Here is a 109,090-nt window from a genome sequence, read left to right as displayed (position 1 = left end):
TGGGACGGGCTTGGGCCCAGGTCCGGTTTGAGGTCCTGGTTGGATCAGGGTCCGGGTTGGGCCCGAGGCCGGTTTGGGGTCCGGGTTAGAATCCGGGGTAGGGCCGGGGGCCGGGTTAGCGGCCGCTGCGGGCGGGATTGGGCCGGGGGGCGGGCCGGGGGCCGGGCCTCGCCGTGCGCCCCGCCCCGCCGCGCCTCACTAGCGGCGGCGGCGGCGGCGGCGGCGGCGGCTCCGGGAGCCGGTGCGACTCCGGCCCGCGCTGTGGGATCCGGGTGGGTATGGGGGCCCCGGAGGGGGCCTCGGGGGCGGAGCCCAAGGGGGGGGACCGGGCGGCGCCCCCTTGGCGGGGACAGGGTGGGGGCGCGCGCGGGGCGCTGGGCCTGCAGCGGCGGGGCCGGGAGGGGCCGGGGTCCGGCCGCGGCTCCAAGAGGAGCGGGGCGCGGGCAGGAGCCGGGCGGCGTGGATGCCCCCCAGGATCACGCAGGGGCCCCGTGGGGCGCCTCTCTCCCGCGGGTGCGGGCGCCCCGGGCCGGCAGTGGACCTCATTCGGGGAGACTCTGTCCCCGCCCGTCTAGAGCCGTGGACCGGGGAACTTGCGGTCTTTGTCTGGCTGGATCGTCGGAGCACGCGAAAGAGAACTTGTGGGGCCCCTCCCGTTTGCAGACACAGCCCCCCGAAGTGTGCTTTCCAGCCCAACAGCGCGCGCGCGCTCAGCATTGCTGGGCCTTAGGGTCGGGTGGTCCGCCTGGTAGGAACCGCGTGTCAGGAAACTCACTTCCTTTAGGCCCGGGCTCTTTCCCTCTCGTTCTTCACTTTAAAAAGAGAAAAAAAGAAAGAAAGAAAGAAAAAGAGTAGAAAAAAGGAGAAAGGAAAAAAAAAATAGGCAATTTAAGATTACTAAATATAACCGAAGGAACCCTGCCGGAAGCCGGTGAATCTTGAAATGCTGTTATTCCCACACTCGGAAGTTGGTGTCATATGTTGGCCACAATCTAGTTCAGATTCTATTCGGAGGCAGAAAAGACATAAAATGTTCTCTTCCCCCACCGTGAAGTTTGCTTTACTGCCCCACCAAGTTCACATGAGAGAGAGAGAGAAAGAGGAGAGAGAAGCTGAGAAGCAAGGCTGCTACCCTCTCCCGGCCCCTCCCCTGCACTGATGTGTGGATCCTTCTTTACCACCTGAAGGCCCAGTTCTTGTATGGGGAGAAGTGAGAAATGGTTCTCAAAAGTGGCCATGTGCTGGGGCACCTGGGGGGCTCAGTCGGTTAAGCGTCCAACTTCGGCTCAGGTCATCATCTCAGGGTTCGTGAGTTTGAGCACCAAGTCTGGCGTCGTGCTCTGTGCTGACAGCTCCGAGCCTGGAGGTGTCTCCCTCTCACTGCCCCTCCCCCCCTCCCGCTCTGTCTCTCTCCTTCAAAACATATTAAAAAGAGAGACAGAGAGAGAGACAGAGAGGCCATGTGCTCAGGCCTGTTATCAAAGGGTGCTTGCAGAAAGCCCACATTGGAGAAGTCTGTTCCCAATCCATCATTGACTGATTAGAGAACTTTTAAAAATGTGTGTGTTAGTTTTAGAAATTCCTCATTAGAGGGGCGCCTGGGTGGCTCTGTCGGTTAAGCGTCCGGCTTCGGCTCAGGTCACGATCTCACAGTTCGTGGGTTCGAGCCTCTGCGCCGGGCTCTGTGCTGACAGCTCAGAGCCTGGAGCTGCTTCAGATTCTGTGTCTCCCTCTCTCTCTGCCCCTCCCCTCTCGCTCTGTTTCTCTCTCTCAAGAATAAATAAACATTAAAAAAATTCCTCATCAGACATATTAACATTAATTAACATTAATTGATTGTGACTATTGAACAGTTTTAAGAACCCTGAAAACTTTTGCAGTGTAGGGATTGCCATGTAGCTGCAGCTGTGGCGTTCCGGAACAGCTGCCCGTTGTCGGTCCAGCAGGCGCGTCGTCCGATACACGCGGTCATTATGTTTTCTGCGGCACTTGTTGGTCTGCGGAATGTTGGAGGTGAGCAGAGGCTCAGAATATGGCTACAGAAAGTTCTTGAGATCTTCCAGCGATGGTGGTTGCCGTTGTACATAATTCGTGATTTTTCTGCATTCACGTAACCCTGCAAACAAACCCGTAAAGTCGGGACTGAGGCTGTCCCCATTTTACAGATGGGGACCCCGAGCCTTAGAGACGTAAACCCCCCAAGTTCATGTGCCTGGGAGCGGCGGAACGGGATGCCTGCGGCCCAGGGTTCTCCTGCCCCAGAAGCTAGTATGCACAGCACTGCCTCCCACCTTGTAACTGTCCCCTGCTGGTGAATGTGCACACTCTTCACGACCCCTCTTTCTGCAGACAACATGGTTCGCTCTGCCTAGTGATTCATAAAAATGCGGTGGAGTGAGGACTAATCCCATGTCACCACCAGCTGCTAATATCAGTTCACTTTCATCGGCTTGTGTGCGGGCATTTGAGAAGACGGCCGCGGGTCTGCGGAAGTGACCAGTCTGCCTGGGGCTCACTGCCCTGGTTTGGTGTAGCTCCCGCAGTGGTTAAAAATAGGGCCTCCGAAGTAGACTGCTGGGTTCACCATGACCCTGGTGCCTTTGTGCCTTTGTTTCTCCATGTGCACAGTGAGGATAATGCTCCTCAATGGCCGGTAGCAATGATCATCTGAAACACTTAGTGCCTGGGACTCCTGGGTGGCTCAGTCAGTAGCTTAAGCATCGGACTCTTGATATCAGCTTAGGTCCTGATCGTGAGGTCATGAGATTGAGCCCCGTGTCGGGCTCTGCACTGGCAATGCTGAGCCTGCTTACGAGTCTCTCTCTGCCCTTGTCCTCTCTGTCTTTCTCTCTCTCAAAATAAATAAACTTAAAAAACTAATAAAGCACCTTGTGTCTGGCACATGCCAAGTGCCTGTTACTATTCTTTTTAATCTTATAAATGACCATCGTTTGGATTTTTCACATTTAGCAAATTGGTAAAAACATTTTGATTTTGTCTTTTCATTCCTTGGGCGCGGGTCCATCAGGCAGGGAGCCAATCGGTGCAGAAGCGGAACCGTCATTTAGGTGCATTTACACTCTCGCCTTTGTAGCCCCGGGGGCCCTGGGTTCCTGCAGGCGGCTCCAGGGACCGGGTCTGGCAACACAGATCCCAGGTAGAGGTTTTACCTTGTCCACCTCCCCCTATGCACAGCCCAGGGACCCGGAATGTATCACAGGCCTGAATCCTGTCTTGTAAGATTAGCCGCGTAGCTTCATACCGTGTCTCAGCATCTGGAGGAACCGATGATGGCGGGGGTGGGGGAGGGCAGGGGTGGGTATCATATACATTGTATCGTAGGTCGTTGTATTGCATGCACAACACGCAAGAACGTTGACCAGCCCAGTGCACGGAGAGGAAAGCACAAGGCCGCCTTCTCTCTTCCCCCGCCAAGCCTCCGGGAAATGGTCCAGGAAATCTTTGTCCTTTCCCTTGAGCAGTGGTGGTGTTTTTGCCGTTGACCATCTGTGCATCCATTGGCACCAGATCTTACGTGTCTAATACACCTACTTGGATGAGCTGTCTGGGGATCCCTGATCGTAAGCGTGTCTTTCACTCTGTCTTCGGAACTAACATCGCCATCCTCAGAGACGCCCGAGGTCAGGCCACTTGTAGGCTAAGCACGATGCCCCCCGCGCTGGCCAGCTTCAGTCGGATGGAGAGGAATGAAAAGAACCCAAAGCCGGCGTCCAGGGGGCACGGCACGCCCTTCTCTTCCGGAGCCTTGGGCAGCAAGTCTGTCCAGGTGTTTAAAGCTGATGTGTGTGCCGAGCCCCTCCCACCCCCGGAGGGCCCACCTGACTGCGGGTACACCGAGCGTGGCAGTGTCTTTCCCGTGGTCATTCTGGCCCGGCCACCGCAGACGCCGTCAGAAGAGGGGTACACCCCGAGCCTGTGTCTGCGCTGGTTTGCACACCTTGGCTTATGTGCCGGTTTTCTACACTGAGTGACCCTGAATTCAATAGTCTGATAAGTTGGTCATTACGCGCTCTGGCTTTCTGAAATTGGGGCAAAGGGCATACTTAACAGGTGTCCTTTGACACTTTCGCTTTTCAGTTTCTGTAACCAAGAGGCTTTCCCCGAGCAAGATCAATTGTTGCTTTTCAGGGATGTTGTGAATACCTCCCCCCTGCCCCCAATACCTCCCCCTGCCCCCCAATACCTCCCTTGCCCCCCAATACTTCCCCCTGCCCCCCGATTCGATTTCTGTCTTGTGGTGCGTTAGCTTTTCCTGTGCCACGGACAGAGAGCCTGTGCGGACCCAGGTTTACGGGAGAGTAGAAGACAGGCGCGCTAACCCCCTGTCGGCCCCAGTATCGGCTTCCTGGCTGGATTTGCACCTTTCCTTAATTTCTGGGTTCAGTCCTTCCTTGTTCCTCAATCCCGGCTTGTCTTTAAGGTCGTTCATCTCCCAGGCCCTACTTCCTCGGCTTTTTGGGGGGGAAAGTCGTGTTTTGGTGTTTGTTGCCAGGGGGGCACAAACAGCAGATGGTCTCTCTCTCGAGAGGCAGAAGCCACGGGGTTTTCCAGGGACCAGGTGATGATCGAAGTGACAGCTGGAGAGCGAAGGCGGAAAGTCACAGCCAGGCTGGCTACCTCCCCCTCCCACCCCCCGTGTCTGTGACTGTCTTGTCCATTCACAGCCACTCCAAGTCCTTTCCTGTATGGCAGTGGGTCCAAGCCTCCAGCACTGGGTACACAGTGGGTTCCCACTCCAGCTTACACCTTAATCTTGGTCCCCTCATTTGAAATACAAGTTGATTGTCTTGTATGCAGAGGCCTTACCCACAGCCACCTATCCTGGAGTCACAGTCTTTTCCGTGGGAATCCTGAGCGAACACATTCCTCTCCACGACAAGCCCGTAACCTGAAGGGAAGTGGACAGAGAGGAAGGCTTGTGTCAGCCGCCAGGAGTCTTGTCCCGGGACCAGGTTTCCCAGCCTGTCTGCCTGCAGGACTGATGTCACCCTTTGAGCCGCAAAGCTGGGGCTTCCCTGAAAGACCGTGGCACAGGCGCCTGGTCCTGGGAAGCACAAGGCAGGTGGGGCCTCATTTGAGGGGTGTTAGCAGCAGATGCCGTGTGGGAGGAAGACGAGCCTTGTTTTCGTGTGTCTGGCTCGTGCTTAACTAGCATTGCCTTTTCCGGGCTCTGTGCTGATCTGGCTTTGAGGGGAAAGTGGATGAACCGGTTTCTGCCGGCCACGGGGCAGGTGACCGGGGCTTGGGGCATTTTGCTCCTGGGCAGTGTGACAGTGACAAGGCCAAGGGAATAATCAATCACCTGTGGGCTTTGTCCCACGACACGTCCCCCTGTAAGGGTACAGTGACCCACCCTTCCCGCTGCCTCCCCTGCTGCGGTGAGTGGCTGTCCAGATGGGTCCGAGCCGTGAGCCTCAGGTCCGCCGGAAGTGCGGCTCCTGTTGACCGCTGACCCCAGCAGCTGACCCAGGGTGGCGGGTGACAGGCAGTGTGGAGCAGCGAGTGGCAGAAGTCCAGCCAGCTGGAAGTCAAGTGGCTCCAGCTGCCCCATTTCTTCCTAGGAAGGTTCCAGAAGAGAACTTTGCACCTTTGCTCTTGTTTGGTTTTATGTTTGGCAATTGATGGAGCCCTTTATGCGGGGACGGGAAAGCAGGGCTCCGGGCGGAGGTAGCTGCCAAGGGCAGGCGCTGGCCTGTGAGCGTGCGGCTCTCCTCTGAGCTGCCTCGCCGCTGCCACGGGGACCTGGGCCCCCGGCCTCCCTCCCTCCTGCTCCTCGCCTGGGCCCTCATCCTGTTGCCCAACAGCTGGTCGCTTGGTGTGGGGATTCGACAGTCAGTGGGTGAGTGGGAGATCGGCTCTTTGCAGAGTCCTTGCCGTGGTACGGTCAGCAGAATGGTCCCCAAACATGTCCACGTCTGGATCCTGGGAGACTCTGGCTGTGTCCGCTTATGTGTAATGAAGTTTGCTCCTCAGCTGCCCTAGCAATGGGGAGATTGCCCCAGATTATCCAGGGGGACCAGTGTCTCCCCAGGTCCTTAAAAGTGGAAGAAGGAGGCAGAACAGGAGGCCAGAGCCATGTGACATGGGGAAGACTTGAGTGGCCCCTGCTGGCTTTGGAGCTGGAGGAGGGGCCACCAGCCAAGGGGTGCGGGCGGATTCCAGAGGCTGGAAAAGGTGCGGAGACGGCTTCTCCCCTGGAGGCTCTGGAAGGAGCACAGCCCTGCCCACACCTTGATTTGAGCCCAGGGTGGGACTCAGCCTCCGGAACTGGGAGCCAATGTGTCTGTGTTGCTTTAAGCACGGAACGTGCAGTGATTTGTTACCACGGGCCTGGGACGGAAGTGTTTTCTGAAGGAGGCGGGAGGGGTGACTTGTGTCTTCCCTCAAGGATGTCATCTCTTAACCCGTGTTTTGCTCATTTCTGGCTTTTGCCTCTGTGTCTGTCTGGGAGCACGTTTCCCCAGGTATCAATCACCAACTCTTGGGGAACGAGTTTTGGGTCAGAAGTGTCTCCACCTCACCCCTGTAAATACCCGAGGAGAGCCACATGCCAGCACTGCCACGCTGACCTGCAGAAGCCTCAGGTGCTCCCGGGGCCGGGGCGGGTGCTCCCGGGGGCGGGGCACGTTCTTTGGGGATAGGGGCAGGTGCTCCCAGAAGTGAGGACTGGTGCTTCCAGGAACAGGTGCTCTCTGGGGTTGGGGCAGGTTCTCCGGGGGTCAGGGCAGGTGCTCCTGGTCGGGGCGGGTGCTCCAGGGGGTCAGGGAAGGTGCTCCAGGGTTAAGGTGGGTGCTCCCAAGGGTCAGGGCAGGTGCTCCCAGAGGTAAGGACTGGTGCTTCCAGGGGCCGGGGCAGGTGCTCTCTGGGGTCGGGGCAGGTGCTCCTGGGGGTCAGGGCAGATGCTCCAGGTCGGGGAGGGTGCTCCCGGGGGTCGGGGCAGGTGCTCCCGGGGGTCAGGGCAGGTTCTCCGGGGTCGGGGTGGGTGCTCCCAGAGGTCAGGGCAGGTTCTCCAGGGGGCGGGGCGGGTGCTCCCAGGGGCCGGGGCAGGTTCTCCAGGGGTCGGGGCAGGTGCTCCCCGGGGTGAGAGGGTGGTTCTGGAGTGCATGTGGTTGCTGGAGGCCTCCCGCCTCCTGCTGGCTGCATCCGGGCCCCGGGCCAGTCCCAGGCTGTGAGATAAACTCCCGCCCGCCCCCACCCCCCAGCTCCCCATTCTCCAGCCACCTCAAAACCCCTCTCCTGTCTGCTGGTTCCCTTACCCTGCAGGCCATGAGCTGCGGTGAGGGGGGCCCGGCAGGGACCCGCTGCGGCCGGAGCTCCGTGTTGTAAGCGTGCGTGTGGTTTGAGAGGAGGCCAAGTTCTCTCCTTTCCAATGACACAATAGCCTCTTTTGCACAGATCTGGCCCAACCTAGCGGTCACTGATGGCTCAGGGCAGCACAGAGCTCCGCTTGTAATCTGGCCTCAGTCAGATGGCTAAGAACCACACTGGCATTTTTAGTTTATACCTTTTAAAAGCATTCCTTTTTTTTTTTTTTTTTGTATGCCCAAGCTGATGCTCATTCTAGATCTTGGCCTCACTCCATGTCTGTATTCCATGAGCCAGCTGCAAGGTTGGCATTGTGTCCTTTCCATCAACAAAAACAAAGCACTTGGAACTTTATTGGAGGTGGCGTTCCGGAAGGCACATCAGTCACCAAAGGGACTTTTCCGAGAGGTCTCGGACTCAGGAACTTATTCTAAAATCGCTAATACTGATGGGGGCATAACCACTTTGAGGGAGAAGAATTACGTGAACGCACTCTCGGGGAGTGACGTTTGTATCACTGTCATGAATCTTCCCTGCACGGCTTCTCTGTCCACCTTCGTCTCTCGGGATTTGGGGAGAGGCTCTGAAACGTTGGTCCCCAGTGCTGGGAGCGCCTCGGCCCTGATTTCCATCAACTCTGCGTCCTTGCTAGAGCAAAGTTCAGTAGTTCGAGTGTTAATTGGTTTTGTGTGTCTTAGGGTGTCTGCTTGTCATTTCAAGATTGTGCCCCTGCCCCCAGCTCTGTACAAACAGAACAAGTCATCCAGCCCAGAGGGGGACCCGGACCCACAGAATGTGACCTGGGTGTTGTCCGCTCAGAATTCTGTTCCCCGGGAAGCTTTCTGGAGCACAGCTTTCTGGTCTGCCAGGAGGGCGGTCCTCTTTGCTCCTCCCGTCCCCACGGGACACCAGGTCCCTAAGGCCGTGGGCGCAGCCGCTCTGCTGGTTGTGAGCAAGAAGCATTCAAGGTCATGCATCTCTTGGATTCAAGGACACTGGGGAGGTGCCCGTGCCAGACCCCAGCATCGCTGCTGGCAGTGGCCCTCGGCATGGGCGCCAGGCCCTTTGTCACCTGCTGCCGCCAGCCCCGTCTCTAGCCCCTGCCTGTTCCTGGCCTCCATCCGCCCGAGTTCACTATCCGCCTGGCTTCTGTGGGTGCCTGCCCTCTGGCCTCTGCTCTCTTTTTTAAAAATTATTATTAATAAATTTGACTTTTTAGAGGGTTTTAGGTTTACAAAAAAAAAAGATCAGAAAGTACAGAGAGTGTCTGTACACCCCTCTCCAGTTTCACTGTTATTACTAAATTTTAGTTATTTAAAATGTTTATTTATTTTGAGAGAGAGAGAGATTGAGAGGGAGAGAATGAGCAGGGGAGGGGCAGCGAGGGAGAGAATGAGCAGGGGAGGGGCAGCGAGGGAGAGAATGAGCAGGGGAGGGGCAGAGAGGGAGAGAATGAGCAGGGGAGGGGCAGAGAGGGAGAGAATCCCAAGCAGGCTCTGCACTGTTGGCCCAGAGCCCAGCGTGAGGCTCAACCCGTGATCATGAGATCATGACCCGAGCTGAGATCAGGAGTCCTTTGCTTACTGACCGAGCCCCCTGGGCGCCCCCCACACTATTATTATGGCATTTCATTGTGGTAAAGGCACTCAGGCCATCTCGAAGGGCACAGCTCCTTGGTGACCAGAGTGTTCAGGATCCCCCCCTCGAGTTTTTCATCCTCTCCCCCTCCCCGCCGGGAGGCTCCGCTCACTCAGAGCTTCCCTGTGTGCCACCCCGCCCGCAGCCCCCTGCCCCCACCCCTTCCCACCGCTCCCCTCCTGCCCGTCAGCCCTCCCGGTCTCCCTCCCTGGGTCACATCCTGTGAAACCCTGTACCCCATCCTGGACACCTCGTCTATGTCTACATTTCCTCCTTATTAAGGGCAGGAACCACATTGGATCCCGGCTGCCCTAACGGCCCGCTTCCAACGTAGTCACCTCTGTAAAGACCCATTGCCACATACAGCCACATTCCGAGGTGTGGGAGGTTAGAGCCGCACCGTGTGAATGTGGGGGCTCACGCTTTGACTCATGAACACGTGGAGAAACACATTTATCCTATGACTGAAAGCAAGACCTGGTGTAATCCCCGTGGGTGGTCATTTGTTTATTTTAATTGTTAAAAATATGTATTTATTTTTGAGAGAGAGAGACAGAGTGTGAGTAGGGGAGGGGCAGAGAGAGAGGGAGACACAGAATCTGAAACAGGCCCCAGGCTCTGAGCTGTCAGCACAGAGCCCGACGCGGGGCTCGAACCCACAAACCATGAGCCAGATCATGACCAGAGCCGAAGTTGGATGCTTAACCAGCTGAGCCACCCAGGTGCCCCTATTTATTTTTGAGAGAGAGAGTGAGAGACAGAGGGGAGGAGGAGGCACAGAGAGAGCAGAGTTGGGGGGGACGGAGAGAGATTCCAAGCAGGCTCTGCACTGTCAGCCCAGAGCTGGATTCAGGGCTCAATCGCATGATCTGATGGAGAGAGCCACCCAGGCGCCCCCGTTTTCGTGTTTCCGACAGGCACAGAAGATAGGAGAAAACACACACATGTTTTTGGATCGTGTGATTTAAGGATTTTGTATCCTCTTTATACTTCTCTGACCATGTTTCCTAATTAAAAATAAAAAAAAAACATTAAAAAATAGGTCAAGGATTCTCCTCTTGTGGCTGGATAGAGCGCAGAGGTTGGGAGCTCGGTTTCATTTTGATGAAAGACAAAGACACGTATGCGTCTCGGAAATAAGAGCTGTGTGAACAGAGTAAATATTTGCGGCTAGTGTTTGACGGACCCACCCCGGGCACGCGGTCTTCTGCAGGGCGTCTGGGAGCTGCACGGGGGACTGTCCCCTGCCCACCCAGGTGGCGGGGGTGGGAGCCGAGCTCTGAGCACAGAGGACAAAGCTCTTAGGTTCCCTGCTCCCCGAGTGCCCAGAACCTGTTTTCTCATGTGCAAAACCGCCGTCCAGGAGGCGTGTCCTTGAGCGACAGGCAGCCGCTTCGCATCTGCCGTGCGGGAAAACGCCGTGCTGGGAGCACTTGTATTTGGGGATCTTCCAGATCTCCCTGCACATTCTTTTGATTACCCTCCACGGTGGCAAACATCTTCACTTAACGTTGGTTTGGTTTTCAGAATCAGATGAGAGTCGTTTGCAGTCCGGTCTGGAGGTTCGAGGGATTAACCAGGGAATACAATTTGAGGCCCCAAAGGAGGCGGGGCTCCAGCCTCGTCCACCGGAGGCCACGAGCCCCCGCAGCGTGGCTGGTCCTCACCGGGGTGTGCTTAATGCAAAGCACACACCAGACTGTGGACGCTTAAAGAATGTAAAACAGCTCAGTAATTTTTTCTGTATTGATTACATGCCAAACTCCTCCTATTTGAGAAATAATGAGTTACATGAAAGTATATAACCCAAACGAATCTTCCTCATTTCTTTTTACTTTTTTTTAAATGTTTAGTTTTGAGAGAGAGAGAGCATGAGTTCGGGAGGGGCAGAGAGAGAGAGAGAGAGAGAGAAAGAGAGAGAGAGAATCCCAAGTAGGCTCAGCACTGTTAGCACAGAACCGGACAGGGGGCTCGAACTCATGAACTGAGAGATCATGACCTGAGCCGAAACCAAGAGTCAGATGCTCAACTACCTGAGCCCCAGGCAGCCTAGGATTTCCTTCCTTCTTAATGCCAATGATGCCCCACTGTGTGGACGGACCACATTTTGTGTTTCCGTTCCCAGTCAATGATTTTACCCTAGTGGCTTCCTGCTGGGTTTTTCCTTTCAAAGAGAGGAGGGTGAAGTCCTTCCGCAGATGCCCCTGAGGCAGCCCCCCCGCCCCGGAAGCCGGCCTGTGCTGCCCAGCGTGGTCTCAGTCCTGCACACCCGCTGACTCCAACCAGGAGGCAGCATGGCTCTGCACGCCCGTGGCCCGTTCCACGGCTCAGTTTGGTGGCCTGCGTTCCCACGCAGGACCGACGGGAAGGATCTGGTTGGTCCACGTAGCTAGTGCCCAGGCCTCTGATGGTTGGGTTTCCGCCCAAATAAAAATTGCTTCCGGCCGGTCTGCTGGGTGTCGGCTTTCGTTTGAGAGGGAGAACGTTTTCTCTTCTCAGGCCTTCACTTCACTCTCCTGAGAGTGGCCGTACCGCTGCTCCGTCACCTCTAGGAGATCGTACGTGTACTGCACCGAGTACTTTTGTTTCTCATCTGGTTTTTTAAAGAACGAGTAGTGAGCAGGCTCAGGTCCTTCAAACACCGCTTGTGATGGCCCGGCTGAGATGACCCATCGCCGTGTTGGGGACATCAGGCTGAGGCTGGGGGTGACGGGGCGCGTGGGGGTGGAGGGGGCCGGGAAGGACGGGATGGAGGAGGGACCCTCCCAGGGAAGCACCACGGAGGGGTGAGGAGTTCAGGAAGGGAGGGCTCACTGGCACAGACGCAGGGGTAAAGACGGAGCAGAGAGAAGTCCAGCAGTTTCATGAGCTCGCTGTGGGGAGCAGGGCCCCTCTAGACGGGGCGACTAGGCCCCCAGGGGGATGTTTGCAATGCCTGGGGACGTTTTTGGTTGTCGTAGTGGGAAGGGGGCTCCTGGGGGCAGCGTAGCCTCCACCACCACGAAAGACCCGGCCCCAAATATCCGGAATGCCACAGCCTAGAACCACGTGGGCCCTCCATGTGGCCTCGTGCTGGCGGGACCTGTTCCGGTAGTTAGTGAAGCACCGTCCATTCCGAGCCCACTGGTGTGAGGCCCGTGACCTTGGCCTGATGCGCTCCTCGGTGTCTTTCTCCCCCAGCCACGTCTGGGCGAGCCCCGCCTGGGCCGAAGCGTGCGGACGATGGAAACCCTCCCCCCGCCATGTCTCTGGGCCGTCTCCTTCGCCGGGCCTCCTCCAAAGCCTCGGACCTCCTGACCCTCACCCCGGGCAGTGGTGGCGGGTCCCCCTCCGTCCTGGACGGGGAAATCATCTACTCCAAGAACAATGTCTGCGTGCACCCGCCAGAGGGGCTTCAGGGGCTGGGGGAGCACCACCCAGGTGAGCCCAGGAGAGGGGAGGGCCTGGGGTCACAGGCTGGAGGGGGGGGATGGCCTGGGGGGGGCTGTTTGTCTTTCTTTTTTTTTTTTAATATTTGTTTATTTTTGGGAGGGAGAGCGCAAGCAGAGGAAAGGCAGAGAGAGAGGGAGACACAGAATCTGAAGCAGCTCCAGGCTCCGAGCGTCAGCAGAGTCTGATGCGGGGCCTGAACCCACAGACGGTGAGCTCATGACCTGAGCCAGCATCAGAGGCTTAACCGACTGAGCCCCGCAGGCGCCCCCACCTGCTTTTCTTTCTAAACTGACCAAGCCCCAGTTTTGGAAAGCTTTTAGGTCACTTCTCCGTTTGCCCTAATTTCCCCATCTTCCAACGGGCCAGTGACCTTTAACTCGTACACATGTGGTGGGGGAGGGGACGGTTTAAGGGGAATCAGCCCCAGAAGAAGACATTAGGTCGCTGCAGGGCTGCTGAGAGCAGGGAGCCGCCTCTGTCCAGGGTGGGAAGCGGGCAGCCCTCCTCTGGGGGCGCCCGCCGGGCCCCCTCAGGCAGTAGGTGGCCGGAGCACAGCCCTCACGCCAGGCTCCAGGCTTCGTTCCTCCGGCTGCTGGAGGCTGGGCTGAGAAGTGGCGGGAGTGTGAGGCAGGCCTGGGAATCTGGAGACACAGGAATCACCAAGTCTGTGATCTGTCCTCCAGCCGCACTGTTTGGAAATTAGGGAAGAAAACTCTCCGCTGGAGTCGGCAGAGGGGAGATGCAGGAACCCCCCCGTATGACCCCGGGGGACACGCCAGTGCCAGGGGCCCTCAGCAGTCTCTGGGGTGGGACAATTTTCCTGCTCTCCTTTGCCAAGTCACAGAGAAAGAAAGGGCACATTTCCCCAGGGCTCACGTTGCGTCCGGAGCCCTGCGGCAGCGGCGGCCCTGGGCACGAAGGGGCGGGGCCGCAGCACACAGTCACAGCATTCAGTGCTGTTTCCAGGGCGCACAGCCGCCCGGGGGCAGATCTGAGGGTATTGGTCTGCTCGTAGCTGCCCCACACTAGCTCCTGGGCGTGTTCCTCCAGCCCCGCTGCCCCCCGTGGGAGGAACAAATCGAGGGGTTCGTGACCCCCAAGTCCTGTGTGGTCCTTTGTCATTTGTGCAAATGACTTGCAACAGAAAATGGATGGCTTTATTTTATTTGCATGTTAACCTCAGGAGAGTGTCCCGGGGCCCCCCTGCAGACCTCTTTTTTGGACAAGGAGGCTGGTTCTCAGAGAGGCTGGGCCATTCCCCACATAGCGCAGGGTGGGGGTGAGGCCAGCACAGGCTCTGGGCTCTCCTCATTCTTCGCGAGGCCTCCCCTGGCTGCTTAAGGGTGCTCAGGGTCCCCTGTGCACCCGCTGCCTGACTGTGGCCCGGGGACTTGCCTTCCCCCGCTCAGACGGAGGCCCCGTACCGGGTGTCAAAACACCTAAGTAATAAATCACAGTCAGGTACGAGCACTTTACTGTATGCAAATTATGTGTCCCCAAAATACTGAATCAATAAGCTTATTAAAATACAAGAGGCTTAAGTTATGTTGATGAACTGGTTTTGGAAGTGATCCCTCCTCCCGCCTCCCTAAGTCTATCTTCACAGCCACCCAGATGGTCAGGTGCAGATTTGGAATCATCGGGCCCTGCCGGTTCTCTCCTGCCCCGTAAGGGACCTCGGGTGTGCATGTGTGGGCACCCCAGCCCACCTGCAGCCCCCCAACCCCAGCTCAGGATCAGGCCCTGGGAGCAGGGGGTTCCTGGGGAATTCCAGGGTCCTGCATTCCCGGAGAGATGCCGGTGGCACGCGCTGTGGATGCCTGAGCACAGGGCCAACCCTGAGGATTCGAGGGCAGGACGCAGAGGTTCTAGGGCTGGGTCTCAAAGTGGTTAGCTCTTCTGGTCGAAGTCAGAAGGAACAGCACAGCCTTTGGAGAGCTTTGTGGTGATGCTGTCGTGACGGGGGGCTGGGGGACAGGGGCCGAGGCCTCGGGCCCCCTTCCCAATCCCCGAGCCTGAGGGTGTGGAGACACTGGGCCTCACCTGCACCTTACCGTTATCACAACTGGCTGATAGCCTCTGAGTTTCCTGGGAACGGTGCTCAGAGACTCCGGTCCCGGTTCTCAGAGCCCCAAGGGGTGTGAGGGCCCAGCTCTTGCAGAGACCAGGAGGCCTGGGCACCTGGCACGATAGGCCCAGGAATCAGGACATCCCGGGATGGCAGGAAATGCCACCTTCCCCCCAGACTGAGTGCCCAGAAGCCCAGAGAGCCCCCCACTCGCTGCGCCTCGGAGCGGAGCCGCTCTTCTCCGTCCTTGTCACCCATCTGGTGCTTGACCTCACGGACGGCCCCTTCTTCCAAAAAGCTGCATTAAAGAAGAAATATTGAGGCCATGACTGACTGGACAACCCCCAAGCACCCCTCTTCGGATTTGTTTTGCGTGAAGTAGAAATGAAGTCTGCAGCCTCTGTCCCTCCCAGCGGTGGTGAAGCCAGACTCCTGGTTCCCTGGGCTCGCCCGGACCTGGGGGAAACTCAGGGGCTGCCAGACAGTGGGCAGGGTGGGCTCTGAGCCGGAGGAGGGCTCCCCGTGCCTGGAAAAGCGACGGCAGCCCTGCCTGGGGGCCCAGCGCCCCGGATCTGCTGAGTGGTGCTTAGGCAATGCCCACGGCTCATCACCTCCCGCCCAGCCGTGCGCCCCAGCGGTGCCGTGTGTAACCCGCCTGTCCTCCTGACCCTCCCAGGCTACCTGTGCTTGTGCGTGGAGAAGGACGAGATGCTGGGAAGCACCCTCATCCTCACGTGGGTGCCCAACTCGCGGATCCAGAGGCAGGACGAGGAGGCGCTCCGCTACATCACCCCCGAGAGCTCCCCCGTGCGCAAGACGCCCCGCCCACGGGGCCGGTGCGCCCAGAGCTTGGGGACCCCCCGCCAGCCCTCCCCCACGGAGGCCAGGCCCGCCCTGATCCCCAGAGATGAGGACACCGCGGCGGTGGCTCAGAGCGTCAGGGATGCTGAGCGCGTCAGCCCTTCCCCCCCTTCCGAGGACGGCGAGAAGCTGGCCCAGAGCTTGGGGATGGCTCCGCCGCCAGCCCACAGCGACTCCTCTGGGATCCTGTCTGCTGTCAGCTCGCAGGATGGGACCGAGGAGGGACGGGAGCCGCGGCCCGAGGCCTGCGAGGAGGAGGGCTCCCTGGAGCTCTCAGCGGATGGCGTGAGCAGGGACAGCTCCTTCGACTCAGATTCCGACGCCTTCTCTTCACCCTTCTGCCTCTCGCCCATCAGCACCGCCCTTGTGGACAGCGGCAGCTCCGTGTTCCTGGACAGCGAGAGCGGGTGAGTCCCGAGTCCCGCCCCCCAGGCCCGGCCCCGGGGTCCTGGGGAGCAGTGCGTGTGTCATAGCTCTGCTCCCCGAGTGCTGAGGACCGCGTGCGCCCCCGCCGGCCAGGGTCCAGCTCTCCCCGCGCCAGGGCCTCGGCCCCTGGGTCCCATCATTTGACGCTGTCCAAGGGGACGGGGAAGGCAGTGCGGGGGGGGGGGGAGGGAGGGTTCCACCTTCTCTCCCCTTCCCTTCCCCTCCCCTCCCCTTGGCGGCCTCACCTGCCGGGTCTGACCTGCCCCATAATGCAGACTGAACGCCACGAGGCCAGGCCTGGGAATCCTGGTGTCCCCTGTTTTTATCGCTGGGGGGACGGCAGATTGTTGGCCGTCAGAGAGCACGCTCAGAGGCTCCTGGTTGGTGGCATGTGACATAACGTCCCCAGCCAGGTTCTGAGCTCTGCCGTTGCAGACCAGCCAGGCACGTGACCCGGCCCTCCGGACCCAGTGTGGGGGAAGCCTCGGCCTTTCTGCTCAGAGCCTCGAGCTGTCAGAGTCTGGAACACAGTCCTGGGGGGCATGTTGGCAGCATTTACTCTACAGCCTGAGAGCCTGGGAGAACCAGATATCTGGACACATTGGCACCCTCGCGGGCTCGGGCGACACTGGCGGGGGGTCAGGTGCGTCAGGAGTGAGCTCACCTGGCATGCACCTGGTAGGAAGGGTTGTCAAAGCCCGTAGAGGCCACCACACGGCATCATTAGGGGGCCTCAGGGCGAGCCCAAGGCTCGCAGGTAGTCAGCACGAACCCAGAGCCGCGGGGGCTGCACAGGACGGGCCACCCCTGACTTCCGCAGCCCCTTCCTTCGCTCTGGTCCCTGCCCCCGTTAGATTCCAGGGAAACAGTGGTGATAACGATGTTAGGCGCTGGTGGTATTCAGCCAGCATACAATTATTGAACTCGAGCTGTGAGCCCCACACATGCTAGGTACGGATGGTCCAGCGTGGCCTGGCCCCCGGGCACGTGTGCCCTGGATTACCCACGACCTCCCCAAACCCCACGAGGTGGGTCCTAACATCACCCCCGTCTGTAGGGAGGGAGAGCGAGGCTCAGAGAGGTTAAACAACTTGCAGGATGTCACAGAGCCAGCAGGCTGGCCGACGGGATTGGAATCCAGCCGGGTCTGCACCAGACCCGGAGCGCGTAAGGTCACGCAGGGCCCAGTGGAGAAGGAATTTGAGATGGAATCTTTCCTGACTTTATCCCCTCAATAAGGTGTGACTCATCAGAGCCCATGGGTGGACTAACCTTTGTCTCGAGTGCCACAGAGCAGGGCACACGATGAAGAGAGCGTCGGCTGGACCCACGTGGTTCACTGGTGGTGTGATGTTTCCCCCGGGGAGCCAGGCTGGGAAAGAAACGCAAGCCTGGCTTCCCACCGCGGGGCTTGGTCAGAGCCCCCCCTGGCGGTGCCATCTGCCAGTGCAGTGAGTGCCCAAGGGGACCGGTGTCCAGAAACCCCTGAATGTCGGTGGAGAGGAAGGAGGGATATCTGTCCGGCACCCCCGGGGCCAGGTAGAGGGACAGGTTCCGAGCTCCCGTCTTCACTCTGAGCCAGGGGTGCTGGGCCTGGCCTGTGGCCTCACGGCTGAGTTTGTAGTGGCAGAACCCAAATCAGGGCCTGGAGTAATGGACCCTTTGGGCCCCGGATCACGTAAGGAGCTTGGATCTGGGAGTTTGGGGGGCCTGGTTGGCACCAGCTGGGAAAGCTCCGTGCCTCCCTGGAGCCTCGTCTCCCCGTTCCTGACGTGGGGACAGTGGCGTCCGCTGTGGGGTTGCCCAGTGAAGCCGCTCCTGGCCTCCTCTTTCCCCTCCCTCTGCCTGGCTGGGTCTGTACCCTGGGTGCCCATGAGGATCCCCCAGGGGACCTTTTATATGCTCTGGATGCCTGGGAAGCTCCAGATGCTTCTAGAGCCGCGATTGTCTCCTGGGGCCACAGGAGACCTGTGGCAGGGCCAGGACACATTGTGGTCACCACTGAGGGTGGGGGTGTGTTTGGCACATGGAAGGTGGACGCCCGGGCTGCTGGTAAATCCCCACATAGCCGGGACAGCCACCCACGGCAGAGTGGCCCTGCCCAAGAACCTTCCTGTGGTTCTGAGCGCCCCAGACAGGGCAGCCGGAGGCGGGACATTGTCTTGTTTTTCTGATGGTGGTGAAACAGACCTGACATAAACTTTGCCACTGTAGCCACTTAAAGCCACGCACTTATGTGGCATTTAGTACGTTCACAGTCTTGTCCAACAAAGACCTCTGGCTCCAAAATGTTTTCCTTGTCCCGGAAAGAGACCCCACACCCACTGAGTGGTCAGTGTCCATTCCCCCTCCCCCAGCCCAGCAGCCACCCGTCTGCCTTCCGTCTCTGTGGGTTTGCCGGTTCTGGATGTCTCGTGGTAGTGGAACCGCACAGTCTGTGGCCTTTGGTGTCTGAGCATCGTGTCCATGTCACCGCAGGTGTCAGGACCTCGTCCTTCTCATGGCCAACTAACAGGCAGTGCCGACTGTAATCGGATAGGAGAGCCCCACTCCGTACTGCACAGACCCCCAAGGGAAGGCAGGGGCGTGTGGGGTGCAGGGGGGCGGCTACCGTGTCAGGTGGTCTTCCTGGAATAATGCTCGGGAGCCTTGTTTTTGCTCCAGCCGCAGCCCACCCAGGTTCGCTTAGGGTCCGTGCTTAGAGCTGCTTCCCAGACAGCGCGCCGATCTCGGGGCGTGCAGGGAGGCCGCGGTGTGGTCGGGGTGCCTCCTCCACCACGGAGCCCTGGAAACCCAGGACGCCTGCTCTTCTGGCCCGAAGCAGTCCAGTCAGGCTGCGGCTTTGTGCTGCGACATGACGGTCGCCGACGGCCCCCTCCGTGCCTGCTGGCCAGGAGCGTGAGCTCCTCCCGGGCTGACCTGGAAACAGCCTGTGTCCCAGGCAGGGCCCACGGGTGTTCCTGACCCAGCCACGTGTGACGGGTCGCTGGGAGCTTACAAAAGCAGATGTGGATTCTGGAAGGTGCTGCGGCGGGCCCTGAAATCTGTATTTTTCAGAGGCAGATGGGAGCCAGCGTTGGGCACCGGGCCAGCCCTTGCAGTACACATTTGCTTCTTTACTCTGAGCCACGTGGCTGCTCTTGTCTCCCCCGCCACGTGGGGGACGCTGGAAGCAAAGACGGAGCTCCTGGGTCCCCTCCCGCCCCCCGCAGTGCCCACGGGCGATGGGGCTGGGGGTCCGGACTGGGGTCCAGGCCGGCCGCGTTGGATGCTGGAGGACCCACCTGGCTGCAAGGGAGAATACCCGGGCAGGCTTGAAAGCGCCTGATGCCCAAGTGGTACCCAGACCGATGCAGCCAGCACTGCTGGGAGTGGGGCCCAGGCCGGCCGGTGTGTGAAGCCCCCAGGGGGTTCCGGTGCGCAGTCTGGTTGAGGACCACAGCTCTGAAGGGGCCCGCGGGAAGAGGGGTGTGCTCCTCGGGCCCTGGACAGAGGGGGCGTCTGGGCTGAGGCCCAGAGCGCCGGCACTAGTGGGAGCAGACACCCGCCGCGGGGCTTGGCTTTGAGGACTGGCGTGTGTCCACAGCCCCCCCTGGAGCCAACGCTCCTAACCTGACTGGCAAGTGGGTCCCCAGGAGGGGGGCAGGCAGGCTGGCTCGCGGGCTCCCTCTAGCGGCAGAACCGGAGAACTACATGTAGAGGCCGAGTGACTGGCGGGGATGGGGTCCCCCCTCCCACTCCCCGCCCCCACCATCCGAAAGCTCCTCCAGCATTTCCTTACCTGATGGGCGGTTCCTGGAAGGGCCGTGTCCATCCGGGTGCTGCCTGTGGGGCATGGCTGGGCAGGGCCCGCTTCCTAGATGGCGAAGCCACACGCTCCACCCCCCCCAACCCCGTGAAGCCACACGCTCTACCTCTCCCCCAAAACCCTTGACCAAATCAGCACTCAAGGTGGCCAAGGGGAGAGGCTGCTCCTGCTGAGTTTTGTGCCCCCCCCCACCCCCCAGTGCTGTGCCTCCCCCGGCGTCAGAAATCAGGGCTTGGGCCTGGCATGCAGGTGAGGATGGTGGCCAGCCCGTCACTTGTTTCTATCCTGACTGTTACCCTGTCCAATCTAAAGGGCCAGTGGGTGAGGGTGTAATACGGAAGGACCCGTGTGGGGACCCTGTGTGTCAGGCCATTACCCACCCCCCCAACCCCAGGAAGTGCATCGGCCGTGTGTAGGAGGAGCGGAACACGGCTCCTGCCTCTTAAATCAAATGTCTTCTGGGATGCATTGTTTTTAATGTTTTTATGAATTTCTGAGACAGAAAGCACGAGCTGGGGAGGAGCAGAGAGAGAGGGAGACAGGAATCAAAGCGGGCTCCGGGCTGTCAGCACAGCCCAGCGCAGGGCTGGAACTCACAAACAATGAGATCATGACCTGAGCCGAAGTCAGACGCTTAGCGGACTGAGCCACCCAGGCGCCCCTTCTGGGACGCGTTCTAAGAAGTCATTTGAACTACAGAAATGAAACACATTTGCACGGAGATGTTCATCACAGTACTTTTTATAATGGAGGAAAGGGGGGAAGGAATTTAAATATCCAACAGCTGAGAAAGAGGTAAGTCACGTCTGGTTCACCCTACTAGACAAAGGAGTTTTATCCGGGGTCAGGGAGCCCCCTGAAAGCTTATGCCACTTTTTGCTCGTGTGCTCACGGGTGCACATTTTTCTGCGGAGGGGGCTCCCCGGCTTCTGGAAGTGCTTTGGCTCCGAAAGGTTTAGAACCTCAGTGCCAGCAGGTGGAAGAAGATGCATTTAGAAAGGCTGGGCTGCAACGCGGAGATTGGCAGGGCCTGGAAACCCAGGCGGGTGGCACATCGCGTGCACATTTTGATTAAAGACTCCGGAAGGGCCTGATGCACAGGTGAGGCCATCAGAGCAGGGACACCCACCAGAACTTCCTGCCATGCCACACGTCGTCCAGATCCCTGCCATCCGATGTAGTAGCCACTGGCTTCCCACGGCTGAGGAGCTCTTAAAATGTGGCTGGTGTGGGGCACCCGGTGGCTCAGTCGGTTACGCGCCCAACTTGGGCTCAGATCGTGATCTCAAGGTTTGTGAGTTCAAGCCCCGCGTCGGGCTCTGTGCTGACAGCTCAGATTCTGTGTCTCCCTCTCTCTCTGCCTCTCCCCTGCTCATGCTGCCTCACTCTGTCTCAAAAAATAAATAAATAAATAAATAAATAAACATAAAGAACTTTTTAAAAAATGTGGCTGGTGTGACTTGAAGTACTGTGCTTTTTTAATTTTACGCAATGTCGATTGATATAAATTTAAATGGCATGTGTGGCCACTGCATTGAGAGGCAGATGTGCCAGTGTGTTAAAATAATTGCCATCAGGAGTAATGTTCTTTTTCTCAATTAAAAAAATTTTTTTTCTAGTGTTTATTTATTTTTGAGACAGAGAGAGACAGCGTGAACAGGGGAGGGGCAGAGAGAGAGGGAGACACAGAATCTGAAGCAGCTCCAGGCTCTGAGCTGTCAGCACAGAGCCCGACGCGGGGCTCGAACCCACGAAACGCGAGATCATGACCTGAGCTGAAGTTGGGCGCGTAACTGATTGAACCGCCCAGGCGCCCCTTCTTTTCTCAATTTTAAAAAATGGTATTCTGTGATTATATTCATTTTATGATTTAAAAAAAAAGGGGGTTTAGAAACAGATAGGCAGTTAAAGTCCTGCCCAGCTCAGACGGGCTCACCCTGGCCTCGCCTGCAGACATGTTCCCCAGTAACGGAGGTGCTGCCGGCAAAGCTGATGCTACCGATCGGTGCCCCCGCCCCAGGGAGGTGCTGCTGCTTCCGCTCTCAGCAGATACGCTTGTCACTCTTGATGCGTGTTCTTTGCAGGGCCGTCCCAAGTGAGGGGGGTGTGTGGGGCCACAGAACCGGCTGGGTGGCCTCACCATGCAGGGACCCTCAGGGTGGTTTCCTTGTCACAACGGTCCGGCCCACTCAGACATGGGTCTAGTGAGCCGGGCATCGGCGCCGGGGGCACCTGCATTCACGGTCCTGCGTGGGTGCTTAGTTGCCTCCAGCCTGTCCCCTGCCTCCTCCCACGCACGCCACTAGCCGCCGCAGCCTTGCTGCCTCCAGCTGGAATGTTCTCCCCTTTGCCACTGAAACCCCAGCCAGCCTGCGGGCAGGGAAGGCCTTCCCTGTGGCACTGCCGCTGCCCGTGCGCCTTGTTCAAGCCGCACCTGAAATCTGCTGCTTCGTGAGTCCTGCCTGTCTTGTGAGCTCCGTCCATCGGGACGCTCTGCGGCGGTGGATGCTGTCCAGGCGGAAGTTATTGGCCACGTGTGGCCGTCGAGCCCTGGAAATGTGCCTCTTGGGGCTGAGCACTTGGATTGTTGGTTTTGTTTGCCCTCTGTGAATTTAAATCTTGGTAGCCCCACGTGGCAAGCCGCTTCCGTGCCAGGCAGTGCGGGTCCACACGTGACCGCCCTCTCGTGGAGGATGGCGGTGGCACACAGCGCCCCTGGATTCTCTGTGGAAAAGAAACAAGGGGTAAAAGACCAAGCGGCCAGGTGCCCCCCTCCCGCGTGGCGGGTTTCCTGGGGTGGCCGGAGGGTCAGGTGACCCTGAAGCCACAGGCAGAAGCCAGCGAGGGGGACGACGTCACGGGCTGCAGCTGGCCGTCCCCGCAGGGCATGAAGCGGAAATAAACGGTATCTTAAGTGCTTTTTGCCTTGAGGAGGAAACGGCTGCATGACACGGGGTATCAGCCACGAAGGCTGCATTATTTATGTCTGCCATCATCGCTGGTGTAACTGGCCTGCGCACAGGGGCAGAAATGAGGCGCGAACCCAGTCTCTTGGAAGGATCCAGAACTGGCAGGCTCGGGGGCCCAGGTCTGAGCACCTGGGGGTGCCATCCAGGGTCACCCTAAGCCAGTCAAGGGCGGCAGGTGCTGTGAGGCTGCCGTTCTAGTTGCTTCTGGCTGGTTTCAGACGTAGCCTTTCCTTTCCTGCAGAGCTGCCTCGGGCCGCAGGGCGCCTGTGCAGGGGAGGGGCTGGGAGGGCGGTCGAGCGAGGTCAGGAGGACCGAGGAGCCTCCGGGGGAGGGGACCGTGAGACTGGGGGCCGCCCCAGCAGCAGCAGGACGAGCAGGGGGGGAGGGCTGGGGACCCCCCCACCTGGGGGCAGGGGTGCGGGTCCGCGGTCAGCTGTGCGATGCCAGGTGGAGGCAGGCGAGGCAGGAGCCGGAGTGGCCGGGAATTGGCGGGAGCCGCGCCGGCTGGGAGGGCAAAGGTGCGTCCCCTCCCTCGACATGTCGGGAAGCCACCTCCGCGCCCAGTTGCGGGGCTGCTGGGCGCCCTGATGTCCCCGGGGCGGCTCTGGGAACGGCCCCCCTCGCCCCTCTGGGGCCTCAGCAGCAGCCTGGCAGCCGGGAAACTGGCAGCTTCCAAAGATCTGTTGTTTGGGTTTGTTTGTGCTTCTGTAACTGAGCTGCGATTTATTTCTTTAAAACATCCCGTCTCCCCACACCCTGCAATCTGTTCTGCGCTTCGTTAGGGCTGAGCTCGTCTTCTGTTTCAGCAGCGCTCGGCGGGCGCTGTGCCCACATCTCTCCCTCCCTCCCCGCGTCCTTCCTGCCCCATCGGGGTGCCAGTGGCACCCCCCTTGCCCTGGGCCTGGTGGGGGGGCTGACACCCAGGTCCCGAGGAAGCTGCCCCAGGAAGGGCAGCGGCAGGGCCGAGCCCTGTGTCCAGGCCGGTGTCCAAGGTCAAGGACGTGCCTGTGCCGTCGGCCCCTCAGCCCAGGAAGCCCACCGCTGCAGCCGCTCAGAGGGGCTGCCCGGGAATCCAGGCCGGGCCTCCACAGCGCCCAGTCCTCTGATGTCCAATGCGGGGCGGCCATCTGAGGAGGGGAGGGGTCCCACAGGGCTCGGAGTCTGGCGAGCTCTGTGGTCAGACCCAGACGTGACCCCGAGCCCCACCACCATCGCTGGGGCGTGGCCTTGGCAAGGTGTTTAATCTCCCTGTGCCTTGGTCTCCTCATCTGTGAAATGGGGCCATGGTGGGGAAAAAGTGAGGTGGTAAAGGGAAGCACTTGGAGAGGACCCAGCCCAGAGCGGGTCACCGGGTAGTCATGACCCGCAGGGTCAGCGCGACCGCCTGGAGGTACTTGCTTGCGTCTGCCTCCAGGAAGGGGCCCAAACCAGGCAGCCTGGAACGGCGGGAATGGAGTCTCCTGCAGCCTGGGGGCTGGAGTCTGAGATCGTCCCCTCTGGATCTGGGAAGGACCCTTTCTGCTTCTCCCCGCTTGGGGGGCCCAGGCGTTTCTTAGGCCACACGCCTCCATCCCTGCCTCTGGCCTCACAGAGCCTTCTGCCCTGTGTGTCTGCACATCGCTTCTAGTACAGCCTCTGGCCGCTGGATGTAAGGCCCCCTCTAGGTCCAGGGCGACCTCGTCGTGAGAACCTTGACCGACTGCCTCTGTAAAGATGCTGTTTCCAAATAAGGCCACACAGGGAGGCTCCAGCTGGACACGAGGTTAGGGGACACGGTCCAGCCCAGCACATGTGGCGAGTGCGCTGGCTCATTGAATCCCGGAAGCAACGCCCCAGGCGGGTGCTGTTCAGAGAAAGTGGGGCACAGACGGCTCACGCCACCTGCCCAGGCCACAGACAAGCTCCTGGCTGCCGGCTTTGGGGAAGCAGCAGCACCAGAAGTATTGTACTTGATTGGGCGTGGCTGGGTTCCAATCAGACCTTATTTATGGGCCCTGAAATTTGGAATTCATACAGGTTGGAGTGCATATCGCCAAGTGACAAGCCGGTCAGAAAAGGCTCCGTGCTGTGTGGCCCCAACCGTATGACCTTCTGGGAACAGCAGAGCTTTGCAGACAGGGAGAGGACCAGTGGCCGCCGCGGCCAGGGGAGGCGTGGATGGGGCACGGAGGATGTTCAGGGCAGGGAGCCCACTCCGTATGATTCTGCAGTGGCTAATGTGTGTCATCGTCCCTTTGCCAAACCCGCAGAGTGGAAGAGACTGAGATGGACCCACGTAAACTGTGCGCCGTGATTATTAATAGTGATGAATGGTTATTAGTTCATCAGTTATAACAAGCAGGCCACGCTCATGCCAGATGCTAATAAGGAAATCGTGGAGGGGGTGTCGGGTGGGGGGAATCAGGACCCTTGTACTCAAGTTTCTCTGTAAACCTAAAACTGCCCTAAGAAATTAAATCTTTTTTTTTTTTTTCAAAGTTCTCTGCTCTTGGGTTATAAAGACAGTGGGCCATAATGTTCTGATTCTGGTCCAAACCAGCCCTGTCCAGTAGAAATGTGATATGAGCCACATACGTGATTTAAAATTTTCTAATAGTCTTGTTTTTGAAAACTTTTTTGTTTTTTATTATTTTTTAAACATTTATTTATTTATTTATTTATTTATTTATTTATTTATTTATTTTGAGAGACAGAGAGACCAGGGGAGGGGCAGAGAGACAGGGAGACACGGATCTGAAGCAGGCTCCAGGCTCTGAGCTTTCAGCACAGAGCCCAACGGGGGGCTTGAGCCACAAATCGTGAGATCATGACCTGAGCTGGGGTCAGACGCTTAACTGAGTGAGCCACCCAGGTGCCCCTTAAAAACTTTATTTCAAAATAACTATGGGGTGGGGGGCCGCCTGGGTGGCTCAGTCGGTTAAGCATCCGACTCTTGATCTCGACTCAGGTCATGATCTCTCAGGTCATGGGGTTGAACCCTGGGTCAGGGTCTGTGCTGACATGGAGCCAGCTTGGGATTCTCTCCCCCCACCCCCGTCAAAAACAAACTTACAAAAAATAAAATAACTATAGAGCTGCAAAAACAAAATGTACAGGGAGGCCCCGCATACCCTTCACCCAACCTCCCCTGCAGCAACATCCCATAAGCCACAGCGCACCTTCCCCGCCAGGAAGCCGAGGGGGGTCCTTCTGGCCTGTGTGCACCTGCCTATAGAGCTGTGTGAGCCATGTACCCAGGATGGAGCTGCTCCCCTGCCCCGCCCCTCTGTGTGCTGGTCAGCCCCCCCCGTGTGCTGGTCAGCCCCGCCGCCCTGACTGTCCCGCCGTGGACTTGTTCTGAATCTTGCCAACGATCAGTCGGGCGTAGTTTGAGTGGGTCTGATAGCCACCCTTTGAAAAGTGAAAAGAGACGTGTCGAATTAATGTTAATAGCCCCTAAATATCGCCGTTTCAACATGTGATCAGGACCAAGTTTTTGGTGAGAAACATTTACGTTCTGTGTCCGTGCTCAGTCTCGGGGATCCCGCGTGTCCGCCACCCAGAGGACGCGTCTCGGGGTTCACGTGCCTGATGCTGCGCGGGGCCTGGCACCGCCACGTCGGCCAGCTCGGGTTGGGGCACTGCCTTTTTTTGTTTGGATTTCCCTGGCCAGCCTCCGTCTCCCAGAGAACGTTCTGCGGACCTGAGCCCTCCCTGGCTCTGAGCAGGATTCCAGAGGTCTCCAGCCAAAAGTGTCACCCAGGGAGTCACTGCACCTGGTGGCTTGCCTTGAAGGCGCCCGCCCCAGGACCGTCCGTCTGTCAGAAAGCCGACCTCTTCCTGCGACAGCTGTCAGGACAGGGAGGAGGGAAGACGTCGGTCCCTCCAGGACCGGAAGCGGGGCTGCCTCCACAGGAGGCTCCTCAAGGGACCAGGAAATGAAACAGTGTCCTTTCCTGCTGGGCTCACACACCGCGACAGCCCCTCTGGGGGTCCTTGACGCAACCCTGGGTGACTTGTTGCATGGGGGCCGTGGGCTGCTCCCCGGGGAGCTGGTCGGCTCCGGCTGCTTGGTGCCGCCTTCGGGAGCGGGAAGCCAGAGTCCCCGGGGCCCCCGCGTGAGCCCCCGAGAGGTGGAAGTGTGAGGTCACAGAGGCAGTGACGCGGCAGCCCCTCCCCGGTGACACGGGGCGTTCACGCTCTGTCTGTGGGGACCCACGCCCGGCTGTCGCAATGCAACCCCGTACCTGATGAAATCCTCCCCGAAAGGGAGAGGCGGTGGTGAATGACCTTTGTCTTTTGATTGAAATGTTCTCGTATCGCTGTGTTTACCTTAACGCTCATTCCCAGCAGAGCAAACAGAAAGGACATTTTTTACTTGGGCTTTCCGTTCAGTTCAACCAGTGTTTCTCAGGCACCCATGATCGACAGGGGACACAGCTCCCGGTGGCCCCCCACGGCCAGCAGAACGTGCCGCAGGCAGTGACACAGGTGGTCCCTGAGCATGGCAATGCCGGGACCCACCCCCTGGTCCCGCCCAGCCATGCCACTCCCCCCCCCCTGCCCTGGGAAGTCCCTGCCGTTTCTCCACACGACAGGCACCATGACCAGCGTGTCCACAAGGCCATTGCGAGAAGTAGCCCCCAAGTGCATGTGAGGTCCTGAAAACCATGGCCGGGAGCCACCCCACCCGTCGCGTGCTGGTCCCCTGGTGCCCGGAGGAGGGAGCGTGGAGACTGCCCAGGGTTAGATGGGCGCACCCCTTCTCCTACGCTTTGATGGTCTTCAAAATGGGGTGGAAACCCTTTCGAGAAGGGGGCCCTGTCCTGAGGGGCTTGGGAGCCAGAAAGGGCTATAGGGGAGAGGTGCCTGGGACATGGGGGAGTAAGAAATGAGACGGAATGTTCTGGAAGGGGAACAGTGGCTGTCCTGTGGGTGGCTGGAAGGAGACCTGTGACATGTCACAGGCGTGGGAGGAGGGTAGGAGACGCTGGACCCAGCAGAGGGGGCTGGTGGCCTCTCCCAGGGGCCCCGGGGCTGGCGGTCAGGGCTGGACCCTGTAGATGGTAAAGGCATCAAGGTCTGTCTTGCTTCTGTAAATATTTAAACACTGGAAGGATTATTTTTGGTAGCTACGGTCTCTCCGAGCCTGGCGGGCTGCCGGGAAGGGTGTCGAGTGACAGCAGGCTCACTGCATGCTCCCCGGGCTCCCCGTTCTCGAGATCCAATGGCCACCGTTTAATCGGGGTCGTGCCCCCCCCCCCCTTTTGGGAGCATGTGGACAGACAGAGGCTCCTATAGCTTCCCTGCGGGCAAGAGCGACACACAGCCCTGCATGTCACGTCTGAGAAGTGTCCCTGACGGTAGCTCCTTGAGCTTCCAAACCGCGAGCAGTCAAGTGCAGGGCCAGGAGCCAGCGGGCACCCCAGGGAGGTCGCCACGCTCCGCCAGAGCCGCCCGGGGTGAAAGGGCGCATTGTGCGCCCCGCAACGCAAGGGGAGCCTGCAGAGAGACGTGCAGGGGCGCGTGCTTCCCGGGTCCGGCCCTTCGCACAGCGCCCGCCTGGCCCCGCGAAGGACGAGGCTGGAAACACCGCCCCCCAAATCTCCATTTTCCGGGAGGTGGTGTTTCGGCTGCGGAGGGATCCCCGCGTGTCCAGCAGGTGGCGGGCTTCCTCCAGATGAGCCAGGGGTGTCCACCGCCCGCGGCGCCCGCCGGCTCTCCGGGCCCCTCCGGCGCCGCACCGCCCGCTAGGGGCTGGGGGACCCGACCTCCCCCTCGTTGCCCCGCTCCTGGCCGCCTCCTCCCGGGGGTTTGCCCAGCGCTGGTCAGCGTGGACATGACCCGGCCGGTCCTGAGCGCTCCGCCTGCTGTGGGGGCGGCTGCTGGGGAGGGGGCCGCGAGCTCAGGCCCAGACCAGGCTCCCCCAGCTGTGGGGCCACCAGACGCCCCTTCCCGGGGCCTCTCTCTGTTTTCAGCCGGCTCCCGACTCCTTGCCGATCTCTGGGTGTTGTGGGCAGGCGGCTACGCGCCGACCTCCCTAACCCCACATCGTGCCCACCCCGCCTCCCCGGACCAGACAGACCAGGCCCCGGCCCTGGCGCAGGGGCACCTGCTGCTGTTAGCGCCGGGGTGTCGGGAAGCCGTCAGGCAGATGCACCGGACAAGGGACGCAGCCTGGTTCCTGTCCTTCCCGCCGCCCCCGACTCGCTGGACCCCTGGCTGCAACGAGCCCAGGGCGTGAATGAAGAGTAGAGAATAAAGAGGAGGTACCGCGAGGAATGAAAGCAGGGGCTCGGATATGTGCACCCCCACATTCCCAGCAGCTTTCTTCACGGTCACCGAAGTGTCCGGCGGTGGATGGAAATAAAACGCGGTCCATCCGCTCCGTGGAGTATTATCCAGCCATAAAAAGGAAGGGAATCCTGACCCCTGCTACCCCACGATGGACCCGGTGGACGTGACGCTCAGCGAGCTGAGCCGCTCACAACAGGACAAATCCCGGAGGACTCCACCTACGTGAGGCTCCCAGAGGCCCTGTGTATATGGAGACTTGAACAGAGGGCGTCAGGGGCAGGGGAGGGGAAGGGAAGCTAGTGTTTAGTGGGGACAGAGTTTCAGTTTGGGACGATGACATTCTGGAGACGGACGGCGGTCGTGGTCGCACTACAGTGTGACTGTGCACTTCAAAGGGGCTAAGACGGTAAATTGTACGGTGTGTTTTGCCACAACAGAGGACAGAGGTGGAAGGAGCCGAGGTCAGCAGGGTCACTGGGGGAACCTGCTCCGCGGGAGGGCCCAGAAGTGTGCGCGGACTTTCCACCCTCCCGGCAGGCGGGCTTGGAGCTCGGGCGTCGGGTGGTCCGGGGCTGCTGGCTGGGGGCCCCGGTGCCGCTCGGCCACTGCGGCGCCCGGGCCTGAGGGCTGGCGGTGGCCCGGGCTCCCCACCCAGGGTCTCCTTCCCCTCGCTGGCCCGGCCGCCCCGTGACAGACACCGACTCTGAACACAGCTTGTTTGGTCCGAATAGACAGCAGTTTGGAGTAAAATGAGGAGCCGGGCCTGGACGCTGGCCGTTCCAGAGACTGCGCAGGGCAGCGGGAGGGGCCCCAGAGCCTGTCAGGACCGGATCGGGACGTAGATCACGGTGCTCCCCCCAGGCTTCCGGAGCAGGCCCTCCGAGGTGCGACGGAGGTGTCCGCGGGCCTGGGGCCAGCTCCCTAACACGGCCCCCAAGGCCGGCACCCCATGAGGGTGTCTCCACACACTAGGCAGACACTGGGAATCCAGGAGGGAGGTGGGGGGGGGGGCTGGGCACGCAGGCCTGGAGGGCACATCGGTCCCCCCGCCCCACCCCGAGAAGCCTCTCTCAATAACGTGTGCTGAGATGGGCCAGCGCCCTGTCATGCCTCCTCTTAGAGCATGAGCACTGCTTTTTCTTTTTATTTACTTTTGAGAGAGAGAGAACATGAGCAGGGGAGAGGGCAGAGGGAGAGAGAGAGAGAGAATGAGAGAGAGTCTTAAGCAGGCCCCATGCTCAGCACAGAGCCCACCACGGGGCTCGATCCTATGAACTGTGAGATCATGACCTGAGCCGAAATCAGGAGTAGGATGTTCAACCGATGGAGCCCCCCCAGCACCTCTGGTTTTTCTATTTTAATGAAGGTTCTAGAGTTCTCTCAGCCTGTGGCAAAGCAGGGAAAGGGGAGCTCAGGGTCGTGGACAAAATGAGCAGGGGCCGCCGGAGGGGCCGCCGGAACTGGGCTAGCCACGGCAGCCTCCTGTTATTTGCCGGCCCTCGCAGTGGGCGCCATCGGGGGCCTGCACCGCTCTCCCTCTTGCCTTGCTTCAGAGTGGCAGGGAGGGGGGTACAGATCGGGGCGCAGACCCCCAGGCCAATGCCTCACCCCCCTGCAGGGCACGCCTGCCTTCTTGCAGGTCACCCACGGTGGGGGTTTCCAAAGTCTGGGTCCAGAAGCTGCTACGTGGCGGGCCCTACGGGTTTGGCAGGTGTTAAACTTCAACTACAACCTGAAGGGCCAGTGCCCTTGAGCACACAGGGTCCCCAGCGAGGACCTCAGGCCGCCCCCGGGCCTTGCTCCTGGGGTGGCCCAGCCAGGAGCCTGAACCCACAGTGACTCAGCGCCCATAGCCTCTGCTGCGCAGGGCCGCTCTGTAGACGGTGCGGGTTCAGACTTGTCCACACAGCAAGAAGCCTTTAAACCAGTTCTGCACTCGCCAAGGCCCTTGGCCCTGAAGAGCTCCGGGGAGGGCAAGGCAGGGGCACTTCTCAGGGCTTTCTCTACGGCAGACAAAAGAACAAAAACAACAACCGTGTCTTTTCCTCCTTGAGATAATCTACGCTGTGCTTATACTTGGGCTCAGAGCAGACGGGTGGCCTGCTCAAGGCCACACTCTTAGAGATGGCCCCCCATCTGCTCACTAGGCCAAGGTAACCAGTTAAGGAGGCTTTGGGCCACTTAACCGTGATCAGGAGGGACCTGGCTTGGAGGCCCCCTCTCCTGTTACTTTTGTAGTGGGTGGAATTCGCTCCTGGCTCTCGGTGCTTGTCCATCAGGGTGCTGCTTGTGAGGATCTTAAGGGCCCCCCTCCAACACTTGGGGTGCATCAGGACCACTGGAATCCTGTCTGTGGGTTCCCGGGCCTTTCACATAGACAGTAGAAAAATGTCCCTACTGACCTGTCTGTGTTTTTTTGTGGTTTATTTTTCTATTTTAAGAAACGTCCTCTGGGGAAATCTTTTCCTTCTTCGTGGACTGAAAGGCTTTCCCTTGACAGGACTGAGGGTTCTGGGTCCCCGGAAAGGGCCTGGCATGAGAGGCAGGTGCAGGTGGTGCAGTGGCATCACCATCCAGCCCGGGACGCACAGCCAAGGCCAGGACTTGGGGCACACCTGGCCAGACAGGCTTCGCTGTACTGGGTGGAATTAGGGTTTGAATTTTCAAGACTGTAACCAACGGAACAAGCAAGGGGCCACTGAGTTTCGCTCTGTGGCTGATTGCCATTAAAAGGCAAACATCCTGTGCATAGAACCTTCCAGAAAAATGCCCTTCACCCCCAAAGTTAACGATTTGGGTTTTGTTCCCCTTGTGTCGGAATTGGTTTGTTGAGCGGCTGGTGTCTGCCGATGGAATCCTTTGGTTCGGAATGGGGAACGCGTGGGAGTTTCCCCCACTGCCTTACAATTGAGCAGACCCGTGGCCAGGAGCCCTGTCCCGGCCGTGCCCACCACGCCTCTTGGGAATATGCCCAATGGAGCCGAATGTGGCTTTGGACTTACTTAATGCATTGCTCTCGACAGTTGACAAAGGGAGACTATGTCCAGTTTGGGCGAATTGACCGCCACCATTGCTGGGGCCAGAGAGAGAGGCCTCTCCGCTGGTGTGACTTCTTCGGGTAGTATTGCTTTGTTTTGTGACTCTGGATAGGACATGCAAGACTGGACAGATGGTCGCTTGCCAAGGAGCCCAGGGCTGGTGGCCAGGCCAGCACGTCCTGGTAAATGTCAGGGAAAATGTCCAAAGTAAATATGTGTGATGATTTCTGGGGAGGCACAATACCTTCCCTTCTTTCCTAATTCCAGCGCCTGGGGCCCGATCGCCAAGGGCAAGCTCTTGTCCTTTCATTACTGAAGGTCGCCGGGGCCTGGGCAGGGACAGGGAATCCTGGCTTAAAGCACACAGTCTGATTAAGTGTCCGATCTTGGCTCAAGTCATGGTCTCAGGTTTGTGGGTTCCAGCCGTACGTGGGGCTCTGCGCTGACAGCTCGGAGCCTGGAGCTGCTTGGGATTCTGTGCGTCTCTCTGCCCCTCCCCCATTCTCACTCTCTCTGTCTTTCAAAAATAAATAAATGTTAACACACACACACAGACACACATATGTGGGGTCACACACATATACATGCACACACAAGCACACATGGGCAGACATACCTGTACACACTTGTATGCATGCACACAATTGCCCGTGTGCGTACATGTACCGCATACACGTGCACATACACGCACACACTTGCACACGCAATGCGTGTGTGCATGGTAGGCACACAGGCACGCACATACATGCACTCACATACACATACAAACATAACATTTCATGGAGGAAAAACTTGAAAATTGAGTCAGAAGAAAATATTCAATATCCTCCTTTCTTTGTTTTTTTTCAAATCACTTTTGGAATTGCTGAGATAGTTATTCCAAATTTAAGACATTCTCCTTCAGAGGCGCCTGGGGGACTCAGTAGATTAAGCACCAACTCTTGTTTTCGGCTCAGATCATGATCTCATGGTCGTGGGATCGAGCCCTACGTTGAGCTCCATGCTGAGGATGAAGCCTGCTTGGGATTCTCTCTCTCCCTCTGCCCCTCCCCATGCATAAGTGTGTGCTTTCTCTCTCTCTCTCTTTCTCTAAAATAAAATAAAATAAAATAAAATAAAATAAAATAAACCCCCTTAAAGAAATGCTTGCTCCTCATGGGAACCCAGATATTATGGAACAATTCCCATGTTGGTTTGGGCTGGGGTCCTGGAAAGATGCTCCCATGTACCTGCTCCTGGCTGGAGGCCTGATTCTGCCCCGGGCAAGGACGCTGTGGCCACCTTCCTGCGACGGATCCTGGTCCTGACCATCCGTTGCCTGCAGTGGAGATGCCAGGGCCCCAGCTTACGTCCGGGACCCTCCATGGAAACCAAATCTATCCCAAGGGGGCTTTGTTCTAAGGCTGCCGAGGGATGGGAGCTGGGGAAGCGCAGGGGGAGAGACCAGAGGGCCAGAGGGTGCAGCTGACCGAAAATCCAGAGGTCATCACAAATGCAGCCTGGGGTGTGCCTCGGCACCCCTCCTCGGCCCCCACCGAGGCCCCCCCGCCGCGCCCCAGGCCCCAGCCCTCAGCCCTGCCCGCCTGCCCCAGGGCCGGCCTCACTCACCGGTCTGGCTGCAGGTTTCTTACTCAACCAAACCTTCCTGTCGACCTAACAGGGGTGACTTGGCCACTGAAGATGTGGGACACGGGGTTCAATCGCAGCTCCTGCAGGGCCAGGTTTGTGGGAACTTCGCTAGTGAACGGGAACCCCAGCTGGGATTTCGGTTTCCAGGATTCAGCCCACTCACGGAGGCAGCTCTGCCCTTCGATAATAAGAGCCGAGGAACAAGGCTTTGCCACTCAGTGCCTCTGGTTTCCAAGATGGAAGCCACCTTTGGCCGGGGCGCCCGCCAGTTGGTTGAGTGTCCAACTTTGGCTCGTGGCACGATCTCACGGTTCGTGAGTTCGAGCCCCACCCCGGGCTCTTCGCTCTCAGCACAGAGCCCGCTTCAGATCCTCTGTCTCCCTCTCTCTCTGCCCCTCCCCAGCTCTCGCTGTCCCTCTTTCCGCTACCAAAAATAAATAAACAAAAAGAAAACACCTTTGGCAGAGGAAAGGCCTCTCCCTTTCTGCTCTGTCTTCGCAGGCGGGGGTCTGGGGGAGGGGACACTTCACCAGGGTGCTCTGCAGGGGAGGCCCTCCAGGGCTGTCCGGGGGGCTGGGAGACGACCGCTAGGGGTGATGGGGAGGGTGTGGGCCTGAGGCGTCTGCTCTCAAGCTCTGATTTGAAACTGCGTTTGTGCCAATCAAAGCATCCGCGTGGATCGGACTGGTGTCTTAGAGCCTGACGACCAGGGACCCCACATTTACGAGGCGAGCGTAGACCTGGAGCGGGGAGCCGTGCCCGGAGTCCTACATGTACGAGGTCCGAGACCGGCGAACAAAGCTAGTGACGGCTTCTGACCCAGAGTGGGTGGGTGTGGACCCAGCGCACACCTCTGCCCCCTCCGCCTCCCGCGCACCGGGCCGTGCGCTGCACGGACCTATTCACGTGCTAATCACACGCGTTTATTTTCTGATTATCTCTCCGTGCGATGGACGGCAGATGCCGGCACAGTCAAAATATAAACAGGCTCCAGTCAGAACATCTCAAGGAAGAAATCCGCCGTTCCGGGGAGCAGAGGACGGCACCCCCTTCTGCCGCCTGGCAAAGAGTTTCATTGGGAAAAATTATTTTCCGTAACCTTTTTGCTTTCCATTCAAATTAAGCTTCGCCGAGCAAGTTTGGCAGTGACAGAGGGCTCCGAATTTGGTCCCCCTTGACCTCTGCCGCCTTGATTGGCAGCGCGCTGTCGGGCTGGAGGCTGTGCCCGGGGGGTGCGAGTGAGCAGAACAAACGCCGGAGGACAGCTCCGTGTCCCCCGAGGGCCGGGGCGGAGGGGGGAGTGTGCAATTAGAGAGGTCTTCACACAGAAAGTTAATTAGCTACTAAATAGCATTTAGCACAGTTACGATGGGAAACGCATGTCTGTGAAGCAAACGGAAGGGATCGGCGGAGAGCGGCTGCCGCGGGGCGAGGGCGGCCCTGGCCTGCTGGCGTCCCCTGTCCGTGGCGTCGCCCTCTCCCTCGGCACCAGGGCCTGGGGGCTGCGGCGGCGCTCCCGGAGCTGGCGGGGTGGGGGTGCGGGGGCACCACGGCCCGTGAGAAGGACTGGCCATGTCCCCAGGATCGGGCCTCTGCGAGGGAGGGCCGGACGCTCCAGGACGGGGGGGGACTGTCCCCCGAGCACCCCCCTGGCCCTCAGGTGGACTTCCTGCCTAGCGCACACTGCCCAGCCTCCCAGTCACAAACGTGGCTTAAATACGCCTTTGGTTCCCCGGGAGCTTCGTCTCCAGGGGGTTGAATAGTGCTCCCCCCATGATTCACGTGTACCCAGAACCTCAGACATGACCTCCCTCGGGGGGCCTTCAACGGCTGTCATTGAGGGTTGAGACCACACGGTTTCCGGGTGGGTCCCGGGGTGGGTGTCCTTGTAAGAGACAGAAAAGGACGGACGGACACGGGGAGAAGGCCGGGTGAGGACGGAGGCAGGGGTCGCAGGGGTGCGTCGACACGCAGGGACAGCAGGATGCCAGCAGCCGCCAGAGGCCGGAAGAGGCGAGCTTTCGGAGGGAGCGCGGCCCTGATCTCAGACTGGCACCGCGGGATGTGCGTTCGTACTGTTTGTAGGCACCCAGTTGGGGGTGGTTTGCTGTGACAGCCCCGGGAGACCGACAGAGTCGCTGGCCACAGTAGACTCTTGACCTTGGTCCACGGGTGCTGGTGCCGAGCCGGAGTAGGGCCTGGTGGGCGGGGGGGGGGAAGCCAGGGCCCCCCCGAAAGGCGAGGAAGGCCAGGACCGCCTTTGTTTCCTGTAAGACCTAAGTCCTGACTTAGGCGTTGGTCATTTGACTTTGTAGTTTTATATTTCCCTGTTGAAACTTCGAGTTGATTGCTCGAGGTCATTTTTTTGTCTGTAAAGGAGAGACTTTTTGCTTTTTTTTTTTTTTTTTGCTGTTGTTTATTTGTTTGGGCTTCTTTGCCTTTGATTGTTTCCTGATTTGGAGGGATTTTGTTTTTCTTTCTTTTTTAATTTAAAAAAATTTTTTTTAATGTTTTATTTATTTCTAGGAGAGAGAGAGAGACAGCATGAGCAAGGGAGGGTCAGAGAGAGAGGGAGTGACAGACTCTGAAACAGGCTCCAGGCTCTGAGCTGTCAGTCAGCACAGAGCCCGACGTGGGGCTCGAACCCACGAACCGCGAGATCATGACCTAAGCGAAAGTCGGACGCTTAACCGACTAAGCCACCCAGGCGCCCCGTTTTTCTTTTTTAATTCTAAAAGTCACACATACTTACCAAAGGACTTTCTGAAGGGGGGGGGGCATCTTGCCGAGGACCTGCTACCCCACACAGCCCTCAGTGACATTGTCTTGGGGTTCCCCCCCGTTACCTTTATTTCTTGTTTCTTGGTTTGTTTCTGGCGCCCGAGTTATTTTATAGAGTCGTAGACACACCATTTGTAAAGTCTGGCTTCTTGGCTTTAAAAAAAATAATCTAAAATTTTGTTATACGGGATGTGTGCCAAAACTCCTTGTAGCACGTGTGGACCACACGGCCCCGTGACCACACGAGCCCCCTCGGCCCTCACACAGCCACGTGGACGGGAGCCCCCGGGTCATCTTGGGCGGAGTCACCTCCCGGATGCTGAGCGCGAGTCCCCTGGCCCACCTGCAGGGGGCTGTCCCCGTTGGTGCGCCTTCACCAACAGTACCGCCTGCAGCGTCCCTGATTTGGGACATCACAGAATCGCCTCCGCCCTTCGCAGCCCTCTGTGACGGGCTCTGTGTCTCCGGTCGTGCCCGCACTCACCTCTCCGGACGGCCATGCCCACGCCCATGCTTTGCCTGTTTCCGTTCATCCGTGTGCCTGTCGATCTCCGTCCGGTGTGTCTTCGGGGGGTTTTCTCTGAGAACAACGCCGTGGTGACAATTTCTGCTCCCGTCCTCGGTGCGGGGAGCAGGTCCCTGTGGAGGGCACGCCGGGGCCCAGGGTGGGTGTGCGGGGTGCACGCTGCGTTTCACGAGATGCGCCCGTCGCTTCCCCCGGGAGTGGGCCGGCCACGCTCCCGCCCCGGGGGTCGCAGGAGCTCGGTCCTTAAGTTCTCCCCTGCTCCGCGTCTCCTTAGCAGCCGTCAGTTTTAGCCCCTGCAGACGACCCTTCCGGGCAAACGCATGATGTTTCACTTGACCACACGCCTGTCACGGATGCTTACCGCGCTCGGCCTGTGAGAAACATGACTGTGCCTGGTGCTCGCGCACAAAGAGAGTTATTCCTGCAGCGGCGCCCAGAGTCAGAATCAAAGAGGAGAGCGCTTTCTGTCCCTGAGACACGTTGCCAATTTGCTTTAAAGATTCAAGCCAGGGACGCCAGGGGGGCTCAGTCGGTTGAGCGGTTGAGCGCCCGACTGCGGCTCAGGTCATGATCTCATGGTTCGTGGGTTCGAGCCCCGCGTCGGGCTCTGTGCTGACAGCTCAGAGCCTGGAGCCTGTTTCAGATTCTGTGTCTCCCTCTTTCTCTGCCCCTCCCCCACCTGCACTCTCTCTCTCAAAAATGAATAAATGTTAAAAAAAAAAATAAGTGTTCGAACCTTGGTTGTGGACACGCTGACAGATGTGCAGAGAGGTACACACCACACACGTACATGCAGAGGCCCCGTGTATACACGTGTGCACAGGAAGTCCCGTGAATCGCTTCGCGTTTGCACAGAGGTTTGGTGCATACACACACGTGCACACAGGCGTGCACGCTGAAGTTCAATGTGATATTATTTATCTGACCAAAATAAAAAAAAGAGAGAGAAAATGGAACACATTTCAAGTCTTGTCCGTAAAGAACGTTTAGACACATACACGGGGCCTGAAGCAGCCCGTCAGCGGCGGGGTGGCTGACGCAACGTCCCGACGGGACAAAGGCCGCGGCTGTGATGGCGTTTCTGCCCTGACTCGTCTGTGCGGGGGCGCGTGCTTGCGGAGCACCCTGCCCACAGTCCTGTGGAGGAGCGGGACAGGACCCCTCACAGTGTGGCTTTACCCGCCTCTGAGTGTCAGAATTTGTAAGGAGCGCCTTCCTTTTCCCGTCAAAGAATGGGCAGGGAGGGGTGGGGTTTGCCCCGGGCAGGGGGAGGTGCCTGCCTGGTCGCAGACCTCCGACACGGCTGCCACCCTGCTTGGAAGTCACTCGTTCCTGGTACAGGTGCGGAAACCCATGCCCGCTTGCATTCTTTGTGGCTGACACCTCGGCGTGTATTTCTGCGCCTTGATCGGCGCTGTGTCCTCTTTCGGAAGGAAAACCAGAGGCCCGCTTGTCTCTTGGGGTCTTCCTGGGTTTTATGGAAGGGAGAGCACCTCAAAGAGAGAAAGCTGTTAGCCCTCACTGGAAGGTCCCCCAAACCTCCGCGAGGACCACCATCTTGGAATTGCTTTCATGGTGCAATGGGGCTGCTCTCTGGGGTCTGCCGCCCATCGCATAATGGCCTCTTTATCCCTTCTGCCCTGGGAACCGCCTTTGCCATCTGGGCCCGGCCACGAGCTTGGGCCTGGGGCGCTGGGTCAGGCTGAGGGAGGATGCCGCGCTGCCCCGGAAGCCGCCTTCCCAAGCCCCCGGGTTGGCGAATAGACATTTTGCTCAAAGAATGCTGTCGGCCAGTGTCCCCATCCTGGTTTGCCTGAAACACTCCGACCCGAGCCGAGCGACGGCTCTGCGCCAGAGATGCTGTCGGCCAACCTGGCGGCGGCCCAGGGGGTGAAGAAACCAGAGGCAGGGAGGGGGAGGCAAAGAATCGCAGACTTCAGGTCTGTGGTGTCAACCACGCGGATAGAATTGAAGTGAACATTAATGAGTGGCCCTTTCAAAGCCTGCAGGTGATTTTATTGTTATCGTTACCTGCTGGTTGGCGTCGGGTGGGGTAGAGGGCTCACAACTGAGCCCCCGGAACCGCCAGGCCTCAGGCTGCAGCCCTTCCTCTCTCTCGGCTCTGGGTGTGGGGTTCCCGGGTCACGCCAGGGTTCCCTGGGGGAGCCCCTGGGGCATCGCTCTGAGCATCCTGGACAATGGCATGTTGTGGAGAGCCGGCCAGGACTGTCTGTGCTGGGGGGGGCGCTCCCGCAGGTGGTGCACACAAAGCTGGACGTGGGAAGGAGCCCCGTGGAGTGGCACTGAGCCCAGAGACCAAGATCCAGAATGTTCTGGCTCCCAGCTCCACGCATCCACCCCCTGGCTGTGTTTCTCAACTGATCCCTTCACTCCCTGTGCCTCCTGCCGCTGTAGGAAGATGAGCTGAGTTGGCCTCATGATCTTTTTTTAAATTTTTTAAATGTTTTTATTTATTTCTGAGAGAGAGAGAGAGAGAGAGAGCGTGAGCAGGGGAGGGTCAGAGAGAGAGGGAGTCACAGACTGAAACAGGCTCCAGGCTCCGAGCTGGCAGTCAGCACAGAGCCCAACGCGGGGCTCGAACCCACGAACCGTGAGATCATGACCTGAGCTGAAGTCGGAAGCCCAACTGACTGAGCCCCCCAGGCGCCCCAGTGATCTTTAAGGTACCTCTGTGACCATGTGCTCCTTTTCTGGGTAATCATCATTATCACCCGGACCCATGATGCACCTGGGGCTCCAGACCCCCACTGCCCTTCCCCATAAGCCTCTTCCAATGGTCTCGTCGCTCTGGGCAGGCGCGTCCAGCCCGCCAGGTGGAGCCCCCTGATCCTCACGAGGGTCAAGAAGTCCTTGCGGTGAGGCCCAGAGAGAAGACGAATTTGGGCTGAGAGCCTGAAAAAGAGTTCATGAAATTTAATCAGATGCCTAAGGGGAACACCTAAATTTAGTCAAATTATTATTAGCATTCATTCCATTTTTAAATTGCCTAAGGGAACGTCACCAGAAAAGTCAGGGAAACCAGCAGCCTGGGTGGCGAGGATTCTGTTTCCGCGGAGCCGTGGGACGTGCAGGGGCGCCACGGGGCCCCTATAGATCACACACCCGCTGCCGGTGGCGTCCAGGCCGCGGGCCAGGGGCTCCGTGCGGGGAGAACAGGTGCCCACAGGGGCTCGGGCAAACCCGAAGGTTTCCCGTATGTGCTGTGATGGACCCACAGTGAGTCCCCGGTTGACCCAGGCAGGCTCGGCGCCAGGCTCTGGGCCCCGGAGCCCACCACCCATGGCAAGGCCCCTGGTCAAGGCGACCCCCACCCGGAGTCTGCTCCTTGTGACTCAGTTACGTGCTTAGCCTGTTGCTTGGTCTGGCATCCGTCTCTTGGTTCTGTGGTCTGGGCGTGCTTTCTGGAACGGGGGTGCAGAGGACAACGGGGCCTCTCCCTGCTCCTGGTAACGCGTGAGACCTGTGTGATGTGGGGCCCAACAGATCGGGGGGGCTCTGCAGGGCTGGTGAGCTGTTCCAGGCATTTCTGCAGAAAAGCCACGCAAGGCCAACGTGGCGCCTTCTAACTGCACTAAACAACCTGATGGGGGAGGAGCCCAGACAGGTCGTGGTGCCCTGCCCACCCCCATTCTCCTCCGGCATCGCATCGCTGCTCTCTGTCTGGTGTCCCAGCTTTGTCTCGAAGGGGCCACGCGGCTGGCAGGTGAGCTGGGCTGGGCCCGACCCTGCGGATGCCGGTCGCCTTCACGGACGCTGGGTGCTGGGACCCGCCGTGGGCGTGCGTCCTCTGCCTTTCTCTGCCGGCTCGGGGGCTGCCGGCGTGGCCCTCGGGACCTCGTCTGTCACGATCCGGCTCCTGGCAGACTGTGTGTCTCTCCTTGTTTCTCTCAAGCATGTGAGACTCCCCAAGTGTGACCACAAATGGGCTGAGCGCACAGCTAATAAGCGCACTCAGGTTTCGAACTATCTTGTTTTCAGGGGCGCCTGGGTGGCTCAGTCGGTTAAGCGACCGACTTCGGCTCAGGTCATGATCTCTCGGTTCAGGAGTTCGAGTCCCACATCGGGCTCTGTGCTGACAGCTCGGAGCCTGGAGCTGCTTCAGATTCTGTGTCCCCCTCTCTCTGCCCCTCCTCCGCCTTAAAGAATAAATACACGTTAAGAAAAAAAAAAAACTATCTCATTTTCTCACCTACACTAAGTTCCTGTAAAACCTGGGGGGGAAATGTGTAACTCTGCTTCTCATTCTTTTTGGAGTTCAGAGGGATCCCTTTGCCCTTCTTTTCTCAGTGAAGTCTATTTCAGGGATTAAGTCGGCGGGGAATGGAGCCGAATGGTTTGGTCCTTAGAAGCCTGGTTAGGGAGCAGCTAGGAACGGTCTCCAGACTGCTTGGCTATTAATTATTTTGCTTTATTTATTAGATGTACCCAGGGTCCCTGAGCCTCCAAGCATATTTGCAAATGCCTTAAGGGAAAAAGAAAAACAAATGATTGCTGCCATCCGAGTCTCCAGCCCGTAGCGAATAAGGCCGCGTAATGCCGTTAAGTGGAGAAAGGCCCGCGTACATCCTGAGCCTCCACCTGTGCGACATTTGTACGCGTCTGAAGCCCAGAGACTCGCGAAGGCAGCTGGGCTGTTTCCCCAGAATGTTTCTTAATTTTACTTAGAAATCTGACGGTGCTGTTCCGTTTGCCTCAGAAAAAATGAAAATACAAACAGCACCCACAGGTCTGGCACATTCTCTCCCACACTGCCCAGCGCCCTGGCCCCGTCCGGCACCCCCTGGGCTGGTAGAGGAGCAGAGCAGGGCCTGGCCTGGTTATCTTTTCCTAAATTGTGTTGGTAATAAACCTGAGTAATGTGCCTGCTCCCTTCCTCCCCGTGATTTACGCCTTTCATAATTAGCCCTGCGCCCACGTGATGTCAGGGACCGGGAGACGGAGGTAGTCGTCAGGCTGAGGCGCTGCCCTCCCGGCTCAGAGCTGTGATTTATGCCCGGCTCAGCCTGCCTCCCCTTGGCCCGGGCTCCCGGGTCCCTCTGGGCGGAAGAGCCAGGTTGGCCTCGGGTGGGGGGACTGATGAGTCCGGAGCTGGGCCACAGCAGGTTCTGGGCGCTGGACCGGCGGGATCTGCTCCGCCTCTGCTCTCGAGAATTCCCAGTCCGAGCCCAGGGGGTCCGGTCCCTGCGGCGCCTTGCAGCATGGAGGTCTCCAGAAAGCCTGTACGGGCAGCCCAAGGGGCCACATCTGCTCAGCTTTAGTTCCCCTGCTGGCCATTCGGGATGTGGCACTGAGCGTCCTGCCCCCTGCAGGGTCTGGCTGGGCTCTGCCAGCAAACCCCAGAACGGCCCCCGCAGCTGCCGAGGTGCCGTGGTCCTTGGAAACCAGACAGAGCCCAGCGCTGCAGGCACATTGGCCCAGCGCCGTCTGTGTGCGGGCGTGTGTGTCTGTGTGCGGGCGTGTGTGTCTGTGTGCAGGCGTGTGTCTGTGCACACGCGTGTGTGTGGTGTCACTTACGGCAGACGGGCCTTCAGTTTTGCTTGGAACGGTCAGCGTGGTATGCATTTTAGAACCTGCCAGAACTCGAGAGCCTAATGGGGTCTCAGATCTCAGCCTCTGGCCACTGTGTGCGCCGTCGCTGTTGTACAGAGAAGAAGGTGCACACGGTGAGGCTGCCTCGATCACCCTGCTGCGTCTCCGGCTCGCCGGGCCCTGAGGAGGGAGGGAAGACACTTCCCTGCTGGGGGCATGAGGCACCCGGCAGGCACGCGTGCTGGGGAAGGGCTCGGGGCAGGTGGGCCCCTGTCGGCGGACAGAGACTCGGGTGGAGGCCTGCCGCATGCCGGCCCCTCGGCCCCAGCCTCCCCTCCCGTCTGACACAGCCCTGGCGAGGCCGCCTTCCTGTCCGGGTGCAGGGAGCAGGGCCCAGACAGCCTCTACCTGAAATCCTCTGTCCTCCCCGACTCCTCGCTCATGGAAGGTTCGGCAGGGCTCCAGAAGATTGCAAGAGCAGAGAGGTGTGGAGAGAGGTGCCCATGCAGAGGCCGAGGGCTGAGGGGTGCCCGGGTCGGGGCTCGGCAGGGAGCCCAGACCTGCAAGGAGATGATATGGGGCTGCCCGGACGGCCCTGTGACCGCGGACAGTGTGCCCGGCAGCAGGCCGCACCCGACCCGCAGGCAGAATAGCAGCGTCCACCCGGCCCTGCGAGTCTCCGCCCACATTCACACGTGAGGCCCCCGAGGCCCCACAGAGGTGGGTAACTGGCCCCAGACCACGTGGGCCGACGAAGGGGCCAAGGCAGGATGGTCCCAGGCTCCCGGGCGCTACCCTGGCGGCAGGAGGAATCCCCGTGAGCGTGGCCGCAGGAGCAGAGGCGTTCCCTGAACGCGCTCCGGGGCTGCGGTCCCTGGGCGGCGGGAGGCAGGGGGGCGGCTGGCTGGGCACTCGCCCTCCTCTCTGCGGCCCGCAGAACCCCCGGCCGGCTCGGGGCGGAGCGGCTTCCGCAGTGACCCGGGGCCAGGGCTCTGGGCACAGCTGGTGCCGGCACAGGCCGGGCTTGGCCAGCGAGGCCGTAGGCGGATTGCAGAACCTCAAATCCGGTTTGGTTTGTTCTCCCTTGAGCCCCGCAGGCGGGCTTTCTTCACATCGGCTTTACCAAATGGGAAGAGAAAGCAAAACAAAAGAAAAAAAGTCCAGAGCCTGGACTTGGGGTGCAGGGGGAGGGCGTGGGGTCGCTGCGCAGACCAGGGGGCGGGGCCTCCCCTTTCTTCCATGGGCTTCCCTGGGGGTGGAGGAGGGGCGTCCGCCCCCACCCTGGCTCACAGACGGGGCACCCGGCCAAGGAGGGGACCGGACACAGGGAGGCGGCCGGCCAGCCTTCCACCCGCTGTTTGAACGTTCTTGGACTCCTTCTCGGGCTGAAGCAGCCATGGGCAGGGCTCCTGGGCAGGGCTTCCTGCAGCCTCGCCGTCGTCCCCGAGGGCTCCGCGCGGCCCCCCGGCTGCCCAGCCCTGCAGCTGGCCCTCGAGGGTGTGGTGCCCAGCTCGAGCCAGGGAAAGATCGGCAAGGCCAGAAAATACGTGTTAGCGTGGGGGACACGAGAAATTCCGAAGTATAACCTGTTTCCTTCCTCCCTTTCTCCCCTCCTTCTTTTAAGATACACATGATATAAGTGTAACCATCTTAACCACGTGTAAGCGTGTAAGCCGGCATCTTCCCAAACCAAAGCTCCATCCCCATTAGTTGCCCTCCCCCAGCCCCCGACAGCCGCCCTTCCTTCTGTCTCTGTGAACTTGACTCCTCCAGGGACCCCACGTGAATGGAATCCTGCAGGACTTGTCCTGTGGGGACGGGCTGACGTCACTCGGCATCATGTCCTCAAGGTCCATCCGTGTTAAACAGGTGTCAGGGCGTCTTTCCTTTTTAAGACTGAATAATATCCCCTGGTGTGGATGGACCGCATTGTTTTTATCCTTTCATCCATTTGTTTGAGACCTTGTCTTTAAACCATCAAGGCAACTTGTTTTTCTTTTAATATTTATTTTTGAGGAGGGGGGAGCGTGAGCTGCAGAGAGAGGGGCCCAGAGGATCTGAAGCATCTCCAGGCTCTGCACTGACAGCAGGGAGCCCGACGTGCGGCTCAGACTCATGAGCGTGAGATCATAACCTGAGCTGAAGTCAGATGCTTCACTGACCGAGCCACCTCTAGGGGCCCCACGGGGCAGCCTGGCTTTAACCTCAGTGCCCGGAGCCTTCTCAGGGTGACTCTCACCAGCCTGCCTGCTTTCTTCTTACTCTTCCCACACGTGCCCTGCACCTTTCAGGCTCCTCCCTCCACCCAAAGACCCTGCCCAAGACCAGCCCGTGCGCACGCTCCTCCCCTGCCCTGCGGGGTGCTCCCGGCACCTTCTGCTTCTCCCCGGAGCCGGCACGGTCCCTGCTGTGTCCCGGCCTCTGTCTGTGCCTTAGCTCTCTTGCGAGGTCCCCATCTCCCGGTGGACGGGGGACCAGCCTCCTTCGGCCTTCCCGGAGGGCAGGTGATGAGTTTGGAGTGCTGCAGTGAGTCCGCTTGAATAAAGATCAAGGGCTGTCCTTTTTTAATTGTGCCTGAGCCGTTCTCCAGAATGGTGTGTGTACAAGTATCCTTTAGCCGCACATGAGCACGTGGACAGGGACGGCTTCTGGGGGGCGGGGCACGTCCACGGCGGTATCTGCACTATTTTTAAATTTTTGAACCACGAAAGTGAATTGATTTATTACTTGCAAATTTTAAGCAATAAAAGAATTACAGGGAGTGTCTTTTCATGTATGATTATTTGCTATGTGAGATCATTTCCATTCCCACGCCTGGGAGGGAAGTTAAACTCCACGAAGTGAGAGCAAATGAATTTCCGTTTCCAGGGCAGCTCGGTTTTCGCAGGAGGGCCGATCCAAGGGTGACGCCTTTCCCAACATCCTTTGCCTGTTTCATGTACTAATTCTCCCTGCGATCTTTTTTTTTAATGATTTTTAAAAAATTTATTTATTTTGAGAGACAGAGAGAGGCAGAGAGAGAGAGAGAGAGAGCCCCCAGGCAGGCTCCACACTGTCAGAGCAGAGCCCAACTCAGGGCTCCATCCCACAAACCCACGTAACCTGAGCTGAAACCCGGAGTGGGTCGCTTGTTAATGACCAACCCAACCCCTTGGGCTCTTTGCTGACTCTTCCCACTCCCACTGTTGGGGCCTCACTGGGGCCCCAGGACGACTTCTCTGGAGTGGCCCGCCCCCAACCCCCCCCACCGTGTCTGCCACCTTGTTCCCCACCAGAACGAAGCTCCACGCGGTGGCGACCCCAGAACAGGGAAGAGCTGGGGGCACACAGAACTTACTGTTGAATGAAGAATATTTCCTGAGGTCATGCTTAATGCAAGACCCTTTGCTCAGAGAAGTATAAGATGACCCAGGCGGGGGGGGGGGGGGGGGGGGGGGGGGGGGGGGGGGGGGGGGGGGGGACACAGTGACTTGTCTTTACGGAGCTATCATTCACCCAACACAGAAGACGCCCTTGAGAGTGCACAGGCCAGTGGCATTTCGTCCATTCACAGGATTGTACAGCATCACCACTAACTACAGAATATTTCCGCCGCCGCCCCAAAAGACAAACCACAGATTCCCTGCAGCCAAAGGCCATTTCTCCCCTCCCCCAGCCACTAACCTACCTTCGGTCTCTACGGATTTACAGCTTCTGGGTATTTCACATCGACAGGAGCTTACGACACGTGTCCTTCTGTGACTGGCTTCTCCCTGTGTGTTTTCGAGGCTCACCTGGGCCGCAGCGCGTACCAGCACCTGTCACCTTCCGTGGCTGAATAATGGCCTCTGGTGTGGAGGGACCATCTATTGACGGACATATGTGTCATTTCCCCTCTAGAGCTGTTTTGTAAATTTCCTTTCTTTTTTTTAAGTTTTATTTTATTTTGAGAAAGGAAGAGATCAAGTGCGGGAGGCGCAGAGAGAGAGAGAGAGAGAGAGAGAGATTGAGAATCCCAGGAGGCTCTGAGCTGTTGGCAGAGAGCCAGATGCAAGGTTCGAACTCACGAACTGTGAGATCATGACCTGAGCCGAAGTCAGATGCTCAACTGACTGCGCCCCCCCCCCGGCACCCCTCCTGTCTGGGGTTATTACAGGCGATTCTGCTAAGAACATCTATACAAGGTATCATGTGGACGTGTTTCCAGTTTTCTTGCATATACGCCTAGGAATGAGACCGCCAGCCCATGTGACTCTGTTTACACTTTGAGGAACTAGAATCCATTTTCTGCAGGGGCTGCACTGCCCTCTTTACCATCAGCCACGCACAGGGCCCCCGTGTCTCCACATCCTCACCAGCACTTACCTGTTGTCCATCTTTTTGACTCTGCGCGTCCTACTGGGCGTAAGGTGGTGTCTCCTTATGGCTTTGTTCGCATTTCCCTAACGCCCAATGGTGTCGGGCATCGCTCTCTTCATGTGCCTGTTGGTCATCCGTGTGTCCTCATTGGAGAAATGTCTGCTCAGACGGACCCATGTTTGAGTCGGGTCACCTGTCTCTTCAGGTAGGATTCTGGGAGTCCCTTAGCAGATACGTGATTGGCAAATATTTTCTCCTCTCCTGCGAGTTGTCTTTCCATTTTCTTGATAGTTTCCTTTGAAGCATAAAAGCTTTCCATTTTTATGAAGTCCAAATTATCTATTTTTTCTTTGGTTGGTTGTGCTTTCGATGTCATATGGAAGAAATCATGATCTGATCCAAAGGTCATGAGGATCGATGTCTGTCTTCTTCTAATGATTTTAAGTTGTTGCTCTTACATGTAGGTCTTTGGTCCATTTTGAGTTCATTGTTATAAATGGTGTGAGGTCAGAGTCCAATTTAATTCTCTTACACACAGATAAGTTTGTTAAAAACACCGTTTGTTTGAAAAACAAAAACAATAAAATGCTCTTTCCTCCACTGAATCACTTCAACTCTTGTTGGAAACCAGTTGACCATCACTGGGTGGGTTTCATTTCTGGACTTTCCATTTGATTCCATCGATCGTCACGTCTGTCTGTACGGCAGCCCGTACAGCCTTGGCAAGCGTAGCTTTGTAGAAAGTATTTAAATTGGGAAATGTGAGCCCTCCCTGCATCTTCGTTCCTCTTCCCCAGTGTTGTGTTGGCTGCTCTGGGTCCGTTGCATTTCTGTAACATGCCTTATGCGTGTTAGCATCAGCTGTGGACCGCTGCAAGTGGGCGAGTAGGATTTCAATAGGGACTGGGTTGAATCAATGGAACAATCTGGAGAATATTGCCGTCTTAACAGTACTTGGTCTTCCGGTCCATGAACGCAGGATGACTTTCCGTTTAATTTGTTTCAACAATGTTTTTGTCCTTTTTAGGGGACAAATACTTCTTGTACGTGTGTGTGTGTGTGTGTTGTAAATGGAATTGTTTTCTTCATTTCACCTTAGGCTGTTATGTTGATTGCTGTTGCATAGAAATGCAATTAATTGGGGTGCCTGGGTGGCTCAGTCGGTTGAGCATCTGGCTCTTGATCTCAGCTCAGGTCGTGATCTCACGATTCGTGAGATTGAGCCCCGCCTCAGGCTCCGTGCTGACAGCATGGTACTCTCTCTCTCTGCCCCTACCCCCATTGCTCGCTCTCATTCCCTCTCTCTCAAAATAAATCAATAAACATTTAAAAAAGAAATGCAATTAATAGTTGTTTATTGATCTTCTATCCTGCAACTTTGTCGAATTCATGCATTTGTTCTAATAGGTTTTGTCGAGGACGAGATTGAATTCCTACAGAAGTGTAAGATCATGTTATCTGTGAAGAGAGTTTTACTTCTTTCCTTCCAATCTGGATGCCTTTTATCTTTCTTGCCTAATTGCCCTGAGTCCAACCTCCACTACAACGTTGAATAGAAGTGAAGAGCGCAGACTTGCTGCTGATCTTAGGGGAAAGCTTTCAGTCTTTCATCGTTGAGTATAATATTGCCTGTGGGTTTTTCATAGATGCCCTTTATCAGTTTGAGGAAGTTCCTTTCTATTTTTAGTTTGTTAAGTGTTTTCATCATGAAAAGGTGTTGGATTTCCATCAAATGTGTTCTCTGCAGCCAGCGAGATCATGTGGTTTTCGTGCTTTATTCTGTTAATCTGTGTATTACACTGATTGCTCTTCATAGGTCGAACCACCTTTGCATTCCTGGCATAAATCCCACTTGGTCATGGTGTATAATCCTTTTTATATGTTGTTGGATTCGGTTTGCTAGTATTTTGTGGAGAAGTTTTGTGTCTGTATTCATGAGGGGTGTTCATAAGGGCCTAGAATTTTATGTTCTTGGGATGTCTTTGTCTGGTTTGATCATGAGCAAGTGACTTTATGCAAAGTCAAAGACAAAACACACAAAAGAGAACAAAACTTCTAAGGATTTCCCAAGAAATAAAGGAAAGTCAGCGTCCATCGCCTACCTGCTACATGTCAGACGCTCTGCCTGGTGGCTTCTCCAAGGATCAGGAGAAAGCACCGTGGATACAATGGTATGTACGCTGGGCCTTGGAGAGTGAAAAGAAGACGCATGGAGAGGTTGGGCGGGCAGCCCCTGTGGAGGGACCTGAGTGACAAAACGCCCGGAGAGGAGATCTTACGGAGTGGAAAGGAAGAGTTGTCCAATTTGCCTGGGGTTGAATAATGTCCCCCGAGTTCATGTACACCGGGAACCACAGAACGTGATCTTCTTTGGACGTCAGGTCTTTGCAGATGTACTTAATTAAGAAGAGGTCGTTCTGGATTAGGATGGGCCCTATTCCAATGGCTGGTGTCCTGATAAGAAAAGAAGATAGAGACGCGAGAACTGCATATGGAGGAGGAAGGCCCTGTAATGGGGGAGGCAGGCATTGGGGTGCGGTAGCCACCAGTCAAGGAGAGACCAGGATTGCCAGCAATTGCCAGCGGCTGAAAGGCAAGGACACCTCCCCTCCCATGCCCTGCGAGGGAGTGGGGCCCTGCTGACTCTGACCCCAGGCTTCGGGCCTCCAGAGCTGGGAGGGAGAAACTGCTGTGGTTCTAAGCTTGGCAGTGTGGTGACTTCTCCCGGCAGCTGCAGGAGCCTCCTATGTCACATGCCAGGCTACAGACGGGTCTCTCCTGCCAGACGGAACCTGAGGGCTGACAGTTTCCGGGCCCGGAGCCTGGGGCACAGGGGAGGAGTAGACCGTGTTTAAGGGCATCCTTTTAAAAACAGAGTTTTGGGGCACCTGGGTGGCTTAGTCGGTTAAGCATCCGACTTTTCGCTTAGGTCATGATCTCACGGTTCGTGGGTTCGAGCCCCACGTCGGGCTCTGTGCTGACAGCTAGCTCAGAGCCCGGAGCCTGTTTTGGATTCTGTGTCTCCCTCTCTCTCTGACCCTCCCCTGCTCACGCTGTCTCTGTCTCTGTCTCTCTCTCCTAGAAATAAATAAGACATTAAAAATAATAATAAATAATGACTCTTGATTTCTGCTCAGGTCACGATCTCACGGTTCATGGGTTCGAGCCCCATGTCAGGCTCTGTGCCCATGGCATGGAATCTGATTGGGATTCTCTCTCTCCGTCTCTCTCTCTCTCAAAATAAATAAATAAACATTAAAAAAATAATATCTCCCTCTATTAGCAGAGTTCCTGGCATATAGGAAGCCACAGATAAAAGATAACTGTGATGACGCCCAGTTATTTATACCTGACCTTTTCCTTTCCTTTCTTTTTATTTTTGAAATTACTCTTATTGGTTTTCAGTATAAAAACCATTAGAGGCTTCTTGTTAAAAAAAATATGACTCTACAAGCCTCGCTTACTATTTTTGATTATCGAAATGATTCATTACTACATGTAGAAAGTTTATAAAATAAAAAACAAGATAAAAAAACTATAATCATGCCGTCTGGACATGATCATTATAATTTGGGAGATGTTTTCTAGTTTTGTAATATATTTATATAGCTATAAAGTATCTATAAATATATATTATATATAAAGCCATATTGATATTATATTCTACATAGTTTTACATCCTACTTTTATTCATTTCACATAACAGTGTGAGCATTTTCTTTGTTCCTTAAATACTTTGATAAAATGTTTTATAACAGCTTAATGGCATTGTATCATATAAATGGGCCATGATATATTAGAATATTCTCCTGTGTTAGAAATTCAATAACAATGGGGCACTTGGGTGGCTCAGTCAATTAGGCATCCAACTTCAGCTCAGGTCTTGATCTCGAGGTCCATGAGTTCGAGCCCCGCGTCCGGCTCTGTGCTGACAGCTCGGAGCCTGGAGCTGCTTCGGATTCTGTCTCCCTCTGTGCCCCTACCACATTCATGCCCTGTCTCCTCTCAAGAATAAATAAACATCAAACAATTTTTAATACTGTGTTTTTACTTTATTGAAGTATAATTTATGTATGTTAAATTGCATATATTTGAAGTGTACAGTTGCTGAATTTTGACACACACACACACACACACACACACACACACATACACACACACCAGTAAAACCATCAACCACAATCATGTTAAAGAGCAATCCATCACCTCCAAGTTTCCTTTGTGTCCCTTTGTAATCCATCCCTTCCTCCAGCCCCCACCCCCAAAATGACTTTTCTGCTTCCTGTCCCTATAGATTACTTTGCATCTCCTAGAATTTTCTATACCTGGAATTATGCAGTATGTACTCTTTCTTCTGTCGGGCTTCTTTCACTCGGCATGATGATTTTGTGATGTACCCACATTTTTGTGTAAATGAATCAGGAGTTCATTCATTTCTATCGCGGGGTCCGGTTCCATTGTGTGTATAATCCACGATGTGTTTATTCATTCACGTGCTGGGCTGTTCTCAGTTCTCAGCTACTACAAATACAGCTGCTCTCCACATTTATGCAGAAGTCTTGCATCTGGACATAGGTTTTTATGTCTTTTGATAAATACTTGGGAGTGGAATGGCCAGGTCATATGGTGAACAGGTGCTTAACTTTCTAAGAAACTGCCACCCTGTTTTCCAAAGTGATTGTCCCATGTTACACTCCCACCCGCTGTGTGTGTGAGAGTTCCAGGCACTTCCTGTCCTCATCAGCACTTGGTCATGGTCAGTCTTTTCAATTCCAACAGGTGTGTGGGAGTATCTCATTGTGGTTTTAATTTATATCTCCCCAATTACTATTGTTGTTGAATATCTTTTCATATAACCTTTTGAGTCCTGCCTTTTCCCTTAATATATTTGAGATTCATCCATGATGCTATGTGTATCATGGTTTGTTCCTTTTTATGGCTGAGTAGTATTCCATTGTGGGGACCTACTTCTTTATCTGCTAACCAGTTGAACGACCCATCTGCTGGCACTTGGTTTTGCAGTTGTGAATAAAACCGCAGTCAGCATGCACACGCAGATTTTTATGCGAGCATTTTTCATTTCTCTTGAGTAAGTACCCAGCAGTGGGATTGCTGGGCCATGTGGTAAGTGTGTGTTTCCAAAGTGGATTTTCATGTTGCATTCCCGCCAAACCGCATGTGAGTCTGGTTGCTGTGTTTCCGGCTGGCAGTCTAGACGGTCAGTTTTCATCTGTGTTATAGTCTTCCCCACAGGTGTGTGGTGTGTCGTTGTATCGCTTTGTGGTTTCCGTTTCCGTTTCTCTCCCGACCACCCACGTCAAGCACCTTTTCATATGCATACTTGCGCCCATTTTTTGATGGTCTTTTCAAATCTTCTGCCTATTTTAAAATTGTGTTTGTTTTCTCATGACTGACTTTGAAGTTTCTTTATACACTCTGGATATAGATCCTTTATCAAAGATGTGTTTTGCACGTATCTTTTCCCAGTCTGTGGCTTGTTGTTTTATTTTCTTAGCAGTGTCTTTCAAAGAACCAAAATTTGTCATTTTAATAAAATCCTGTTTATCAATGTTTTTCTTTTATGGATAATGCCTTGGTGACATACCTAAGAAATCTATGTCTAACAGTACTATTGAGTTTCAAGAATGTCTCATACAGGGAGGGACACCTGGGTGCCTCAGTCAGTTGAGTGTCCCACTCTTGTTTTTGGCTCAAGTCATGATCTCGTGGTTCATGGGTTCAAATCTTTCGTTGGGCTCTGTGCTGATAGCCCAGAGCCTGCTTGGAATTCTCTGTCTCCCAAACTCTCTCTGCTCCTACCACACAGTGGTCTCTCTCTCAAAATAAATAATCTTAAAAAAAAAGAAGAGTGTCTCATACATATTCTGGGTAATCTTTTATTCAATATATATGTTGTGAATATTTTCTCCCAGTCTGTGGCTTGCATTCCTGTGTTCTTTAATGGTGAATTTTGAAAAGAGTTTTTAATTTTCCAGTTTATTAATTATTGCTTTGACTATGCATTTTGTATTCTAAGAAACATTGGCCTATTCTAAGGTGGCTAAGACTTCTTTTTCAGATTTTTCTAGCAGTTATATAATTTTAGGTATCACATCTATATCTGTGACCCAATTTGAGTTAATTTTTGTATACAACATGAAGAAAGACATGATATTAAATTTTTTTCATACAGATATCCAATTGATCTAACAGCATTTGTGGAAGAGCACTCCTTTCTCCATGGAACTATCCCTGCATCTTTGTCAATAATCAATTGATCATATTTCTCTATTTCTGGACTCTCTGTTATGTACCATTGATCTGAAAGTCTGCATTTTCACCCTTGCCAGACTGCCTTGATTACTATAGGTTTATAATCAGTTTCAAAATCAGATAAGTCCTTCAACTTTTTTTCTTTTGTAATTGCTTTGGTTCTTCTAGGTCTTTTGCATTTTCATATGAATTTTAGAGTCAGCTTGTCAGTTCTTACCCCCAAAACAAGGTCCTACTGGAATATTGATTGGGATTGTGTTGAATCAATTGTGTAGATCGATTTGGTAGGATTACCATCTTAACAATGTTGACTGTTTTAGTCCATGAACATGGTATACCTCTCCATTTATTTATGTTTCCTTTAATTTCTTTTAGCAAAGTTTTGTGTTTTTCAGTATGGAGGTCTTGAATATCATTGGTTTGACTTGTTTCTAAATATTTTATGTTGGGATCTTTTTGTAGGGGGCCCTATGAATGCAATTTTTTAATTTATTATATTTGCCAGTTGTCTGTTGCTTGTCTTTAAGAATACAATTAATTTGTCTACATTAACCTTTTATCCTGCAATCTTACTAAGCTCACTTATTAGTTCTATTAGTTGTTTTGTAAATTTCATGGGATTTTGTGTGTGTGTGTAAATAACTGTATCATCTGCACACAAGGACAGTTTTACTTCTTCTTTTCTGATCTTTATGCATTTTGTTTCTTTTCTCATCTTATAGAGAGGCTGGAGCCTCTGGTGCAGTACGGAACAGAACACAGGCATATGAACCATATCCTGATCGTGAGGAAAACAATTCAGTCTCTATCACTGAGTATGACATTTAGTATAGAATGTTTCTAGATGACCTTTATCAACTTAAGGAGGTTCCCTTCCATATTCCTATATATTCCTATATTGCTAATGATTCTTATCATGAGTGAATGTTGCATTTTTGTCAAATGCTTTTTCTTTTTTTCACTAAATTTTAATGTTTATTTTATTTTTGAGAGAGTCAAAGCATGAGCAGAGGAGGGTCAGAGAGAGAAAGAGAGACACACACAGAATCCGAAGAAGGCTCCAGGCTCTGAGCTGTCAACACAGAGCCCGATGTGGGGCTCAAACCCACAAACTGTGAGATCATGACCTGAGTTGAAGTTGGACGCTTGACAGACTGAGTCACCCAGGCGCTCATGTCAAAACCTTTTTCTCTATCTATTCATGTATGTGTTTTTTGTGGACATCGATCTTATGATAGATATCTAAAAATGAAAGTGAAGGGTCAAAATGTATAAACATTTTTAAGCCTTTTTCATCTTATTTCCACATTGCCAGAAAGAAAAGTTTGACCAAGATACAGTCCCCACTTCATGGCTGGACAAGAGTGTCCATTTTCTCCAAACCCTCACCTATGCTACACTTTATAGTTTTTTGCTTCTTGCCAATTTCATAGACCCAGACCTCTCCCCAGAATACCTTGTTTCATTTTAATTTATTTCATTACTTTGGACATGAAAATTTCATCGGTTATTTATATTTATTCTCTAGTGAACTGTTTTTTCTTGTCCTTTTGTCATTTTTCTGTTGGGCATTCTCTTGTTTTGGTTTGTTTTGGTTTACATACATTTTTATGTATTACAGATATGATTCCTTGTCATATATATATATATATATATATATATATATATATCCCAGTTTGTCCTCTCACTTCTCATTTTGTTTTGTCTTGTTTTAACAGATGTTACTTTTTAGAGCAGTTTTAGGTTCATTTAAAAAGTCGAGAGGAAGACAGAGAGATTTTCCATATACCTCTTGCTCTGACCCATGCCTTTTCTCCATCATTATCAGCATCCCACACCAGGGGGTACGTTTGTTCCTGGTGAACCTTTATTAACACATTATTATCGCCCCAAGACCATAGTTTACATTAGAGCTCACTCGTGGTGTTGTACATCCAACGGGTTTTAATAATGCATAATGACATATATCTAACTTTATAGCATCATACAGAGTACAGTTGACCCTTGAACAACATGAGGGTGAGGGGTGCTTACCCCTCACACACTCAAAATCCACATGTAACTTTTGAGTCTCCAAAGACCTTATTACTAATAGCCTACTGATGATCGGAAGCCTTACCAACATGATAAAGAGTTGACTAACATGTACTTTGGATGTTATATGTAGTATATACTGTATTCCTACAAGAAAGTAAGCTAGAGAAGAGTAAATGTGATTAAGAAAATCATAAGAAACCAGCAACAGCACTGCTAGGAATTTACCCGAGGGATACGGAAGTGCTGATGCCTAGGGGCACATTTGACCAATGTTCATAGCAGCACTGGGGCGCCTGGGTGGCTCAGTTGGTTGAGCGTCTGACTTCGGCTCAGGTCATGATCTCACGCTTCGTGGGTTCAAGCCCCGTGTCAGGCTCTGTGCTGACTGCCAGCTCAGAGCCTGGAGCCTGTTTTGGATTCTGTATCTCCCTCTCTCTCTGACCCTCCCTGCTCACACTGTCTCTCTCTCTCTCTCTCAGAAATAAATAAAATATTAAAAATTTTTTAAAAATAGCCAAATCATGGAAAGAACCTAAATGTCCATCAACTGACAAATGGATCAAGAAGATGTGGTTTATATACACAATGGAATACTAGTTGGCAATGAGAAAGAATGAAATCTGGCCATTTGTAGCAACGTGGATGGAACTCGAGGGTGTTATGCTGAGTGAAATAAGTCAGGCAGACAAGGACAGATACCATATGTTTTTACTCACAAGTGGAACATGAGAAACTTAACAGAAGACCATGGGGGAGAGGAAGTGTAAAAAATAGTTAAGGAGAGGGAGGGAGGCAAACCACAGAGACTCTTAAATATTGAGTACAAACTGAGGGTTGATGGGGGTGGAGGAGTGGGGAAAATGGGTGATGGGCATGGCGGAGGGCACTTGTTGGGGTGAGCACTGAGTGTTGTATAGAAACCAACTTGACAATAAACTGTATTAAAAGATAAAGAAAGAAAAAAAGAAAAGAAAAAGAAAATCATAAGAATGGCCCATGGGTGACTCAGTTGAGTAAGCGGTTACTTTTGATTAAGCATCCAACTTTTGATTTCAGCTCTGGTCATGACCTTACAGTTCATGACTGCGAGCCCTGCGTCGCTCTCTGTGCTGACAGCGTGGAGCCTGCTTGGGATACTCTCTCTCCCTTTCTCTCTGCCTCGCCCCTGCTAGCGCTCTCTCAAAATAAATAAACTTCAAAATTTAAAAAAAATCATAAGGAAGAGAAAATGTACTTACAGGACCACACCGTATTTATGGGGAAAAATCCATACGATGTTCAAACCCATGTTACTCAAGGGTCGTGTGAGTTTCACGGCCCTAAAAGTCGCCTGTGCTCTGCCTGTTGATCATTCTCCCTGCCCCAACCCCTCACAACCACAGATCCTTCAACCGTGGCCATAGTGTTGCCTTTTCCAGAATGTCATATAGTTGACATCACACAGTCTGTAGCATTTCCAGACAGGCTGCTTTCACTTAGTCATGTGCATTTAAGGTTCCTCTGTGTCTTTTCACAGCTTGATAGCTCATTTCTTTTTAGTGCTGAATAATATTCCCTTGTCTGTTTGGACCGAAGTTTGTTTATTCATTCCCTTCTGAAGGACATCATGGTTGCTTCCAAGTTTTGGAAATTATGAGGGGCCACCAGAGGGTGGCCTTGTTTCCATCCCCCTTCCACGCACTCCCCAGCGTGGCTGCACTCACGCCATGGAAAGCAGATCCAAGATGGAGACTCATGCTGGCAGAGTTACGGGTGTGGCTGGAAGCACTTCCACGGGTGTGGAAGGAGCCCCAGACAGAGGGCCGCCCCCCCCACCTTCCCAGGCAGCTCGCCTCCAGGCACAGGGCTGCTCCCACCCTTTCGCGGCTCCTCAGGGCACATTATTTGCATTTACTAACTGATGGATCCCTTAACTCCAGACACTGCGCTTGGGACCCACTACTGGGGTTCCCAGGGTGCAAACTTGAGCAGAGTTGATGGGCGCCGTAGGTCTCCATGGCGTAGGCCCATGATAGCAGATGACTGATGGTCACCTCAGCCACCTAGCATGACCTCTGTCACCCCATCAAGACTGGCTGCCACGGGGTGACAACCATATCTTGGTGGCTCCTGCTTCGCCAGCTCCCAGCACAGTCCTGGCATGAACACGAGGTCCCTTAACACTCATGCCTGTGGGACGCCTGGGATGGGTGTAATTTTGGAGGATTTCTCTTCCCTGCTCACACTTTTTCTGAAAAGAGGCCCCTCCTCTATGTACTGGTTAGCTGTCACCGTGTAACGAATGACTCCAGAACTTAGCAACTTGAAAACATCCCCCTTGTATTTCACAGTCCTGTCTGTGGGATGCTCGGTCGGTTGAATGTCTGACTTTGGTCTGGGTTCAGGTCATGATCTATCTCACAGTTTGTTGGATCGAGTCCTGCGTCGGGCTCTATGCAGACATCATGGAACCTTCTTGGGATTATCCCCCCACCCCCACCCCAGCTCTCTGCCCCGCCCTGATTGCTCTCTCTTTCTCTCTCTCTTTCTCTTTCAAAATAAATAAATAAACATTAAAAAAAAGAAAAAGAAAAACCATTCTCATGCCTAGGATGAACATGTAAGATGTCCGCAAACTTCGAAGCCGTGAGAAAAACAATGGTGAGGAAGTGAGATGTGGGGAAAATTGAAATGGGCCCGGTTTTTACTTTTTATTTCTGTACACATGCAGGGAAGCTCGGTTCCAAGAATATTCCAATATGCTCTGTGTAATTTCGGTCGCTCATACAATTATTATGTGTGGTGCACTGAAATTAAATGGATGGTTTATTTAGGCAGTCACCTCCCCAAATACTACGAGTTAAAAATGTGTGATAGAAAGAGCCAGAAGACACCAAGCAGCATCATCTCTCGGTTTGTGCTACTCTCTGAGGATCACCAACAGGCAGAGACAGAAAGGAGAGAGGGCAAAGCCAGTGTAGTCGCCACTGAACACGGCACACGGGCTCTGCTCCCCGCCCTCCCCCCTCCCCCCCCCCGCGACCTGGGCCACGTCAGGTCACTGGAGATTATTCTCCGCCGCAGCTCCTGTGGAGGGTCCTCCCTGACTCCCGGTGCGAGTCCGGCCCACTGGCCAGTTGCTTGGACCAGCAGGGTGCAGCGTGAGCAACTCTGGAGAGTCCAGATCCCGCCTGAGCTCAGGAAGCAATGCCTCCTTGCTCTCACTGCCACGTAAGGAAGCACCACAAGGGGACAGAAACCCGGCTGAGGCAGCAGCGGAGCCCCCAGACTGTGGGGACAGAGGCCATGCCGGGCCCCCCATCCCATCCCCCCAGCTGGCTACCGCTGCCTGAGCACCCAGCCAGGACTGTGAAGTAAAAGGGGGATGTTTTCAAGTTGCTAAGTTCTGGAGTCATTCGTTACACGGTGACAGCTAACCAGTACATAGAGGAGGGGCCTCTTTTCAGAAAAAGTGTGAGCAGGGAAGAGAAATCCTCCAAAATTACTGAGTTTTGGTTCTTGTCAAAGAGGCATTGGGACCAGATTTTAACATTTTTAAAATATCCAAACTTATCTATTTATCTATCTATCATATATAGAAGGAAACAGTGCGGGGGGGGGAGGGGAGGGGCAGAGAGAGAGGGAGAGAGAGAATCCCAAGCAAGCTCCGCACTGTCAGCAAGGATCTCCACATGGGGCTCAAACCCACGAACAGCGAGACCATGACCTGAACCCAAATCAAGAGTTGGACGCTCAACAACTCGAGCCACCCCTAAAATATCCAGACTTCTAAATCTGGTCTTGCTTTTCTTCATCCTGAGCTTTCTGAGTCGGCCGAAACGATAGGTTGATAGAACCCCAGTGGTGGGTCCCAAGCGCAGTGTCTGGAGTTAAGGGATCCATCTGTTAGTAAATGCAAATAACGTGCCCTGAGGAGCCGCGAAAGGGTGGGAGCAGCCCTGTGCCCGGAGGCGAGCTGCCCTGGAAGGTGGGGGGGGCCCTCTGTCTGAGGCTCCTTCCACACCTGTGGAAGTGCTCCCAGCCACACCCGTGACTCTGCCAGTGTCTCCACCCTGGATCTGCTTTCTGGAAGCCTTGGCCTGCCCCATGGCGTGAGCAGACCACAGCCGCCCTGGGGAGCCCCGTGCGGGTTTTGCACGGTGCTGCCGTGTGTGTGGAGTGGTGGTGGGGGAGGGGCTGGAAATGATGCCACCCTTTGGTGGCCCCCCCCTGCAGCCAGTTTTGGAGGCAAGCCCGGGATGGACTGGCCAGCCCAACAACCTGTGAACCTATGGAGCCCGTGGTCTCCCAGCCTCGGGGGCGCACTGTTCAGTAAGCAGATTATGAGATGCTGGCGGGGGGCGGGGGGGGGAGGGCGTGATGAGGGGCTGTCTGCAGACCCGCGACTTGCCTTGTGTTGCAAAGAATGATCGCCCGGCGCAGCCTGGTCAGGGTCCCCTCTGGAAGGCAGCGACACCCTCAGCCTTTCTGGGTTTGCCACGTGACCACAGAGGCTCAGCTCCCTTCCCATCCCTTCCCATCCCTTCTCTACCTCCCTTCCCATCCAGCTACTGATTTTCCTCTGAGTCTGTCCCCTGGGAGTGGCCACGTGCCCCCCAGAAAGGGCAGGACCTGGCTCATCAACCCAACGTCCTTACACAGGGCAGGCAGAACACCCGCTGCACCCTGCACACCGGGCCGACTGATGTTCTAGAAGGAAAGGTGCTAAAGGGCCAGTCTTTTCTCTGTAAGGCTGTTCCAGGTTCTGGGGGTTGTCCTGGCCCAGGGTGGCCCCGTGGAGAGAGCTGGTGCCTTTTTGAGGAAGAGGCGCCTCAGGATTAAGTGCCTCTGACACTTTCATGCTCTGGGCTGAACCTGGGAAGCTGAAGCCTCTGCTGCCGTATCTCTGTAGGAGGCTGGGGTGGGAGGCCCAGAACAGATGCTCGCTTCGACTCTGGTTACATTTTCCTGCGCATTTGCTCGATATTACCGTTAAATCTCAAGAGATGGCCCTTAACCTGTGGTGCGGCTGAATCAGTGTAAGAAAATCCTTTGCAACTGGGGTTTTAAACAAATTCATGAACTTAAAAAAACAAACAGAATAAATGCGGCCGTGTTGCTGTTGAGGACCCAGCCCACAGAGCCTAGGTTCAAAAACCAGCTCCAGCCCCTGCCAGCTGTGTGACCTTGGGCAAACCACTTAACCTCTCTCGGCCTCAGCCCCCCTTCTGTACAAGGCGGGTGATGGCGCCGCTCATTTCAAAGGATTATTGTGAGGATTATATGTGACAAATGCCCATAGGAGTGGTTAATACGGGGCCAGGCCATACGGAGGGTTTACTAACTGGGCAGTATTTGCATTATTACTCACGTTTCCTTACTGAACCATAAACAGAATCAGGGTTTTGTGTTGTGTTTTGTTTTTTTCTTTTCAGGAAAATAGTGAGCCAGTATAGACTCAGACAGAAGCCCCGCCCTGTCTAAAATGATCACGAGGCAGTTTCTCTGGGAGAACTTGAGGGCCAGGGTGCCCAGCACCGGACCCTCTGCAGCCCTTGATCCTGGGCAAAGCCCCGTGATTATCTTCACTTTCCAAATGTAGAAACAAAGGCTCAAAGAGGCCTTGGTGACCCGCCCAAGGTCATGCTCAGTGAGGGCTTGGGGGGTGGCGGGGCATCGGTCATCAAGGCACCTCACTGCCTCCGATCACGTGGGATGCAGTTTGATCAAAAAACGCCGTCCTTCCACATGAAATGTAACTGGGCGTGACTGTAATGGGACTCATTCATTCATTCCTTCATTCGTTCGTTTGTTCATGGGTGTCTGCCACCCGTGCGGCTCGCTGGGTCCTGTCTGTGTGCGCGCTTGAGCTGGCCTGTGTGCGAATGTTGCCCCCACGCCCCCGCCCTGTCCCCGGGCTGCACGGACAGAGAGCCGCGTGGCCAGCACGTGACCTGCTCCGCCAGCTCCCCCTGCGGCCCCGACGCCCAGCTGCGCTTCCCCGAAGGCGAGGGCCTGCTGGCGACGCCCCGCTGGGATGAGCCCCAGAGGAACTGCGCCCTGGAGCAGATCTGCGGCGTGTTTCGCGTGGACCTGGGCCACATGCGCTCCCTCCGGCTCTTCTTCAGGTGAGAGCCCCTCCCGGCCGCTTCCTGCGGGGGGGGGGGGCACCAGCGGGCGGGGGCTTCGGGTCCAGCTGTGGGCAGCGGTACCCCGCTAGGGCTGCCCCCCGGAACCGGGCCCGGGCAGCTCCCAGACTCTTCCATGTGCCCTCAGGGTGGCGGTAGCCCCGCTGTGGCAGCCAGACCGGGCTGCACTGAGAGGGGGCTGCTCCCCTCCCCCCCAGGAGGCTTCGCAGCTGGGCCTGTGTGCAGGCCGGGCATGGCTCTCCGCAGGAGGCACCCCGTTTTCATGGGGGCGGACCCTCCCTGTTAGCATCCGGTCTAGCGGCCACATCAAATCTCTGCTGAAAGGCAGGGGGGCCCCGCACGTCGGCCCAGCACGTTGACATGAAGCACACGTGTCACTGGAGGGTCCCAGACCCAGAGCCACAGTCTAGCCTTTCAGCGAAGAGCAGCCAGGGTTGGGCTGAAGGCCCTGTTGGGTGTGTAGTGAGTTCTCCTGGAGGATTCTCGCAGGGTGCCCTCCAGGCCATCCCACCTGGGCTCCAAATCCGATTCCACCTAAGGGCATCTGCACCCTGGTCTCTGGGGGGGCGGGGCACAAGGGTGGGCACCAGAGGGGGAGTGCCGGAGAGAGGAGGGCACAAGGGGGGGACACCAGAGGGGAGGGGACACCAGAGAGGAGGGGCCATAGGGGGGCACTCAAGGGGGGCCCTAGAGAGGAGGGGGCACCCGGGGGGGGCACCACTCAGGCTGGGGATCCAAGGCGGCTCAGGCAGCCTCCAGGGAGCGAGGACAGTCCTACTTCCCGGCCTCCCCAGGGGGGCGCTGGTTTGCCTTCTTCAGCCAAGGGGGGCGATGGCTTGTGTGCGGGTGTAACTCTGTCCCCCTGTGGCCAGCAGCCAAACTCCACGGGGCCTTCCTGTTTCCTGCCCGGGGGTCAGCAATAGGGGCCTCTGATTCTGCTTGGAAATAAAACCCGGTGTTTACATATTCACCGCTCCCCCCCGCCCCCCCGCGGCCGCTCAGCGACGAGGCCTGCACCAGCGGCCAGCTGGTCATCGCCAGCCAGGAGAGCCAGTACAAGGTGTTCCACTTCCACCGCGGCGGCCTGGACAAGCTGGGCGACGTGCTCCAGCAGTGGAAGTTCTGCACCGAGACGCACCTCAAGGACCAGGTAGCCCAGAGGCCTGCCAGAGGGGCCCCGCGGGGAGTCACGGGCTGCCGAGCCCCCTCCCCGCCCCGCCCCTCCCCTCCCCTCCCCTCCGACGAGGGGCCCGGGCGCTGGGCGGCTGATAGAGCAGCGACTTTGAATTTGAAGCCTGTGCCCAGGGCTTCTTGTAAAGTCAGTGCTGTGCACTTGAAAAATCATGTTTTGACAGGGCTTCCTGCCATATTTTGCTCCATCTACATACAAATGTAATAAGAGCTCTTTAATTATCTGTTCAAGATACTGTATGTGCTTATTAGAAAGGGGCTGACTTTAAGATTCCCTCCCTTCCCACAGAGCCTCCTGCCGGCTTCCCTTACGACACTAGCCCGGCTTTCTTTTCCCCCCACATTGAACAACCTTTGATTTTTGAATTAAATGTCAGCTGCAGTTTTGCCCCGGATTCGTGACTGCCCGTGGAGACAACCTGACAGGCGGGCTCCCTGCTCGGAACAGCGGCCCCTTTGTCTGTGGCCAATCACATGTAATTTATTGCAGGCCCTCCCGGCAGAGGGAAGTTGGGCCGAACGAGGCATTAATTCCGTTTTTGCGGCCGGGGTCGCGCAGAGAGTGGGGGCGGTGGCGAGGGGGCCGCGGGCCGGGGACCCCAGGCGACAGGCCCGCCGCCGGCCTGGGGGGCGGGGGGTGGGTGGAAATCGATGTTAAGATAAAGGTATTTTCATTTTAATTGCGGCTAATTACACTTGCCATTTAGGGCTCGGAGAGCGCGGGCTCCCGGGAGCGAGGGGGGCTTTTGCGACCTGGGGAGGGAGGGCGGGCCGGCTTCAACCGCGAGGTGCTCATCGCCCCGAGCTGTCGCCCCGGCCAGCAGGTCGCCGACGAAAAGACGTGCATGCAGTTCTCTATCCGCCGGCCCAAGCTGCCCTCGACAGAGACGCACCCCGAGGAGAGCATGTACAAGAGGCTGGATGTGACGGCCTGGCTGCGCCACCTGAACGAGCTGGGCCAGGTGGAGGAGGAGTACAAGCTTCGCAAGGTGAGCGGGCCTGCGGGGAGGGCGGGGGTGGGGCGGGGTGGCCGCCCCCCGGGGGCCGTCCCCTCGCGCGAGCGGCTGTGTGAACACGCCGATAGAGCAATCAAAGGCGCTGCGCTGAAAAGGACGCCTCCGGAGCGGGTTTGGGGGACCCCGCGCCAGCCTGTATAGAAGAGCTCGCGGTGAAATGCGCCGCTTCCAAAACCGGGATTAGGCCGCGACGTGAGAACGACACGTTCATCGGAGCGCCACACCAGGGTGGGCATTGACATTGAAATGAGCCTGGTTGTATCCTGTATGGGAATGGAGGGCCTCCACTTTCCCCTCCAAACATGTGCAAATTGCAGCGATCTGAATCAAGGCATCAACTGTCAAGAAGGCGCCGCAGAGCCACCCCAACACAAATCTCCGGGGATTTGGGGGTGCTTTGAGCAGCCCTGGTCGGGCCCCTCCCCAACTCTCGCCGCTTCCTGCAGGCCATTTTCTTCGGCGGCATTGATGTGTCAATCCGGGGGGAGGTCTGGCCCTTCCTGCTGCGGTATTACAGCCACGAGTCGACGTCGCAGGAGAGGGAGGCGCTGCGGGCGCAGAAGCGGAAGGAATACGCCGAGATCCAGCAGAGGAGGTGAGGGCCGCCCGCCCACCCCGCCCCGGCCGCCCAGGGGCACGTCCGCTGAGAAGGCAATTTGAGGTGCAATCCCGCATTGATAATACGTTCTGTGACCCAGACTTTCTTTGGAAAATGGGTCCCAGGCACGGAGTGATGGGCTGGGGATAAGTGCCGTCATTATCCCCAGCGCAGCTCTTTAGCTCTGTGTCAAGGTTTTAGAGTTCTTTTTCAACAGACTTAACTAGGCACTGACATCCCGCCGTGAGTGCCGGGTGGCAGTGGGGGTGGGGGGCGCCGGAGCCGGCTGCCGAGGCCTCTCTGGGCCGGGCTGACCCTGGGCTGTGCTGGGGACCCGTGGAAAGCCTCGGATACGCGCCCAGCCCCCACCCCGACCCCGGGAGTGGGGGTTGGGGGGCGGGCCCTGCCTGGAGTGTAGGCGCGGCTCGCTGAGCCCCGGGCGGGTGCCCTGCTCCGTGCCAGGCTCTCCATGACCCCTGAGGAGCACAGAGCGTTCTGGCGCAACGTGCAGTTCACCGTGGACAAGGATGTGGTTCGGACGGATCGAAGCAACCAGTTCTTCCGGGGGGAGGACAATCCGAACGTGGAGAGCATGAGGTACGCGCCACTGCCCCTCCCCACTTCGCTTCCTCATCCGCCACTCTGAGGGAGTCACCTTACCCACTCGTCTGTCTGTCCGGGAAGTCAAGGAACAGCAGCAGCAGCATCTGCTCGGTGGGGGGGCTTTCTCCCAGGCTCTACAATCAGCACCCCGGAGGCAGAGGATCATTAGCTAGTGTAGCCTACCACTGCGTCCTGTGGCCCCTCCCCAGGGTACCAGCAAGGCCTCCCACCACCTCCCTCCTCCGGGCATCCACCAAGCCTGGAGGCTCCTCCCCCGGTGGCCCTCCAGCACATAACGCCACGCAGAGCCCAAGGCTGGCATCTTTGACATTATGCTGCCGCCTGGCAAAATAACTGCACAACATTAGCAGCCCATAAAAATGTCCCCGCCAGCCCACCCTGTGTCACAGGCAGGCACCAGGAGGAACATGAGACCCACGTGCTCCCTTCCCTGCCCTGGGGGTCCGGCCTATGGGCCGCTCCTAGGCTCTGAAGACAGTCCCCAAAGCTGCCCTCTTTGCCCCGCGATCGAGGTGGAGGGGGGATCCCTGCACCCTGGGCGCCCCGCCACCAAGGGCGTGGCAAGGGCGCTGACTCCTCGGCCCTGTGTCGCCAGGAGAATCCTGCTGAACTACGCGGTCTACAACCCAGCCATCGGCTACTCCCAGGGCATGTCAGACCTGGTGGCGCCCATCCTGGCCGAGGTCCTGGACGAGTCAGACACCTTCTGGTGCTTCGTGGGCCTGATGCAGAACACCATCTTCGTCAGCTCTCCGCGGGACGAGGACATGGAGAAACAGCTGGTGAGGCTGGGGGCCCCCGTGGCCACCGAGGGCACGCCGCCTCCTGCGGGGTCGCCGTGGCCGCGTGGCCTGTGGCTGCTGCGGGTCAACAGGAGGCAGAAGAGCCAGGGTGGACACTGTCTGCGGCGCCTCTGGGAAAGGGCCGGCTCCCGGGGAGGAACACATGCTATTCCTTAGTCCCCGGATGCTGGCTGCCATCCCCCCCCCGCAGGCTGGGCTGGGCGGACGGGCCCCTCCCCGGGTGGCCTCCCCGCTCCCCGTGGAGTGAGGAAGGGGAGGCCTGTCACACCTGGCCCTGTGCTTTCCACAATGGGTCCTCAGGCGCATGGGGGCTGCTCCCTGGACGGGTCCGACGCCGTCAGGACGCCTGAGCAGGCAGGCATGGGAGGCTCCTGAAGCCACCCAGAGGCCCCCTGGGCAGTCGCCACACCCCATCTGGGGCAGCAGGCCTACCCTGCAGCCCCCAGCCAGCTCGCCCCCTCTTCCTGGCCCCCCCACCCTGCACAGCCCGGGCAGCTGTGGATGTTGGGGCGGGGAACAGACAAAGCTGTGAGGCGGGGCCGGGAGCACTCAGCAGCACCCGTGTGTTCCGGTCACTTCCGAGAGCCGGGTGGGGGGGCGCTTGGATGTGGTTTTGGCTCCCACGTCCCAGAGACCGCTCCGGTCTGGAGGCGGACAAAGACGGAAGAGAGGCAGGCGGGTCCGGCCGTCTCTGCGGCACGCGGGGTCTGCCCACACGCGGCTGCGCACAGGTTCGAGCGCTGGTACTATGCGGCGCTGTGGGACCCGACCTGCCCCGTGCAACGAGGGAAGAGCTGAGTGGAGCGCCTCGAATGCCAGGACCAAGGACCAACTGAATGGGAGCAGGGCAAAGCCGGGGATCCACAGACGGGTGGGGGGGCGGTGCCAGGATCCGGGAGGTATGGCTGGGAGGGTGCGGGGTGCCTGGGTAGGGGGGTGGGGATGTCCGACTGGGAGGCGTAGGCCACGTTTTCGGTCTTGACCCTGTGGCGGGCCAGAGGGTGCAGAGACTGGCCAGTCGGAAGCAGCGCCTACAAGGGCCAGGACCACCCCACTTGAGCGGGATGATGGGCTGCGGGTATGGGAGGGGCCCGTGAGTCACCGAGCCCTGCCCCCGACCCCCCCACCCCCGCCGCCCTCTCTCTGCATCGACTCTGTGATGTCAGGTTTCCACGGCACCTGGGGAGACAATTATGGGGTCTGACACGATGCGCCCCAGACGGGCTCATGCAGCACATGGCCCTGTGACTCATTATCTGCCGGAGATGGATTTTCTAACGGCACTGAAGTCAGCCTCCATCTCGTCCCACGTCACTGGGTGGTGACCTTAAACACAGGAATCGAGTGCCCTGGGCTTCAGAAACGCCCCCTCCCTGCTCTAAGTCAGCTCTGGAAGATGAAGGATCTTGGCGATGGGGGGGGTGCGGGGCGGTCCATGCATGATCCGCTTGCCTTCCCGGGGCGGCGGGGGGGGGGGGGGGGGGGGGGGGGGGGGGGGGGGGGGGGGGGGAGGCGGGGAGTGTCAGAAATAGCCCCCTGTGGTGGCCGCAGCCCCAGGCGGGAGCCTCCCATCCACCCCCAGGCAGCGAGCTCTGCCCCGCCCTGGGCTGGGCCTCCAGTAATGGTCTGAAATTGAGGATAAAGGAGCCAAGACAGGTGCAAATCCGATTCCAGCAGCAGATTAAAGTAAGCAGGGGCAGACACATGCCGCCCACGGAGACCTGGCGCTAGGCATGCGTGCCTCTTGGGTGCAGGGCGGGGGGCTGAGGAAGGGCCCCAGGGGAGTGGGCGCCTCGCACGGAGCCTGAGGCCTCTCCGGTCCTGGCCTCGCCCCCAGCTCTACCTGCGGGAGCTGCTGCGGCTGACACACCTGCGCTTCTACCGGCACCTGGTCTCGCTGGGCGAGGACGGCCTGCAGATGCTCTTCTGCCACCGCTGGCTCCTGCTGTGTTTCAAGCGCGAGTTTCCTGAGGCTGAGGCCCTGCGGATCTGGGAGGCCTGCTGGGCCCACTACCAGGTGAGCCAGGGCAGGCCGCTGGGCGCCGGTCCCCACCCACACCCTGCGAGGAGGTGCACCTGCTCTAGGGTCCCCTCCCCTGCAGCCCCGGCCCGCGTGACCCACACACCAGCCCTGCACTGGGCGCCGGCCGGCTGGTCCCGTGGGCCTGGCTCAGACCTGCGGCTCGCCTCCGTGACTTAAATAGGTGTGAATTGCCCGCTGACTGTGCTCATTACCACATTCTGGGGCCGAGCTCCCTGCTGCCACAGCCACTCAGTGTGAAGGACGTTGTCACCGGGGTGAGCAGGCCCCCTGCAGCCCAGGACGCCCGTGGCCCACCTGCCGGGGCCCGCCCCCGCCCGGTCCTCCTTCCTCACTCAGGATGGCTCAGGGGAAGAGCCCGAGACCCCGCGTCCCCATCAGCCCCTCCGGAGAGCCCAGGCCACACCATCCCCGTGCAGATTTCCACTTTGCGTCTGCTGTTAGCAGCACCCCTTCCGCAAAGCCCCCGAGAGCGTGTGGACCTGTCACATGGCTTTAACGCCCAAATTAGCAACAAGCCGGCGACGTTAAAGGATGGGCAAGTCTCTTTGAATCCATCAGCCTTTAAAAACAAATTGTGTTGATGCTTCGGGAGGCGGCCAGGACCCCTTCTGCAGGAGCCGGCTCTGTTCTCGCCGGCAGCTCCATCACACAAGCCTTGCAGGTGGGTGGGAGCCCGCAGCGGCCTGTGGACACCTGCGCCAGTGCACCCAGCCTTGCCGACGTTGCCGGAGGCACGTGGGGGGGGGGGGACAGCTAGTCCAAAGACACACAGTAGGTGCCCATCCGCGCCCTCCGCCCGTCTCGCCCCCGGCCCGGGTCTGACTCTGCGGCCTGCCTGGAGCCGCGTGCTTGGCGGGTAGGCTCAGGGTGAACCGTCTGCATTCATCAACGGAATCACTGGCGTAGATGGTCCGAGACACTGGATCACGTATTTTTTGTAAACCGTGTCTGCTTTGCAAGGCTTCGTACATTTCCCAGCGGACCTGCTGCCCTCCTGACATCACGTTTCGGCTGACATCACAAGTGAACTATGAGCGTTGCCCGATGGCCAGAGCCGCGTCGCCTGCTGATGGTCATCGCTGCGCTCTATCTCCGTTGGCCCGGCCCCTTGATGACATTAGTGGCCCAGAGGTGGGGAAGTGGCCCCATCATGGTAGTGGGAGTAAGGCCACTTCGTCAAGAGTGAGCGCCATGGTGGGGGGAGGCTCTTTTGAAGTGACCGCTGAGACAGAAGGGCTCTATTCTACACATTTACTACTAGCGTGGGGCAAAGGGGCTGCCCCAGGCCTCATCTTGCGAATGAACTGGGTTCTGTCCTGCTGCCCAGCCCTAGTTAGGTCACGCCTCACCTCTTCCTCCCGACCTTTCTCTCTCAGAGGAGCTGGACACCCCCCTCCTGGAACTCCGCTGTCTCCCACCCCAGCGGGAGTTCAAATAGCTGCAGAAGGAAAGTTCTGAGACAAAGCAAGTCTATTCCGGATTCGTTCAAAGGAAGGGGCCAGGCAGCCTGGGGGACGGTCTGCCCGGAGCAGGCCGGGCGCAAGGCATTTGCTGACTGTTACCTCTGCCGGAATTGTGGGCTCCGCCCGGCCGTCTAGCTGTTCCGTCCGGCTGGCTGGTCGACGTCGGGAGACTAAACACGGGCTTCCTGGTGCTCCTTCCTCTTCCTCTGCCCTTGGGAACGAGGTGGAGTCAAAGGCAGCATGCTCTCAAGGCATCCGGCGGCAGGAGAACACACAGAATGCCCCCCAGCCAAGTGCACGCCCGCCGAGTGCCGGCTTCCGGCCGCGTGCCTGGCGCTGCTGGGCAGTGGTGTGAGGGGGGCAGCAGGCGCATTGTAGCACTCCGTGGTGGCCGTCAGGAAGCTGCCTTGCTCCTCTCTGTTAGAATCTTCTCGATTTCTTAGCAACAAACCTAGGGGTCATCTCTGGGGCAAGACTTGGGGGGTTCAGCCTCGAGGCAGGGAGACACTGACCGGAGGGTGGCTGCCAGAACATTCTCGCTGGCGTGTCCCACGGCCCCAGTGGCATGTATTGTGACCCAGCCTTCTGCACGCACCTTTATGAACAGACCAGAATGGGCACAGGCCAGCCTTCAGACGAAGCCGTTCTTTGCCTCCCGGGTCGGAGGGCGTCCAGAGAGCTGCATCCGTTCCCTTGTCCTCTCACTGCAGCCCTCGGGTGTGGGTGCTGACGCTGGCCCGTGTGCAGGTGGGGAAACTGAGGACAAAAGAAGCTTGCGGCTTGCCCAGGGCCTCGTGAACCCAGACAGCCTCACCCACACCTCTGCACTCAGCCTCCACCCGGGGCCTTATCTGAACCCGACTCTCCCCCCACCCAGACGGATTACTTCCACCTTTTCATCTGCGTGGCCATCGTAGCCATTTACGGGGATGACGTCATTGAGCAGCAGCTGGCCACCGACCAGATGCTCCTGCACTTTGGAAACCTGGCCATGCACATGAACGGGGAGCTGGTTCTCAGGAAGGTGAGTGCTGCCCCCCACGTGGCCCCGCCCAGCACGCTTGCGAAGCCCCGCCCACACGCCAAACCCCGAGCCTCACTCAGCCCCCTGGAAGGCAGCCCTAGACTCCACGCAAAGGCCCCGCCCCCGCCTCGGCGAAGGCCCCGCCCCCACGCGCAGAGCCCCTCCCACGCACAAGCCCCACCCTCCCTTGGATCCAGGCCCTAACCCCACACGCTCCTGGCTCCGGAGGGGGGCGTCCCAGGGGCTCTCCCCGCCAAGGCTCCACCCACACGCCAACCGGGAGCTGCACTCAGCCCCCTGGAACGCAGGCCCCGCCCCCACGCCTTCCCTGGGCCCGCCCAAGGCCCCGCCCCCGAACGAAGGCCCCGCCCCGCCTCGGCTAAGGCCCCGCCCCCACGCGCAGGAGGTGGCGGCTCCCTGCCAAGGCGGGGCTGCGCGGGGCCGGCCCAGGCTCAGGCCCGGATACGGGAGCCTGCCCCCCACCGCGTGCACTGAACACAGTACCGGGGCCCCTCACTCACGGACTCCTGGCCCAGAGCCAGGAAGGCAGAGAGGCGCTTTGGGAGGGGCCGGAACGAAGCGGGAGACGGAGAGCTTTGCCACCCCCGTTCCCAGGCCCCTGTAGCGGTCCTCGGGGGCAGCGAGGGGGACCCGGGTCAGCGCTGCCCACCGCAGCGGGAACAGGCCCTGCAGAGGCTGCCCTGGGGAGCGCGGGGCGGACGGGGCTCCGGGGCCCCACGGTCGGGCGCTGAGCCACAGGGGTCGCCCTGCCCCGCTCCTGCCGCCCCTTCAGACCAGGGCCCCCCAGAGCCTCCGTTGCGCAGGCTGCCGCCCCGCCCACTGCGTGCCCTCTCTCCGCAGGCGCGGAGTCTGCTGCACCAGTTCCGCCTGCTGGCCCGCATCCCCTGCAGCCTCCACGACCTGTGCAGGACGTGCGGCAGCGGCATGTGGGACAGCGGCTACATACCCGCGGTGGAGTGCACCGGCCACCACCCCGGCTGGGAGAGCTGCCCCTACGGGGGCACGGCGGAGACCCCTTCGCCCCGGCCCCCCAGAGAAGGCAAGAAGGGCGCCAAGGTGCCTCGGGAAGGCTTCGGTTTCCGCAGGTAGCTCGTGCTCCCTGCGCGCCGCCGAGGCCCGGGCATGCGGGAGGGGCAGGGATGGGCATGGAGGGGACAGTAGACAAATGAGGAAAAAGAGACTTGCGGCAACAGGAAGAGAACCTTTCCGTATTCGCGACGTAAGTAGAGCCCCGGAGTGACAGAAGTTACGACCCGCCAGCTGCCCAGAGAGGAGTCAGCTCCGGAAGCGGTGGCGCCAGAATGGACGCTGTCAGCTGCCGATGCCCGCCTCGGGGGCTCCCCCAGCCCCAGCGGTGACCCCGGCAGCGCCAGGCGGTGAGAAAGGACCAGAAGGCCCGCTCCCCCGGCAGCACAGGGAACGCAGAACAGAATGGGGTCCCGTCCAGCCCTGAGACAGCTCTGCAAGCTGGACACACGTCGTCATCAGGCCCCATTTTCCGAGCGGGCCGGTCTCACTTTCCACAGCTTCAGAGCTACTATGAAGATGTCTACAAACAAAACAAAACAAAACCTGGTGGTTTCAGGATAGAGAGGGGTAGGCACAGTGGAGGGTCTGAGAAGCTGGGGGCTTTTCAGTGTCTGTTTAGACGTTTTATGCTCCTGGTATCAGCCCGAGCCTCGAGGTGTTGGACTCCCCTCCCGTGGTGGAGGGGGCTCTACGGGAGCATCTTTGACATTGTTGAAGGTCCCCGTCACCAAACACAGCGACCAGCCGGGGGCCATGTGTGCAGGCAGGATCGACAGTCTCTGAAGGAAGTGGTAGTGCGTTAAATGACCATCCAAGACAAAGGCACCGGAAAGAACTAGAAAGGCTCCCACGTCCCCGCAGGCCCTGCACAGCGTGAACGTGGGCCTCCTGTAAGCTTCGCGGGTGGTTGGGGGCAGCAGTGACCGCAGCAATGTAGCCGGCGCTCAGGACACGGTTGCCCCTTCCGGGACCTAGCGGTGGACAGGGGAGGGTGTGGGAGAGTCCCCAGCCAGCCAAAAAGCATCCGGCCATTTGCACGGGAAGGCTGCCTCTTGAGCCGTTGGAGTCGTGGAGGTGTGAATCCGTCCCCGAATCCTCCTGCACGTCCTTGAAGGGGTCATCGTGGAGACACTGAGGCTTCCTCCCGCTCTCGGCCTGCTCCCTGGGGAGCAAACTCCGCTGCTGGTGCCATGTGAAAAAGACGTGTATCCACAGGAAAGGAAGTTACCGGCCCCCTCCCTCGAAGCTTCTCGGTCCCCCATGAGCCCAGAGCCTCCCGCAGGCAAGGTGGCCAAGACTGGCATCTCCGAGTTCCCAGTGCTGTTGTCCCCAGAGCCTTCTGGGGAGACTCTCCTGGAGCCCCCACAGTCCCCAGATCCTGGGGTGCTGGCTATTTCAGCCCAGCAGCAGGGTGCAGGCTGGGTGGGGGTGGGCCTCTGGGAAGAGGGAGTTGCCTTTCTGTGTTGGCCCCCAGTCTGCTTTGAAAAAAGCTTCAGCTAAGCAGGCGCCATACCGGTTCTGCCATAGAAACCACATCCACATGAACTGGTGTATCAGTTATCCATTGCTGCAGCGGTGCTGTGTAACAAATGAGCCCCAACCCCGGCAGTCTCACACACAGCCTGAGGGTCTGCGGTTTAGGCTGGGCACTTCTGGTCTTGGCTGGGTGTGCTTGGGGAGGTTACATCCCGGTGGGGTGCTCACATGTGGACAGGTCACACCTGGCACTGCGCCGTGTCTCTCACATCCCCCACCGCCCCCTGCGAGCTAGCCCCGGTCAGGGCAAAAGTGCAGAAGCAGAAGTGCACGGGCACCTTCCCAAACCTTGGGGGAGGCCACACCTGCTGTCATCCCGTTGCCAGAGCAAGTCACACAGCCGGACCCTCCCCTTTAGTAAGAGGAGCCACGCAGGGACAGCCAGGGGCTGGGAATTCAGAGGGTGAGAAACCGGACAGTCTGCCACCGCCTCCAGGAAGTCTTGGTCCACATAACCCTGTGTGGGAGCCCTCCCATCAGGGGCATGGCTTCCCCTGTAAAGGCAGGAGGTGCCCGAGGGGACAGAGGGTGCTCCTGGGCTCACCTGTCTAGCAAAGTAGCATCTGTGCATTTTACTGAGATACTTTGTGCCTTTGGGCTGCTGTGTATGTAGGGGTGGGGAGGGGGTGCCAGGTGATCCCTTCACTTTGGAGGGTCCTGGGTGCAAACAGTCCTGCCGAATCTCCCCGCTCCGACAGCTCCCATGACCCCTTACAAGTGCCGCCCACCCTCACCCCTCACACCGCCCCCGCCTCACACCCCTGTACGCCGAGCAGGCCCCCAGTGAGACCTTCGCCTCTCAGAGCAGCCAGAGTCTCGGAAGCGGGAGACCTGGATGTGTGGAGGAAAGGCTTTCTGGAAGGTGGGGAAGGCCCGCCTTGCAGGGCTCCCTTAATCTGGATGCAATTAGAGGAAACCAGCCAAAAACCCTGCGGCAGCTGTTGCCCCGGGATTATTCCCAGCCAGCAAAAGGCATTAGGTTGATAATTCCGTCATTAGACTTCTAGCCTTCCCACCTCCGATTCGTGCAAATATGGGATAATCAGCCCGGCACGGCCGTCCTCCGTGATGCTGCTTATTTAACCCATTTTTTTAAATGACACTTAATGTTATTGGCTGGTGTGCGTGTGTGCGCATACTTAATTTCCCCACCGCTGATGCCTGTGCTGACGCCACACGCTGTCGGGGCCCCTGGGAAGAGACGGAGCCTTTGATGCGCATGTGCTGGCATGGAAGGCACTGACGGGCAAAGCAGGGGCTCGCCGGCCCCGGGGAGGGTGGCTCTCCCGGGGGAGAGGGGAAGACAGGGCCTGGGAAGACAGGGGGATGCCAGCCCCGGAGCGGGTGGGGGGGGTGCAGGCTGGTGCGATTGGAGCCTGGTTAAGTGCAGAGAACAGTGTTCTGTTCCAGAAGGCTCCAACCCAAGTCCCAGCCGGGAAGACTGGACTCACAGGTTATGGGAATTGGCGTCCCAGTGTGGGAGGGACAGGGTGGGGGCCCAGACCACCTCCTCGGGGGAGGGGGCTCTGCGATCCAGAAGGGGCAGCCCGGCTCCCTCGGCAGCCTCCGTCTGGGTGCCATCAGCAGCAGCACCTGGTCCTGATCGGCCGCATGTCAGGCAGTGTGGAGGTTTCCAAATCCTGGACCCCAAGCGTGTGTCCCTTTGATCTCTCAAAGCCCCGTGTGCAGTGAGCAGCCAGACGGGATGAAGCTTCTGGTCCCAAAACGGGCACTTCTCCCAGGCTAAGTGGCCGCGGCTGGCAGGGGGCGGGGGATGGGGTGCTCTGTGGTTTCCCCCTCGGTTTCTGTGAGGTCCCTCTTAGCTCTCCTAGCCCTTCCTTGTTTGGCAGAAGTCGCTTGGAGTGTGACTGTCCTCAAGGTGATGGGAGTCTGCTCATGGCACAGCCTCACCCCTGCGTCTGGCCTCCCCTCCCCCATAGGGAGGCTGGAGGGTGTCAGGGACCCCTGGGTTCACCCGGCAGAGAGAAGGAAGCCTATTCCAGTCTGCGTGCCCTGAATGGGAGGAAGGGAAAGGCATTCCCCCAGGAAGACCCACACTCATGCAGGGGTGTGGACTGGGCCAGGGGAGGTGGCCTACGGCCCAGGGAGGGGCCCCTCAAGCTGGACTTGCCACATCCCCAGAGCCTCGAGGGAGCCACACAGCCCAGGGTCCCATCAGCCCTGTGTGTCTAAGCCAGGTATCCCTTGGAGTGAAAACATTGTGTCTGGACGTTCCTGGCTCAAAGGGAATTGCCAGCTCATTTCCTCCAAAGTTGTGAAGCCTGAGGCCAGGGCTCCCCATAGGGGTTGAGCAGTGTTGCCTCTCTGAGCCTCAGTTTCCCCATCTGTAGAATGGGAATGATGGTACCCACCCAACCTGCCTCACCGCTGGCCGTGGGGCCCCTTCGTGTAAAAGCTGTCCTAAGGGTGATCTGCCAAGCCCCAGGGGCCCTCACCCGCCACTCAGGGAAGAGACCGCTGACCCTGGCCTTCAGCAGCCTCGCCTGAGAGCCATAGCGCATCCCCGCTCCACAGCTCTCCCTGCTTCGGGAGTCCGTGAACCTGTTCCCTCTCACATCCCCACCTTGCTGTGTGTGTGCCCAGCCGGTGGGAAACCTTTCTGTGCCTCTTCTGTAAAACACCCCATGCGCCCCCACTCCTGCCACCAAGAACAGTCAGCAGGACCCGTAGCCTCAGCAGCCCTGCGAGATGCCTGTCTACGTGGATGTGCAAGGCTCTGGCAGGGATGTGTGCTGGACACCAGGTCTCACCCGCACCCCGGGAACCCCCCGCCCCGCCCCGTGCTGGGACTCTGGTCTCCCAGGTCAGTGCTGTGGGACCAGGGGACGGCCATCCCCCGGCCTCCAGGGAGCGGGGCAGAGGTACGCGCAGCCCGCGGGCATCTGGCCCTCCAGACACATGGCGCTGACTTTCTAGGTGGGGAGATAACATTTCAGACGCGACGAGGGATCAGCCCACCCGGCCGGCGTCTTCTCTCCAGCATCTCGTTGGCGGGCGGGGTCTGCTGTTGAAGGGAAAAGAAATGTCCGTCCTTTTCAACAGATAACCATTGCGAGCACTTCTTTCTCTGTGTTTTGTTTTGTCTTGTTTTGTAAATACAGTCACCTGCCAGGCAGGCCCTGCCCCAGGCCCTGGCTGGTCACCGTGACCCCTGGTCGCAGTGGCCTCCCAGCAGTGCCGCTGGCTCTCACCGATTCCCCGGCGAAGTAAATAAAATCATATTGACGGCACACCTACGCTGGAGGCGCCTCGGGAAGGTCCGCTGGGCTGTCAGGCCGACTCGTGGCTGGATCCGGCGCTGGGCAAAGAGGGCCTCCCCGGAAGGGCGAGGGAGGCCTGCGGACGCTTCTGGGCAATTCTGAGATGGGGGAGGGGAGGGGAGGGGACGAATGGAGGGGGGCGGGGGCAGGAGGGCCAGGAGCAAAGGTGGTTCCCACGTCCACCTTGGAGGGGTCGGTGGGAGCTGGTGAGAGGCCGGGGAAGGCCTGGGGGCCCCCACAACCGGGTCCCTGAGACGGGCCCCAGCGCCTCAAAGCGCACAGGGGGCTTTACTGAGACTCAGCGGCCGCGGTTCCGACTTCAGGGAAAGCTGGAGTCTTGCATCGAAGAACTTTTTAAAGGAGGCAAAGAAGGTGAATTTGACCTTGTTGTGGGGGGCCGGGGGTGGGGCGTGGGGGCAGGGAGTTGAAAGGAGAATTCAGGCATCAGCCTCTCCCACCTCCAGCCCTGTCCTCGGAGCCCCACGGGGGCGAGGCCCCGGGCCCCCGGGGGTGCTGGGGAGGCTGGGAGGTGGGGGTGTGCTCCTGGCGCTCCTGGAGCAGGCAGTTGGGTGAGGGGCGCCCAGCCCTAAGAGCAGAGCCTTTGAACTTCAAGCTGGTTTTCCACAGTTTTGTGTCTCTGCCTGTAAGGGGCGGAGGGAGGGCAGGGGTAGAGCTCTCCCGAACGTCTACACGGCTGGGGCTTCTCGTGTGTGCGGGGTCCGCCTCACCCTCTGCTACCCAGCCTTGGCTGAGACGTCCAGCAGCCTCCTCAGCCCTTCTCTGCCTGCCGGGGTGGGGGTGCCCCTGCCTGAGGCTGGCTGCACAGGGGCCACCGGCCCAGGGAGCGGGGCAGAGGTGGTGGCGCGCGTGGCTGGCGGCTCCACTTAGAGAAACCTTTGTGCTCCCCTGAGACACGGGGAGGCCAAACCCAGCCCGGGAGCTGACGCACCAGTGACGGCCAAGTGCAGGTGGAGCCGGGAGCCCCGGGGCGGCTCGTCCTCAGGAAGGGGGGGGGGGGTCCTGCCCCTGCAGCTCAGCCCTGCCTGGGGATGAGGCCCACTGGGAGCTCCCGCCGTGGGCCGAGGACTGGCCCCACCCAGAAGGGCCTTCCGATGCGGGGCGGCTGCCGGCTCCCTGGGTCCGGGCCAACCGGGATGCGCACAGCACGGGAAGATGTTTGCCGTCGCTCTGCTCCCGTCCCCCCCCCCCCAAGTGACACAGGGACGTGCCGCCGGCTGGGCCAGATGCCTCAGGGGCGGCCCCGGAAAGGCCCAGCCCTCTGCTTTCCTGCGGTCCTGAGGACCCTGCCTGGGAGCGAGTGGCCCGTCTGCTGCCGTGTGGACAGGCCGTCCGCGCCCCTCAGTGTTTCTACCTCTGCTGGTGACGGAGGGCGTGATGCTCCTGGGGGCCTTGCTCACCTCAAAGCGAGGGAGCATGCTGTGGGGAGGCCCCGTGGACCTGCCCCGGGGCCCCAACCAGAGGCCGACAGGCCCCTGGGCTTCTGGGACAGGCACGCATTTACCCCGCCAGGCCCCTCAGATGTGCACACGCTGAGTCTGAGCGGCCTCCCTGCCCCCGCCCCGCCCCCCTCCACGGGTGTGACTCCAGAGCCTCGGGTGAGCAAGCAAGTCCCTTTCCTCCATCAGGTGGGATCCCACCAGGAGCCCCCGGGACCCAGTTCAAGTTCAGTTACTGGTGTCTGTCCTTCCCTGTCCACCCACCCACCCACCTAAAGACGTTCGGAGAGCAGGGATGGGGGGGGCCCGGTGCCGCCTATGCAGGCGCTTCCTGCTCCTGGCCCTTCGCTGCCACTGACTTGCCCTGTGTCCAAGCCTGGGAGGCCTGGCTCTGTCCTGTGGCCGCGGCCCCCGAGCCGGCACACCTGCGTCTCTGTCCCCATCCTGTCCCAGGGAGGGGAAGCCTCCAGACCAATGTCCCCTCCACTCCACACACACGGAGCGCCCCCCAGCAGCCCTATGCTCCCCCTCACCTCTGGGAGCACCGGCCTTCAGGACGGACCTCCCCCCGCCCCCAGGCCGGCCACAGGCCCTTCCCACCGCCCAGCATAAATCTCCTGGCGATGAAGGGGCCGCAGGCTTGTGGAGAAAAGGGCAGGGAGAACAGAGCACAGTTGTCCTTCCGCGTCATCGACCGCGCAAGTGACCTCGCTATTGAAGGGCGTGCGTGTGAGCCTCGCCTGTGGGCACAGGTCCCCCAGCCTGTCCACCTTCTCACAGCCATCTGGGGGGGCCCAGGCCTGCCTGGGCAGGTTCATGCCCTCTGCAGACCCGAGGACACCCCTCCCCGCATTAGTCTCGGGGGCCACACCCAGGTTTGGCACCAGGACAGCCCACTCCTCATCCGCTCCCTCCTCTCCCTGTCACAGGAGACAGCCCAGATCTCTGGGCTCCTGGGGCGTGTACTGTAATGTAGACAGAGTGGCTTGAAAATAGGCCACTCAGTCTCCGTGTATGATAATACATCTGCCTTGATAGGTCAGATGCCACCCGGCTCTTCCATCAGCGATCTGACACTGAACAAAAGAGGGCAGTTTATATGTTGAATCGTTGGAGAGCATGCCTTAATGATTTTCTAAGCCGATATTTGGATGCTGGGTTTAGGATGCTGCAACAGAGGTAAAGAGCCATGGCTGGGCACAGCAGCCCCTCAGGGGGCAGAAGCAGGTTCCAACCCCCTCCCCCCAATAACGAGAGACACATGCAATGCAACAAAATGGGAAGCCTTCGCCAAGGACCAGCCATGAAGCTTACTGATAAAGTTCATGGATAGCTAGCTGTGACTAAGCACAATAAAAAAGACACTGAGGGTCCTAGTGGCTACAAGTTAAGGATGAGTGAGCCGTGGTCTGGCAGTTTTAAATCTAACAGCAGGGGCGCCTGAGTGGCTCAGTCAGTTAAGCGTCTGACTCTTGGTTTCTGCTCAGGTCGTGATCTCGTGGTTCGTGGGTTCGAGCCCCGAGTCAGGCTCTGTGCTGACAGCGTGGAGCCTGCTTGGGCTCCTTTCTGTCTCTCTGTCTCTGTCTCTCTTTTTCCCTCTCTCTCAAAATAAATAAACTTAGGGAAAAAAGATAATTAAAATCGAACAGTAAACCACAGCACAGCACTGGACAAGGGCCAGTAAATCCTGGGGCGGGAGAGCAGAGCTCTGGACGGGGCTCACTGGAGAACGGTGGTCAGTGTCCCGACACCAGCTACACGGTGACAGGGAGAAAATCCCGGAGGGAGGGGTACCCTACGTGACCTCTCAGAAGGGCGAAGGAGAGGGCCCTGTTCGAAGCAAAGACTGAAGGAGAATAGATGTTTTCCCAGGTGTATGAATTAGTGAAGTGAATGTCTGTTTGCCATTCTGTACTTTTCTGGATGAAGGCCTTAGGGGTCACGAGAGGTGCTGCCAAGGGGCCGGGCATCGGAAGAGCCCCCTCCAGTGGCTCACCCCTCGGTGCCCCACCTGCCCTGCCTTTGGGAACTGTGTGGACCCCCGCCTGCAGCTCAGCGCTGGGGCGGGGTGGGGGGTGCCTGGCCCTCACGGGCTCCTCGCTTCACAGGCATACGGTGCAGGATGGAGAGACAGGCTGGAGAGCCCCGACTTTCCGTATGGGCTCAGCGGGAAGCCGGCTCTCTGATACACGCTCCCCGTTTCCTTCTGCAGAAGGAAACCCAAGCGTCCTTGACAAAGAAGTAGCTGAGACTAAAAATCCAACCAGGAGAATGGATTGTGGGGGGGGGTGGGGGGTGGAGATGGGATTACCCGCGATGACACCCCTCCCCCTCCCCCACCCCCCCCCACAGGGCAGTTTCCAGGCATCTGGCCCCACCTTCCGTTCTGCCCACCTAGGGCAAAAAGTGCCAGCGACCCCAGGCCTCCGGGAGAATCCCACCCACCTACCCAAATACCACAGTCGGTCCCCCACTTCCAGACACGTTCTTCATACATTCCCTCAGTTTTCTGATAAATCTCTAGGTGCTGTGAAACGATAAATTGATTTATTTATACATATATATTTTTAAAAATTTTAATGTTTATTTATTTTTGAGAGAGAGACAGAGCGTGAGTGGGGGAGGGGCAGAGAGAGGGAGACACAGAATCCAAAGCAGGCTCTGAGCTGTCCCCACGTCTCTGCGGGGCTCAAACCCACGAACCGTGAGATCATGACCTGAGCCGAAGTCGGACACTTAACCAACTAAGCCACCCAGGCGCCCCTACTTTTTATTTGAGAAAGAGAGAGAGCACGTGAGCGAGCGAGAGAGTGGGAGAGAGAGACTCTTAAGCAGGCTCTACACAGCACAGAGCCCGACGCAAGCCTCGATCCCACATCCCTGAGATCGTGACCTGAGCAGAAATCAAGTTTCGTGCATTCAACCGACTGAGCCAGGCGGGTGCCCCTGAAATGATTAATTTAGATGGACATTTCCCTCCTTCTTGGTCTCGCTGCTCAGCTGGGCTGCATGGCCACAGGAGAGCCAGCCTGTAGGGGCTGTAGGTCTGAGCCAGGCAGACGGACGGCGGTGACACCTTGCAGGTCACACAGCCTGGAGCAGGGTGGGAGGTGTCCCGGGTGGAGGTATGTCCGGGGAGCTAGACTACACCGCAGGGGGTTGAGACAAAGAAAGGAACATTTTGCCTGGGATGCGCACCTCGTGGCTACAGAGGGGGTGGGGCCCTTCAGGGTAGGTGAGACCCACGTTAGTGCAGGTAGGAAGAAGTGCCCCAGCCTGGGGGTATCTTCAGATGCCCGCCGGCAGGACAGCTCAGCGAGGCTGGACTGGGTCCCCCTCACTTCTGGGCTGCAGCTCCCCTCTCCCTTTCCGGAGCCTTCCACATCACCCCTCCCCCATGAAAGAGTCTGCAGATTTAAAAGCCTTACCGGTAGGCTCACTGGGCCAGACTGCAGCCTCCGGGGCAGCCCCAAACAGGTCCTGGGGCCACGGAAAGGCGGGGGGCTTCCAGCCTGAAACGCGGTTATTGGTTCCCCGCACAGACCCTGACCCACATCGCGTGCCTGAAACCGGCCTGCAACGCCAAGGTCTGCTTGTAGAGTGGGCTCCTGGGCCCCCACAGCCTGCTCAATGACCGTGTCCATCGGAAGGGACACCCTCCAGAAAGAATCCCACAGACCCCTGTGGCTTAGCCCCAGACACGGACAGGCACCCAAGAGACCGCGGGGGGGGGGCGCCAGACAGGACGGGGACCCCCATAGGGTGTTTGCTTTTCTAGAAAGCAAGTTCCAAAGCCTCCCTCACCTCCACCAGCTCTGCTGGTCCTGAGGGATCCAGGCAGAGCCGGCTGTGGGATTCGGCAACGCGGTCACCTCTCTGCAGAGCCTGGGCTTCTCACCAGGTGTTGCTCTCGTGGGAGGGAGGCGGGCGGGTGGGTGGGTGGGCGCTCACGTCCCTGCCTCGGCCCACTGACCTCAGGGAGCCCCGCACCCACTCCAGGCCTCCAGAGCCGGGGCCCCTGCGCTGCGAGCCGCACCAGGCCTGGGGCAGAGGAGGCACGTGTGGGCACAGTGGGGCCACTCGGCCTCAAAACTAATCCTCCGCACGAATTCCCGTTTCCCCGGGAAGAGGACCACGCTTTCAGCTCCATCACGTTTTCTGCAGAAGGGGCTTTGTTCGGTTTCTTTTGATTTCACACCCAGCAGCCTTTTCTCCGCGTGGGGATCCCCGCCTACGCGCCAGGCTGGCCGGTGTGCATCGGGGCTGCCGTCCCCCAAGCGTGGGGCAGGGAGGGGCACCGAGGGAGGGAGGGGACTCAGGGGTGGGGGAGGGAAGAGGCGGGAGGGGGAGGGGGGAGGAGAGGAGGCCCCCATCCCCCCAACCTGTTCCCCCCACCCCTGGCCCACTGATCTAATCATATCAGGTGTGCTCCAGATAAATATTAATAACCCGGTGACCAAGGGGATTTGGGAGAATCTAATTAAAAGGACACTGTGCGAGCCGGCCGCCTTGCCAAAGAATCGTTCGCAGGGAAACCCAGGGGCCGGGTGAAGAAAACACGCTGAGCACCCCCAGCGGGGTCGGGGGGGCCTTGAAAGGAAGATGCAGCTTGGCCCTTCCTCAGTGCCGCACGTGCTGGAGAGTTCTGCCCGCGGACGGCCCCCAGCCCACCCGCCAAGGGCAGCGGAGCGCAGGACAGACCCAGCCCCGAGCAGGACAGCTGGACGGGTGCCTCGGCCCAGGGCCCTGGGGTTCAGCCCCGGCATCCCTCTCGGGCACCAGCCCCGGGGCCCAGCCTCGTTGGGTACCTCGCTCCCCAGGGACGCCTTCCTCCCCGCCCACTCGGCCTTCCCCTTGGTCTCTGTCTGTGCCCAGCTGACGCTCTCTTTGCAAAAACCAAACTTTCACGTCCCCCCTCCCCCCCGCCCTCCTCTGGAGGCAGAGAAGAGGGCATCTCAGGCCTCCCTGGTGCCTGGAGTTCCCTGCGGGCCTGGGGGGCCGCTCAGCAATGCCGCAGCCCTGACCTCCCCGCAGCCCGGAGCTGCCCCAGCCACGGCCCCCGAGCCCGGCCCACGCGGCAGCACCCCTTGTCACAGGGACTCACGGCTCCCGGGCCCCTTTCTCTTGAAGTCAAGATTTTGGGGCGCCCCTGGCGTGAGCTAATGGTGCCCTCTGGCCTTGGTCGACCCGGCTCGGTCCGGCTGGAGCAGGAGCCCAGCACAGGGCAGCCGTGGGCCCTCCTGGGGCCCCTCCTCCGTCCAGCCGCCCAGCCCCACGCTCACCCGGGCCCGGCCCCCAGCCCTGGCCAGGCGGGCACCTCGGCTTCAGATCTAGACAACAGCAGCTTTCCTCTGTGTCTGCAGTAGCTGGGCCTCTGTCCAGGCCCCGCGGCCCCGGACTCCATCCGCAAGAGAAGCACCCGTGAGGGTGGGGCGCTGCTGACCCGTCCCCCTGGCCGTGACCCGGAGCCTTCCTCGGGGAGGCCGGGACGAGAAGGGGGCTGTTCCTCTAGTCCCGCTCCAGCCATGTCCTGTCATCTGGAATACCCCCCACGATGGAGAACTCACCACCTGCCGGCAGAACCTATTTGATGGGACACACGGAACCCAGCGCAGACCAGGCAGGCCTGGGGAGGGGGCTAGCCAGTGCCAGGACCCCAGCATTCATGCCTTTCCATCCATCACGGCACTCAATACTCACAGCAGCCAGATGGGGGCGGTGCTGGTTTTACCTATTTCGTAGAGAGGGAAACAGAGAGGTTAAGTAATTGGCCCAAGGTCACCCAGTCAGGAGGTAACAGAGCCAGGACCAGTGCCCAGTATTTCCCATTCTTCTTTCCCAATGCTTGGACTGTCTTCCCCAAGGGAGGGGACGCTGTGAGTGCTGTCCAGGCAGCATCGTGAGCCTCCGGTTTAGCTAACTCTGAGCGGAGCGGCCCATTCTCTCCCGGGGTCCTCCCTCATGCCTACACAGGGAGTGAGCGGCCGGCCACGCACACTGATCTTGGGTGTGGTGTCGTGAGGCCTCCCTGTCTCTACACCTTTGTCTGTGACAGCGTGGGGCACCTCTGTCACACACACAGCCAGAGGACCGAAGCTCCCTCCCCCTGCCCCCTGGAGGGGCTCACCTGGCCCTGTTTCCTCCCCTGGGACCACAGCCCCAGGCAGGGAGAAGCCGGGGACCACACTCCAGGCCGAGGGCACCGACAGCTGCCCCAGAAGCCACCCCCAGAGCTGCGGGCCCGGCAGACTCTCCCACACGTGGGCTCGGAGTCTGTGGGCAGAGGGACGCAGCCAGAGGTGGATGCATCACTGGGCTGCGTCCTGGGGAGGGGGGGAGGGAGGCAGGGGCCTGGCCCCAAGGGGCGGCTCTGGGATGGAAGGGGGTGCCATCAGCTTCAGAGTCCCCCTTACGGAAGGGAGAGGGGGCCCTGAGAGAAGGGAAGCGAGGACTGGCCCACTGCGAGCCCGGCGGGTGCCAGGGGACAGACATGGGGACAGGGCGGGGCTGTGTGGCCATTCTAAAGGAACGGAGGTGATGCCTCACGCCTGCCTTGCTGTGGGGGTGCCTTGGGGGTGGGAGCGCAAGCTTGGGCTCCATCCCAGGCCCCCAGGGTAGATCCACAGCTCTAAAATGGGGCCCTAGCGCCCTGCCCTCAGACAGTAGTAGGCGCCTGTTGTATGCCAAACTCCTAGGCCAGGTAAAGGATGTGTTTTCAGACAAGAAGGGAGGGTGAGGGGCGCTGCTCACCCGCATCCCCGAGGAAGAGGGTCACCGGTCTGGAGCCAGCAGGGCAGGCTGTTCGCACCCCCACACCCCCCCTTCACTCCCCCTACACAGGGCCGCCCCCGGGCCCTGCTGTCTCAGGACGCAGTCGAGTCCACTGCGTCACTGCATGGGCCCAGCAAGGGGGGAGACCCGGGCTGCCTGACGGATGCTCGTCACAGAAACCACCCCGGAATACACAGGAAGCCTGACAAGCTCTGCTGGTGGTGGGAGGGCCCCGAGGGAGGAGCGTTTGACCTGGGGCGGCAGTGAGCGAGGCTCAGCTTCCGGTCCTGCATCCCGTGGGGCCGCGGGGCTGGCTGCCAGGATCGCCTCTCCCCCCCATCAGAACCGAGGCCTGCACCCCTGCCTTAAAGGGGTCCCGCATCCCAGGTACCAGGAGTCCGGTCCAGGGCTGCACACGGAAAGGGCGGCCATGCCCAGGGCGGGTCTCTGGCTCTGCGGGGCCTGGCTCTGGCCAGACATGAGAACCACCTGGAGGCTTTTTTTTTTTTTAATTTTTTTTTAAATGTTTTATTTATTTCTAGGAGAGAGAGAGAGACAGCGTGAGCAGGGGAGGGTCAGAGAGAGGGAGTCACAGACTGAAACAGGCTCCAGGCTCCGAGCTGGCAGTCAGCACAGAGCCCGACATGGGGCTCGAAGCCACGAACCGCGAGATCATGACCTAAGCGAAAGCCGGACGCTTAACTGACTGAGCCACCCAGGCGCCCCTAACCTGGAGGCTTTTAAAAACCGGGATCAAGGCACCTGGGGGCTCAGTCAGCTAAGCATCCGACTTCAGCTCAGGCCATGATCTCGAAGTCTTTGAGTTCGAGCCCCACATCAGGCTCTGTGCCAACAGCTCGGAGCCTGGAGCTGCTTCGGATTCTGTGTCTCCCTCTCTTTCTGCCCCTTCCCTGCTCATGCTCCGTCTCTCCCTCTCTCTCTCTCTCTCAAAATTACATAAACATTTTTTTAAAAAATGGGACTCCTGGGTGGCTCAGTGAGTTAAACATTCAACTCTTGATTTCAGCTCAGATCATGACCTCATGGTCATCGAGCCCCTTGTCGGGCTCTGTGCTGACAGCCTCTCTCTGCCCCTCCCCTGCTTTCTCTCTCTCAAAATAAATAAATAAAATTTAAAAATTTAAAAAACTGTAAAACTGGCGGTGCCTGCAAAGTACTGCGTAGGGAACAGTGATATTACAATAGCATCATGTGGTGACAGATGGTGACCTCGTGGTGAACACAGCATCACATACAGACTTGTCCAGTCACTATGTCCCTCACCTGAAACTAATGTAGCCTTGTGTGTCGACCATAGTTCAATTTAAAACGGGGGGGGGGGGGAACCGGGGTCCCTGGACCTCTACCAGATATGCAGGGAAACAGGGTGGGGCCTGTGTGGCTGAAGGTCCCCTGGAACCTCAGAGTAGGCGCGCAGCCCCTCCTCCCATGGTGCACCTGCTGAAGCCCGGTGCACCCCTTCCCTTCCGGGCCTCCCACCCCGCCTCCGGCTGACCTCCAAGGCCTAGGTACCTGAGGAAAGGCTTCAGCATCCAGCGCCGGGGTGCTCGAGGGGACATAGGGAGGTACCCGCCCTCCCCCTGGGGGAGGCCCTGGCAGGAGCGTCAGACGCTTGGGGCACCGTAGGGCCCTTCCCCTTGCTTTTATATTCGGGAAGCCACAGAAGTAGAACCTTCCGGCATCTGCAAGCTTAGAACCAGGCCGATTCGCGAACCCGCTGCTTTTCTGCAGTGCTGAGCTGGTGGCCAGCGCTGGAGAGTCCGCAGCAGCCCCCAGCCCAGACCTATCAGACCCGCCCTGCCCGCCCCGCCCCTTCTGCCCACCGAGCCAGGCTCCCTCCTGGACCGGGCGAAGCAAGGGCAACCTGAGCGGCCCTCGCCTGTGCTCAGCAGAACCCGGCCGGGCTCAAGGCCCAGCTCCGCCGTCGCTGCATGGTCCCCAACGGGAGTGGCCCCTCCTCTTCTCCTCTGTGGACACCCCTCCCCCCCCCCCCACCGCCCTGCAGCTCCAGCCAGGTCTACGTGAAGAGCAGTGCAGAGGAAGGCTGGGTACCGGGTGGGGCACGGATGCGGAGGCCATACCCCGTGGAGCTCCCAGAGCGGGCTCTTCCTGAGGCAACATGAACTCCCCTGATGGGGACTTCGACTCAGCCGTGAGCCCACAGCTCGGGGGGGGCTTGCATTTGAACCCTGAATCCCTGCGTCTTCCGCTGTGGGCAGGAACTCATCAGGAGGTGTCTGCAACCTGAGTGCGGCCACTAGGCCTCCGTCTGGTTCTGCCTCCCGCAGCCGACGGCCCTGCCCGCGCCCGCCGCACCCGGCCCCACGCCCAGAGCCGAGCCGGCCCGCCACAGCGCCATGGTATTTGCTGGATAGCAAATTAATAAACAAGGGCCCCTCCCTGGTGGTCAGCAAATGTCATCGGAATGAAAGGCGTCACTACCCACAGGGACGCATGTCAGAGTACACAGACCATAAAAGAGGCCGCTACCAGGGCCGATGGGGCTGATACGATGAGGTCGGAGCCCACGGGGCAGATGGGAGCGGCTCGAGGACGTTCGCCCTGCTCTCTGCACTCCGAGCACCGTGGCACGTTTTGCTCCCATCCACGGCTTCTCCCTCGCTGTGCGACCTTGGCCAAGTCACCGAGCCTCTCTGAGCCTCACTTCGCTCAACAGTGCGGATGCTCCCAGCACCCACCTTCAACACTCGCCCCAGGAACTAAGTGAGAAGCACGAGGTAACGCGGAAAGCACGTCCCACGCGCCTGGCCTGTTGGAAGCCCTGACGCTGCAGCCACGTGACCCGTGTCGGCCTCCCATGGGGAGCCGGGGGGGGGGGGAGGCTCGGTGCCTGCCCCACGGCAGGGCGCAAGAGAAAGACCCAGAGGAGACTGCACCGGCGGCCCCCTCTCCGTCCCTCTAGTCCCTCGCCACACCCTGCAGCCAGGCCGTCCCTGGACCATTTCGAAGATGAGCAAATGGAGGCAGCGAGTGGGGGAGCACGCTGGCGTAACTGAGCCTGGCTATGGCCAGAGCACTGTGACTGTGGCCGTTTGGTCTCGGCGGGCCGGCGGGGACGGTGGTGTCCCTGGAGCGCCACAGAGGGATTTGATAAAGGGGCCTTGGGTGTCCAGGCCACCGTGGTTACTCCGTACGGTGAGGGGCTTCGACTACAGTGAAATCTTTCTGGGCCCTAAACGTGGCGGGGACCCAGCCACACGCTGGCAGCGGCCCCTCCCAGTGCCACACAGGGGAAGGCTATTACTGTCCCCATTTTCTGGATCAGGAGACGGAGGCACAGGGAGGTTACGTGACCTCCCTGAGGGTGACTCTGACCGGGACGAGACCCCACGGTCCTCGCCATCCTTCCTTCAGCGCTCCAGGTTGCCAGTGCCATCAGGAGGGTAGCAGCTCGGGGATGGGCACCCCGGGAAAGATTGGCCCAGCTCGGGTCCCACACGCTGGGGAGGGGTGGCCCCCACCAGGGAGCACGGAGGTGCGGGGAGGGAACCCGGCCTGGGCCCCACCGACACCGTCAGGCGATGTCCAAGGGGGAGAATGCAGGAAGCAAGGAGCCCAGGCGCGGTGATCTTCGCTGCAAACCAGACCCGGAGGGAGTCCCAGGACAGACTGGAGGCAGCGTGAGATGATGAGCAAACGGACACACAGCTGCGGCTCAGATCCAAGCACCTTGTCGCCGTCTGCGAGCCTCAGTTTCCCTGCCCAGCCAACTGGGAGGAGTGAGCCCCTCCCGCACAGGGTGGGCGTGACGAGCAGGTACGATGGTGGAGGCAGGCGCACCAGTTGCACGGGGCCTGGTCTGAACAGGCCCGCGGGGCCCCCGCTGCTGGAGAACGCGGACGGAGCCCACCAGCAGGAAGCGGCTTCGATGTCCCGGCGCCCAGGGAAGCGAGGGGAGGTGGGGAGGGGGCCCTGAGCCAGGCCCCCCCCTTCCCAGGAGGCCTGTGACTATGGTCACGAGGGACACTGCCAAGGGGCTGGCCAGCCTTGACGCCCGGCGGAGGCCCCGGGGCGCCTGAAGGGCTGCTCCCTGAGCGCTGTGCTTGGCTATCTCTCGACCTTGAACTTTCTATTCTGTTCTGCAATCAGCTCAGAAAGCGGCATTTCTAGACTCTCTTCTTATCACCGGGAAACTTCTAACACAACAATACTTCATTGTACTGCTCTCCTGGGTGCGGCTAAATTCCTGGACCCCCACACACACCTCCTGGGTTTTTTTGTGGGTCTTTTTTTTGGTAGCTTTGGAACTATAATGATCCCATTGTGATTGGCCTGTTAGGTGACAGCGTGACCCTTGAGTTTGGAAGCATGAAAGGGGGGGGGCTGGGGAGAAGGGGCAGCGGAGGAGGGAAGGGGGCCCGGAGCCAACCAGGGAGACCATCAAGGGAGCCCCCAGTGGGGGACTTCGCCTCAGTCACGGGGAGACACCGCCCCCTACTAATATGTAGTTCTTTGTCAAAACGCTGATGTTGTTTGGTTTGGTTTTCAGCTATGGAGAAATGAAATCGGGTTATAATTTTCACCTCTTCCCCGAGGCCAGTAAGACTCAAGGGCCAGGTAGGGCTGATAGGGGTTAATCCGAATGTGGAGAAATAGGCTGTCAGCTGTGTATCCCGGGGTGGGGAGTGAGCCAGAGTCGGGGCCAGGACGGGCCCGCCCCTGGCCGGGGCAGCCCTGTGACTCTGGGCACGCCCGGGGCTCAAGGGCTGTAAGCAGGACAGGTGAGGAGCCCTGCTGGCCGGGGGAGCCCTCGGTCCACGTGTGGGTGCCGGCCGCCGGCATGAGTCCCCGGACAGGGCCTCCGGCTCCTGCTCCGGGTCACCAGCCTGGGCCCCCCGCTTCGAGAAGGCCCCGCCCAGAGCTCTGGATGCCACCTGCCACCACTGTCCCCTTAGCCCAGGGGACTTCCTGCCTTACCCGGGCTCCCGAGAAAACCCCAAGAGGCTTTTCTTAGAATGTTCAGCAGCCACTGCACATTTGGGACTTGGCGGGGGCCCCGGTGGCCGGAACGGGGAAGCAGATCAGGTTGCGAGGCCTGGAGGCCTGGCGCGCTGGCGGGGAGGCTGGCGGGGCCGGAGTGGTGACAGGCGTGGACGCCGGCACCTGCCGCTTGGCGAGGGCCTGCCGCGGGCCTCCTTCCCGGCTGCTCCTTGGGACCTCTGTCTGCAAGGCGGCCCCTCCCACACGACGACCCTTCCGTCCCCGGCCAGTCTGGGTAAATGGGGACACAGTTTATCTGCTCTGGACACCGTGCCTTGGACGGAACGGAGACTCAAGAATGGCTGGCATCACCACTGTTAGAAAAACAAATACACTGGTATTTGCCGTCTTCTGGGCATTTCCCCACCTTCTCCCAGCTCAGCCTTCCCTACGTGGTCCTCTGTCAGGGGGAAGGGAGACACGTACAGGGCTCCCCAGCTGCGCTACTGACGGCCCCCAGGCTCAGGGCCACCAGCGTGCGCAAGCAAGGTCACAGGGCCCACCCAGCCATCCGGTGGGGTCCCCCGCTGCGTGGCGCAGGGACCCCCAGGTCCCAAACTGTATTTCTGCCCTGAGACCCCTTCTCCCCGAAGACAGGGCCTCTCCAAGGCTCATGGAACAAAACTTGGATATCAGAAGATGGCTCAGTGTCATGGTCCTGAGTGGCAGGGTGGCCCTGCCCAGCAGGGGCCTTGGGGAGTTTAGGCTCCTGATGGATATGGCCTTGGAGGGCAGCAGGGCCGTCAGGCGGGGAGGGGCCCACAGCAAGGACGGAGGCCCCTGGATGGGGGCTGGGAGCAGCCTGCAGCTGTGTGCTGATCTGTCCTGGACAAGGCGGGGATGTTTAACCCAAGAAAGAACTTTCCAGTAAAGCTGTCCTGTGGGGAAGCCGTGAGCTCTGTCATTATGTAGAGCAGGGCAGCCCGGAGTGGGTGCTGGTTGCCATGTTTGGGGGTCTCTGAAGCCTTGAGGAGAGGCCAAAGGTCCCAGAGCTCAGCTCAGACCTGGGGGGGGCGATGGGGAAGGGGGAGGGAGGGGGTGCAGGGCAAGGCGCAGCCAGGGCCCCAGGAGAAGCTGGAAATGCATGTGTGTGGGTCCCGTCTCTTCCTCCCCCAGGACAGCAGCAGCAGGCCACCTCTGTGGGATGCACAGAGGGCCCACAGGTCACCCAGCCTCTTGCTAAATAAGTGGCAGAAAATTCCAAGACATTTTTTAGAAATAATGTACTGAAGTTCACATAACATAAAATCAATCATTTTCAATTGTACAGCTCAGTGGCGTTTAGCACATCTGCAGCGTTGTACAACCAACCCCTCGGCCCCATTCCAGAACATTCTCAGGCCCTCAGAAGGAAACCTTGTGGCCATGAAGCAGTATCTCTTCAGTCCCCTCCCCACAAACAAACAGCAATCTGTCTCCAGCACCTGTGAATTGGCCTTTTCTGCATAGTTCATATCCTAAGCCAGTTTTTAAATTTTTTAAATGTTGATTTATTTTTGAGACAGAGACAGAATGTGAGTGGGGGAGGGGCAGAGAGAGAGGGAGACACAGAATCAGAAGCCAAGTCCAGGCTCTGAGCTGGCGGCACAGAGCCCAACATGGGGCTTAAATCCACGAACTGTGAGATCATGACCTGAGCCAAAGTCGGATGCCTATCTGACTGAGCCCCCCAGGCTTCCCCCTAAGCCTGTTTCTAAAAAGGGAGAAGCGGAGAGTTGGGCCCCGGCCCCAGGTTCCCAGCCGTGTGGGCTGCGGCCCGCTGCTAAGTGTCCCTGCGTCGGCTTCCTCATCTGACGGTGCCGTCAGGGAGACAGAGGCGTCACCTACGAAGTGCGCTGAGTGCCGGGTCTGCCTAGAAGCCTTGGTGCGTGTCGGCTGCTGTTGCTGTGGGCATCCGACGTCAGGGTGACGGGGACAAGGACAGCCTAGAGCAGCAGACCTGCTCTCCACTGGGCACTGGGGACGCACGCAACCCCGGGCAGGCCACATGCCTGTTCCCAGTCTGCACCTGCCCCTTCCTACCTCCGTGACACCGGGCCTCAGTCTCCCCATGTGGAATGGGAAAGCAGACCTCACAGTGTTGGAGGGGAGGGGCCTTGGCATCATCCTGAGGGCGGGGGCGCTCGGGAAGGGATATTCTGCCCGCGAGCAGGGATGCTACGGGGACCGGGGGGACCTCAACAGGAGAGGCCTGGTGGGGATGACAAGGGGCAGGTGCCCAAGGTCACAGCAAAGCGGGGCTGAGGGAGAGCAGCCAGGCCTGAGAGCAGGCAGGCAGGGCCCCCGCTCCTCTGGCCTGCGGAGCCTTTGAACAAGTGGCTGGATGCTTCCTGTCCTGGCTTCCCTCGCGGGCGATCCATCAGCTCGGCTGTTACTGTCCAGAGTCGGCGAGTGGCCATAAATGCGCCCGCCCCCCCCACCCCCGCAAGCGGCCCAGGTTTTATGTTGTAAGAACACTGTGGGGCGTCTCAAACACACCGCTAATGACAGGCATCATGAAGCAATAAAAGTGATGGGGCTGGTGGGAGGGGGCTGGCGGGAAGGGCGGGGGCCACCGGTCCCCAGCTCCCCCGGCGGTGGCGGCAGGAGCTCTCCGAGAATTGATTAGTCTTGGACGTGCTGACCTTTTTGTTCTTGAAAAATTGCTTTTGAGCAGCTGAGGCAATAAAAGTAAATTGATTCAGAGAGAACGGAGGATGAAATTTGCGTTAGGCGGGGAGGGGCGGATAAACGTCCCGTGATGTCAGCACTCGCCCCCACCCCACCCCCAGTCCCTGGGCAACAGGAGGCCAGGACCCCGCGAAGCCAAGGCCGGTGGTGGCGCTGGAGGCAGAGCAGGCGGGGCCTCGCCAAATGTTCAAGCACAGAAACGAAACTGATAGCGGACAGGAGGGGGACAGAGATGAGATACAGTGAGGTGGGGTGGGGGAGGGGAAGGGGGAGGAAATGAGGAAAACAGGGAGGGGGCAGCGTGGGGGGCTACTGGGGAACACACCAGAAGGCAATGAAGACCAAAGAAAGGCTGGGAAAGGAGGAGGGGCTGAGCTTGGCAGGGGCTTTCTTGGCCACCCAGCCCTGCCACCCCGCAAAGCCTTATTTTTGTCTCCGTTTCATAGACTGAGGAAACTGAGGCCCAGGGAGGCCAGGTCACCTGCTCAAGGTCAGCCAGCTGAGATGTGATAAGGCCCAGCTGAGCCGCTCTGAAGCCAGACCTGTTATCGAGTCACTGTCAGCCCCCCCTCCCCCTTGGGAAGCTGGCCTAGACCTAACAAGCCCCCAGACTCCGGGTGGTCACCCTGCATCTGGAAGTGGAGGCTCGGAGAGATAAGCATGTGGGCCAAGGCTGCCTGGTGGGGGTGGGCTCGATGTCTGGCCGTCTTGGCCTGGGCTTCCGGCCCGGAGGCTGGAGCCAGAGCCTTGGGAAAATGACAGGCGCCCAGGGTGCGCCCAAGAACCCGGCCACCACTGGTGGGGACAGGGTATGTGGTATTTCATCCCTGCAGCGGCCAAAGTCCCCTCCACCAGGTCCCCCTCCGGAGGCTCTCCAAGTTCATGGGCCACACTTGCTGATCTGGATTGAGATTAGGGTCTGGACTGGGGGTGGAGGAGGGGGCGGGTGGGGAGAGATGTTGGAATCCCATGACTGTGGGTTGGAGTGTGTGGCGGCGATGGTGCGTAAGCACCAAGTCAGGCCGGTGCAGGCAGAGACCAGTGCTGCACCCCAAGGGGAGAGAAGCCCAAGCCCTGCCAGGGCTCTGTGGGTGACCCTGGGGCCTCAGGAGACGGGTCCCCCATGCTGTCCTCTGCCCCCAAAGACCCCAGGCGGGCCAGTCCTGAGTTGGACATCACCTGGATGCCACTCCCTGACAGGACTCTGCCACCCACGGGCACTGCACGCTGCTGCCCACACCCACACCGCCCCCCATAGTCTCCTGCCTTCCTGCAACTCACCAGGCGCCCAGACTGTGCCCCCTTTGCCCCTTACCCAGACTCAGGAGAAGGCTTAGCTTTGCCATCTCTGTTCCCCAGAGAAGGAAAGGACTTGCCGGGATTCAGCAAAGGCCTGGGTGTCCTGCCTCACTTGGTGCCGGCACAGGGCGGCCCAGGTGCCCCAGCCCCACGAGCAGCTCCAGCCAGGGGCCAACGCGGGTTCCCGCTGCCATCTGCACCCCCCTCCCCCAAGGGGCTCCCCGAGTCGCGGCAGGCCTGGGGCATGCAGGTTGCCCGGCGACAGCGCACCGTTGCCACTGGAGACGCTCACGCACACGCCCCCCAGGGCGCTGGAGCTGCAGGCGCGGGACCCTGGGTGCCTGAGCCGGCTGGGGCTGCGGAGGAGGGAGGCCCAGGGCTCCTCCAGCCCTCTCTCGCATCCTGCCCACGGTCAAGGCCGGTTCCTGGGAGCCCGGTCCACCGTGGCGCCTCCCGGCCTGGCCCCAGGCCCCTCCTCCCCCACTGCAGAGGAGAGCGGAAGGCAGTTGTGACTTCGCGCTTCCCAGCCCGGCTGCCATGCTCCCTGGCTGTTTGCCTGCAAGGGTCCCCGGAGGGTGGAAAGGGGCATTTTTCACGGAGATGAGTTGTTTGTTTCCTTACGGGGAAACTGAGGCTCGGTGCAGCTGCGTAACTTACCCGAGGTTTTGTTCACGGAGAGGAGAGCTGTCAGCCACGGTAGGACTGGAACCCAGGCAGCTTGGGGCCCAGTTTCCGCCACTCCTCACACTGCCCACCCGTTCCCTGGCTGGTGGGCGACCCTGGGCGGGCCCCTCACCCTCCCTGGCTGCCCTCTGGCGACCGTGAAAGGCTGGATCAGAGTGCAGCGCCCAGGGTGCTGGCGCAGGGCCTGGCGCAGGGCCGTGAAGCCACTGCCCGCCCCGCCTCCCTCTGGGAGCGTCCTGGCACCGTGGGCGCATGAATCAGGCCTGGCTGGGCGCCGGGGCGGGTGCGCAGAGGTCAGTGCACAGGGCTGTGCAGGCGGCGTGCTCGAGACTGGCTGCCAGGGGCAGGCGGGGGGTGGGGGTGGCATGTGTCCCTAGACTCCAGGATGGTGAGCTCTAGGAGCAGGGGACCCAGCCAGCCACACCCCCAAGCGGGGGGCAGGGAGTTTATGGAAGTCAAGCTTGAACCCCTAGCTCCCCTCCCCTGAGGACCCCCCCAGGAGGGCTGCCAGCATCTGCGGGCGGAAGTCCCCTCCCCTGTCTTGACGGTTGGTCATGGCCCTGGGGCCACAGTAAGACCCTCGCCTGGGCAGCGTCTGCCAGACCCCCGGAATCCCGTGCCCACAAACACCCGGGAAGGCTTGCCAAGTGCCCAGTCTGTGAACGTTCATTCACCAAAGGTTCATTCAGGACTTCTCCGTCTCAGTGCTGCTATGATGAAAGCACAAATTGTAAAAGTGTCCTGCAGGCCAGGAGAGGTCCTGTCATACTCAGACACGGGAAATGGGACAGAGGCACCCCCCCCCCCCCCCCCCCCCCCCCCCCCCCCCCCCCCCCCCCCCGCAGGTTTGTGACTCAGCGGCAGGGACTCCTCTGGGAAAAGCAGGCCACCCGACCTAGACAGCATACCCAGCACCCCAGGCTGGTGGAAAGGGAGGGCCTTCTCTGTGGGCTCAGCCCCGCGGCAGCCCACGAGTCATCCACACACCACGTGGCCTGTGGCTGAGCTGCCCTGGGGAGCGTGGCACGTGGAGGGGAGGTTCTCAGCCACGCCGAGGGCACCAACCAGCCTCACCGACAAGGAAGAAAGGGGGCATGAACCGCACCATGGGCACAGGCGAGGGAGGGAGGGCCCCCGGGAACACTGTGACCCCCACTTTTCCTCGGCTGAAGGAGACAGGATTTCTCAAGGGGGGGTGTTGGGATGGCCCCCGTCCCTGTGGGAAGGCCTGGTGGGAACAGGCAATACAGGCACTCAGGATTCAGCCGGGAAAGGCAGGCGTTGCTTTGAACCCAGTCCCGGCCTCTGCAGGGGAGTGTACTGTCGGCTCCTGGCTTCTCCAGCCTCACCCCTGCCCACCGCCCACCACCACACAGAGACACAAGCCAGACCCTGGCCTCTGCCCGGAGGTGGGAAGGCAAACGCACGTCACAACCACCTGGGGCAAAACGCAATAAGAACACGAAGGTGCAACGCAAAGGAAATTGTGAAACACTGAGTTGTATCAAGCCTTCCCAGAGATGACAGTAGGCACCGTGGATGATGATGATTTGTGTCGTGCTCTGTTTGTACGCATGCTGTCCCTCGGCAGGCCATCGACATAGTGTGTGTGCCTGTTTACAGCACGCGCGCGCGCACACACACACACACACACAGGAGTAATGTGTAGACGAATGCCTTTCCTTGATGGGTCGGTGATAACAAGCGCTTTGCAGGGAAGGGACTTTCCAGGGACCCTATGGCCCAAACCCACCCCTCTGCCACAGCGCCCCGAGGGCCCCGGCTTCGCTTCCCACAGGGCCCCTGCCGCACAGTCTCCCCCCCAGAACCGGCATTGTGGGGAGACCCACAGTGGCCTGCCATGGCTGAGGGCACTGTGGGAACTGCCTTTGGAGTCAGTGGACAAGTCACATGTCAACCCCACTGCCGTCACCCTGCAGCCTTATTCAGGCTTTGTCTTGGTTTGGGTTCCGATTGCGCAGTAAATTCTCCTTCCAAGCTGGACCGCTCACGTTCCTCCCCCGCCCCCATCTTGGTGTCTTTCCCATTTTCGTCTCTGTCAGCAGCACGTGAGGGTTTCCCGCCAGAAAGCCCATGGCAAGAGCGTTTGCTGGGTTCCGGAAGAGGAACCTCAGGTCCGTCCCGAGCACAGGCAGCGTGTGACACCACACAGGCAAAGGGCAGCCGGCCCTGATCTGTGCGTGACCGGCCAGCGTTTGCGGAGTGCCTGTACGAGCTGACATCGACAAGTTCTGGGGGGCTTGCAGCAGCCGCGGAGAGGCCCTATTCCCGGGAGGAGAGTGCGTGATAACCCACCTTCCCATGGGGTGGCGTGAACAAAGACAGGGAGGGACCCCCCACTCCCCACCTCATCCTTTAGAACCCGCCTCCGGTCTTCCGGTGGGGGGCGGGGTGGGTGGTCCTCCCAAAGCCAACAAGTGTTCAAGTTAATACCCAACAAAGGAGTATGGTGTATGCACAGTTCTGAGCCCTGAGCACCCATTTAATACGAGGTTTCAAAAAATATCAAGATCCCAAGGAACTTTGTGTGATTCCATTTGCAGGAAACGCCCAGAATAGGGAAATCTGCAGGGACAGAATGAACACTCGTGGCCATCAGTGCTGAGGGGAAGGAGGGAGGCGGGGGTGACTGCTCGTGGGGACAGGGTTCTTGGGGGGCAGTAAAAGTGTTCTGGGATTCGATCACGAATCTGACCACAGTCATGGTGGTCATACCACCATGAGTGCACTGAAAGCATTGAATTGTATACTCTCACGGGGAGAATTTGTGGTACATTAATTATATCTCGGTAAAGCTGTGAAAGATCTTAGGTCTCACAGGAAAATGTTCCTGATGGTATAGCCAGTGTGTGCATCTGATTTCATCTTTATAAAAAATACGCACATTTTGAATACCACCCTAAAACATGCACGCTGATTTAGAATAACGGAAAGCAGACCAGCAATCCCCTGAGCACAAGGTTGGAGGGAAACGTCGTCATTGGACGCAAAGAAACTTTTGGGGGTGATGGGCGCGTTCATTACTTTGTGGCTGATGATGTCACGGCTGTGTAGCTACGTCAAAGATGGACCAAACTGCACTTACATATGTCCGGTGTGGGGACGCCCGGCGGCTCAGTCGGTGAAGCGTCCAACTTCGCCACGGGTCATGATCTCACGGTTCGTGGCTCTGTGCTGACAGCTCGGAGCCTGGAGCCTGCTTTGAATTCTGTCTCCCTCTCTCTCTGCCTTTTCCCTGCTCGTGCTCTCTCTCTCTCAAAAATAAACATTAAACGACTTTAAAAACTAGACATGTGCAGGGGCGCCCGGGTGGCGTAGTTGGTTAAGCGTCCGACTTTCGCTCGGGTCATGATCTCGCGGTTCGTGGGTTCGAGCCCCGCGTCGGGCTCTGTGCTGACTGCCAGCTCAGAGCCTGGAGCCTGTTTCAGTCTGTGACTCCCTCTCTCTCTGACCCTCCCCTGCTCACGCTGTCTCTCTCTCTCTCCTAGAGATAAATAAAACATTAAAAAAAAAAAAATTTAAAAAAAAAAAAAAAACTAGACATGTGCAGTACATTGTATCTGCATTACAACTACATCTCAGCAAAGCTTTCCCTTCTGTCATGTACACACAGGTGTGCGTCGTGGGAAGAGCAGGAGGAAGTACTTCACGAAAAGCAGCTTTGTCTGGGGGAAGGGATCACAAAGAGCTGGGCAGGACCCGTCTAGAGTGAGGGCGACGCTGAGGCCCACGGCCAAGCCCCCGGGCCAGCCCGCGCCCTGCCCTGGGCGGACCCCGTGAGTCACCAGCAAAGGCATCAGGCATCAGGCAGCGAGGGGTCAGCTGCTCCTCGGGGGCGGAATGCTGCAGGGCAGGCAGGGCAGGCAGGTGACAGGGCGCGGCAGGTGTGGCGGGCAGGCTGGCCCGGGAGGCCCACCCTGGCTGGGAGTTTGGCTGGCTGCCCTCAAGGAAACGGACGGGAGAGTCAGGTTGGAAACCAGCAGCAATCACCCCACCAAGCGGGCGGGCTTGGCACCCCTCCTTCATTGCTGAGGAGACAGGTCACCCCCGGCACCTGGGCCCGCCCTCGTGGCATTCCTCAGCGGCAGAGCTGGCGGGGCCACCGGGGCCTGCCCTGCCCTGATGCTCGCACCACATCCCCAGGGACCCCTCAGCCTCCTGAGTTTCTGTTTTGAGCAGCTGGATCCCAGTGGGATCTGCAAAAGAGCTGGCTCGTTAAGTCATGGTGGACGGACGAATGGACAGGTGGATGGATGGATGGACAGGGGGGAAGGTGGGTAGGTAGATGGATAGGTAGATGGATGGGTGGACAGATGGACAGATGGATGGATGGATGGACAGATGGACAGATGAATGGATGGGTGAATGGATGAATGGATGAATGGATAGGTGGATGGATGGATGGGTGGGTGGACGGGTTGACAGATGGACGGATGAATGGATGGATGGGTGAGTGGATGGATGGATGGGTGAATGGATGGATGGGTGGGTGGATGGATGGATGGGTGGATGGACGGATGGGTGGATGGACGGATTGACGGACGGACGGATGCATGGACGGATGGGTGAATGGATGGATGGATGAGTGAATGAATGGATGGGTGGGTGGATGGATGGATGGGTGGATGGATGGGTGGATGGACGGATGGGTGGATGGATGGATTGACGGACGGACGGATGCATGGACGGCTGGGTGGATGGATACAGTGACACAGTGGCCCTGCACGTCACCTCCGGGCTAGCAGGAGGCCTGCACGGCCTTGTAAGGAAACTTCCCTGGGTAGCAAGGTCAGCACTTCAGGCGCCGCCTGAGTCACTTGGTTATTCCTGGCCACAGAGGACATCCAAGGTGGGACTAGGGCTGAATGAGGGGGCTGCCTGGCCTCCGGGAGCTTAGTGAGGCCCATGGTGGGGAAGTGCAGCCCTGGAGGGAGTGCAGTAGGAATGTCTGGGGCCCGGGCAGGTTTTCAGAAAGCCGCTGGGGCAGGCCAGGGGTCCGTGTCCAAATGGGGGCCTGAGTTCCCTTAACAGGGATGCAGACGCCGACGGACATCTTGGTCTGCTCGGAGCCTTGCAGCTGGTCGGCGAGCCCTTCCTCAGGCCCCGCCTGACTCAGGGGACAGAGATGTGACCATGAATAAGGAGCCACAATTAGCCCTCCCTGTCTCAGGCCTGGCTGGTGCACGGCGAGGAAGGGCAGCCGGCGCTCACCACCACCCCCCTCCCCCCCGCCTCCAGAGTCCAGCAGAGCCGAGAGCCCACAGGTGCAGCCAGCCATGGGTGGGAAGCTCACAGCATCAGGGACCCGCCACGGGCTCACCTCAGCACAGAGAGGCTCCTGGAGGTAGTGAGGGGAGCCGGAAACCCACATTCATACCTAGCTCTGCCTCTTTCTAGCTGTGTGTCCTCAGGCAGCTTACCTCACCTCTCTGAGCCTTGGTCTCCTCCACTGTGAAACGAGGTGAAAAATACAGGGTCCTGGGGCACCTGGGGGCCTCAATCAGTTGAGCGTCTGACTTCGGCTCAGGTCATGATCTCGTGGTTTGTGGGTTTGAGCCCTGCGTTGGGCTCTGTGCCGACAGCTCAGAGCCTGGAGCTGCTTTGGATTCTATATCCCCCTCTCTCTCTGCCCCTCCCCCACTCTCTCTCCCTCTCTCTCTCTCAAAAATAAACATTAAAGAAAAATACGGGGTCCAAGTGTCCACACAGGGCTTGATACAATAAAGAAATATACGTAAAGCGTGGCATGTAGATTATGCTCAGCAAGTGATTGCTGTTCTTACCCTATTATTACTCTATTATTAATCGGACAAATGCTAGTTGTCTCATCTTGTTACGGCCCAGGCTTCACAGCTCTGATCCCAAGGCCAGATGTGTCCCCAGGGCCCACCCAAGCCGTTCAGACTCCTCCCAGCTCCAGACACTTAACCCGGTGACTTAGGATATCATAAACTACTGCTATGGATCTACAAGATTTCGCTCCCAGTTCCTTCCTGACTTTGCACAATACTCCCAGTGCCTTCCCAGCCTCAGCCTTAAACTTATCCACTTGCTTCGTGGCCACAGCAGCCCCTTCCCCAGCTTTGGTGGCCTCCAGAGCAGGCTTTGCGAGCACTTGGGGACTGGGACCTTCCCCAGTTGGGAGGGGGTTGGGGGAGGGGGCTCGGGAAACGCCGAGGAAAGAGGAGTCTCGGCCTCTGAGATCAGCCCATCTATTTTTACATCCTTCCAAAAGGAGCTGGGGCGGTAGCCCCGTGGCCGGCTCTCGGTGTGCCTGTGATCCCCGGGGAGGCCGGTGTCTTTGGGAAATTGGATCTAGGCTGGGATGCTCAGAGGTCCTCAGTCCCCAGGGAGGCCCTGCACTGCGGGAGATCCTGGCCTCTGCGGTTAGACAGTCCGGCCCGACCCAAGAACGGAGAAAGGGGCTTGCCCTCTGTGAAATGGGGTAATATCTCCTGGCCTGTGGGGGGCCAGACCCTAAAGGGGGTGGAGCTGCAAGAGAGTTTCTGGGCCGGGATGCGGCGGAGAGCGTCCAGGAGGGGCTGGCCCTGGGGAAGGAGAGGCCCCCCCCCACCTCCAGGGGGTGTGGTGGGCGATGCCGTGGGTCAGGGGTCAGCACACTGAAGTGATCAGAAAAGTAAAGACCTCAAGGCCTGACCTGTGAGCGTCAGGGAGCTTCACAAACTGAAAGTGCCAAGTACTAGCTCCCCCTTCGAGAAGCAGGGGCTGGTTTCCTGCGGCCAAGGGCACAGCCTGCCCAGGGCAGCGGCCTCCAGTGAGCGGCGAGGCAGGAGGGGAAGGGCCGGGCCCCCCACCCCGCTCCAGCAGCCCGGAGCCTCACTCCACCTACAGAGCTCGCCAGGGCCGGCCGGGCCCTCCTCAGGCGGCATCCCCAAACCGGGTGCCTCCTGACCTCATGTCTGCCTCAGAGGACCAGCTGCCTGGGAGCCCACCCTGCACACGAGAGACTCGGCCTCACAGAGGAGGCTGGGTGATGTATCTGAGCCACCAGGGCCTATCCCCCGTCCCAAGAAGAACCGATGCAGACCCCTGCCTCAGTTTCCCCAATAATATAACCCACCTCCAGGACATTTGCAATGGGTTAAATAGTGTCCCCCCCAAGTTCATGTCCATGCAGAACCTCAGAAAAGGTCCTCGCACATGTGACTAATCAGGGATCTTGGGGTGAGAGCCTCCAGGAGTCAAGTTAGGCCCTAAATCTAATGACTTCCACGAACAGGAGACAACACAGAGGCCCACAGAGAAGGCCGGGTGAAGACCGAGGCCCAGCGGGGGGATCCCCAGCCCCCCAAAGCTAGGGTTCTCTCTCAGAGCCCGCGACACCTTATTTCGGGCGTGCGGCGTCCAGCACCGGGAGCGAATCTTTTTCTGTTCTTTCGGGCCACCTGGTTGATGGTGAGTCGTGACAGCAAGCGCAGGAAACAACCTGAGGTCAAAGGCAGGACGGCCCAAGGACACAAGGATCCGCCGTGTCCTGCACAAGCCGCCCCTCCCCCAGAGCTCGGGCCTGGCCACAGGGCAGTTTTATTTTCAGGCCCTTTGGAGTCGACAGCAGGACAGAAGCGGGGTGGGGTTTAACCGGGACAAGTGACTTCCTGGCAGCTGTCACTGACATTTGCTGGAGCGGAAGACGGGACACGGTGACGGTGCGGGGTGACCCCCCGGCCCGTCTCCGCACGGAAGGCCACCGGCACAGGCAGCCCGCGGCCCTGGGCGAGACGGCCCGGTCGGTCGGCCTGGGGGCCCGGAGGCCCCCACAGCACGGTGACGGGGCAGCTGGAATGGCGGGAGAAGGGGGCATCGAGACGGGAAATAGAAACGCGGGAGTTAGTTGTGCGCAGCAGCCCCAGCCTTCCCGCCAACGAGGCGAGTTTGCCGCGAACCCTGAGCTGTGTTACTCCGGGGCTTCTGTGTAGGAGTTAAATGCTCTGTCTAATGCCTGTACTTAAAAGTGTCGTTGCACCTTATCAAGAAAAATGGTAAAATTTAGGCTAACAATTTTTTTAAGTTTGTTTATTTATTTGAGAGAGTGAGAGAGAGAGAAGGGGAAGGGCGGAGAGAAAGGCAGAGATAGAGAGAGAGAGAGAGAGAGAGAGACTGTGGAAGGGAGGAAGGAGAAAGTTGTACATTTAAGTGCCTTTTCCATTTGGAGGGAGGAGCAGTCCACACCTACCTATGCCTGTCTACACCCGCAAAGCAGGAAGCCAGACCAGCCACCATAAGCTGCAGAAGAAGGACCAAAGCTGAGAGGCATGGCCAGGCTGGAGCGGGTGTCCCAGGGAAGGGTGGGGGTACCCACCACATGCGGTGGGAGACCCTGGGGGACACGCCAGTCCCCGGAGCAATGATGGTGCCCGTGAAGGAGGCTCCTCGGCAGGGCGGGGCCGGCAGATACCGGTACTTTGGGGACCCAAAGTGTCATCATGGCCCCCTGGTTAGAATGCAAGCATAGGGGACTAGGTAATGAAGTGTCCTGGGGGCGGCTCCCATCGGCTCACTGGCTCTGTGGGCACACCCCGTGCAGGTTCTGGCCCCTTCACATATCACCCACGGCCACATACCTTGCGGGTGACACGAGCTGCACTTCGGTCCGTTAGTCCAAGAAGAGCGAGCAAGTAAAAGCCTCTGAAAGTGCACCTCTTCCTGCGCTAATCAGAATAAGAGAGAAGTCCATGGGGTGCCTGGGTGGCTTAGTCGGTTGAGCGTCTGACTTTCGCTTGGGTCATGATCTCACGGTTCGTGGGTTCGAGCCCCGCGTCGGGCTCTGTGCTGACTGCCAGCTCGGAGCCTGGAGCCTGTTTCGGTCTGTGACCCCCTCTCTCTCTGACCCTCCCCTGCTCACGCTGTCTCTCTCTCTGTCTCCTAGAAATAAATAAAACATTAAAAAAAAAAAAAAAAGAATAAGAGAGAAGTCCACGCCCTACTGCCCAGGAGCTGGGAAGGCGTCAGGTTTACGCGGCAAAGGAGAAATACAGATGTCGATGGCATTAAGCCTTCCGATCAGCCACCCTGGAGGTGGGGAGGCGATTCTGGATCATCTGACCAGGTCCGACGCCGTCACAAGGGTCCTCAGAGGTAGAGGGACACAGGACAGGGAGAGGAGAGAAGGCGTGAGCACGAAGAAGGCAGGGCGATGCCACGTGAGCGGGACTAGGGGAAGGGGCCACGAGCCAAGGAGTGCGGAGACGGCGAGAAACAGATGGTCCCGCAGAACCTCCAGGAAGGGTCACATGAGACCTGCCCTGGACCTCTGACCCCCAGAACCAAAAAGAATAAATCTGTGCAGCTTCAAAGCACTAGCTTCATAGTAATTTGACGCAGCAGCGGTAGGAAATGACACATCACTGCCCCGGCCCCCAAGGCCGTGTACACAAAGCAGTCTTTCATCCCGGGAAATAGCAGAGGTCAGCACGGCGCTCAGAGACCCCGGGCCACAGCGCTGACGGCCCCCATCGTGTGCCCGCCGGCCAGTGGACTCATCTTAGCGTCAAAGGCACAGACACACCCAGAGGGTGGCAGACACCACTGTTGCCGCTGTTCTGCCGGGTGTGGTACCTGGGCCAGAGCAGAGTGACGCGGCCTTGGGTCTGTGACACGGGGGCCGCTCTTTTCCACCAGGGGAGCACCGCGAGTCTGTCTCCGCGCGGGACAGGTCCCAGTTCACTCTGACCTCGCCCCGGGCTGTGTGAACCCGCTGCGTCCCGCGTCACACGGTCCTGGGGACCTGGACGTCCTGGAGACCACGTCCGGGCCGGGCACTGACGCAGCCTGACGACCTGACAACCGACCTCGTGAGCAAGAGGCGGCCGGCGTTCGCGGGTCTTGGCAAGATGCGCGCACCCCAGAGGGCGGAGGGCAAACCCTGGGCGACGCATAAGGGCCTGGAAGTCTGAGGCCTGCTGGGCCCTTAGGGGGCGAAGGATCGCACCCCGACCCGCCGCCCCTGGGAGGGTGCCTGGAGACCCCTTCCCTACGGGCCGCGCCTTCCACGCTCGAGGCCCCGCGGAGGGCGCCGGCGTGGCGGGACCAGAGCAGCCGCAGGCCCGCGGCGAGGCGCCGTCTCGAAGGCCCCGCGGCCCCGCAGACCCGGCGGGTTCAGAGCCGTGTGTGAAGGAGAGACGCCAGCGTCCCGAGAGGGCAAGCCCCGTGCCGAGTGGCCGTGTAGACCCCTGGGGTTCCGGGGCAGCCCACGTGGGCGGCGGTTCCGAAGCCTGCGCGTCCCGGGCCCCTCCCTGCCGGAGGGGGGGCGTCAGACGTCCAGCCCGCCCCCGGGAAGCTCGGGTGCGCCCCGCTGAGGCCCGTCATGAGGTGGGAGGGGAACACCGGGCGCGAGCACCAGCACGGGGCACGAGCACCAGCATCGGGCGCGAGCACCGCCAGCGGGCACGAGCACCAGCACCGGGAGCGAGCACCAGCACCGGGCGCGAGCACCAGCACGGGGCACGAGCACCAGCACCGGGCGCGAGCACCGCCAGCGGGCACGAGCACCGCCAGCGGGCACGAGCACCAGCACCGGGCGCGAGCACGGCCAGCGGGCGCGAGCACCAGCACCTGGCGCCAGCCTCGCGCCATGGAAGCAACATGCCTCCATTGGGCCAAGGGACCTATCTAATGCAAAGGGGGTGTGAGTGTGGCCCAGGACCATGAGGTCCACTGACGCTGTCACATGCGCCCATTGGAAGCCGCTGGCCTGATACCACGACAGGGTGGCCTTTCCAAGGAGGAGCTGATATGCCAGTTTGGAAACGTGATATCAACCTCCAGGTTTCCAGGCTGCAGAGTACACCCAAAATCAGCAACCGCTGGGGGGGGAGGGGGGCTGTCACCGGCAGGTGGAACGCATGGGTCCGGGAGCCCAGGAGGGTGGGGGTGGGGGGGAGGAGCAAGAGTGTCCCCAGTTACCATCACTGCCCGTGACAGCCTTGGAGAATGCTTGCCTTCCTGCCCCAAGTGGGTCTAGAAGACATGATTCCCAGAAGGAGACGCTTCTGCCAGCTCACACCCAGCTCCAGCTGCCGCTTAGTCACTAAGGGCTCCTGTGCCAGAGGCCAGCAAGCAAGGGAAGGTGTCGTGGTTGGGTCACGACCCTGCTCCGTGGGGCAGATACGGCTGTGGTTCACCAGGGGACAGCGAAGAACATGAGTGGCACCCAGGAAGCTCTGAGGGCGACCCTGTTTGGACAAAGGGTCTTTGCAGATGTAACTAAGTTAAGGACGGAGGGGAGATCATCCTGGTGACAGGTGTCCTTACGAGAGACACGGCCACAGAGAAGGTCATGAGAACTCAAAGGCAGAGACCGGATGGCCAGGGCCACAAGCCGAGGGCCGCCTGGGGCTGTCGGAAGCTGGAAGAGCCAGGACGGATCAGACACGGTGGTCTCAGGCTAGGAGAGAAGTTCAGGCCTCCAGAACTAGGAGAGGAGAGACTGATGTTGAGTTAAGCCCCTCGGGGGCGCTCATCGGTTGCAGCCCTGCAGTCCCCCCGCAGGGACCAGGCAGAGTCCCAGAAGGCGTTCCCGGTGGGTGACCTTGCTCTACAAAAGTGGGTGCCTATGGGGAAGACAGCAGTGGAGGCCGGGATACGCTGCCCCGAGTCCCCCCTCCCCGGGCGCTGTCCTTGAGGGGACTGGTTGGTGGGAGGGTCCAGGGCCAGGTTCAGGGGTCCCTGCGGGGCCGCCACAGCTCCCCGTGGACGTGGTCCAGCCTCGCCCTCTGCCGGCCCTGCTTCCCCCCAGCTGCCCTTCCTGAGAATGCTCCCCAATAAAGCCCCTGCACCCCATTCTTAGTCTCCTATGCCAGGGGTTATTTCAGCCCAAAGACAAAGGGACGCATTGTTTAATAAGTGGTGTTGGGATGGCCAGGGCACCGTCCAGAATAAAGGTTCTATCTGAACCTTAGGCTGACACCAAAGAAATGCCAGATTTCAAAGATTTAAAAAAAAACCTAAGGGCTCTAACAAGAAAGCATTTAAAAATAATCTTTCTACATTCACTCCAAAATCAGACGCCATAAAGGAAAATAATAATAATTTTTATTACAGTTATTATGTGTAAATCTTCAGAGCAAAACCTACCAAAACCAAAGTCAGAAAAAAAATTAAAGACTGAGAAGAATATTTTCAATTCTTCACAAAGGATAACTTTCTTTAAAAATAACAGAATTACAAATCCAGGGGTTTTTTTTAATATTTTTAACGTTTATTTATTTTTGAGAGACAGAGCATGAGCGGGGGAGGGTTAGAGAGAGGGAGACACAGAATCCAAAGCAGCTCCAGGCTCCAAGCTGTCAGCACAGAGCCCGACACGGGGCTCGAATTCACAACTGTGAGATCATGACCTGAGCCAAAGTCGGGCGCGTAGCCGACTGAGCCCCCCAAGCGCCCCATTCCTTTGCCCATTTTTTAATTGGGTCATTTGTCCTTTTGGTTGCCTGGCTGCAAGAGCTCCGTATACATTCTGGCCCCTAGATCCTTGTCACATACGTGATCTGCAATATTTTCTCCCATTCTGTGGTTGTCTTTTTTTACTTTCTTACTAGTGCCCTTTGGTGCACAAAAGGTTTTCATTTTGAAGAGGCCAAATGATTTGTTCTTCTCTTGCTCACACTTTCAGTGTCAGCGCCACGTTTCACAAACGAGAACTATCCCGAAACACAATTTTTCACTTATTTATTTGGCGAGGATCCGGAACTCTGATGATGCACTGTATTGGTGGGTAAATGAGTTCCTCGCGCATATACACCACCGACCTTCTTAAAGAGCATTTTCCAGCATCTGCCCAAGTTACAAAGCTTGATCTGACTCTGAGCCAACGTCTCCAGGTGTACGAACTTGTCTTGGACACACTGGCACATTGGGAAGTTATGTTAAGTACAACTACGTGCTTACGGACCTTATGGCATTGTTTGTACCGATCCACTGTGTGACCTGGAGAAAACCACATGCCCTCTCTGTTTCTGTTCCTTGTCTTCCCTGGGAAAGGAGCCAGGAGGGTCCAACTTGTCTGGAGTTACAAAACACATTCCAGAGCTGCAGGAGACTTCTGCCATCTGGGTCTGTCTGCTCGTGTACCGAGAAACCAAGGCCCAGAAGGGTCAGTCTCTCACAGGGTTTGGGGAGCCAGGGAGAGTCTGCTGGAAGGAAAGGTGGGATTCCAGTCTCAGTCCCTCTGAGGCGCTGGGAGCTGCCAGCCCTGAGAAAGCAGTACCCATCCTGGTCATGGATACTTCTAGAACAGGCTGTCCCCCATTTTGAGGTCTCCAGAGCTGAGCCAACCTGTCAGGCCCTGTTCTGCAGGAGGGCATATGGCCGCCAGAGCAAGGCTTCCTCTTCACGCTCCCGTGATCCCTCCATGGGTCCCCTGCCTGCTGATTCAGGTCCTCACAGCTGACTCTCAGCCCCTATGAGCTCCTGTCCCAAATGTCCCCAGACCAAAGGCCTGGCCATGAGCAAACTGCGAAGGACACTCGGGACCTGAAGGAGTGGACTGTCTGGGCCACACCCAACTCCAGGACACGAAAAAATGTTCAGCATCATTTTCAAGATGAAAAAAAAACAGGCTTGATTCCCCAATGCCGCCTGGAGTTCAAGCTTCCTGAACACCCTCAGCACATCCTCATGTCTGCAAGGAGGCTGCTGCTTCTCCAGGCCTCACGTCCACGTTCTCAGCAGCAAAAGCAAGAGGCGAGGAGGAAGGAATAGCACCACAGCAGGAGAGCAAAACCCTTTCCCGAAACCTCTTGAGATCCCTGCTCACATCTCACCCAGCTGACCTGGCAGCAAAACCGCGGCAAGATGAGGGTTTCCAGCTGAGCACGTGGTTCCCTCTGAATAATCGGGGCTCAGGCAGGTGGGGGGGGAGGTGGGTGCAAGCAGGAGGGGGGAGGAGATGGCATGGACAGGTGGAAGCGGGGAGACGGGTGCAGGCAGGTGGAAGGGGGGAGATGGGTGTGGCCACTAGTAGGTTCCCAAGGCCGCACGGCCAGTACACAGGACAGAAAGACCACCACCCCAGCCTCCACACGGCCGTACGGAGGGCACAGCGGGACCCCCACAAGCCGCCGGTTCACACTCCTCTTGGGCACGGCCGCTGCCTGCTCAACTGCTCCCGGAACCAGACGAAGCCGGGTTGCCCCCGAGTCTGTCAAGTTTACTGTCAGACTTGGTTCTTGGATAACTGTGAACTGAAGAAAGTCACTGCCCAGGCGAAGGGCCGAGTCCCCAGCCTCCTGGCCCCTGGGCAGGGAGTGCCCAGCGCTGGGCTTTGGGGTGCCAGCAGAGCAGATGCTCTGCCTGCCGAGCCCCTTTCTCTCCCCCATCACTCAGGGACAAGGACTAGGCTGGTTGTAAAAGCAAAGTCAGGTCTCAGAGGCACAGGCCCCCCGATGGACCGTGGCTCAGCGCCGTTTTCTACTGCCTGTGGTCGAAAGCCATCTCAGCTGTTCAGGGGGACCCAAAAGTGCCAGATACAGCGCTGGGCCCTGCATCCTGGCCCCGCCGGTGAGAGCACCCCTTCCCTATAGAAAGACCCTCCTTTCTCAGGGAGGGGCCAGGCGGTGCGGGCAGGCTGTGACGGGCCACGACGCACCTGCCTGGAAAGCTGGTCTCCCAAGACCCCACTTAGGAAGCCACCTGGGACGTGCGCGGGCCCAGCTCCCTCCAGCAGCCACGCAGGCAGCACCCCGCTCCCAGGCAGGTGCCGAAGCCCCGATGCAGGTACCTGCGCAGGCTCGCAGCAGTGGGCCCAAGCAGCCTGGCGTCCCTGATGGAGGAACAGATAAACAAAGCGCAGCCTGTCTGCACCACGGAACCGTGTTCAGCCTTCGGAAGCAGTGAGCTCAGACACCTGCCGCCACGTGGGTGAAGCAGTCCGGGCGCGATGCCGGGGACAGAAGCCGGGCACAGAAGGCGCCCCATGGCCTGACGCCCCTGACATGAAATGTCCGGAATCGGCAAACCCCTAGAGACAGAAAGTGGATTAGTGGTTTCCAGAGGCTGGGGCAGTGGGAGACTGGCGGGTGGTTACCTGATGCGGGGCGAGGTCAGGAACCAGAGGCAGGTGGTAGTTCCACGGTCCTGTGAGTACGAAGAATACCTCTCAGTTACAGGCTTTAAGTCCATTCATTTTATGCTCGATTTAGAAAAAGAGCTGCTAGTGGCACTGGTGGTACTGAGTATCGGCTGTGCTGGGGAGCCCCGGCAAGCCCGCGGCTGGGCGGGGCCAGCGGCCTCCGGAGGCTCCGCCCCCACCCGAGGCTCCTCCCCCACCCGGAGGCTCCTCCCCCACCCGGACGCTCCTCCCCCACCCGGAGGCTCCTCCCCCACCGGACGCTCCTCCCCCACCCGGACGCTCCTCCCCCACCCGGACGCGCCCCCCCCGCCCGCCGGCGCGGGCGCCGCGCGCCGGCGGGCTGG

The 109,090-nt window shown here is 58.5% G+C and overlaps 1 protein-coding gene and 1 long non-coding RNA gene across 3 annotated transcripts; one reads left to right on the top strand and one right to left on the bottom strand.

Moving 5' to 3' along the window:
* The first annotated feature begins 219 nt into the window (after positions 1-219).
* Positions 220-72,452, top strand: TBC1D16 (TBC1 domain family member 16). 2 transcript variants are annotated; one of them, XM_039226352.1, is made up of 12 exons: positions 220-272; positions 12,145-12,384; positions 15,141-15,732; positions 60,922-61,083; positions 62,107-62,254; positions 63,120-63,284; positions 63,758-63,906; positions 64,372-64,506; positions 65,129-65,315; positions 67,174-67,353; positions 69,721-69,867; positions 70,729-72,452. In XM_039226352.1, exons 2-12 carry the CDS (start codon positions 12,207-12,209, stop codon positions 70,975-70,977), a joined length of 2,292 nt encoding a protein of 763 aa, XP_039082283.1. In that variant the 5' UTR covers positions 220-272; positions 12,145-12,206; the 3' UTR covers positions 70,978-72,452. The 2 variants fall into 2 exon arrangements, with proteins under 2 accessions (XP_039082283.1, XP_039082282.1); XM_039226351.1 differs by having other exon boundaries at positions 63,117-63,284.
* Positions 72,453-108,395: 35,943 nt separating this feature from the next.
* LOC120228240 lies at positions 108,396-108,859 on the bottom strand. The gene is made up of 2 exons (XR_005527442.1): positions 108,702-108,859; positions 108,396-108,635 (listed from the first exon to the last, which is right to left on the bottom strand). It is a non-coding gene; the product is annotated as an uncharacterized LOC120228240 (long non-coding RNA).
* Between the last annotated feature and the right edge of the window lie 231 nt (positions 108,860-109,090).

The sequence above is a fragment of the Hyaena hyaena genome, unplaced genomic scaffold, assembly GCF_003009895.1.
Source record: "Hyaena hyaena isolate Hyena2069 unplaced genomic scaffold, ASM300989v1 scaffold_21, whole genome shotgun sequence".
Classification (NCBI taxonomy): Eukaryota; Metazoa; Chordata; class Mammalia; order Carnivora; family Hyaenidae; genus Hyaena; species Hyaena hyaena.
Note: the sequence above shows the minus strand (reverse complement) of the source record. Positions and strands in the feature narration are given on the sequence as shown.

Bases quoted from the DNA above. Each gene is read 5' to 3' on its own strand.
- TBC1D16 (XM_039226351.1), top strand. From the start codon at position 12,207: ATGTCTCTGGGCCGTCTCCTTCGCCGGGCCTCCTCCAAAGCCTCGGAC. The intron at 15,733-60,921 runs GTGAGTCCCGAG...CTGCTCCGCCAG, and splicing joins TTCCTGGACAGCGAGAGCGG to CTCCCCCTGCGGCCCCGACG. The intron at 65,316-67,173 runs GTGAGGCTGGGG...CCTCGCCCCCAG, and splicing joins AGGACATGGAGAAACAGCTG to CTCTACCTGCGGGAGCTGCT.